Source organism: Bos grunniens, chromosome 18 (assembly GCF_055505025.1).
Source record: "Bos grunniens cultivar Pamir isolate PY7600 chromosome 18, Bosgru_T2T1.0, whole genome shotgun sequence".
In the NCBI taxonomy this organism is placed as follows: Eukaryota; Metazoa; Chordata; class Mammalia; order Artiodactyla; family Bovidae; genus Bos; species Bos grunniens.
The window spans coordinates 59,617,900-59,740,000 of NC_141182.1; the positions used below are offsets into that span (position 1 = coordinate 59,617,900).

At 41.6% G+C, this 122,101-nt stretch overlaps 2 protein-coding genes, 1 long non-coding RNA gene and 2 pseudogenes across 3 annotated transcripts; 2 read left to right on the forward strand and 3 right to left on the reverse strand.

Moving 5' to 3' along the window:
• The first annotated feature begins 11,191 nt into the window (after nt 1-11,191).
• On the forward strand, nt 11,192-11,623 carry LOC147354462 (glutaredoxin-1 pseudogene; annotated as a pseudogene).
• Nucleotides 11,624-24,272: 12,649 nt separating this feature from the next.
• Nucleotides 24,273-49,196, reverse strand: LOC147354463 (uncharacterized). The gene is given in 5 exon segments (XM_086354147.1): nt 24,273-24,438; nt 24,441-26,768; nt 35,722-35,848; nt 41,077-41,159; nt 49,065-49,196. Coding segments are annotated over 4 exon segments (2,496 nt in total). The 5' UTR covers nt 41,092-41,159; nt 49,065-49,196; the 3' UTR covers nt 24,273-24,412.
• On the forward strand, nt 35,998-37,072 carry LOC147354464 (uncharacterized). Its single transcript, XR_015146697.1, has one exon. It is a non-coding gene; the product is annotated as an uncharacterized LOC147354464 (long non-coding RNA).
• On the reverse strand, nt 48,360-62,910 carry LOC147354465 (uncharacterized; annotated as a pseudogene).
• Nucleotides 62,911-81,612: 18,702 nt separating this feature from the next.
• LOC147354466 (uncharacterized) lies at nt 81,613-99,072 on the reverse strand. Its single transcript, XM_086354148.1, has 4 exons — nt 98,949-99,072; nt 94,883-94,959; nt 90,736-90,862; nt 81,613-85,461 (listed from the first exon to the last, which is right to left on the reverse strand). The coding sequence occupies exons 2-4, from the start codon at nt 94,916-94,918 to the stop codon at nt 83,714-83,716; spliced, it is 1,911 nt and encodes a 636-aa protein (XP_086210274.1). The 5' UTR covers nt 94,919-94,959; nt 98,949-99,072; the 3' UTR covers nt 81,613-83,713.
• Nucleotides 99,073-122,101: the final 23,029 nt, after the last annotated feature.

Genomic DNA, 122,101 nt, shown 5'->3' on the forward strand with positions numbered 1-122,101 from the left:
TGTTCGTTGCTGCTTGGCCTTTTCCCCAAGTTCAGCAAGTAGGGGCTACGCTCCAGTTGCAGTGCTCGTGCTCCTCACTTGCTGCGGCTTCTCCTGGGTGCACGGGCTTCAGTAGTTGCAGCTTCCAGGCTCTAGAGTGCTGGCTCGTAGTTGAGGCACAGAGGCGTAGCTGCTCTGTGATGTGTGGGATCTTCCAAGACCAAGGATCCAACCCGTCTCTCCTGCATTGGCAGGTGTAGAATCCAGCTCTTTTGTCAGCCAAGGAGTGAGGACATTACAAACCGACAGAATAATACTTCTCAAATGAATTTACGATCTGCCTTCTTCTGAATGAACAGGGAACAGTATAATATACAGCACAACATGCAGCAGGTATCTAGTTCCTATCTAAGAACTACTGAACCAAGAACACAGGGCTAGAAAACAGGCAATTGGATATTTCAAAGTTTGAAATCAGCTTTATAAACACTCGAGCTGTGGAGAAACTCCCTGTGTATCACACAGTGGGCAGGTCACCTGAAGGAAAGACAAGTTTAAACTCCTGATGCCAATCAGGAAGCTTTACATGTGTGAGTCAACAAGCTTTTGAGCTTAGTCAAGAAAAACAGGGGATCTCAAAAGGTACAGAGGGAACATGCAGAGGTACCCCAGGGCAGATCCCCACTTCAGAGGGAAGTTATCCTCACCCACAGACAGCTGGTTCCTGAGGGTCTCCACCATCACGTCCTGGTACAAGGTCCTCTGGGCAGGGTCCACGCATTCCCACTCCTCAGGAGTGAAATCTAGGAACACATCCTTGAAGCTCAACTGTGCCTGAAATGAAAACACGTTCCACCAATGGGCCCTGAGGAGGATTCTTAGTTTCACACAAAATGAGAAGAGGTGAGAGGGGTAAAGCTCAATTCAGTTGAAGTAATATTCTGATAAATCCTTAAAAGCTGCTTGAAGCAATCTGTTGGTCTCTAATCTAATTTAAAATTTCCTCTTTTTTCCTAAGATTATGATATCCTGCAATCAACAAGAATTTGTCATGTATGTGGAAAATACATGAAAAATACACAAATTAAAACCAGCACTGGGTTGTCTATGCAGAAGTGTTACATTCAACACAGTGAGTGACATAGTGTCACTATCTAGACGAGTTACAGCAAGACTGGTGTCTTCAGAGATGACAAAGTCCACAGTGACTTTAAAAGAACACACATTGTGATGATGACGACATCATCACACTGATGACAGGTGTTTCAGCACGTCCTACACACTAAGCATTACTCTAAAGGCTTCACACGGATGAACTTGTCATCAACATAACAGCACGTTAGAGAAAGATCTGTGTCCACCTTACTGGGGAGAAAACTCTGTCACTCTAAGAAATCACTCAGATCAAACAGTTAAGAAATGAGGCTACAGCACCTGAGCTCAGGTGGTAGGGAGAGACAACTGAACCTAAAGAATCAACCAGTTAACTACCTGAGAAGGAAAGAGCATCCACAGAGAGTTCCCTGAGACACCTGAAACAAGCTCAAGGAAGCCGAAATACAATAGAACAGCATAAATGGTCATGATACAGGGTCACACCCTCTCCATGGCAACCCTCACAATGTCAGTAATCTTACTACAATTTACATCATTTGTGTGATGATGTAGAAAGAACTTAACGCCATAAAATACACTTAAGATACAACTGAAACTGCTACAAAGCATACACCATAATTTATGAGATGATGTTTTTGTAATAAAACCATGGAGTTACATATCCATGCATTCATGCATGCATGTGTAAACACACAATTGATTGAAACAAGAAGAGTTGTCTTTATTTTTTTTCTTTCATTCTATCAAATTTCATTCAGCGTCAGCTTTGTGCCTCAAACTTGAAATACAGCAATGAACATGATGGAGCTTACAGTCTAGCAGCCAGCCAGCCAATTTCATCCACAATTTTAATGTAACTACTGAAATAAGTGCTCTGACACAGGCCTGGTGCTAGGACAAGATTAAACAGAAAGTCTAACCTACACTGAGAAATCAGACAAGGTCTCTGTGAGGAAGAAACACTTAGGATTGGCAAGGTGGGAAACAGAAGAGTGTTGCAAGCAGAGAGAACAGCCTGAGTGCTGGCTCTGAGGCAGGAAGATATTTACTGAACAGAAAGTCAGCCAGTGTGACTGGGACACAGGGAATGTATATGTGGTGATGCCAGGCAGAGGCTAATTTATGCAAGATCTATGGATTTGGGACTTTATTCCAAAAGCTACTGGAAGTCACTGAAGAATCTGCAGGAGGAAAGCTAGACACTTAGATTTGTTTTTCAGAGCTCAATCTACTGTGTGTGGAAGTTGTTCTTTACCTGCTTACTCATGCCAGACTCTTTGCAACCCCGCTGACGGCAGCCCTCCAGCTCCTCTATCCATGGAATTCTCCAGGCAAGAATACTGGAGTGGGTTCCCATTCTCTTCTTTCATTTTACTTCTTCATTCAGTAACTGTCAACATTCTATTTCTTTTTCAAAGCTTATTTATTTTGCTTATGTTGGGTCTTTGCTGTGAGTGGGCTTTCTCTAGTTGCAGCTGCAGTGCCCGGGCTTCTCCTTGCAGTGGCTTCTCTTGTTTTGGAGCACAGGCTCTAGAGAGTGTGGGCTTCCGTAGTAATGGCTCCCGGGCTCTAGGACACAGGCTCAGTCATTGTGGCCCATGGGCTTAGTTGCTCTGAGGCTTCTTCCGGAACCTGGGGTGGAACCCGTGCACCCTACATTGGCAGGCACATTCTTAGCCACTGTACTACCAGCGAACTCCTCAACATTATCTTATTCTAGTTCAAAAAAAAAAAAAAATAATAATACAAGTAGAAAATAACATACAGATTTCTTCCAATCTTTATAAAATACCTGTATTTAAAAATATGTGGGCTTCCCTATGGGTAAGTGGTAAGGAATCCACTGGGCAATGCAAGAGATGTGGGTTGTTGCCTGGTCAGAGATCCCACATGCTGAGGGGCAACTAAGCCCATGAGTCTCAATTTCTGAGCCAGAGCTGTAGAGCCCAGGAGGTGAATCTACTGAAGCCAGCACACTCTAGAGCCTGGGCTGCAAGACAAGAGAAGCCACTGCAATGAGATGAGTGAGCATCGCACCTAGAGAGTGGCCACCACTTGCCAGAACTAGGGAAGACACTGAAGCAATTAAGTCAGAGTACAGGAAATAAATACATTTTAAAAATCATAATGTGATTTTTATAATTAATTTTAGGTATGCACTTATTAACAAAATTTTAAATGTATTATTTTATTCCATTAAGAAAATACTGAATCAAAATTAGTAAAGTTGGAAAATTCCCTCACGGTCCAGTGGTTAAGATCCCTACTCAGTGAACCAAGACCCTGTAAGCTGCATCATGTGGTCAAAAAAAAAAAAAAAAAAAAAAAATTAGTAAACCTGATTTTACAGTTTAAATTAGATGGTCTAACAAAACACTCCCTAGCCCTGACATCTCTTTCTGAATGTCCCGTTCCATTCCCAAACACTTAAGCTTTCAAGGAGGTACTCATTTAGTTTTAAATGTACTATAAAAAGTCAGAACTGATTTCCCCTCATTGGCCTCTTTTGCAGAATTTACCGTGTACTGTACATGTTAATACCTGAGGTCCACCTACAGCTTCTTTACCCCGATTGACAGAGAGCAAACAGAGCATCCACATGGGTCTTAAGCAACCCCTGCTGCCCAACAGCACCGAGACCCCGTCTCCAACATGTGGGTGAGAAGCCCTGCCCAGGATGGTGCCCAGGGGAGCCTCCTCACAATGGCCAGGTCACCAGGTCATGGGGAGATGGGATCTAAGTGGAGACACCAGGCCCTGAGGGAAGGCCCCAGGTGAGTGTGCATGTACAAGAGTCAGACAGGATACTGCAGAATCAGACATGATTAGCGAATCCAGAGAAGGGCAACTCAAGAAGGACAGACTGAGAATCCACTCAGAATATGACCTTACCAAAGAAAGAGCCATGCCTGACTCCTGTTCTTTCCTCTTCTGGGCTTCTTCGTCCATGAGTCTTCACAGTTCTATCATGAAAGTGGAAAACATGCTGTTTAATGCTTAGGGACAACACACCCCCTTCCTGAGCCCCAACCACACATGCAGGGAAGCCCTCACGATGAGGAACAGACAGTCCTCCGTGCCCACTGTCTCAGGAGAGACTCAGGACGGTCAACTCCCATACAGAGTCCAACATGGGACTTTCCCACACTTTCCCGTGGATCACACTCCCCTCCCGGTGAGGCATCATGCACACAGCAGCAGGGGGTACCACTGCTCACCCCACGATGCCCTTCAGGTCACACAGCAGGCCCTGGTCCAGCCCCACTCAGAGCAGAACGCCCTTCCCTCCCCCAGGGCCTGATCTTAGTCTCAGAAGTGGAGGCTAAGAGCCCTGGTGCTCAATGCAGGATCCAGATCAGAATCATCTGCGGCTCTGTGCACATTCCTGGGGTGAGGCCCCACACAAGAACCTGAGGAGTTTGTCTGATGAGGGAGGGGTACAAAACATGCCCGGACCCCCAACACATACCTTTCAGTAACAGCATTGCAGGCGGATTCTTTACCAGCTGGGCTACATTGCTCAAAACAGGTTCCAAATCTGGAAGAGCATCACGTAAGGCCTCAGTCTGTTTATTTGTAGCTAGGCCCAGAACCTCAGTATTCGTACTGCAGCGTCTATTAAGTCTTTTATCTCAGTTATGGAGTTAATCTGTTTTTTAGTTTTGTTAGTATCATTTGGTCATAAGGGTGGCTTCTTTGTCCCTCAAAAATCAGACTGGAGCCTAATTTAACTAGAAAGTCACTTGAGTTAAAAGAGATGTGACACTCGTGTGGTGGATTCATGTTGATGTATGGCAGAACCAATACAGTATTGTAAAGTAATTAACCTCCAATTAAAATAAATAAATTTATGTTAAAAAAAAAAAAGAGAGAGAGAGAGAGGTGACAGGCACAGAAACTGATGTAGAAACCACTGGCCATTGTTGGAGCACAAAGGGGGTTCCTAGAAAGCGGGCTCTGTGTCGGTGCTGAAGTTCCCATTATGTATTTTTTATGGTTATTAAAATTTCCAGCCCTTCGGGTTAAGATGGAAAGGACTGCACTGGTGTCCGAGGAATTCCATCTCGACCCCCGCTTCAGTGACCCCCCGAGCTTCAGCACTAGTTATATGCACGGTGCTGTTGGCAGAGCCACTTGTGACCTCAGGGCCCCTCAGTGTTGGGAAACCATCCAAGGCTGAGGGGCCTCATGGAATTCAGGTGTCTGGGGCATTCCTTCCTCCAGTTCCCTAGCTGTCTATAAAAGGGCGAGTCTGCCACAGTCTCTCCTCCAGTGCCCTTCTGTCCACACAGGGCACCCTGGGTTGGTCTGGGTACCTGTGGGCTTTGTGGTCCACCATGGCCAGCTTGGCCTGCAAAGGCTGACTTCCCCTTTGGTGGTCTCTGAGTGGACAAAGCTACAATCATCATTTCAGCCCTTTGTGTATTTCTCTGGGAGTGTTCAGCCTTTTCAACCATTTCCCTATTATAAAAAACTGAATAAGCCACTTGGAGCAAATTGCTCAGAGGGGTCTGAGGACTAGCAGTTGCTTTTTGAATCTCACTCCTGATGCCTGTGGCAGGGTAGGCTTAGTTGCCCCCAAAAGGGCCTGTCTCTCGAGGGAGAAGGGATCCACACTCCTATATATATATGTATGTGTGTATATATATATATATATATTTTTTTTTTTTTTTCCATCTATGCTCTGTCTTTGTTGCTGTGTGGGCTTTTCTCAGCATGGGCTTCTCACTGCAGTGGCTTCTCTTGTTTCAGAGCGCAGGCTCTAGGGCCTGGGCTTCAGTAGTTTCAGCTTCCGGGCTTAATTGCTCCATCAAACATGGGATCTCCCTGGATCAGAGATAGAGCCCATGTGTCCTGCATTGGCACGCGGATTCTTTCCCAGTGAGCCACCAGAAAAGCCCCTGCTATATTTTTTAAAAGCTTCTACCAACCTCTCTTGAAATGCTTTCCGATTTTCATCTCACCCCTGTTGTACTACCTGCACTTTTTCATAATGGACAGGTTTTACTGTAAGTGTTTTCATAACCTCTGTTAAACAATCATGCAGCCACGGATCTGCCTCAGGGACAGTGGCAGTGCCCCCCACCCCCCACATGGCCCTGTTGGGCTCCGGTTGCCACTGGGTCAGCAGGGACCCTAGCTGCCTGTGGGAGAGTAAAGTCTGCAAATCTCCCTATGGATGAGATCAAAAGATCTCATTAACTGGGTAAACTCCCATCTTGGAAAGTTCAGTTCTCAGCAAAATGTATCAATTTATCTTCTGCTGACTATGGACAAGGAGATGGACAAGGAGAAAGGCAGAGAAAGACGGACATGGAGAAAGCCGCTTCTCACAGAGGCGGAGCCATGGGGCAATTGGTCCGTAACTTACACGCTGCAGGTGCTGTCTGGGCTGAGATTTGGCCCTTGGGCAACTCGGGGTACAGAGAAGGAGCTCCTGAATATAGTGGGCAGTCTCCTCACCCTTGGGTGCCCTTGACTCTGGGCTAGTGGCCTTGGCTGGAGCCCCGGCCGAGACAGTCCTTGCCATTCCCATCCCTCGAGCAGTAGTTAGCTATCCAGAAGTTACGTTCCTGTGTCGCACTTCACTGTGCAGTTTAATCAGGACTTGTGCTTACAGCTTTGGATGTTATCCCTTCCGAGTAGCCTCTCAGCCAGGTGTGAATGGCTGAGAAACTGTCCCAAAGGAATAGTACAGAGTGTGTGTCCAGTGGCATTGACAGGGAGCTTTAAGGAACTGGTTTGGCTGCAAATTGGAAGTAAAGGGTCAGGCGAGGAGGGTAAATCCTGGAAGCTGATTCCCTTCAGTATCCTTGTGCAGGATGTTGAGAATACCTCATAAGAGGCATTTATCCAGGCTGGACACAGTCCTTTAAATGATTTTTTTTTCTAGAACATATAATCCCTTGGTTATAGATTATGGGCATCTGATCTGCATCCAAAGATAGCTTACACTGCTGAGCTTCAGACCCAAGCCTAGAATATCTTCCTAACAACTCAATTAAACTTTACAATAATATGACAAAAGCGCTATTTAAAAAGTGAGTTTTAGACAGTAGATACTGCTCTCAGCCAAACTAAAATTTAATATCTATTAAAACATAATTCCTTTCTTCTTAAATCACCCTCATCTGTCCCAAACGTAGCCAAGTTAAGATTAATTTGCTTGTAAAATGAGTCTGGTTAATTGATAACATAGGCTTGTAAAATTTGTCCAGGAAAGTGAGTGTCTTGATCACTAAAAGTTGTACAAAGTATACCCCAAGTGAAAAACACATTTCAAAAATATTTATTTATTTAATTTTGGCTGTGCTGCGTCTGCATTGCTGCTCGGACTTTCTCTATTTGCAGGCATGTTATTGTTTGCTGAAGTGCACTGGCTTCTCACTGCGCTGGCTTCTCTTTTGCAGAGCACGGGCTCTAGGGCATGTGGGCTTCAGTAGTCGTGGCTTCCAGGCTTTAGAGCACAGGCTCGGTAGTTGTGTTGCATGGGCTTAGTTGCTCCACAGCATGTGGGATCTTCCCAGATCAGGGATTGAATCCACGTCTCCTGCATTGGTAAGGGGATTCTTTACTGCTGAGCCTCCAGGAAAGCCATGAGTTAATTTTCTTGCTGACAAACTTTACAACAAATATACTTACTGACTTTGAGTAAACCTGGGTACCATAAAAACGTTGTGCTTAATAGTGATGTGTCTAAATGACATGTCTCTATTAAATTACAAGCAAACAACAAACTTTAATGCCGCATGTTAATTTAATACTAAATGTTTCTTGGGTCATATGAATCCAAAATCCGTTTAGCTTAGTTTCTGTTATATTTAGAAATGTTTAATTTGTAAGCACTTTTTTAAAAGACAGTTAAATAGAGCTCACCTACAAATTAACCTGAGCAATACATATATCCCAATAGAGATCTCATAGTTTCATTTTAAAACTTAGTCACAAAACAGGCATTGCAATGTGAAACTTACCAGCTTAGAGATATTTGAGGACTTCCCTGGTGGCCCAGTAACTAAGACTCCATGCTTCCAATGCAGTGGGCCAGGTTCCATTCCTGGACGGGAAACTAAATCCCACTTGCCACAACTAAGAGTCATTGCAGCCAAATAAGTAATAAATAAGTATTTATTTTTTAAAAATACATAAATAGCAGGTAGAATACCTAAATTTACAGACTTGAGTTTTAACAGGGTTAGACTTAAAACATAGGAGAAAAATCCCCAAGTTAAGAAGAATGTCAATTTTCAGATCCTGTGAGCAGCACTCAGACAGTAAAGTTTCTTCCTCCTTACATACCATCTACCCTGTCTCCTGCGCTAGCAACAAGATCTTTTCTGTGTCTCTAGACATCTATATCATATTTCTATGGCAGCCTGTGCTGATTGAAAACAAACAAACAAAAAAATCTAGGACACTTGTGAGGCTTACAAGCAGAGGGGGAGAGGGTGCTGGCCAGAGTAAATAGTGGGCTACAGTTTTATAATAAAAGGAGAAGTGGGGAGGGGGAGAGTGTCCTTCTCTCTCTTTTCTGCTTCCTCTTCTTGAGTTGTTGTTCAGTTGCTCAAGTTGTGTCCAACTCTTTGCGACCCCATGGACTGCAGCACACCAGGCTCCCCTGTCCTTCCCATCTCCTGGAGCTTGCTCAAACTCATGTCCATTGAGTCAGTGACGCCATCCAACCATCTCATCCTCTGCCCCCTTCTCCTCCTGCCTTCAATTGTTTCCAGCATCAGGGTCTTTCCTAATGAGTCACTTCTTTGCATCAGGTGGCCAAAATACTGAAGCTTCAGCTTCAGTCCTTCCAATGAATATTCCAGGTTGATCTGCTTTAGGATTGACTGGTTTGATCTCCTTGCCTTCCTAGGGACTCTCGAGAGTCTTCTCCAACACCATCACTCAAAAGCATCAATTCTTCAACACTCAGCCTTCTTTATGGCCCAACTCTCACATCCATACATGACTACTGGAAAAACCATAGCTTTGACTAGGTGGACCTTTGTGGGCAAAGTAATGTCTCTGCTTTTTAATATGCTGTCTAGGTTGGTCATACTTTTTCTTCCAAGGAGCAAGTGTGTTTTAATTTCATGGCTGCAGTGATTTTGGAGCCTAAGAAAATAAAGTCTCTCACTGTTTCCATTGTTTGCCCATCTATTTGCCATGAAGTGATGGGACTGGATGCCATGATCTTAGTTTTTTGAATGTTGAATTTTAAGCCAGCTTTTTAACTCTCCTCTTTCACTTCAGTTCCTCTTCACTTTCTGCCATAAGGGTGCTGTCATCTGCATATCGGAGGTTATTGATATTTCTCCCAGCAATCTTGATTCCAGCTGGTGCTTCATCCAGCCTGGCATTTTGCATGATGTACTCTGAAGCTAAGTTAAATAAGCAGAGTGACAATATATAGCCTTGACATACTTCTTTGTACTCCATTCCCAATTTGGAACCAGTCCATTGTTCCATGTTTGGTTCTGTTGCTTCTTGACCTGCATACAGGTTTCTCGGGAAGCAGATAAGGTGGTCTGGTATTCCCATCTCTTTAAGAATTTTCCAAAATTTGTTGTGATCCACACAGTAAAAGGCTTTAGTGTAGTCAGTGACACAGAAGTAGATGTTTTTCTGACATTCTCTTGTGTTTTGGATGTCGGAAATTTGATCTCTGGTTCCTCTGCCTTTTCTAAATCCAGCTTGAATGTCTGGAAGTTCTTGGTTCATGTACTGTTGAAGCCTAGCTTGGAGAATTTTGAGCACTACTTTGCTAGCATCAACACTATGAAAAGGCAAAAAGATACGACACTGAAAGATGAACTCCCCAGCTTGGTAGATGCCCAGTGTGCTACTGGAGGAAAGCAGAGAAATAGCTTCAAAAGGTGTGAAGAGGCTGAGCCAAAGAAAAATCAACGCCCAGTTTGGATGTCTCTGGTGGTGGAAGTAAAGTCCGAAGTTGTAAAGAACGTATTGTGTGTGAACCTGGAATGTTAGGTCCATGAATCAAGGTAAATTGGAAGTGGTCAAACAGGAGATGGCAAGAGTGAACATCAACTTTCTAGGAATCAGTGACCTAAAATGGACCAGAGTGGGTGAATTTAATTCAGATGACTATTATATTTACTACTGTGGGCAAGAATCCCTTAGAAGAAATGGAATCGCTATCATAGTCAACAAAAGAGTCCAAAATGCAGTACTTGGATGCAATCTCAAAAACTACAGAGAATGATCTCTGTTCATTTCCAAGGCAAACTATGCAATATCACAGTAATCCAAGTCTATGCCCCAGCCACTAATCCCAAAGAAGCTGAAGTTGAACAGTTCTATGAAGACCTACAGATTTCATAGAACTAACACCCAAAAAAAGATGTCCTTTTCATTATAGGGGACTGGAATGCAAAAGTAGGAAGTCAAGAGATACCTGGAGTAACAGGCAAATTTGGCTTTGGAGTACAGAATGAAGCAGGGGAAAGCTAACGATTTTGTTAAGAGAACACATTGGTCATTGCAAACACCTGTCAACTACAAAGTGGCATTGACCAAGAGCACTGCCAGTGACTGAACAACAAAGGCGTTTGCCGTCTGCCTCTACGGAGAGTGAACCCCATGATCCTATAGCTGTTGCCCTTCAATAGCTATGGAGTGAGGCACTTCACACTCCAGGGAATCTGGTGAGATGGGTCTTTAGACAGCTAGATTTTTTTTTTTTTTTTAATGTTTTTAGGAACAGATTTTATGGTCTCAATCATTGCATCTCCTCCTATCTACAGTAGCCCTAAATCCCTTTATAGTGACATCATATCCTCATGACTAACAAAAAACCTTTTGTAAAATAAGTGCTTCATGGTATTGAACTTCCCATTCACCAAAACCTTATATATTGACCTTCCCCACTGCCACTTTGAAGCGGTCTCTCAGAGCTATCTGAGATGCTGCCTCCCGGGCTACAGTCCTCATTTTGCCCTCATTTTGTTTGGTGTCATCCTAAAATGTTCTAAGACAGCAAAGATTTTAGAAATTATCACTGGTATTTATGCTCACCAATCTATAAAATGCTAATATAAATGTCAGTTCTTGGCAGTCAAGGTGTCCTCCCGGGGGAGGCAGCATGTCTCAAGCATTCGTGAACAGCAAGATCCAGTCTGAGAAGTTGGTCGTGTTCATCAAGCCAACCTGCCCCTACTGCAGATGGACTCAGGAGCTCCTCAGTCAACTGCCCTTCAAACAAGGGCTTTTGGAATTTGTCGATATCACAGCCAACGGCGACACCACTGAGATACAAGATTACTTGCAACAGCTCACAGGAGCCAGAACGGTACCTTGGGTCTTCATCGGTAAAGAGTGCATAGGTGGATGCACTGATCTAGTAAATATTCATGAGAGAGGGGAACTATTGACACGGATAAAGCAAATTGGAGCTCTGCAATAATTACAGAGCAGATCCAGGCTGATATCCCCCTTGAAGACTGGATGGCATTGCCAATAATGACAGCAGTTTCTGAAGGATGGACCTGGGGCAAGTTTACCCAGTTACAGCAATGGTTTACTTAAAATTCTGAAATATGTTAACCTCAATAAAAAGGGACGGGGGAGGCCAAAAACAGCTTTTTTTGACTCAGTATTAAAAATGGACCAACCTGCAAAAAAAAAAAGTCAATTCTTGGTTGCTTAAGGAAAGCACGAAGTGTGTTTTCAGTAAAGAAGGTATAAGGAATGAAATTGAATTTTGTGAAGGGAAAAGGAAGTAAGCCTGACTTACAGATGGCTTTTTAGGATGGAAGAACAAAGTAATGGGTACAGAAAGTAATCAGGTTTGTGAAAAGTGAACCATGAGAAGTGAGTTTTGTACATGGTTTAAAATAAGTGTAACATAAATTTAATTAAGTTTGCCTTTTAAATAAAGTAAAACTTATCTAGCTTTGAATTTTGCTTTTCTGTCTGTTGCAAAACTTGAATTTAGCTTTTCTGTCTGTTAAGATGACACCTTTTCTTCAGATGGTGAACTGCCTTTGATAACAGATTTAAATTTCTTTATCTCTTAAGTGATCTGTTCTGAAATCTTTTATTGTTACTTTAGCTATATGAAAAGCTATTGTTTCACAATGACCTATAATCCTATCTGGCTGAGTGTTCTAAACCTTTTTGATATTTGTTGACAAAACTTCCTAAGTTATTGTAATGAAGAACTTGATTTCTAGCTGACTTTGGGATGCTTCAGAGGGCCCCTCAAACACCCCAAAGAGAGATATTACACTAATTAGGCTCATTTTCTATACAGAATGACATGGGAAGTATTCTCAAGTGAGTAATAAGTCTCGGGTTATATTGTATGGTAAATGTTACTAATACAGATATCATAGAAACCATACGGCACTCCTAAAATTCTGATATGTTTGGGGAAAATGTTATCAGGCATTATTCTAATTACTATGTCAAAATATTGTGAGCGCACTAATCAAGTTTCACAAAAATACTTGCTCTTCAAGAAGATGTACAGATATGACTTTCAGATAAATACCACTTTCTGAACTGGGTAAGGATTCTAATGGAAAACCTGATGACTTCACAAAGCTTAACAGAAGGACTGATGAATATGCTTATAACTTTTACGGTTTGTGTCTGAAAAATTGCTGGTTAGAATATGTGCTTTCCAGGTGTAAGGAAAAAAAAAAAAACCTTCCCCTGAAACTAATTATGACAGCAATTTGGGAAAGCTATATTTTATACACAAATTGAAACATTTATCTTTTCTCTCTATCTGAACCCTTCCAGAATGCAAAAGTAGAAAGTCAAGAAACACCTGGAGTAACAGGCAAATTTGGCCTTGGAGTACAGAATGAAGCAGGGCAAAGGCTAACAGAGTTCTGCCAAGAGAACACACTGGTCATAGCAAACACCCTCTTCCAACAACACAAGAGAAGACTCTACACATGGATATCACCAGATGGTCAACACCAAAATCAGATTGATTATATCCTTTGCAGCCAAAGATGGAGAAGCTTTATAGTGTGCAAAAACAAGACTGGGAGCGGACTATGGATCAGATCATGAACTCCTTTTTGTCAAATTCGACTGAAATTGAAGAAAGCAGGGAAAACCACTAGACCATTCAGGTATGACCTAAATCAAATCTCTTATGACTATACAGTAGAAGTGACAAATAAATTTAAGGGACTAGATCTGACAGAATGCCTGATGAACTAGGGATGGGGGTTCGTGACACTGTACAGGAGACCAGAATCAAGACCATCCCCAAGAAAAAGAAATGCAAAAAAGCAAAATGGCTGTCTGCGGAAGCCTTAGAAATAGCTGTGAAAAGAAGAGAAGTGAAAAGCAAAGGAGAAAAGGAAAGATATACCCATTTGAATGCAGAGTTCCAAAGAATAGCAAGGAGAGATAAGAAAGCCTACTTCAATGATCAGTGCAAAGAAATAGAGGAAAACAATAAAATGGGAAAGACTAGAGATCTCTTCAAGAAAATTAGAGGTACCAAGGGAACATTTCATGCAAAGATGGGCTCAATAAAGGACAGAAATGGTATGGACCTAACAGAAGCAGAAGATATTAAGAAGAGGTGGCAAGAATACACAGAAGAACTGTACAAAAAAGATCTTCATGACCAAGATAATCACGATGGTGTGATCACTCACCTAGAGCCAGACATCCTGGAATGTGAAGTCAAGTGGGCCTTTGAAAGCATCACTACGAACAAAGCTAGTGCAGGTGACGGAATTCCAGTTGAGCTCTTTCAAATCCTGAAAGATGATGCTGTCAAAGTGCTGCACTCAATACGGCAGCAAATTTGGAAAACTCAGCAGTGGCCACAGGACTGGAAAAGGTCAGTTTTCATTCCAATCCCAAAGAAAGGCAATGCCAAAGAATGCTCAAACTACTGCACAATTGCACTCATCTTACATGCTAGTAAAGTAATGCTCAAAATTCTCCAAGCCAGGCTTCAGCAATATGTGAACCGTGAACTTCCTGATGTTCAAGCTGGTTTTAGAAAAGGCAGAGGAACCAGAGATGAAATTGCCAACATCCGCTGGATCATGGAAAAAGCAAGAGAGTTCCAGAAAAACATCTATTTCTGCTTTATTGACTATGCCAAAGCTTTTGACTGTGTGGATCACAATAAACTGTGGAAAATCCTGAAAAAGATGGGAATACCAGACCACCTGACCTGCCTCTTGAGAAATTTGGATGCAACAGTTAGAACTGGACATGGAACAACAGACTGGCTCCAAATAGGAAAAGGAGTACGTCAAGGCTGTATATTGTCACCCTGCTTATTTAAATTATATGCAGAGTACATCATGAGAAACACTGGGCTGGAAGAAGCACAAGTTGGAATCAAGATTGCCGGGAGATATATCAGTAACCTCAGATATGCAGAGGACACCACCCTTATGGCAGAAACTAAAGAGGAAATAAAAAGCCTCTTGATGAAGGTGAAAGAGGAGAGTGAAAAAGTTGGCTTAAAACTCAACATTCAGAAAACGAAGATCATGGCATCTGGTCCCATTATGTCATGGGAAATAGATGAGGAAACAGTGGAAACAGTGTCAGACTTTTTTTTTTTTAGGGCTCCAAAATCACTGCAGATGGTGACTGCAGCCATGAAATTAAAAGACGCTTGCTCCTTAGAAGAAAAGTTATGAACAACCTAGATAGCATATTGAACAGCAGAGACATTACTTTGCCAACAAAAGTCTGTCTAGTCAAGGCTATGGTTTCTCCAGTGGTCATGTATGGATGTTAGAGTTGGACTGTGAAGAAAGCTGAGGGCGGAAGAATTGATGCTTTTGAACTGTGGTGTTGGAGAAGACTCTTGAGAGTCCCTTTTACTGCAAGGAGAACCAGCCAGTCCATTCTGAAGGAGATCAGCCCCGGGATTTCTTTGGAAGGAATGATGCTAAAGCTCAAACTCCAGTACTTTGGCCACCTCATGCGAAGAGTTGACTCATTGGAAAAGACTCTGATGCTGGGAGGGATTGGGGGCAGGAGGAGAAGGGGACGACAGAGGATGAGATGGCTGGATGGCATCACTGACTCGATGGATGTGAGTCTGAGTGAACTCCCGGAGTTGGTGATGGACAGAGAGGCCTGGCATGCTGTGATTCATGGGGTCACAAAGACTCAGACACGACTGAGTGACTGAACTGAAAGAACTTATAGACACACAGTTAGAATTAAAACATATTGAGGAATCTTACTCTCCTTGGAACTCTCATATTTTTGTTATGAAAAAGAAATCTAACAAATGTCATCTCTTAACAGGCCTTAGAAAAGTTAATGCATCTATGAAACCCATGGGTGCACTACAACCAAGGATCCCATCACCTACTACTATTCCTCAAAATTGGCACATTATTATTACTGATTTACAAGATTGCTTTTTAAATATACCTTTACGCCCTTTAGACCGAGAGAGATTCACTTTCTCTCTTTCTTTTCCTAATCACATTGGGCCTCATAAAAGATTTCAATAGACTGTGTTACCTCAAGGTATACTTAACAGTCCTACTATTTGTCAAAATTTTGTAGCCAAGGCTTTACATCCAATGTGACAGCAATTCCTTCATGCATATATCATTAATAATATACTGTAACTACCAAAAGGGGAAGTGATATTTTTGACACTGAATGGCCATGATATTCTTTAGACTCCAGAAAAAACTGATTAAAATAAAATCTTTTTTGAAATTGCAAAACCGGTTCTTCTTACATGTGCAGTTAGGAAAAGGTTAACTTGTTAAAAAATACTTTTCTGGAGCTCCAATTATGCCTGGGAAGCAAAAACAGGCCTAAGAAAAAACCTAAAGTTAACTTTTATCATGTCCTTGGGATACACAGCCCACTCTATCTGGGACTCCAGCCGTAAACAAATTGGTGGAACTCAGGAAAAAAAAAAAAAAAAAAAATATATATATATATATCAAAAAGATATTTTAAATTTCAAGTGGAAAACTATATCTATCTTTCTAAAATTATCTATGTTTCAATGTATGTCTTTGCTTTTGGATAATATGAAATTAATGAACTCTACTTAAATTCAAGTTCATGTGAACTGAAAAATATTCAATATTAAATATAATGTTTATTTAAATATAAATATAATTGTTTACTAATCTAAGACATGTCTTAAATCATCATTATATAATACTTTTATTGAGCCTAGATTTAAGGTAAACTAAGTTTGTCAACAAAAAAGTAACTCTTTATATATATATAAAAATATACAAATGAGATGAAAACTTTTAGATAAACTAATAAAAATAATTATATTTTCAAAATGTCTATCTAAAATAATCTCTTAGGATTGGGGTAACTTAAATTCGTAAAATTGTACTAAATGAAATAATACAAGTTTATTAAATAGCTAGGTCATTTCCAAATAAAGTAAGATTTTAAAACATTAATTACTGAACACTAACTTCCTCTTACAAAAAGTTTTTCTTACAGAAAAACTAAAGAGATTTTAGACTATTAATAAGTATATAGAAAAATATATATTTATATAAAAATAAATATATATTATAATAAATATATTCACCAATCTATAAAATGCTAATATACAAGACACTTCATAGTTGCTAAAGAAAAGTAAGATGTATGCTTTTAATAAAAAGATATAAGAAATGGCTAATAAAATGATGAATACAAACATATAAAAAAGGTTTCTGACAAATGAAAGAGAATTTTATGGCAAATGGATGTAACTCATTGCTCTGAACTTTCTTCCTCGTCCTTCTTACATGTCTCAATTGATACAAATTCTTCTCTTATATAGGCCACACCTCTCCGAGGTGAAACTACATGACATGTTATAATCCACCTGTTAGCTTACTTTGCAATAATGAGAACACCTAATTCTATAAAAATAGACAATGGCCCTGCCTATATTTCTAAGCAGTTCAAACAATTTTTACATTCATTCTCTATTAAACAGATTACAGGTATTTCTTATAATCCACAAACACAAGACATAGTTAACCAAACACATTACACACTGAAACTACAAATAAAAAATTAAATAAGGGGATATACACAGGAACACTTTTATCTTCCTTATCCAGAGAAGACTTTACTAGATTCCAATGAAATATATTCTTTAAGCCTATAACTACTGTTAATATAGCTTTATTTAAATTTTTTAAACTTAACGCAAGGAGATATCTTGACACGAGCAGAAAGACATTTAGAGGAATTGAAGGACTCTTCTCTTCCTCTGCCCATTTGGTACCAAGACAGGTTGAATAAACAATAGAAATCTGGGAAATTAATCTTATAGGGAAAGGGGTATGCTTGTATTTCCCTAGATGGATCCAACGAACTCACATGGCTTTCTCTTTGGAAGATCCAACCCAAGGGGGCCCCCAGCCTTCAACATAGAAGCGAGACAACAAAAACACCAGGAGGAAGAAATTCCAATACAGGCCATGGCGGCTCTAAAGATCTCCAGAAAGCACCGCCCTCGGCGCCATCAACCTTATGATCTCCCCTCTTGGGGACAAATAAAAACCCTTACTAATCAAGCTGAAAATCTAGTTTCTCAATAGAGAATGCCTCGGAGTCCTGAAAATATTTTTTTGCCCTGCTTGCTTTGCTTGCTTGCGCCTCCCCTACTGCCCCCAACCCCCAACCCCCTCCTTCCCCCCGCCCCCCTGCTCAAGCTGAACTAATCATCACACTTACTGGGCTTACATACCCAACCCCCCTTTACTTCAGGTTGTAGAATGGACAGAGAAAGGACCAAACCTATTAACCAATGACTCCATACATATGCCTTCTCCCTGGAGCCTTAAAGGGCCATCACACCCTGAATAAGAAGGGAAACTAATTAATATCTCTCTAGGTTATGAAGTCCTTCCTTTGTGTATGGCCCAGCAAAATTATGCATAAAAGTTAGCAGACAAACTTGGGGTTTTGCCCTGCCTCCAAAAGAGGACTTTCGGACGTTGCTTAGATTATTTACTGCCCTTTCTTTGTCTGTGAACCATGTTTATACTACTGAAACTTTAGGGAAAGAACAAAGAACACTATGCAAAGGGTTTACTAATAAGAACTTTAAATATACTCTGGTTCATTGGGACAAATGTCAGGCCAAATCAGGAAAATTAATGTTTGTGGCTAATCATACAATTGTCAATTGGGGACCCCATGGTATGTGGTTATCTAACTGCTCAGATGATACTAACAGCACTATATGTGATTATGCTACTCAAGAAGCATAGGTTAGTAACACTACAATGGAACATTACCATGACAAAGTACTTCTTGAGTGGCTTGACGGTGGAATGGCACCCCCTCGTCCTTGAATCGTCCTCGAATCGTCCTCGATAAACAGATTGGGCCTGAACAATGGGACACCTGGAAAAACTTGGGACTTGGACTGGACATTTCACAGGGACCAATCTTAGTCATAGAAACTATTTCTTTCGTTATAATCAATCATATTTCATACAAGCTTGTGTTCCCCTTCCTTTTGTTCTAGCTGTAGGAAGCTTACAATTCAATAAGACTTTACGTTCTGCAACTTGAATAAATTGCAAATTTTATACTTGTCTTAACACTTCTGTTTCCTTAAGAAATGAATCCCTTTTGATTCTTTGATCTCGACATAGTCTGGTTACCAATAAATCTCCAGCGGCCCTGGGAAGAAGGCCCCATAGCTGGACTTGCTTCCCGGTTACTTATTAAACTGCTCCAGTGATCTAAACGATTCTTGGCATTTTGGGATTAATAGCTATTTGCATCACTGCTGCCGTCACTGGCATTGCTTTACAAACCTCAATTCAAACACATAATTTTATCCAAAATTGGACTAAAGATGCTCATACTATGTGGGCCACTCAGGCTCAGATAGATGAGGATATTCAAGATGAAATACAGGAACTAAAAATAGTCATCAAATGGGTTGGAGATCAATTAATAGATGTACAAAAATAGGTGATGCTAAAATGTGATTGGAATTCTACTCAATTTTGTGTTACTCCTGTTCAATTCAATAATAGTACCTACAACTGGGAACAAATCAAATTTCATTTACCAAACATACGTGATAATGCCTCTCTGAATGTACAATTATTACAAAAATAAATCTTTGAAACCTTTTCTAAAAATCTGCCCTCTTCCACTAATTTGGAAACTTTTGCTGAACAACTAGCTGATCAATTATCTGGGTTAGACCCTCTCGGATGGTTTCAAAGCATTACTCACAGTATTGGGTCTGGAACTGTAATATTGGTGATTGTCTTGACAATTATATTTGTCATTCACCATTGCATTCATGCAAAAATTGTTAAAACTAAACAAACTCAAATGGTCAGAAACCTTTTCACAAATATTATAAATAAGGGGGAATTGTCAGGGAATGTTTAACAGGAGGATTCCAATGTGCTGTTCCTCATAAATCCTCTGTTCCTTATCAGTTTCTGTTGTCAGAAACAAGTGGAACGGCACGCCGCTCCCAGGACTGAGGTCATAGGATGAGACAGGCTTGAAATGACGTCAGTAAACATTCTCCTTATGACAAAACTGCTTAGTCTCGATCCTCTTTCTTGAGATATGGATTGTCTCCTGACCTTGTGACCATTATTAATCCCTTGTTCCCTTCGTAAGGGTTGCTATATGTTTGCTTTTCTGATCTTTATCATCATCGAAAGAAATTTCTTGTACAACAGCCTATATATACACTCACAGAAAGATCATTAAAGCACCTTTGCTCCATCAGTGCTTGGGTCCTTGTGTCTTTCTTTCTCTTTCTCTCTTTCACTTTCTTATCGTCGACTCTGGACCACCAGGTTCCGGTCCATTAAAGGACCCCAACAGATTCCAACACAATATATTGTTTAATCCTATAACTATTGTTAATACAGCTTTGTTTAAATTTTTTAAACTTGCCACAAGGGGATATTTTGACAAAGCAGAAAAACATTTTGAGGCATTGAAGGATACCTCCCTTCCTCTGCCCATTTGGTATCAAGATGGGTTGACTAAACAATGGAAATCTGGAAAATTAATATTACAGGGAAAGGGGTATGCTTGTATTTCTCCAGATCGACCCAACGAAATCAGTTGGCTCCCTCTTCAGAAGATCCGCCCCAGGGGAGACACCAGCATTTAAGATAGAGAAGAAACAGTGAAATCCCCAGGAGGAGGAGTTTCCAGTACAAGCCATGGCGACTTTAAAAAATTCCAAGAAATGCTGCACTTGAGGTCATCGACCTTATGATCTCCCAACCTGGGGACAGATAAAAACCCTTCTAATCAAGCTGAAAATCTGGTTTCTCAACAAGCAATGCCTCAGAATCCTGAAAATATTTTTGTCGCTATGCTTGCTTTGCTTGCTTTTGCTTCCCCCACTCAGGCTGACTTGATTAATCACACTTATTAGCCTTATATACCTAACCCCCCTTTATTGCAGGTTGTAGAATGGACAGATATAGGACCGGTTGATCCACTAATGACTCAGTACATATGCCTCCTCCTTGGAGCTTGGAGGGGCCCTCTCATCCTGAGGAAGAAGGAAGATTGATTAACATTTCTCTAGGCTATAAAATCCTTCCTTTATGCATGGGCCCAGCAGAATTATGTATTAATGTTAGTCGACAAACGTGGGCTTTCATCCTGCCTCCAAGAAAGAACTTCCACACATTGTTTAGACTGTTTACTGCCCTGTCCTTTCATGAGAACCCTGTCAATACTACCAAAACTCTAGGAAAATGACAAAAGTTGGAATCCAAGGGGTTTACTTATAAGGACTTTAAATATACTCCTGTTTAATGAGATAGATGTCAAGCTAAATCATGGAAATTAATGTTTGTGGCTGATTACATCATTGTTGATTGGGGACCCTATGGTATGTGGTTATCTAACTGCTCAGATGATATTAACAGTACTATGTGTGATTATGTTACTCAAGTAACATGGCAGATTACCAATTGTTCAATGGAACACTTGGATGACAAAGGACTCCTTGGCTGGCTTGATGGTGGAATGGCACCTCCTCGCCCTCAAATTGTCCTCAAAAAACAAATTGGGCCTGAACAATGGGACATCTGGAAACTTGCTCCAAACACTGAAAAACTTGGAACTTGGACTGATATTTCACAGGGACCAGTCATAGTCATAGTAACTATTCCTGCCATTATAATCATTCATATTTTATACAAGCTTGTGTTCCCTTTCGTTATTGCCATAGGAAACTTACAATTTAATAAGACTTTATGTTCTGTGACTTGTATAGATTGCAAATTGTATACTTGTCTTAATTCCTCTATTTCTCTAAAAAAACGAATCCCTGTGATTCTTTGATCTTGACGTAGTCTGTGGTTGCCAGTAGATCTCCAACGACCCTGGGAAGAGGGTTCCATGGCAAGACTTGCCTCCCAGTTTCTCACGAAATTACTCTGATGATCTAAGCGATTAATTAGATGGTTGATTCTTGGCATTTTGGGGTTAATAGCCATTTGCACCACTGCCGCTGTCACAGACACTGCTTTACAAACTTCAATTCAAACACAAAACTTTATTCAAAATTGGACTAAAGATGCTCATACTATATGGGTCACTCAGGTTCAGATAGATGCAAAAGTTCAAGATAAAATTCAGGATGTAAAAACAGCCATCCAGTGGGTTGGAGATCAACTAATAGATTTACAAAAACAAGTATTATTAAATTGTGATTGGAATTCTACTCAATTTTGTATCACTCCTCTTCGGTTCAACCATAGTGCTTACAACTGGGAAAAAATCAAATTTCATTTGCAAGATATGCATAATAATGCTTCCTTAAATGTACAATTGTTGCAAAAGGAAATCCTTGAAACCTTCTCTACGAGTCTACCCTCTTCCAACTATTTGGAAACCTTAGCTGAACAGCTAGCTGATCAATTATCTGGGCTAGACCCTCGAAGATGGTTTCAAGGCATTACACATAGCACTGGATCTGGAACTATAATGCTGATAAATATCCTGGTGATTATATTTGCAATATATCTATGCCTTTCAACTAAAATTGTTCAAACTAAACAAACTCACTTGGTCAGGGCCTTTTTCACAAAAATATCTACAGTCATCCCCAATTATGAAAAAATAAAAAAGGGGGAACTGTCAGGGGACATTCAACTTTAAAGGATCCAACCTGATATTTTCTTCTTCTGTGTGACATTTCTCAAGGACTCTATTCCTTACCAGTTCCTGGAAAATAGGACTGAGCAAAACTGCATGCAGTTCTCAGGACTGAGATCATGAGAAATGGCATCTGCTTGGATTCCTTTCAGTGACTCCCTTCAGTGACCTTTTACTGAGAGGTAATCTATTCAGTTATGCCCCTCTTCCTCAGGATATGGAATGCTTTCTGGCCCTTTCAAGACTGTTATTTGCTTGGCTTTGTTTTTCCTCAATTTTTTTACTATCTAAAGCTGCTTTGTATGAAGATATATAAACATGTGTTTCTGCAAATAAAGCACCCTTGTTTCACTTGAGACTTGGGTCCCCTGCATCCTTCTCGTCGACTCCAGTCCCCAGGTCCCAGTCTACAAAGACCATGACAGCTCTGTCTTCAATTTCCACAAATAAGAGTAACTCTTCTTTAATCATACATACAACAGTTATTTCTATTCAATGGAGAACATGACCCTTTTCCTAGGCATTGTTGCTAGCACACCATCAGTCCCTGGTAACTGTCCCTCTCCTCCTATGAAAAGCCCAGTCCTTTCAACATCTTGCCTACTCTGTTCAAGGTCAGGTGGTAGAACATTATGTTTTATAACAGGCTGGACTATGTATGGAAGGGCTTCCTGATCCTACTGACTATGATGAGTCATGTCCTAGTTTTACATTATTTTCCACCCTCCCTGTTGCTAATTCACACACACTATTGAATTTCATAATTCAAGCTATGTGTTTTTCGAGGAAACACGGATGTGAATGAATTTTATCTAATGAAGTCGGCCCCTTCATCTCACTGATTCCTTCACATAGACCATCATGAAATGCATGTAGCAAATGCATTTGATCAATGTATTACCAAAGCCAAGCTCTTAGAGCTCACCACACAACACACTAATAAACTGAGAGACAACTTGTTGGGCAAGGAATAGTGACTTTATTCAGAAAGCAAGGAGACCAAAAAGATGGTGGACTACTGTCCCAAAGAATCATCTTTGCTGAGTTAGAATTCAGGTTTCTTTTACAAGAAAAGATCTCTATAGCTTCTCTTCAAATACGGACTTACTGCAGTTGTTGAGTACCTGAACTAAAGTCATCAGAGAATACATATAGTGAAAAAGGTAAAGGATTTGCCACAACCACTGAGTCTGGGAAGTATGGCTCCACTATGTTCCTGTCTTGTGACTTTTGGGTAAGATCCTTGCCACACACATTACATTGCTGTGTGTTTTCTCCAGGATAAATACTCTGATACTACTGGTGAGATGTGAGCTGTCAGGATAGGGTGTTTTTTGTTTTTTTTTTAAACATTTGTGAAATTGATGAGGAATCTTTCTAGAATGAATTCATGTTCTAAAGACCTGACTAATAAATACATATATATCTGGGCTTCTGTCCAGTATGAATTTTCTCATGAAGCCTAAGATGTTGCCACACTCATATTTATATGGTTTCTCAGTAGTATGAATTCTCTGATCAACAGTAGGCTGTGAATTTTGAACTTTGAATTTTGAAGACTTCTACCATATACCACCGGAGAAGGCAATGACACCCCATTCCAGTACTTTTGCCTGGAAAATCCCACAGACGGAGTAGCCTGGTGGGCTGCAGTCCATGGGGTCGCTAGAGTTGGACACGACTGAGCAACTTCCCTTTCACTTTTCACTTTCATGCATTGGAGAAGGAAATGGCAACCCACTCCAGTGTTCTTGCCTGGAGAATCCCAGGGACAGGGAAGCCTGGTGGGCTGCCATCTCTGGGGTCCCATAGAGTCAGACACGACTGAAGCAATTTAGCAGCAGCAGCAGCAGCAACCATATACCACATTCACATAAGTTTTTCTCATGTATGGATTTTCTGATGTTTAGTGAGTGCTGAGACCTGAGTAAAGGATTTTCCACACTCGAAATATTTGAAAGGTTTCTCTATATGTATTCTCCAATGTCTTTTAAGGTGTGAATTTTGACTGAAGAATTTGCCACACTCATTACATCTGAAAGGTCTCTCTCCAGTATGAATTCTCCAGTGAAGTTGAAGATGCGCTTTTTGACTGAAGACGTTTCCACACTCATCACATTTGTAAGGTTTCTCACCAGTATGAACTGTCTGATGAGTTAAAAGGGTTGACTTTACACGAAAGGCCTTGCCACACTCATCACATTTGTAAGGTTTCTCTCCAGTATGAACTGTTTGATGCCTTAAAAGGATTGAGTTTACACGAAAGGCCTTGCCACACTCATCACATTTGTAAGGTTTCCCTCCAGTATGAACTGTCTGATGCCTTAAAAGGATTGACTTTTCATGAAAGGCCTTGCCACACTCATCACATTTGTAAGGTTTCTCTCCAGTATGAACTGTCTGATGCCTTAAAAGGATTGACTTTTCATGAAAGGCCTTGCCACACTCATCACATTTGTAAGGTTTCTCTCCAGTATGAACTGTTTGATGCCTTAAAAGGATTGACTTTTCATGAAAGGCCTTGCCACACTCATCACATTTGTAAGGTTTCTCTCCAGTATGAACTGTCTGATGAGTTAAAAGGGGTGACTTTACACGAAAGGCCTTGCCACACTCATCACATTTGTAAGGTTTCTCTCCAATATGAACTGTCTGATGCCTTAAAAGGATTGACTTTACACGAAAGGCCTTGTCACACTCATTACATTTGTAAGGTTTCTCTCCAATATGAACTGTCTGATGCCTTAAAAGGATTGACTTCTCATGAAAGGCCTTGCCACACTCATCACATTTGTAAGGCTGCTCTCCAGTATGAACCCTCTGATGACCAGCAAGGTGTTCATTTCGGCTGAAGACTTTGTCACATATATCACATTTAAATAATTTCTTTCCTGTATGAATTTTCTGATGTCTCCTGCGGCTTGAACTGTCAGAAAAGGCCTTGCCACACTCATCACATTTGTAAGGTTTCTCACCAGTATGAACTGTCTGATGAGTTAAAAGGGTTGACTTTACACGAAAGGCCTTGCCACACTCATCACATTTGTAAGGTTTCTCTCCAGTATGAACTGTCTGATGCCTTAAAAGGATTGACTTTTCATGAAAGGCCTTGCCACACTCATTACATTTGTAAGGTTTCTCTCCAGAATGAACCCTCTGATGACTTATGAACTGTGAAGCCCGACTAAAGTGCTTGCCACACTCATCACATTTGTAAGGTTTCTCTCCAGTATGAACCCTCTGATGACCAGCAAGGTGTTCACTTCGGCTAAAGACTTTGTCACATATATCACATTTAAATAATTTCTTTTCTGTATGAATTTTCTGATGTCTCCCGAGGTTTGAGATGTCAGTAAAAGCCTTGCCACACTCATCACATTTGTAAGGTTTCTCTCCAGTATGAATTGTCTGATGCCTGAAAAGGATTGACTTTACATGAAAGGCCTTGCCACATTCATCACATTTGTAAGGTTTCTCTCCAGTATGAAATCTCTTATGACTTATGAACTGTGACGGTTGACTAAACTGCTTGCCACACTCATCACATTTGTAAGGTTTCTCTCTAGTATGAAATCTCTTATGACTTGTGAACTGTGAAGGTTGACTAAAGTGCTTGCCACACTCATCACATTTGTAAGGTTTTTCTCCAGTATGAACCCTCTGATGAACAGCAAGGTGTTCATTTCGACTGAAGACTTTGTCACATATATCACATTTAAATAATTTCTTTCCTGTATGAATTTTCTTATGTCTCCTGAGGTGTGAGCTGTGAGTAAAGGCCTTGCCACACTCCTCACATTTGTAAGGTTTCTCTCCAGAATGAACCCTCTGATGACCAGCAAGGTGTTCATTTCGGCTGAAGACTTTGTCACATATATCACATTTAAATAATTTCTTTCCTGTATGAATTTTCTTATGTCTCCTGAGGTGTGAGCTGTCAGTAAAGGCCTTACCACACTCATCACATTTGTAAGGTTTCTCTCCAGTATGAACTGTCTGATGACTTAAAAGGATTGACTTTACACGAAAGGTCTTGCCACACTCATCACATTTGTAAGGTTTTTCCTTGTGTGCTTTGAGTTCTTGTGTTATTACTGAAGGATTAATAAAATCATTCCCATATATATTAGAAACACTGGGTTGGACACAAGGAGGAATTCTTTGAAGTGGTGAAAATGAGAAACTGTTGTTGACAGACCTCTTAGCTTCATTATATTCAGAAATTATCCCACCAGTTTGAAATATCTGCAGCTTATCCTGAAAGTTAAATCCAAGTCTGTTTCCAAAGGGCTTGATTCCTGCATCCTTTCTATCATGCAAATCTCTTCCATCAGGCATATTTCCATTAAGGCTTACAGGTGTTCTTTTGTAATTTCTTTTGTCGTCTCTCCCCTGACACTCAAAGTCACGCATATTTTCCTGACTTTCCCAAAGATGAAAATGTTTGATTTCACAGCTTTCAGGTCTTCCCAGCATCGATGTTTGGAATGTTTCTAGTTTCTCACTGTTCGCTTTGAGTTGTAAATGCTTGATCACATGTGTAGGAGAGATATCTACAAGATAAAAAGAATCATAGGTATCCTGCTCACAGTAATTCAAAAATAAATGTTTCATGTTGAATATATATTACACCAAGAGTAATACTTACACCAAGTTATGAAACACCACAATGATGACCTTAAGTTTTTAGAAACACTAAAGGAATAGAATTCTTAACTTAAGAAAGTGTAAAATAAATTCACCGTTAAGGTAGTCTAGTTTTAAAAACCATATGCCAAACACACTCACATTGGATAATCCTATGCCAACTCTCAAAAACAGAGTATTTTTCTACCAGAACTCTTAGGAATGTATCAATCAACAGTTGTCTCAAATTGAAAAGAAAAATATTACACTATCACTGTATTCTGCATACTTACTGTACATAAATAAATTCTAAACAATATATTATATATTGTAACAGTAAATAATCCAAAACCAAAATAATCCAAAATAAGCTTACCCAATTAATAATTAACTAGTCACAATTGGTTGTTTACAATTGAAAACAAATGAGAAAATGAAGAATATGACTAAAATAATTTTTTGGAAACAATATAGTTTTCTAAATCTGCTATAGAACTACGTACCCATAAAGAAAGTCATTTTACAACGCTAACAAGCAGTATGCGTCAGCTGTATTGCAGAATACACACTAAAAGACCGTCATCTGTAAATGACACATAAATTAAGACGTAAAATAGTCACCACTTTTCTAACAGCCAATAAACAAAGCAATCCCTACCTATGTTATTGTTCTTCAGTCGCTCAGTCGTGTTTGACTCTTTGCGACACTGTGGACTGTAGCCCACCGGACTCCTCTGTCCATGGGATTTCCCAGGCAAGAATAGTGGAGTGGGTTGCCATTTCCTTCTCCACGGGATCTTCCTGACTCAAGGATAAAACCTGCATCTTCTGCATTAGCAGGTGAATTCTTTACCACTGAGCCACCAAGGAAGGCTAATCTCTAGCCATGCACTATTCTTAATTCCCTGGTTTAATGGCACCAAAATACAATGAATAAAAAGTGAATTCTTTGTGTATTTATTGACTAGGGTCAGACACAATACTGCTGAAAAATGTTGCAAGTGAAAAGCATACAAAATATAATGTAGTTGAGGTTTGACAGAAAACAAAATTCTGTAAAGCCGTTATCCTTCAATTAAAAAATAAATAAAATTTTAAAAGATATAATGTAGATAAAGTCGTATCATAAAGAACATGACAGAATATAGATATTACTTTTTTTAAACAAAAATAAATTTTGAGTATTTACTATAAAACATGTACTACTGTAAGCCAACTGACAGCACTAATTTGCTTTAACAGGCTTGAGGTAAATTAACATGTTTTTCTCTAATCAGAGCAGGAGACACACCCAACTGGCACACAAAGTGGTAAGAGAACCAGGATATGAATCTGAACCTACAGACTGAGAAAACTTATTTGTAAACATGACCACCCACCGAATGAATAGATAAGAAAAGATTAGAAAATATTAAAAATAATACAAGGAACTTAGAAAGAAAATATCAAAGAAGATACAAGACAGAAGTAGTGTGTTTAATTATTATTCAACCATCCCATCTCAAAATGGGTTGTGAATCATTATGGATGCACAGAGTGATTTAGGTCATGTCCTGAGACACTTGTTCAATAAATGACCAGATATTATCTTTACAGTGAGAGTATGTAGAAGGTGGAGAGATGTGATAAGTAAGAACAATGTTTCCATCCATATCAACATACTATGTGAGGAATGGTCAGGACTAAGAAAGGGCCTGCGTGGAGCATAGGGCACACAGGTTTATGTCAGATATCAGCTTGTGACTGCAAGTCTTTGTGAAAATAACTGAGTGCAAACTAATATACTGATATTAAAGGAAAAGAACTGGTTCAGCAAGTTTATGGGCATTATACTATGGGTATGGGACAGAAACAAGAGAGATTTTTAAAGTGACTGTGATATATGGAGAAAGCAGGATAATACCTGTTATACTATTTACAATGCAATGTATCCAACTGTGAATTTTGTAAGGTACAATGGAATGCTTATATTCGAGAAGAACATACAGAATATTCCAGGATATTGTGTAAGAATCCTATTAGCAGAAATCAGAAGGAAAATCCAGGAAAAGGCTATCTAAACCTAGGTTCCTCTGACAAGTACGATTAATCTCTCCATTGGACATTTCAGGATTTGGAATAGCTGAACTGGAATTCTATCACTTCCACTAGCCCACTCCAGTGCTCTTGCCTGGAAAATCCCATGGATGAAGGAGCCTGGTGGGCTGCAGTCCATGGGGTCGCTAAGAGTCGGAGACGACTGAGCGACTTCACTTTCACTTTTCACTTTCATGTATTGGAGAAGGAAATGGCAACCCACTCCAGTGTTCTTGCCTGGAGAATCCCAGGGACCAGGGAGCCTGGTGGGCTGCCGTCTATGGGCTCGCACAGGGTCGGACACGACTGAAGCGACTTAGCAGCAGCAGCAGCTTTGTTCGTAGTGATGCTTTCTAAGGCCCACTTGACTTCACATTCCAGGATGTCTGGCTCTAGATCAGTGATCACACCATCGTGATTATCTGGGTCATGAAGATCTTTTTTGTACAGTTCTTCTGTGTATTCTTGCCATCTCTTCTTAATATCTTCTGCTTCTGTTAGGTCCATACCATTTCTGTCCTTTATCGAGCCCATCTTTGCATGAAATGTTCCTTTGGTATCTCTGATTTTCTTGAAGAGATCTCTAGTCTTTCCCATTCTGTTGTTTTCGTCTATTTCTTTGCATTGATCACTGAGGAAGGCTTTCTTATCTCTTCTTGCTATTCTTTGGAACTCTGCATTCAGATGTTTACATCTTTCCTTTTCTCCTTTGCTTTTCCCTTCTCTTCTTTTCACAGCTATTTGTAAGGCCTCCCCAGACAGCCATTTTGCTTTTTTGCATTTCTTTTCCATGGGGATGGTCTTGATCCCTGTCTCCTGTACAATGTCACGAACCTCATTCCATAGTTCATCAGGTACTCTATCTATCAGATCTAGGCCCTTAAATCTATTTCTCACTTCCACTGTATAATCATAAGGGATTTGATTTAGGTCATACCTGAATGGTCTAATGGTTTTCCCTACTTTCTTCAATTTAAGTCTGAATTTGGTAATAAGGAGTTCATAATCTGAGCCACAGTCAGCTCCTGGTCTTGTTTTTGCTGACTGTATAGAGCTTCTCCATCTTTGGCTGCAAAGAATATAATCAATCTGATTTCAGTGTTGACCATCTGGTGATGTCCATGTGTAGAGTCTTCTCTTGTATTGTTGGAAGAGGGTGTTTGTTATGAACAGTGCCAAGAAAGGTTCATCTAGTCAAGGCTATGGTTTTTCCTGTGGTCATGTATGGATGTGAGAGTTGGACTGTGAAGAAGGCTGAGCGCCGAAGAACTGATGCTTTTGAACTGCGGTGTTGGAGAAGACTCTTGAGAGTCCCTTGGACTGCAAGGAGATCCAGCCAGTCCATTCTGAAGGAGATCAGCCCTGGGATTTCTTTGGAAGGAATGATGCTGAAGCTGAAACTCCAGTACTTTGGCCACCTCACGCAAAGAGTTGACTCATTGGAAAAGACTCTGATGCTGGGAGGGATTGGGGGCAGGAGAAGAAGGGGACGACAGAGGATGAGATGGCTGGATGGCATGACTGACTCGATGGACGTGAGTCTGAGTGAACTCCGGGAGTTGGTGATGGACAGGGAGGCCTGGCGGGCTTTGATTCATGGGGTCACAACAAGTCGGACACGACTGAGCGACTGATCTGATCTGATCTAATTGGACATTTACTTCGTTTCTTCTTCCACGCATGTTCATCTCAAGATCGAGGAGTATCAAAGAAAAGGAGGGATTGAAATTGACTCTGGAGGACCTTCCCAGTTACAAAAGCCTTTCTGAGGCATCCAACTCTTTTTTGTAGAAAAACACTTTATTCTCTTAGACCTTCCCTGAGTTCAAAAGAGCAGATTCAAACAGACACTAATACATAAAACGATATAAAAGAATCATACCATGATCAAGTGGGATTTATTGCAGGGATGCAAGATTTCTCAATATCCGCAAGTTAATCACTATGATACACCACATTAACAGTTTAAGACTAAAAACCATATGATCATCAATAGACGCAGAAAAGATTCTGACAAAATTCAAGTGCCATTTATGATAAAAACCCTTCAGAAAGTCAGCACAGATGGACCTTACCTCAACATAATTAAGACTGTATATGTCCAACACACAGCTAACATAATACTCAACAGGGAAACACTGAAAGCATTCCCCTTAACAACATGAATAAGACAAGAATGTTCACTATTGCCACTTTTATTGAACATATTTTTGGAAGTCCTAGCCACAATAATCAGAAAAGAAAAAGGAAAGGAATCCAAGTTTAAAAAAATAAAAAAAGAAGTAAAACTGTCACTATGATGCTACACACAGAAAATCCCCAAGATGCCACCAGATGACTACTAAACCTCATCAACGAAGAAAGTAACTTGCTGGATACAAAATATATAGAAAATTGCTGCATTTCTATACACTAATAACGATATATCAGAAAGAGAAATTAATGAAACAATCCCATTCACGATCTCATAGAAAAGAATAAAATTCTAAGAAATAAACCTACCTAAAAAGTCAAAAGAACTGTACTCATAAAACTATAAGATGCTGATGACTGATACCAAAGATGACACAAACAGATGGAAACACATATCATGTTCTTGGATTGAAAGAAGTAACACTGTCAAAATGACCATACTATCCAAGGCAATCGACATATTCAATGCAACCCTTATCAAATTAACAATGACATATTTCATAAAACAAAGAAAAACTTAATTTGTACCAAAATACAAAAGACTCTGATATCTAAAATGATCTTGACAAAGAACAGAGCTGGAGGAATCATGTTCCCTGAGTTCAGACTACACTACAAACTGACAGTCAACAAAGTGAAAGTGAAGTCGCTCAATCGTGTCCAACTCTTTGTGACCCCATGGACTGTAGACTACCAGGTTCCTCTGTCCATGGGATTTTCCAAGTAAGAACACTGAAGTGGGTTGCCATTTCCTTCTCCAGGAGATCTTCCTGACCGAGGGATTGAACCTGGGTCTCCTGCATTGTAGGCAGATGGCTTTACTGTCTGAGCCACCAGGGAAGTGGTATGATGATGGCACAAAACAGAAACACAGATCAGCAGAACAGGATAGAAAACCCAGAAATAAATCAATTTACTTATAGTCAATTATTCTATAACAAAGGAGGAAAGAATATAGAATGAAGAAGTCTCTTTAATAAGTGATGCTGGGATAAATGGATAGTTACATGAAAAAGAATGAAATTACAACATTCTCTAACACCACATACAAAAATAAACTCAAAATCTGTTAAACATCTAAATGCAAGACCAGATACCATAAAATTCATAGTGGAAAACAAATACAAAACACTGACATGAATGTCAGCAAAATTTTTTTGAATCTATCTCTTAGAGTCATGGTAATAAAAGCAAAATCAAACAAATGAGATCTAATTAAATTTAAAATCTTTTTGCAAAGTAAAGGAAACCAAAAAAAGAACAAAAATTCAACTTTTGGACTAGGAGACTATATATGCAAATGATGCTACCTATAAGGGATTTATTTCCAAAATATACAATATTGTATATAAAATATACAGTTCATACAGCTTAACATCAAAACAAACAACCCAGTCAAAAACTGGGCAGAAGATCAAAACAGGTATTTCTCCAAAGGAGACAAACAGATGGCCAACAGTCACGTGAAAAGATGTTTGACATCTCTACTTATGAGAGAAATGCAAATCAAAACCACAAAAATGTATCACCACCCTGGTCAGAATGACCACCATCAAAAAGTCTACAAACAATAAATGCTTGGGAGGGTGTGAAGAAAAGAGAACCCTCCTACACTGTTGGAAGGAACATAAATTGGTACTGCCACTTTGGAGACTAGCATGGAGGTTCCATAAAGAACTAAAAATAGAGCTATCACATGAACCAGCAATTCCGATCCTGGGCATATATCCAGAAAGGATAAAAACTAATTCAAAATGACACATGCACCCCAATGTTGTTAGCAGCACTATTTATACCAGGCAAAACATGGCAGCAACCTAAATGTTCACTGACAGAAAAAGGGATAAAGAATGTGTGGTACATATATACAAGGGAATATTGTGAAGTGCAAGTAGCTCAGCCGTGTCCAGCTCTTTAAGACCCCATGGCCTGCAGCCTGCCAGACTCCCCTGTCCATGAAATTCTCCAGGAAAGAACACTGGAGTGGGTTGCCACCTCCACCGCATAAAACACAATGAAGTAATGCCTTTTGCAGCAATATAGACAGACTTAGGGATTATTCTAAGTGAAATCAGACAGAGAAAGACAAATATCACAGGATATTATATGTTGAACTGAAATAAATGATACAAATGAACTTATTCACAAAATAAACTCACCAGCATAAAAAACAAACTTATAGTTACCAAAGGGGAGAGTACAGGATGGTGGTGGGGGCAGGAAAGAGAGAGATAAATTAGGAGTCTGAGTATATACAAACTAATATGTATACAAAATAGATAAACAACAAGAACCTACTATAGCTCAGGGAACTATATTGAGTATCTTGTAAACTGCTGTATACCTGAAACACAACATTGTAAATTAACTATACTTAAAAAGTGGTGAAGGAAATGGCAACCCACTCCAGTATTCTTGCCTGGAGAATCCCAAGACAGAGGAGCCTGGTGGGCTGCCGTCTATAGGGTTGCACAGAGTAGGACATGGCTGAAGCACTTGGCGTGCATGCACGCATGCACTGGAGAAGGAAATGGCAACCCACGCCAGTGTTTTTTCCTAGAGAATCCCAGGGACAGAGGAGCCTGGTGGGCTGCTGTCTGTGGGGTCGCACAGAGTCAGACACAAGTGACGCGACTCAGCAGCAGCAGCAGCATACCTTAAAAGAATGGTTAAAACAAAAACACCTCTTGCGGAGATGTTCAAAAGATGTTTCATAAGGGTGTAAAAACTACTAAATGGGGGAAGCAGTCTATGAAACAAGACATGTTGACAAAACTGAATACCCACCAGCAAAAGAATTTACTTGGAACACTATCTTACACTACAGACAAAAATGAACTCAAAATGGTTCAAAGACCTAAACCTAAGTCCCAAATGTATAAAACTCCTAGAAGTAAACGTGCAGGAACTGTTTCTGGAAATTGGACCCACAAATGATTTACCAGATATAACACCAAAAGCACAGGCCACAAAATAAAACCAGATATTAATAAATTGAACTATATCAAAATCATAAACTACTGTGCATTAAAGTGCAGTGAGGTTGAAAAGACAATCAACAGTAAAAGAAAAAATATGTGGAAATCATACATCTGATAGTAAATGAGTACAAAGAATATATCAAGAATTTTAAGAGGGACTGATCACCAGTTCCACCATAGGGACCATTCCCCAATCAACCATCCAACGCATTGCAAATACAAAACAGAAACACTAAGAGTAACACAGAAATTTGAACTCAATGATAAAATAAAAAAATACCTACAATGCCCAGAACAACAGTGCAGCCAATAGTCTCATAGATAGAGACTGTGAACTTGGACAAACTTGTCCTGGGATAAATTCCCATACCATTTACAGAGGCTAAAATACATGGTCCTTGATACACATGAACAACACTGTCATGGTGCCCTTGACAGAGTCTCCAAAGCCAGAAAATAACCTGGAAAAATGTATCAGGCTCTCATGATACTTTCTCTCTCATAATCCTAGAACATACTGACCACTCTACTGGATAGCTTCAAGTGGTGACTTTGTACAGAGCAAGAAAATAACATTAGGAATAGTGTCTCCATCACAGTATTCTGTTACCTAGTAAATCCACTCCACAGAGACTCAGCAGAGGCTGCCAATTAAACATAGGTGGATTATCACAGCAAGGAAACCAGATAAAATTTCAGACCCTCAGGAATATATTTCAAAGAAATTTAAGAGGTAAAATATACAAAGTAAGGAGAATGTAACATCAGGAACAGTTGACATTCCCAGACAGGTAGAGCAGCACAAGAGTAAAAATAATACAACATGAAGGTCAGACATTACAGGATCTTGAGATGGGACCATGCACTCGACCTACAGATGGCAAGCTAAGAGCTTGCGATATTCACATATGCTCCCCTCGTAGGATCTAGGATCAAAAAGATGATCTCTCTACCCACTCTCCTTACATTTTCCTAAGTAACCACCACAGAGGATCCAACCCACCAGCTTGTCCCAATCCTAAACAGAAAAAAACACCCCTTTTGAAATACTCATTTTTCTTTATACATTGTATTTTTACATCATTCCCCACTGTCCAGAGCCTTTTCTCATGCTCCAATGTGGAGATAATATTCAGATCAGTAACAGAAATTCTGGGACTCCCCTGGTGATCCAATGGTTAAGACTGCATTTCCAATGCAGAGGGTGCAGGTTTGATCCTCAGTCAGGGAACTAAGATCCCACATGCAGAATGGTGCAGCCAAAAAAAAGTAAACAAGCAAGCAAAAACAAACAAATAGGTATTCAGCGTTATCAGAAGAAAGAAATCTAAAGTGCTGTGGATTTCTTAAAACACTGAGCCAAAAGTCAAAAGATAGAAAATAGGAAATCGGGTTTTTCGGTATTTTTTTTTAACATTTGCCAGTGAGCTTTGTACATAATTAAGCTCTGGGACAACCTCAGATATGACATGAAACAGACACAGCATCTGAAGAGGGTCATTTTAACCTTGTGAAGCTGTGTCATGCCCCAGTCACAGAACTCTCAGATGAAAGACATCAGGGCCTCCCAAGGGGCACACAGGGAAAATGCAGATACCCAAGGGCAGCTCTGGAAGGAAGTCATCCTCACCCACAGACAGTAGGTTCCTGTAGGTCTCCAGCATCACGTCCCTGTACAAGGCCCTCTGAGCAGGGTCCAGGAATTCCCACTCCTCCTGAGTGAATTCGATGGCCACATCCTCAGAGGTCAGTCGTTCCTGAAATGAAATCACATGTCACCAAAAGGGCCATGAAAAGTTCTCATTTTCATGCAAAAGAGAAAGGGTAGTAAGGGGTAAGGATTGACTTGAAGTATGTGTTCTAACAGATCCATGCAGGGGTATCTGGAGAAATTATGCATCTCTATTCTTAATTTTTTATGCTTTTTCATAAGACCTTATGAGATCCTCCAATTAATATGGATTTTTCATCACTGTTCAAAATCCATGAAATATATAAAAATAAAACTCAACACTGTTTTGGCTATACAGAAGTGTCAGATACTATGTTCTACCCAGTGAGTGCAATTCATTATCTAGATGAGGTACAGCATGAGTGGTGTCTACAGAGATGACGAAGTCCACGGCACTTTTAATGGAAAGGTCAAAAGTTTCAGTTATAACGTTGATAACAGCAGCAAGGACCAGAAGTGTCTGAAGGATTCCTGTTGCTCTAAATTATTGTAGTATTACTCTAAACATTAAAGAAGTACTTTACAGGCAAGAACCTGTCATCAATGTAATAGCTCATTAAAGAATGATTTGTTCCCACCTTACAGAAGAAAACCTATGTCACAGACACTCTGAGAAACTCGACTCAGATCAAGAAGGTAAGAAATGTTACATGAAGCACCTGAACTCAGAGGCTTGGGCTCAGCAACTGAAGCTTAAGCATCTAACAGTTAAGTAATACAGAGAACATTAAAAGTCCTTTGACAGAGGGCTCCTAAAGAAAACTTGAACGAAGTCTAAGGTGAGCCTCCTCCCTGCCCCTCTGTCTTCTCTGCAGGGAGAGCAGCTCTCGGGCCTCAGGCCTTCATCCCCTGAAAATGGACACCTGTGCCAAATTCGTCTACCCTCTCCCTGATCGGGAGAACCTCCCCCCTGTTGAGTGATCACTGTCTACAGTGGTGAAGGACTGGAGACACTGACCCATGAGAGCCACAGCAGCTTGGGAGCCCCAGATCCTCAGACCATCTCACTTATTCCTAGCCACAGCTTCCAAACCAGTGCCATTTCAAAGGACTTTGACACAGCAGCCAAGTTCCCTGGAGCTGGAGCTGCCACAGCAGGGGTGGCTGGCTCCAGGGCTGGAAGTGGGACTGTGTTCGGGAGCTTCATCACTGTTATGCTAGGAACCCTTCCCCAAAACAGTAGCTCTTCCACGCATTGGGCTTGGCCCTCCCAAAGGCCATGGGGCTCTTTTGCCTGATGGTGGTCTAGCTCATCTTCTTCACGATGTGAAGGAGCTGTTTCCACCTCCCATAGTTCTTTCTCCTGTGTCTGCCCTGTATGTTCCCTTTCCCGTAACTCCCCAGGCAGCCTGGGGAAAGTGGTGGGCTCAGGGTTTGACAGAAGGAAAACAAATAAATATTGTATTAATATGATAAAAAATGTCCAAGGTGAACAATGTGCAATGGCATGAAAGGTCATTATAGACGTGGATACAGGAACACAACTGTTAGTAATTTACTACTTAAAACACTAACAGGATTGTTTAGAAAATTTCAAGGCCACAGATTATACTGATAACATAATTTCAACTGAAAAAAAAAGGTGATATGTAGTTTTTAAATCATGATGTCTTCTATTGCACATGCATGCATGCTTATCTATAAAAAAAATTAACTGAAATGACAGGATTCGTCTTTTGGAAGATTTTTTGGACAATTTTATATCATCCTTTTATTCACATGTATTTCAGCATCTTTCAGATGATAAAAATGTATCCTTTGTACTCAGCTGAGTTTGTCAACAGGATTCTATACTAGGCTACCAAAAGAAAACTGGTAAAAACATTAAAAAAAAAAAAAAAAGAATACTTGAACTCAATTCATAAAATTACCATATACAAAAATACAAATACAATTTTATCCATTTAAATTTACATAGCAAGGCATTAACAGAAGTCAAAGACTTTCTTTGCTTTTTTTTCCATTAATAAAACAGTGATTTGAAATTACAAGAGTCATTAGATTATGACAAAAAAATATTATCACAATAGCAAAGTAAAAAAAACTTCTTGGAGAATTAAAAAACATAGCAAAAAAGAATATGGAAAAAATATAGTTATTAAGCAAGACTATCTCAAGAAACATCATGATAGGAAGGAAACATTCAATACATTCCTTCTGAAATTACAGTGGCATGAAAGGAGCTGTCCAGGGTGTCTGTCTTTAACCACCATACGATGCGCATGCCCAGGGGCCACTAGAAGAAGGAACAGGAGGAAAAACACAGGGCAAGAGACACAGAGTATGTCAGAGAGTTGAAACAGGTAGTACTCACAAACCTAAGGACATGGAAAGGTGAAAAGTGAAAGGATGGAAAAAGACAGTCCATCCTAAAGAGAGCAGGGGAGACTGTTATATCAAACAAAATAAACTGAAGAAAAAAAAAGTGCAATGAGATAAATATTGTATAATGATAAAATGGTCAATTTACCAAAAAGCTGGAACAAGTAAAAATATATATACATCTAACATTAAATATCTCAGAAAAATGAAGCAAACATTGAACAGGCATGTACAGATCACACGACCCAACAAAAGCATAAAACACATGCATCTCAAGGACACATAAAACATTCTCTATGAGAAACCACACGTTAGGCCAAAATTAACCATTTTAAGAGACTGATACCAGAAAAGTATCTTCCCTAACAACAACGAAATAAACACAAGAAGAAAAGAAAATTCCTCAAATGTGGACATTAAACAACTCACTCTTACACCACAAATGGGTCTAAGAAAAAAATCACATGGAAATTTTTAAATACATGGATGAAAACAAAAAGACAACATTACAAAATTTATAACACACAGAGAAGACTATACTAAAAGGAAAGTCTGAACCATTAAATGCTTACAGTAAAAAAGAGAAAAGATCTTAAATCTGAAGTCTATTTTTAGACCTCTAGGACACAGAAAACAGAAAACAAACTAAACTCAAGTTTAGCAGAAGGAAACAGGTAAATAAGAAAGATTAAACCAGAGATAAAATAGAAACTAGAAAAATATAAAAATCAACAAACCAAGAGTTGATGTTTTGAAAAAACTGTATAGGAAAACCCCCACCTAGACTAAGGAAAAGAGAAAAAAGATTCAAATAACTAAAAACAGATATGAAACAGGAGTGATTACAACTGAGGTCAAAGAAAGTTTCTAAAGATAAGGAAGTACTATGACCAATAATGCCGATAAATGACAGAATATAGGAGATACTGGCAAATTCTCAGAAACACACAAACTCTTTTACTTATTAAGAAATAAAAAAATTGAGAAGTGTTGAAAGTGAAAGTGTTAGCCACTCAGTCATGTCTGACTCTTTGTGACCTCATGGACTGTAGCCCACAAGGCTCCTCTGTCCATGGAATTTCTCCAGACAAGAATACTGGACTAGACAGCCATTCCTTTCTCCAGGGAATCTTCCGACCCAGGGATAGAACCTGGGTCTCCCTCACTGCAGGCAGATTCTTTATGATATGAGTAACCAGGGAAACCCATTATAACTAGAGAGATTTAAAAAGTAGTCAGAAACTTCTAAGAAAAATACAGGACCAAATTCTACCAAACATTTACAAAAGAATTACCACTAATCCTGTAATTCTATGGAGCAAGCATGATTCTAATAGTTTGCTAATTTCCCAAAGACACAAGAAAGGAAAACTAGAAACCACTACCTCTGACGAATACTGATGCAAAATTAAAATACTTGCAAACCAACTTCAACACATATTAAAAAGATCTGGAGAAACAGACATAGAGAACAGACAGAGGCAGGAGGGGAGGAAAGAGAGGGTGAGATGTATGGAGAGAGTAACACGGAAACTTACATTACCACATGTAAAGTAGAGAGCCAATGCGAATTTGCTGAATGACTCAGGGAACTCAAACAGGGGCTCTCTAACAACCTACAGGGGTGGGATAGGGAGGAAGACAGGAGAGAGGGGACATAGGTATACCTATGGCTGATTCATGTTGGTATTTGGCAGAAAACAACAACTTCTGTAAAGCAATTATCCTTCAATTAAAAAAAAATAAATAAAAAGATCTGACACCATGACCAAGTGGAGTTTATTCATATAAGGCAAGGAGAAATCAACATAAAAAAATCAATTAATATGACACACTACATTAACAGATTAAAGGGGAAAAAAAAACAGGATCATCTTGATGCAGAAAAAAACCATTTAACAAAAATTTGACAACCTTTCAAGATAGAACACTCAACAAACTACAAACAATACATTATACCAACATCAACATAATAAATGCCATTATGAAAAGAGCACAGCAATGGGGAAAGAATGAAAGCTTTTCCTCTGAGGTCAAGAAGGCAAGGATGCACACTCTGCACTACAGTTCAGAAAGCACTGAAACACTTAGAGCAATTAGATGAGAAAAAGAAATCAAAGGTCAGCAAATTGAAAAAGAAGTAAATTTATCTTCTTTCCCACGTGACAAAGTTTCATAGGTAAAAGCCATAAAGATTACAAAAGAAACATGCTATATCAAAAAAGATTCTTTAATAACCACACAAAGGATTGATCAACCAATTAACTCATTATCAAAACTGCCATGACAATCTTTCTAGAAGCAGAATAAAACATAGTGAAAGTCACAGAACTATTCAAAGAGCAAACAGCAAAACTCTTGAAGAAGGAAGATGGAGGTCTTTCTATTTCAACACCTAACACAAGGTAATCAAGGTGATGTGGTACTGGTATAAAAACAGATAAATAAACCAACTGAACAGAACACAGTACTCAGAAATAATTCTTTGTGTATATGTAAGGTATATTCACAAGGATGTCAAGATACACAAAAGGGAAAGGACAGTCTCAACTGATCTGATTCCCAGGTTTTACCAGCTATTGTGCATACTAACACCTGTCTTCCATGTGCAGTTTCCTTACCCTGGTTGACAGAGCAGACAGCGCATCCAGATGGGCCCTAAGCAATCCCTGCTGCCCAACAGCACTGAGACCCCGTCTCCAACCCATGGGTGAGAAGCCCTGCCCAGGACGGTGACCAGGGTAGCCTCCTCACAAGGGCCAGGTCATCGGGTCATGGGGAGACGGGATCTAAGTGGAGACGACAGGGCCAGAGGGAAGGCCCTGCGTGAGTGTGCGTGTACAGGAGTCACACAGGACACTCGAGAGTCAGACACAATTAGCGAGTCCAGAAAAGGGCATTTCAGGAAGGACACACTAAATATGACCTTACCTGAGAAAGAGCCATGCCTCACTCCTTTTCTTTCCTCTTCCTTAACTTCAGGGCTTCCTCAGGCAACACGAGTCTTCAGAGGTCTATCATGAAAGTTTAAAACATGCTGTTTAATGCTTAGAGTCAACACATCCCCTTCCTGAGCCCCAACCACACACACAGTGAAGCCTTCACCACGAGGAACAGACAGTCCCCTGTGGCCACTGTCTCAGGAGGGACTCAGGACAGTCAACTCCTGCAGAGAGACCAACTGGGACTTTCCCACACTTTCCCTCGGATTATACTCCCCTCCTGGTAAGGCCTCACGTACACCGCAGCAGGAGGCACCTCCGCTGACCAGGCAGTCTCCTTCAGGTTACACAGCAGGCCCTGATCCATCCCCAGTCAGAACACAGCATCCCCTCCTCAGCCCAGATCTCAGCCCTCAGGACTGGGAGGACTCAGAGTCCTGATGCTCAGTGACGGATCCAGACTGGAATCAACTGGGGCATCTTAAACACTCTCGAGCTGTGGACCAACACAAACTACCTGAAGGGGAATCTCTGGTCAGAGGGTACAAAACATGGGTATGCAAATGCCTCATGAATGAAACGTGAAGCCTGGACAGAGCACCATTCAGAGGAGAAAAGCACCCCCCAACTCTCTTTCCAAGTCTTACTAAGGTGTAACTAACAAAAATGGTATAAACGTACTGTGTACCAAGTGATCATGTGATAGATTCATACACTGAATAATTATTATAGTCGAGTAAGTTACACTTCCACCTATGAGTACACTGTATTATTTCTCTCTAGGCGAATTTCAAGTATACAGAAACACTACCGGCAGCATGCAGTACCTCAGATCCCCAGAACTTCCTTATTTTACAACTGAAAATCTCTACTCTTTGACTACCAGTGCCCCCATTTCCCCCTCCACCCAGCTCCTGATAACAGCCTTATCACTTGATGGCTCTGTGAGTTTGACAATTTTAGTTTCCACATACAGTGTTTGTCCTCCTTTGTCAGGCTTATTTAACTTGGCATAATGTTCTCTAGGTTCATTCATTCTGGCATAAATTCAGGATCCTTGATTTTTATATTTATATACAGAGAAAAAATAGTTCATGAATATACAGTATATAATAAATATTTCTATTCCACACTTTTGTTACCTATGCTTTTGTCAAGAGACATCTGGGTTGTGTCTATGCCTTGGCTACTGCAAATTCAATCACACTCATGGGACTGTGGACATATCTCTGAAAAACTGATCACTTTTCCTTTGGATATCTGTCAGAAATGGGTTTGACAGACTGTAGGCCTGTTCTATATTAATTTGTTAAGGAACTTCCATTTTATTTTCCAACATAGCAGTACCATTTACATTATCACCATCAGTGCAGTTAAGACTCTGTGTTTTCTGTAATGTGCCTGTATGTGTGCTTATTTTGGGAGGGACAGGAGTGGATAACAGAGAACCCAGCCTGGCAGCAAGACAGTTGCAACTGCATCTTCTAGAGGACAAGCCTCCAGGCTGCAGATCACTGTGGCATCGCTGCCCTCTGATTTTTTGGAGCCATCCTCCCCTATGTCACAGGACTTTATTACTCTTCTTAGCTTGGGCCCACAGATCCCTACTGAGCAGGACCACCTTATAACAAGCATTCTGTGATCTTAACCTTAGTACTCCTATTTTCCCAGAGGGACTCAAACAAACTTACAAACTTTAATGGTGTCCAACAGAGTGTCCACAGAGCCCATGATGAGCCTCTAACCCTTTTATACAAACACAAAGCATTCCAAGCCCTGATAACTCATGCATGAAGCAAAATACAAAAGAGGATACCCAAGGATCCACAGACACAAGACACCGTGTTTTCATTTACAGTGAGTGATCCAGGTCAAACACCAAAATCTCCAAAGACTATGAAAAAGAGGGATAATTCCAGTGATGCACATGGCCCACTGAGACCTCAGCATCTTCCAAGGAAACACTCCAGATTCTCTTGGTATCTTCCCAAATGCACATGAACCTTTCTTCACCGGCAACCCCAAGTACACAATGATACCAAAGTTGATGCAAAAAATGACCTGAGATTTTCCCTGTTACTCTATGGTGCCTGCCTGCTAAGAGAGCCAACAAAAGCAAAAAAAAAAAAAAAAAAGAGCCAACAAAAGCCAGGGCGTGGAGTGGATGCTGGGGCCATCTGCTAGAACCAGCCCCTCAAGCCCAAGGCTCCCGTCCTCCTGCACCCACAGATGCCTGCGGGCTCAGCCCAGGCCACAGTTCTAACAGTGGGAAAGGCTTCTCCTGGCTGAATTCCACATTCTTTATTGCTGCTCACGTGTGGTCACGAGTTGTCAAATCAAACCTCTGCAGCCAAGTGTCAGCCTCAGCACTGCTGTCCCGGGAACACGAGCTAAGGCACTGGAACCTCAAACCATTCCATGCGGACTCTCCAACAAATCTGCTCCCAGGTTCTCCAGCCTGAACTGAGACATTCTTTTCCAACAGATCCACACCCGCCTTGTCCCTGCAACTACACTTGGGATGGGCGCACGCTCCATTCACTGGGCTCACCTTGATGCCCCCAAGTACTGCCACAAGCCTCCTGCAGACCCCACCAGGCTCCCTGCGCTTTCCCCATTTGTCTACCTCTCCTCCCTGCATGACTGAACTAAGCAAGACTAAAGTGCACCAGGGTTTCTTGGCAAAGGGGATCACAAGAGGAGTGCCCACGAGCTACCACCCAAAGGACACTGCACGTGCAGTATGGAAACCAAGACACTGGCCCCCCTAGGAAAGTCTGCCACCACCTGGGGACATTATGGAGTCCACGTACAAAGGCATTTGAGATGAGGAAGTCTCAAAGCAAGGGTCTCCAGGTCTCACTCTCTCCTGTTTTCCCCACCCACACCTACTTGGAAGATATTCTAGCTCTTGGCGAGGGAGTGGGGGGGCAACGTCTCCTTCCTACCCCGTTAGGTTTTGCATTTCTGCTCATCCTCAGTGCACTGAAATCACAATCGGTGACACTGAGCACATGAACTCCTAGAAGGCAAAGCTGCTGTCCACGATGGTGACTGGTCCCTGGATGGACAGAGCTTAGATCTGGGGGCTGCAGAGGACTAAACCCAGCAGACTAAACATGGGGACATCTTAGCCCACTGCTTGAGGACACCAGCTCTGTAGGGCTTTTCAGGACTTCCTATATTTCTCGGCTCATCTTTTGAGTAATTAAGTAGTCACATGGGGTAAAGATCAATTACAGCTGAAATGTCCAGAACATGGGAAACATCTTCATCACCTGCCCTGTTCTCTTGGTCTTCCCTGAGGATTATTCAGCCCAACCCATAGTCCTGTCATCTAAAGACATTTCCAGTATCAGGTACTGCAGCGACACTGGGAAGAAGAGGAACACTATGAGCCCTAAAAAGAGGGGAACCAGGAAGGACTCAAAATAACCCATGAAGAAGGGCATTAATTTCTGCTTATGGCAACTGATACAGAGGCAATAAACCTGGGTAACGTGAGAGAGACTGTTAGGAGGGGATGGGGAGACCTCTCTGAGCCTAGACTTGAAGGGTGACAAAGGGCCTGAGCCAGGGTGACCTGAAGGTGAGAAAAGGAAGTATAATGTCAGACGGAAATGGTTTTGGTATTTGGAAACAGAGAAAAGGTAAATGAGACCAGGACAGGCTAAACCACGAGCAAACTGTCAGCTCCCAGGATGAGGCTGGAGACTCTTACAGGGCCCTGAGCTTGACAGAGGGCCGTGGAGCCACAGCAAGGAGTCAAGCTTTTGTCCCAAGAACAAATAAAAGCCAGTGGAGGTCTGAACGTCAGGACATAAAAAAAATCTCCCTTCAGATTTAGCCTTATTCATAGAAGTCATCTAATTCTGAGCCTGTGATCCTGCCTCCATCCTAGTTTTCCTTTTCATTTTTCATTGAGGGAGGACTGGGATCTATTTAAAATTCTAATCACCACCAGACACTCCCTCCAAACCAGAACTGCCACAGACAGACACACAGCCAATTTGGCTAATCATTTCAGGGGTCTGTGTTGCTCACGCTCAGAGTTTCCGGTCTAGTCTCTCATCTCCATGTTACAAGTGGGCTCCCTCAGGCCCAGAGAGAAGCCGTTTATGAGAAGAGTGAAGAGAACCAGGTATAACTGAATAATGAAATAGGAGGCTGAAGGACAAGGGGGCCAAGTTTGTCCTTAATGCCCATCCCATTTAAGACCAGGAACATCTGTCATGTATCTGAGCAAAGGAAACTTTTCTTTCAAGATTGGGTCAAACTGATACGAAGCAGGTAATTCTTTATTATAAGATTGCAGTAAAATATTTTAAAAATACAGAATTGAAAATGTATATCCACTGGTACAAAAAACATTGTAAGGAGTCAGCTTAGAAATAGGATCTGAGCAATCTTTTTCATTATGAATAGAGAGGCTCTGTTGGAAGGTTCCAGGTCAATCCAGCCCATCCTTCCTCATTTGCACAGAAAAGTCAAAAAGGGACCTGAGGGAAACATCTTCATATCACCTCACAGCTCACTTGTTTCACTGATCATAGAAAATGGAGAAAACAGACCATTACACTAACCAGTTAAAATAGGTGGTCTTTTTTTTCTTTTTTTGAAAGGAAAGAATGAAGCGTTTTATTTTGTTGGTTTTATCATGTTAAATGTTCTTTTATTTTCCCATTTCTGAAAGAAATGCCTTTAATTTCACAAGATCTAATGTCATACCTCCGTTATTCTCTGGTAAAGAGCTGAGACCAGAAATATCCATTTGTGTGTGCACACATAAACATATACACACAATTCATGTCCTTGGTAAAACCACAGTTGAAAATATGTCTATTTCATTACATGATGTCCCATACATAAAACCCTCCAAGATGTATTTCCCTTTGAATTCAGAGAAAGGGAGGCGAGGTGATCTTTGCTTATTAACTTTTATTTTTTCAGTTTCCTCATTTTTATTTTTAAATTATTTTAATTGGAGGATAATTACTTTATAATATGTGATGGTTTTTGCCATACATCAACATGAATTGCACATGTGTCCCCTCCATCCTGAACCCCCTTCCACCTCCCTCCTTGCCCGATCTCTCTGGGTTGTTCCAGAGCACTGGCTTTGGGTGCCCTGCTTCGTGCATTGAACTTGCACTGATCATTCCATTTTACATATGGTAATATACATGTTTCAGTGCTATTCTTTCAAATTATCCCACCCTCACCTTCTCCCACTGAGTCCAAAAGTCTGTTCTTTACATCTGTGTCTCCCTTTGTTGCCCAGCATGTAGGATCGTTGGTACCATCTTTCTAAATTCCATATATATGCATTAATACACAGTATTTGTCTTTCTCTTTCTGACTTATTTCATTCTGTATAGTAGGCTCTAGATTCATCTACCTCATTAGAACTGATAAACGAGGTGACATTTTTGCTAAGTATGGCACAAAATAGTCTAAGATGATTTACTACTTACCAACTGCTGCTGCTACTGCTAAGTCGCTTCAGTCGTGTCCGACTCTGCGCGACCCCATAGACGGCAGCCCACCAGGCTCCCCCATCCCTGGGCTTCTCCAGGCAAGAACACTGGAGTGGGTTGCCATTTCCTTCTCCAATGCATGAAAGTGAAAAGTGAAAGTGAAGTCGCTCAGTCGTGTCCGACTCTTAGCGACCCCATGGACTGCAGCCCACCAGGCTACTCCGTCCATGGGATTTTCCAGCCAAGAGTTTCAAATGTACGAGATGAAGGGAAAAAAACACTCAGGCAAGGAATGAATCTGAAAAAAAATTTGAAAAAAAAAAATTGTGAACTATTTTTAATCTAAAAATCTGGTGTCAAAGTTTAAAAAGCACTGAGAATAATCATATTTAGAAAAGCATGATAAGAGTAGAATACTGGAAACTAAAAAATCTTATTTCTGAAGTTAAAAATGATTACAGAAACTGAATGAATTAAGAACTATTCCAAGCTACAAAAACCACTATACATAAAGAAAGGAGAAATGTGAATCCATTAAAAAAAAAAAAGTGTTCCTTTTAAACTGCTATCCAATAGTGATACAGTGGATAAGAATCTGCCTGACAATACAGGGGACATGGGTTCTATCCCTGGTTCAGGAAGATCCCACAAGTACAAGCAACTAAGCCTGTGCACAACTACTGAGCCTGTGCTTTAGAACCTGGGAGCCACAACTCCTAAGCCCACGGCACAGAACTGAAGACAACACAGCCAAAAAAATTAAAAAAAAAAAAAAGCTACCACAGAGTGACAGAGGCAGTCATTTCTTGCCCCAGGTCTCTTCTTCCCTGACCTCTATCTCATGATAGGACAAGGGAAGGGGGTCACTCACAACTTAGTGAATCAAGCCACTGCCCCAGGCTCAACAGGGTTTGCAAATGAAAGTCATCTTCTGCCACAAGTAATAAAAAAAGACACAAGCCTTATAGACAGGAGTTTTGAAATTCTCAGCCTCCTCTGTATAACTAAAAAAAATCATCTGTACCCAAACAACTGGCCACACCTGGATCGAGCTTACCCCTCTGTTCACCTATCTCCCTATTTCATCTGAGTCTCGGTGTCTCTTTCTCCCCCTCTGCTCTCCTGCTGTTCCTGTCCTATTTCCTCCCTCACATGTGTCCTGTCCCAGGCTGCTGCAACTCGTCCCTCCTCGAAATGCTCTCTCCCCCCAACCTTCCTGAGTCTTTCAAAAATCCATACCTATGTCTGCCTCTTTCTTCCCCCATTTCGGCTCCCTCTCTGCGCTCCAGATTACTCCTCTCGCTGTGACTCTCCCTTCCTCCCAACTCTCTGGCAGTCCATGTGGCTATGCTTCCTTCCAGCCCTTTCTTCCTTTGCTCCTTACCCTTTGGCCTCTTTCTCTGCCAGCACCATGATAAAACCGGCCACTTCACATTGAGACTTGAACCCATGTGGCGGGACTCCAACCGGGTGAAAACACAACTCCGGACTCTAACCCAAGAGGCCTGGACTCAAACCCGGCCAAAACTCAGTTAGGGACTCTCCACCTCTGACGTCCCTCATCGCCCTTCGCCTCCCCGCTCCCATCACTGATACAGGGCAGTTCTCCCTATGCTGTTTTCCAATCCCTGGAGATCTGGCTTTTTAATTTATTAATACTTCTCTATTTTACTCACTTGGCTATTTTCAAGGCTTAACCTCTTTGACTTGACTATCCCTTTACAAGTCCCTCAGCCATTCTCAGTGTTCCCATTGGTTCTCCCTGACGCTTTTCTCTCAGTTACAGTCATTTCTCTCAGTCCTTCTGACTCTGCTTCTCCTGATCCTCCTGCCTCCTGAATTTACTGAGTGGGCGACAGAACGAGACGCCCCCGGACCGGAAGACCACCTTTTCCGACCGAGTTGAATTGGGCATGGAACAGCACTGGCGGTCACATGGCTGGACCAGGTCACCTACCCTACGCGGGGTGAGGAGACGGGCTGACAGGAAAGGGCGGGGGGGGGGGGGAGGGTTGCGGGGCAGAAGGACCGGCCTCAGGAGACGCGAGGACAGAGGGGCTGGCTGGGAGGGAGAGGGCTCAGGAGCGGGGCGGGCTCTCCGGAATTCCAGGCCCAGGGAGAGGGCGCGGCCTCTCCGGGAGCGAGGACGACGGGCTCTGCCTCCAGCGGTCGAGAAGGCGACGCGAGAAGGTTGGAGACGCGGTGGGGCGCGACTCCAACTCGCGAGAGAGGACTTTACTTGGAGAGGCCAGAGGTAAAAAAGGGTTTTAAGCAGGAACATGTCGCCAGAGGCGGTGTCCACCCGGACCGAGGGCCGAAACCGCCTCAGCAACACTTAAAACCCAAACGAAAAGATAACTGGGCCGCAATGGCAGCGGCAGCGTTTATTCGGGGCCGAGCACCGGGTGCCAGGGTTTTCAGGTCGCTGAGAATTCCCACACCCTGAGGACGAGTGAGCCGGCGCGGGGGCGGGGGGTGGTGGCGGGCTCTGCAAACTTACTCTAGAAGGAAGCTTAGGCGCCGCTCGGGGACCTCGGCTCCGCGCTCTCCAACTTCCGGGTCTGTGTGCAAGGGCTTTCGGTATTAGAGCCGCGGCTTCCGACCAGGGGCGGGGCGAGCACCCGCTGTGCGCACCGCTCGTGGGAGGGGCGGGGCCTGTTAACCTTGACAGGATTAAGCTACTGTCTATAACAGTGCTCAGGTAAAAGCTTCAAGTTTTGTCGGAAGCCAAGATACTTCCTCTTAAGACTAAAAGGATTTATTCTCAATAAAAAGCTGTTTTTCACAGCATATTGTGCTCAGATCCTGCTAGTGAGGCTGAAGCAATTCAGGGATCTGGGAACTTGGGCACTTTCAAGAAACAAGAATGGGACTAGTCTCTATATTACAAATACAAAACTCTCCCTGGGTATAAATGGGCTATTCCCTACTGACGCCCTACAAAACAGCAAACTCAGCATAGTGCTGAGTTCAACAAACTCAGGGTCAGTACCTGGGTGTCTGAGATCGAGGACTTAAGGGATGTGATCATTTGGGTCACTAACCACAGCCTTAAAGAGCAAGACAATTTCAGTTCAGTTCAGTTCAGTTCAGTTCAGTCGCTCAATCGTGTCCGACTCTTTGCGACCCCATGAATCGCAGCACACCAGGCTTCCCTGTCCATCACCAACTCCCGGAGTTCACACAAACTCACGTCCATCGAGTCAGTGATGCCATCCAGCCATCTCATCCTCTGTTGTCCCCTTCCCCTCCTGTCCCCAATCCCTCCCAGCATCAGTCTTTTCCAGTGAGTCAACTCTTCGCATGAGGTGGCCAAAGTACTGGAGTTTCAGCTTTAGCGTCATTCCTTCCAAAGAAATCCCAGGGTTGATCTCCTATTTAGAATGGACTGGTTGGATCTCCTTGCAGTCCAAAGGACTCTCAGGAGTCTTCTCCAACACCACAATTCAAAAGCATCAATTCTTCGGCGCTCAGCTTCCTTCACAGTCCAACTCTCACATCCATACATGACCACTGGAAAAACCATAGCCTTGACTAGACGGACCTTTGTTGGCAAAGTAATGTCTCTGCTTTTCAATATGCTATCTAGGTTGGTCAGAACTTTTCTTCCAAGGAGTAAGCGTCTTTTAATTTCATGGCTGCAGTCACCATGTAGATAACCTAAAAAGAGAAAGCAAAATAGGAGAAAAAAACATTTTTTTTTCTTTTGATGAGAACTGCATTATTCTTTAAAATACTCTATTCTATACTTTGGAGGAAGTGCTTAGTCGCTCAGCTGTGTTGGATTCTTTGCGACCACATGGACCATAGCCTTCCAGGCTCCTCTGTCCGTGGGACTCTCCAGGCAAGAATACTTGAGTGGGTTCCCATGCCCTCCTCCAGGGGATCTTCCTAACCCGGGGATCGAACCCAGGTCTTGTGCCTTGCAGCGAATTCTTTACTGTCTGAGTCACCAGGGAAGCCTGACTGTTAAGTATCTTTCCCAAAAACTTGTTTAGGAAATTACACTAAACTAAATAATATCCATAATGTAATTTCAAGTTGATTATATGTTCAGTATGAACATAATTAGAATTTTTCACTTTTTATTTGCAAGTTGTAATATATTTAAGGTCTTAATTTTCTAAAGCTATGACAAATCTAGACAGCATATTAAAAAGGAGAGACATTATTTTGCCCACAAAGGTCTGTATAGTAAAGCTATGGTTTTTCCAGTAGTCATGTTTGGATATAAGAGCTGGACCATAAGAAGGCTGAGTGGTAAAGAACTGATGCTTTTGAACTGTGGTGCTGGAGAAGACTCGAGAGTCCCTTGGACTGCAAGGAGATCAAACCAGTCAATCCTAAAGGAGATCAATCCTTAATATTCACTGGAAGGGTTGATGTTGAAGCTGAAGCTCCAATACTTTGGTCACCTGATGTGAAGAGCTGACTCATTAGAAGAGACCCTGATGCTGGGAAAGATTGAAAGTGGAAGAAGAAGGGGACGACAGAGAATGAGATGGTTGAATGGCATCATCAACTCAATGGACATGAGTTTGAGCAAGCTCTGAGAGATGGTGAAGGACAGGGAAGCCTGGCCTGCTGCAGTCCATGGGGTTGTAAAGAGTCAGACATGACTGTGCAACTGAACAACAACAACGTTTTCTCAAATGTGGGTAACAAAGTCTGAAAAATACAGTCTTCCGAAGATTTGGGATTTATGGATGAACTCCATACCCCCATCAAATCATGGGATCTAATCAACATTTTCAGAACATTCAAAAACGGCAGATTACACATTATTTTCAAAAACACATGTCAAAATATATCAATCTTAGCAATATCTTCTTAGATGCACTGTAGTAGCCAGCTCCCACACTTAGGTTTGTTTCAGAGCAGGCTGTTTGATACAAAATCTCATAGGCATTCTTTTCTTTATAGCTCAGTCAAAATCCTCAGCATGATTAGAAACTCCCATCACTATGACTTGGCACCTGGGATCTGTACCCAGTCCATCCCAATACTCATAAACTGAGCTTTCATCATGGCTAGGCTTCATGGTCAGAAACTGAACACTCTCAAGATCAGATGGTTCAACTCCTAATGCCTGAACTCAACATAAAAGTTTTCCCATACTCATTGCATTTGGGAGGTGTTGCTCCAGTATGTTCCCCAACTTGTGATCTTTGGGTAAAAGCCTTGCCACACACTTTACATCTGTGTGCTTTCTCTTCAAGATAAATATTCTGCCATCTAGTGATAAATGAACAATAACATGAAGCTTTGCCATATTCACTGCAATTTAAATCATGAAGTATTTGGTAAGTCTAAGGGGAAGTGGGGAAGTTACTCAGTCGTGTCCGACTCTTTGCAATCCCATGGACTGTAGCCCACCAGGCTACATCCATGGAGTTTTCTAGGCAAGAGTACCAGAGTGGGTTGCCATTTCCTTCTCCAGGGGATCTTCCTGACCCGGGGATGGAACCCGGGTCTCCTGCATTGCAGGCAGATGCTTTACCACCTGAGCCACCAGGGCATCCCTGGTAAGTCTAAGGCACAACTTAAAAGCTATTCAAAATTCAGTTCATTAGTACTGTTTGGTGCAGTACACACAACTTGATTACTGGTGCAAGGGAACCAATGAGAAAAGGTTGCTCATGTTCCTGGCACTGGTGATGAACTTTTTGAGAATGAGTAGATTTTCTATGGCCTGACCACATTCAATATCATCTGCGCTCGATCCAGTGTAAATATTCTCATGAAGCATAAGATATGAACCACTGCCAAAAGCACTGCAACCTCAATTATATTTTCAAGGGCTCTCACCTCTATACATCATCTGATGGCAAGTTAGGCCTGAAAGTACACTGAAGAATTTACCACACTCATTATATTTCTAATGTTTCTTTCCAATATGGATCATAAGGTATGCATTCAGACTAAGTACTCTGAGACACTCCCTACATTTGTAATGTTCCACTCTTCTATGAATTATCTGATTGTGAGGCTTCCACACACAGAAGCTTTGCCACACTCATGACATTTGTATAGTTTCTTTTGAACTCTGAGAGTTAAAGATCAACATATATCACACTTGGATGATGTCTCTCATTTATGGATTTTCTGATGTTTAGTTAGGTTTGAGACCTGAGTAAAGGCTTTTTTATACTCAAGACATCTGAAAGGTCTCTCTACAAAATACACTCTCCAATGACTTGTAAGCTGTGAATTTCGACTGAAAGACCTGCCACACATTACATTCGTAAGGTTCCTCTCCTGTATGTATTTTCCAATGAAGCTGAAGATGTGCTTTTTGACTAAAGGCTTTTCCACACTCATTACATTTGTAAGGTTTCTCTCCAGTATGAATTATTTGATGCTTTGCAAGGGTTGCCTTTTCACTAAAGTCCTTTCCACACTGATTACATTTGTAAGGTTTCTCTCCCATAAGGATTTTCTGATGAATTAAAATGTGTGAACTGTAAGTAAACAGCTTACCACAAAAATTACACTTATAACCTTCTCCCACTTTTCTTCGCTTCTATCCACTATGAACTCTCTGATGATCTGTAAGGTTTGGTTTTCGACTAAAGACACTGTCACATACATCACATTTATATAATTTATTTCCTATATGAATTATCTGGTGTCTAGAGATTTGAGAAGCGATTAAAGCTTCTGCCACACTCATTACATTTGAAAGGTTTCTCTCCGGTATGAATTCTTTGATTATTTGCAGGGCTGTTTTATGACTGAAGACCTTGCCACACTCATCACATTTGTAAGGTTTCTCTCACTTATGAATTCTCTGATGAACTGCAAGGTGTGAATTTGTACTGAAGACCTTGACACATATGTCACAATTATGTAATATCTCATCTGAATAAATTATCTGATGATTCCTGAGAGCTGAGACATGACTAAAGGTTTTCCTACACTCAATACACTTGGAAGCTCTTTCCCGGTATGCTGTTGGATCTTGTGTCAGTAATAAAGGATGCAAAAAATCATTCCCAAATATATTAGAAAGGTTAGTTTGGACACCAGGAGGTATTCCTTGAAGTGGTGAAGGTGACTACTGTTGACAGACTTTGTAACTTCATTACATTCATAAATTATCCCATCAGTTTGAAATATCTGCAGTTTATCCTGCACATTTAATCCAAGCCTATTTACAAAGGGCTTGATTTCCACATCCTTTCTTCACTGTTGACCTCTGCCATCAGTGAGATTTCCATCATGAGTTATAGGCATTCCTTTGTTATTTCTTCCACCACTTCTCCAATGACACTCAAGGTTATACATGTCTTCCTGGATTTCCGTGAGGTAAAAATGTTTGATTTCATGACTTTTAGGTCTTCCCAAGATCACTGTTTGGAATACTTCTCCTGTATCACTCTCTGCTTTGGGTTGTAATTGGTTGACCACATGTATCAGATAGATATCTACAAGACATAAAGAATCCATTCACTAAAATTAATCAATAAGTGTCTCAGTGTCTATTACACCAAAAGTAATACTTATATCACAGTTATAAACTTTTTCCCAACTATGTAATATTTTTCATTTTCAAAAAATTTTGAAACTTTCCAAATATGATCTTAAAATTCTGAGAAACACTAGAGCAATAAACTTCTTTACTAAAAATAAGAGTTGTAAAAGATAATTCAAATTGATTTTAGGGAGGAATACTTGGAAACAGCCTATGACAAAAACACATATACTAGAAAAACATGTCAGCTCACAAAAAAAAATGCAATTTTTCCACCATGACTTCAAAGCATGTACCAATTAACAGTAAACATGCTGCAGTCTCATAATTGAGGAGAAAAATGTATTCTACTACAGATATATTCTGCATACTTACAGTACACAAAAATGCCAATGAACATACAATATATTGTAATGCTAAAAAATCCAAAATGAGTTTATCTAATAATATGTTGCTATTTAGAATTATAATATATATACCATAGAGAAAAAAATTCAATAGTACCGTTTTTATGAAACAAAATATCTTTCTAACTATGTCCTACAAAATGACATACCCATAATAGACATTTTGCAACATTAATACGTTAAAAAAAAAAAGTATAGAAATAAAGACTTCAAAGAAATTACAAGATACAACATCGGCATGCAAACCCAACTAGGTTTCTAAACATTAAAAATGAACAATCAAAGTAATTCAATTGACAAGAAAATTAAAAAAGAATACTTAATCCTAACATTATACAAAAAGGGAAGAATTTTTATACTGCAAACTAAAGACTTCTGAAAAATATTAGAGAAGAATCAAATAAATGTCAATACCCCAGGCTTCACGGATGTAAAGTTGATATTGTCAAGATGTCAATACTAGTCAAAGCTAACAAAAGATTCAAAATGATCCCTAGTGAAATCCAAATTCTGCTTTTCTTAAGAAGCAGATGAATCGATCCTGCAATTCCTATGGAATCGTGGAAGACAATGAATAGTAAAAACAAACTGGAAAGCAAAGTCAGACATCTCATGTCTCTTTATTTCAAAACTGATTCCAAAAGTACACTAATCAAAGCAGTATGGTACTGATATAAAGGCAGACACCTGCAGAACACAATAGATTCAGAAAAATATTTTTGTCTGTAAGGTCACATGATGTTCCACAATAGTGTCAAGACCAAGTAATGGGGGAAGGGCAATCTACGAATCAAAAGGTGTTGTGAAAACTGGATATTCACATATAGAATTTAGCTTGAGCATTATTATACACTATAAACAAAAATTAACTCAAAATGCTTCAAAGACCTAAAACTCAGTCCCTAGTGTATAAGGCTCCTATAAGTAAATGAACAGAAAATGATTCTTGATAGTGGATTCACCAGTGATTTATCAGATACAACAGCAAAAGCTCATGCCACCAAAATAAAGAGATAAATTGCACACATCCTAATTATCAAAAAAAGAAAACAACATACACTATAATACAAAGAGTTTGCCAATCATATATTCAATAATAGTTTAACATCAAGAATACATAAAAAAACTCTAAAAAGTACTGATCACCAATTCCACCATAGGGATGAGGGAGCTTTCTCAACCAACCATCCCACATATTGCAAATAAAATACAAAGAGTAACATAAAATAGAAACTTTATAAATTTCATTTATAATGCATAAAAATATTAAAAAAGGAAAGTAGCAATGCCTTGGAAAAAAAACAAATGATGGTTCATCACTGAAGTTATCACTCCACTACGTAAGCTCTGTCATTAAGTTACTACAAAATTAAGTGTGGAGGCAGAATGATCAATAGCACCCAGGTGACAAGCATGCAGCATCAGCAACAGTTTAGTCAACAGCCTCACGAATATGAGGGTGTGAACCTGGACAATACCCTTGTCAGGAGAAGTTCCTACACCTCTTGGTGAGGCTCAGAGGGCATGGTGATAGTACACGTGAACAACACCATCACAGTGCCCTTCACGCAGGCTTTTCTGACATCAATCAAAGCCAGAAAAAGATGTACAGGTCAAGGTCTTCAGATGCTTTCTCATATCACAGAACACGCTGACCACTATACTAAGTAGCTTCAAGCGGTAATTCTGTATGCAGCGGTAAAATATTACAACCAATAAAGGAAAGTATTCTCCTTTAAAAATTTTCTCTTACCCAGTAAATCCACACCGCAAAGAGTCCATGAGGAGCTGCCCCTTAAACACAGGTGGATTACCACAGCAAAGAAACTGGACATGACTTCAGACCCTAGAACCACATACTTCAAAATCAAATTTAAAAGGAAAAATTATACAAACTAAGGAGAAAGGGGGCTTCCCTGGTGGCTCAGAGGTTAAAGCATCTGCCTGCAATGTGGGAGACCTGGGTTCGATCCCTGGGTCGGGAAGATCCCCTGGAGAAGGAAATGGCAACCCCCTCCAGTATTCTTGCCTGGAGAATCCCATGGATTGAGGAGCCTGATGGGCTACAGTCCACGGGTTGCAAAGAATCGGATATGACTGAGCAACAAGAAGAAGAAGAAGGAGAAAGAAAAGTCAGGAAGAGTCTACACTCTCAGACTAGACAGACCAGTACAAGAGCGGAAAACTACAAGATGTGGGGGTCTCATGTCATAAGACCTTGAGATGGGACTATTTGGTCCACCCAGAGATGCCAAGTTAAAACCCTGAAAGATTCACACATTTTCCCTTTGTTGGACTGCTGTCCTTACAGTTTTCCTAAGTAACAGTCACAGAAGATCCAATCCACCAGGCTATTCCACACACCCTAACGTGTATGGCAGCAAAAGGAGAACAGCAGAAATGGCTGAGGGATCTCAAGAAGCAGACAGGGACTGAGACAGTTCTATACAGGTTCTGAGGTGCCAGATAAAATTAGAGAGCAGCCAGTATTTTCCCATTTTCTGATTATATCTTCCAAATATGACAACTGTGATGAAAGTAGTTGTCTTCTTTTCTTTCTTCTTCTTCATCTTTTGAGCTTTTCCCTCAGGTATCATGAGTCTTTAGAGGTCTGTCATGCAAGTTGAAAAAATGTTGTTTAATGCTTACAATTAACACATTACCTTGCTGTGCACCAACCACACACACAGGGAAGACCTCACCATGTGGAACAGACAGTCCTCTACTGCCCACTGTCATAGGAGGGACTCAGGACAGTAAACACCCACACTGAGAAAAACAAGGAGTTTTCACACACTTTCTTCAACCATACTTCCCTCCAGATGAGGTCACACACACACAGCAGTGCTGGGGACCTCAGCTGACCCAATAATTCCCTTGAGGTCATAGACCAGGCCCTAGTCCATCCTCATGCAGAGTGGAGCACCTCAGCCTTCAGGAGTGAAGGACTCAAAAATCCTGATGCTCAAGGCTAGATGCACTGGGGCCCCTTAAATATCACTGGGAATCAGCCCCACCCAGACTTTCTGAAGGGAAATCTCTAATCAGGGTACAAAGGTATTTGCAAAATGCCTCACTGGTGTAATTTACAGCCTGGATGAGCACCACTCAAGAAATCAAGCCCTGCATACTCCCCACTTTTCCAGTTTTATTGAGGTTGAATTGTCTAATGAAAAGGGTATGTGTACATATAACGTGCACAATATGATGACATGACATATGCACACGGTGAAATATTTATCACAATCCAGTAATCAAAATGGGCTTCTGTGGTGGCTAAGTAGCAAACAATTTGCCTGCCAGTGCAGGAGTTTAGGGTTCAATCCCCACCTCAAAAAGATCTCTTAGAGAAGGAAATGGCAACCATACCAGTACTCTTGCCTGGGAAAACCCATGGACAGAGGAGCCTGGTGGGTCACAGTCCACTGGGTTGCAAAAGAGTTGCACATGACTTAGCAACTCAAAACACACATCAACTCCCAATTCCCATGTTTATTTTGTGTGTGGTGAGAACACAAGATTTCCTCTCTCGGCAAATTTCAAGCTACAGTAACAAAGTAGGATTAACTATAGTCAGCAAGCTGCACAGAGCTCCCCAGAACATACTCATTTTGCATCTGAAAGTCTCTACCTTTGGACCAAGATCTCCCATGTATCTTCACCATGTCCCATTTCCAGATAACCACCATCCTACTGTCTGGTATTACTAAGTGTCACTTCTTCATATTCCACATGTAAGCTAGCACATACATGTTTTTCTCTGTCTTAATTCACTTAGAATAATCTTCTCTACATGCATCCAAGTTGTCTTAAGTGACAAAAATCTACATTTTTATGGCTGAATAATATGTCCTTATATATATATGTGTGTGTGTGTGTGTGTGTGTGTGTGTGTGTCTACATAACTTACCTGGAAACTTGGGGTCTTTAATCAATAGAAGTAATTAACAGACCAGAGGACAAATACAGACAAGGCTTTATTGGGGCTCCTGTTGCAGTAAGAGCAAGAAAAAGTAGGTGCCCTGGCTGTTTTCCAACAGGTGGGAGGGGGAGGTAGGCCAGTCCCCTAAATGGTGTGAGGGTAGGGGGGGATTGGTGGGTTAGGCAGGACGGAAGCTGAGGTGATCTGCCCCTCCCCTCCCCTTCCTTTGGGGCTGTTGTGGGCTGAGATCATGGGCACAGCCCTGCTTTTGCTTCTGGAACCTCAGAAATAGCAGCTGGTCTGTGGCTTTTTAATTTCTTTTTGTTCAGAATTGCCCTGACTGCGCATGTGCGTGATTACAGTTTCTCTGGTCCCTTACAGTGTCTTTGTGTTCTGTAGCCCAAGAAGGCAATGGCACCCCACTCCAGTACTCTTGCCTGGCAAATCCCATGGATGGAGGAGCCTGGTAGGCTGCAGTCCATGGGGTCGCTGAGTCGGACAAGACTGAGTGACTTCACTTTCATTTTTCACTTTCATGCATTGGAGAAGGAAATGGCAACCCACTCCAGTGTTCTTGCCTGGAGAATCCCAGGGACAGTGGAGCCTGATGGGCTGCCGTCTATGGGGTCGCACAGAGTCAGACACGACTGAAGTGACTTAGCAGCAGCAGCAGCAGCAGCCCAAGGAGACATTTGTCCAAGAGCAAGCCTTGCAGTAAAGGGCCTCAGGTCCGTCTGTCTCATGTGCTGTGTGCTCAGACACTTCAGTCGTGTGCTACTTTTTGTGACGCTATGGACCTTAGCCCACCAGGGTCCTCTGTCCATGGGATTCTCCAGGCAAGAATACTGGAGTGGATTGGCATGCCCCCCTTCAGGGCAATCTTCCCAACCCACGGATCAAACCTTCGTCTCATGTCTCCTGTAGTGGCAGGTGGTCCTTTACCAATAGTAATACCTGGGAAGGCTGTCACACACACATTTTTATAATTGACTTATTTGTCAACAGACATTTAGGTTATTTCTACAACAAATGATTGTTGTGAATAAAGAAATATTGGTTATACAAATGCAGGTATCTCCTTCAAATCACTGATTTTTCACAGGACATTCCTGGTGGTCACAGGAATTCCAGGTTAAGAATCTGCCTTGCAACAAAGAGAACTCGTGTCCAATCCTTTGTAAAAGCAGGGTGACAATATACAGCCTTGACGAACTGCTTTTCCTATTTGGAACCAGTCTGTTGTTCCATGTCCAGTTCTAACTGTTGCTTCCTGACCTGCATACAAATTTCTCAAGAGGCAGATCAGGTGTTCTGGTATTCCCATCTCTTGAAGAATTTTCCACAGTTTATTGTGATCCACAGAGTCAAAGGCTTTGGCATAGTCAATAAAGCAGAAATAGATGTTTTTCTGGAACTCTCTTGCTTTTTCAATGATCCAGCAGATGTTGGCAATTTGATCTCTGGTTCCTCTGCCTTTTCTAAAACCAGCTTGAACATCAGGAAGTTCATGGTTCACATATTGCTGAAGCCTGGCTTGGAGAATTTTGAGCATTACTTTACTAGCGTGTGAGATGAGTGCAATTGTGCAATAGTTTGAGCATTCTTTGGCATTGCCTTTCTTTGGGATTGGAATGAAAAATTGTAATACCTATTAATACATCTCAATTTGAGAATGCACTACAAACTTCTACTGATTTCCAAATAGCCTTTCTGGAATATTTTAGAGAAATTTCATTTCATTATCCTTTTAACAAACTGGAATTTCTTCAAAAATACTGAATTTATTATCTCTCACATTGTCACATCACAACCTATACCTCAAACTGATGTTTTCTATATAAATGGGACTAAAAACGCCAAAGCCTCATTCTGGTCTCTCAAGAATATATAGTCTTTTATACTAAATTTTGGGGGGACTCCAAAATCACTGCAGATGGTGACTTCAGCCATGAAATTAAACGATGCTCACTCCTTGGAAGGAAAATTATGACCAGCCTAGATAGCATATTCAAAAGCAGAGACATTACTTTGCCAACAAAGTTCCATCTAGTCAAGGCTATGGTTTTTCCAGTGGTCATGGATGGATGTGAGAGTTGGACTGTGAATAAAGCTGAGTGCTGCAGAATTGATGCTTTTGAACTGTGGTGTTGGAGAAGACTCCTGAGAGTCCCTTGGACTGCAAGGAGATCCAACCAGTCCATCCTAAAGGAGATCAGTCCTGGGTGTTCATTGGAAGGACTGATGCTGAAGCTGAAACTCCAGTACTTTGGCCACCTCATGCGAAGAGTTGACTCATTGGAAAGGACCCTGGTGCTGGAAGGGATTGGGGACAGGAGGAGAAGGGGATGAGATGGCTGGATGGCATCACCAACTCGATGGACATGAGTTTGGGTAGACTCCAAGAGTTGGTGATGGACGGGGAGGCCTGGCATGCTGCGATTCATGGCATTGCAAAGAGTCAGACACGACTTAGTAACTGAACTGAACTGATACTAAAGTTCATTCTGCTCAACAAAACGAATTATATACTCTTATTCACGTTATTCACCTACATCCTTACCCTATTAATATAGTCTCTGACTCCTTATATTCAGTTTTTATATTAGGAAATATAGAAACCTCTATTATAATTTCCAGTCAACCTATTATTCAACAACTTTTTCTCGAACTACAATCTCTTATTAGGGACTGCACTTCCCCCATTTATATTACCCATATTTGAACACATTCCTGCCTTGCCGGCCCTATGGCTCATTGTAATGAACAAGCTGATAAACTTATTTCTGTTGCTACTCCTGAGGAACAACATGCTCTATTGCACAATAATGCTGGCTACTTAAACCAAATTTAGAAAATTCCATACCGCCATGCTAAAGAAATCATTAATAATTGCTCTACTTGTAGACCCCTACATCTTCAACCTATTTCACAGGGTGTTAATCCTCGAGGATTACAACCCAATGAATTATGGCAAATGGATGTAACTCATTGTCCTGAAGTTTCTCCATCTTCTTTCCTACATGTCTGTATTGACACAAATTCTTCTTTTATATGGGCCACACCTTTTCAAGGTGAGGCTGCACGGCATGTCATAACCCACCCATTAGCTTGTTTTGCAATAATTGGAACTCCTAACTCTATAAAAACAGACAGTGGCCCTGCCTATACTTCTAGGCAATTCAAATAATTTTTACAATTTTTTTCTATTAAGCATGTTACAGGCATTCCTTACAATCCACAAGCACAGGGCATAGTTGAACGAGCACATCGAACACTGAAACTACAAATTAAAAAATTTAAAAAGGGGGAATACACAGGAACATTTCTATATTCCTTATCCAGAGCAGACTTTACTAGATCTCAACACTATATACTCTCTAATCCTATAACTATTGTTAATACAGCTTTATTTCTTTTGAATTTTTTAAACTTACCACAAGGAGATATCTTGACACAAGCAGAAAAACATTTCAAGGAATTGAAGGATACCTCTCTTCCTCTGCCCATTTGGTATCAAGATGGGCTAACTAAGCAATGGAAATCTGGGAAATTAATCTTACAGGGAAAGGGGTATGTTTGTATTTCTCCAGATGGATCCAACAAACTCAATTGGCTTCCTCTTTGGAAGATCTGCCCCAGGGGAGCCTCCGGTGTTCAAAATAAAGACGAAAAGACAAAACCCCCGGGATGAAAAAATTCCAATACAGGCCATGGCGGCTCTAAAAATCTCCAAGAAGCACCGACCTCAGTGTCATTGACCTCATGATCTCCCTACTTGGGGACAAATAAAAACCCTTACTAATCAAGCTGAAAATCTGGTTTCTCAACAGGGAATGCCTTGGAATCCAGAAAATATATTTGTTGCTATGCTTGCTTTGCTTGCTTTTGCCTCCCCTGCTCAAGCTGAATTAATTAATCATATTTACTGGGCCTTTATACCCAACCCCCCTTTATTGCAGGTTGTAGAATGGACAGATAAAGGACCGATAGTATCCACCAATGACTCAGTACATATGCCTCCTCCTCAGAGCTTGGAGGGGCCCTTTCATCCTGAGGAAGAAGGGAGAATAATTAATATTTCTCTCAGGTATGAAGTCCTTCCTCTATGCATGGGTCCAGCAGAATTATGCATTAACGTTAGCCGACAAACATGGGCTTTCATTCTTCCTCCAAAGAACTTTCAGACATTGCTTGGACTGTTTACTGCCCTTTCTTTCTATGAGAACCATGTCAACACTACTGAAACTCTAGGAAAAGGACAAAAATCATTATGCAAGGGTTTACATATAAGAACTTTAAATATACTCCTGTTCATTGGGACAGATGTCAAGTTAAATCAGGGAAATTAATGTTTGGGGCCAATTACACCATTGTTGATTGGGGATCCCATGGTATGTGGTTGTCTAACTTTTCAGATGATATTAACAGCACTGTATGTGATTATGCTACTCAAGTAGCATAAAAGGTTCCTAATACTATGATGGAACATTACCATGACAAAGGACTTCTTGGCTGGCTTGACGGTGGAATGGCACCCCCTCATTCTCGAATTGTCCTCAATAAATGGATTGAGGCCTGAACAATGGGACATCTGGAAACTTGCCGTGAGCACTGAAGAACTTGAAACTTGGACTGGATATTTCATGGGGACCAGCTGTAGTCATACTAACTATTCCTTTTGTAATAATCATTCATATTTCATACAAGCTTGTGTTCCCCTTCCTTTTGTTATAGCTATAGAGAACTTTCAGTTTAATAAGACTTTATGTTCTCTGACTTATATAGATTGCAAATTGTACACTTGTCTTAATTCTTCTATTTCTTTGAAAAACGAATCCCTTTTGATTCTTTGATCTCGACATAGTCTGTGGTTGCCAGTAGATCTCCAACGACCCTGGGAAGAGGGTCCCATGGTAGGACTTGCCTCCTGGCTAATTACTAAATTGCTTCGACTATCTAAACAATTCACTGGATGGTTAATTCTTGGCATTTTGTAATTAATAGCCATTTGCACTACTGCCGCTGTCACAGGCATTGCTTTACAAACCTCAATTCAAACACACAACTGTATTCAAAATTGGACCAAAGATGCTCATACTGTGTGGACCAGTCAGGCTCAGGTAAATGAGGAAGTTCAAGATGAAATACATGACATAAAAACAGCCATCCAATGAGTCACAGATCAATTAATTGATTTACAAAAACAAGTTACACTAAAATGTGACTGGAATTCTACTCAATTTTGTAAAACCCCTATTTGGTTCAACTATCAGTTCAGTTCAGTCACTCAGTCGTGTCCGACTCTTTGCGACCCCATGAATCAGAGCACGCCAGGCCTCCCTGTCCATCACCAACTCCCGGAGTTCACTCAGACTCATGTCCATCGAGTCAGTCATGCCATCCGGCCGTCTCATCCTCTGTTGTCCCCTTCTCCTCCTGCCCCCAATCCCTCCCAGCATCAGAGTCTTTTCCAATAAGTCAACTCTTTGCATGAGGTGGCCAAAGTACTGGAGTTTCAGCTTTAGCATCATTCCTTCCAAAGAAATCCCAGGGCTGATCTCCTTCAGAATGGACTGGTTGGATCTCCTTGCAGTCCAAGGGATTCTCAAGAGTCTTCTCCAACACCACAGTTCAAAAGCATCAATTCTTCGGCGCTCAGCCTTCTTCACAGTCCAACTCTCACATCCATACATGACCACAGGAAAAACCATAGCCTTGACTAGACGAATCTTTGTTGGCGAAGTAATGTCTCTGCTTTTGAATATGCTATCTAGGTTGGTCATAACTTTCCTTCCGAGGAGTAAGCATCTTTTAATTTCATGGCTACAGTCACCATCTGCAGTGATTTTGGAGCCCAAAAAAATAAAGTCTGACACTGTTTCTACTGTTTCCTCATCTATTTCCTATGAAGTGGTGGGACCAGATGTCATGATCTTAGTTTTCTGAATGTTGAGCTTTAAGCCAACTTTTTCACTCCCCACTTTCACTTTCATCAAGAGGCTTTTGAGTTCCTCTTCACTTTCTGCCATAAGGGTGGTGTCATCTGCATATCTGAGGTTATTGATATTTCTCTTGGCAATCTTGATTCCAGCTTGTGCTTCTTCCAGCCCAGCGTTTCTCATGATGTACTCTGCATATAAGTTAAATAAGCAGGGAGACAATATACAGCCTTGACGTACTCCTTTTGCTATTTGGAACCAGTCTGTTGTTCCATGTCCAGTTCTAACTGTTGCTTCCTGACCTGCATACAAATTTCTCAAGAGGCAGATCAGGTGTTCTGGTATTCCCATCTCTTGAAGAATTTTCCACAGTTTATTGTGATCCACACAGTCAAAGGCTTTGGCATAGTCAATAAAGCAGAAATAGATGTTTTTCTGGAACTCTCTTGCTTTTTCCATGATCCAGCAGATGTTGGCAATTTGATCTCTATATTGTTCAACTATAGTGCCTACTATAGGGAACAAATCAAATTTCATTTGCAAGACATACATGATAATGCTTCCTTAAATGTACAATTATTACAAAAGGAAATCTTTGAAACCTTCTCTAAGAGTCTACCCTCTTCCAACAGTTTGGATACATTAGCTGAACAGCTAGCTGATCAATTATCTGGGCTAGACACTCGAGGATGGTTTCAAAGCATTACACATAGTATTGGATCTGGAGTTATAACACTGATAATTATCCTGGTGATTATATTTGTAGTATACTGATGCCTTTCAACTAAAATTGTTCGAACTAAACAAACGCAATTGGTCCGGGCCTTTTTCACAAAAAGTATCTACAGTCACCCCCAATTATGAAAAAATGGGGGATTGTCAGGGGATGTTCAACTTTAAGGGACCCAATATGTTGTCTTTTCTTCATTTCTGTGCCGTTTCTCAAGGACTCTATGTTCCTTATCAGTTCTGGAAAACAGGAACGAGCAGAGCTGCACGCCGGTCTCAGGACTGAGATCATGGGAAAGAACACCTGCTTGGATTCCCTTCAGTGACTCTCTTCAGTGGCCTTTTACTTACAGGACTATCCATTTTTTTGCAACTGATGGAATTTCATTAATGGCTGAGTAATCATTTTATTGAAGATATATAAGAATGCGTTTCTGCAAATAAAGTACCCTTGTTTTACTTGAGACTTGCGTCCCCCACATCCTTCTTTTCTTCGCCTTCTTTTCATCGACTCCAGTCTCCAGGTCCCAGTCTGTAAAGACCATAACAGATAAGGAAGATAGAAGTGTTCCTGTGTATTCCCCCCTTTTTAATTTTTTTATTTGTAGTTTCAGTGTGTGATGTGCTCGTTCAACTATGCCCTGTGCTTGTGGTTATAAGGATTACCTGTAATATGTTTAATAGAAAATGACTGTAAAAATTGTTGAATTGCCTAGAAATGTAGGTAGGGCCATTGTCTGTTTTTATAGAACTAGGTGTTCCCATTATTGTAAAGCAAGTTAATAAGTGGGTTATAACATGTTGTGTAGTTTCACCTCAGGAAGGTGTGGCCCATTTAAAGGGAGAATTTTTATTGATTGAGATATGTAAGAAGTAAGAGGGAGAAAGTTCAGGGCAATGAGTTACATCCATTTGCCATAGTTCATTGGGGTCACAAAGAGTCGGACACAACTGAGTGACTGAACTGAACCGAACTGAACTGATTGGGTTGTAATCCTTGAGGACTGATACTTTGTGCAATGGATCGAAGATGTAGGACCCTACAAGTAGAGCAATTATTAATGATTTCTTTAGCATATCCATATGGAATTTTCCAAATTTGATGTAATGAGCCAGCATTATTGTGTAATACAGCATGTTGCTCTTCAGGAGTAGCAAGAGAGACAAGTTTATCAGCTTGTTCATTGCCATGAGCCATCGGGCCAGGAAGACAAGAATGTGTTCGAATATGGGTAATATAAATGGGGGAAGTGTGGTTCTTAACAATAGACTGTAGTTCAAGAAAAAGTTGTTGGATAATAGATTGATTAGAATTTATGGTAGAAGTTTCTATATTTCTTAATACAAAAACTGAATATAAGGAGCCAGAAACTATATTAGTAGGATAAGAATGTAGGTGAATAACCTGAATGAGAGCATATAATTCGTTTTGTTGAGCAGAGTGAAATTTAGTATAAAAGACTTTATATTCTTTGAGAGACCAGAATGAGGCTTTGACGTTTTTAGTCCCATCTATATAGAAAACATCAGTTTGAGGTATAGGTTGTGATGTGACAATGCGAGAGATAATAAATTCAGTATTTTCGAAGAAATTCCAGAGTTTGTTAGAAGGATAATGAAGTGAAATTTCTCCAAAATATTCCAGAAAGGCTATTTGGAAATCGGTAGAAGTTTGTAATGTGTTCTTGAATTGAGATTTACTAACAGGTACTACAGTTTTATGAGGATTGGAGCCAATTAGAGTCTTAGTTCTATTTCTTCCATTGATAATGATTAGAGTGATCAAATCAAGATAGGGTGTAAGTGACCTTGTCCCTCTAAAATGGGTATAAATCCATTCATTGGGTATTCTTGTTGGGTAGAAAGTCCTGTGGGAGAATGGAGAGAGGGGAGTATAAATAATTCTAGAGGTAAATCAAGTCTAATATGAGTAAGAAATTATTTTTGCAATTTATTTTGTATTAAACAGAGTTTTTCTCGTGCCTCTTGTGAAAGTGAAAGAGGGCTATTTAAATTGGGATCTCTTTTTAAAGTGTTAAATTAGTCAGTTGATAATTTGTAATGTCTAAAGAGGGTCTAATCCAATTTATATTGCCTAAAAGTTTTTGGCAATGCCAAAGAATGCTCAGACTACTGCACAATTGCACTCATCTCACATGCTAGTAAAGTAATGCTCAAAATTCTCCAAGCCAGGCTTCAGCAATACGTGAACCGTGAACTTCCTGATATTCAAGCTGGTTTTAGAAAAGGCAGAGGAACCAGAGATCAAATTGCCAACATCCACTGGATCATTGAAAAAGCAAGAGAGTTCCAGAAAAACATCTATTTCTGCTTTATTGACTATGCCAAAGCCTTTGACTGTGTGGATCACAATAGACTGTGGAAAATTCTGAAAGAGATGGGAATACCAGACCACCTGACCTGCCTCTTGAGAAACCTATATGCAGGTCAGGAAGCAACAGTTAGAACTGGACATGGAACAACAGACTGGTTCCAAATAGCAAAAGGAGTACGTCAAGGCTGTATATTGTCTCCCTGCTTATTTAACTTATATGCAGAGTACATCATGAGAAACGCTGGGCTGGAAGAAGCACAAGCTGGAATCAAGATTGCCAAGAGAAATATCAATAACCTCAGATATGCAGATGACACCACCCTTATGGCAGAAAGTGAAGAGGAACTCAAAAGCCTCTTGATGAAAGTGAGAGTGGGGAGTGAAAAAGTTGGCTTAAAGCTCAACATTCAGAAAACTAAGATCATGGCATCTGGTCCCATCACTTCGTGGCAAATAGATGGGGAAACAGTGGAAACAGTGTCAGACTTTATTTTGGGGGGCTCCAAAATCACTGCAGATGGTGATTGCAGCCATGGAATTAAAAGACGCTTACTCCTTGGAAGAAAAGTTATGACCAACCTAGATAGCATATTCAAAAGCAGAGATATTACTTCGCCACCAAACTTCCGTCTAGTCAAGGCTATGGTCTTTCCAGTGGTCATGTATGGATGTGAGAGTTGGACTGTGAAGAAGGCTGAGCACCGAAGAACTGATGCTTTTGAACTGTGGTGTTGAAGACTCTTGAGAGTCCCTTGGATTGCAAGGAGATCCAACCAGTCCATTCTGAAGGAGGTCAGCCCTGGGATTTCTTTGGAAGGAATGATGCTAAAGCTGAAACTCCAATACTTTGGCCACCTCATGCAAAGAGTTGACTCATTGGAAAAGACTCTGATGCTGGGAGGGATTGGGGGCAGGAGGAGAGGGGGACGACAGAGGATGAGATGGCTGGATGGCATGACTGACTCAATGGATGTGAGTCTGAGTGAACTCCGGGAGTTGGTGATGGACAGGGAGGCCTGGAGTACTGTGATTCATGGGTTCGCAAAGAGTCGGACACGACTGCGCGACTGAACTGAACTGAAAAGTTTTTGAAAATCATTCAAGGTTAATAATTTATTAACACTAATCTGTGTTAGTTGGGGAGTAATATGTTGTCTATTAACAACAAATCTTAAGTAATAGTAAGGTGTAGATATTTGAATCTTTTCAGGGTCAATGATTAATTTAGAAGCTTTTAAGCATTGTTGAGCTATGTCAAACATCTGTTGAGTTTCTAAAATAGATAGAGCTGAAAACAATGTATCATCCATATAATGAATAATAAGAAAGTCAGGAAATTGTTTTCTCACAGGCAAGGGCTTTGGCTACATAATTTTGACACATGGTGGGAGAATTCATCATTCCTTGAGGCAACACAGTCCACTGATACCGTTTATGAGGCCCGAAATGATTATGATAAGAAAGAAAGCAAATCTCTCTGGGTCTAGAGGGTGTAAAGGTATAGTAAAAAACCAATCCTGTAAATCTGTAATAATAATATACCAGTTTTGAGGAATAGTGGTAGGTGATGGAATTCCTGGATGTAATGCACCCAAAGGTTTCATAGATGTATTAACTTTTCGAAGATCTGTTAAAAGATGTCATTTGCCAGGTTTCTTTTTTATTACAAAAATGGGAGAATTCCAAGGGGAACAAGATTCCTTAATATGTTTTAGTTTCAATTGTGTATCTATAAGTTCTTTAGCAGCTTCAAATTTCTCTTTTGTAAAGGGCTACTGCTCTGTCTAAATAGGCTCGTCATTTTTCCAAGTTATTTTAATAATTGTATTGTTTGTTAAATGAGTGGTAGCCCCTAGGAAAAATGTGGAATATATATTTGAGTTTGCCATTGCATAAGTAAATCTCTTCCTATTAAATTAAGGGGTTCATCTATCACATAAGGTTGTAATGTTGCAGGCTGGCCTACTGGTCCCTCATATGCATATATTTGGACATTTTGATAAACCTCTTGTATTTTGGTTTGAGAAATCCTTGCAATTTGGCGAGAAAGTCTCTGTATAGGCCAATATTTGGGCCATAAATGTTTGAAAATAATGGTAATATCAGATCCAGTATCAAGAAAACCAGAAAATCTTCTGCCATTAATTTTGATATTTATATTTAGTCGTGCATATTCAAATACTATTGATGTCCATAAGGATTGCTTTTGATCTGTACTCCCAAATCCACCTTTTCGATTACCATTAGAGGAGTTAATACAAACGTAAGGTAAAAGAAGTAATTGGGCAATTCTGTCCCCCTTTTTGAATTGTCATAGTATCTGTGAGGACATCATAATTTGAATCTTTTTTCTTATAATCTGAATCAATTATTTCAGGGTGGATACCCATTTCCTTAGAAGTCAGACTAGTTTGGCCAAGTATAAGGCCGAAGGTTTGTGGGGGTAGGGGTCCATAAGTCCGGTAGGTATTCTAGAAGGGACTGCTTGAGGAAAAAGAAGAAAATCATTTAGGGCTGGTATATTAACAGCAGCATTGCTGGATGTTGAAGGTTGAGGGAAAAGATGGAGTTTGCCCCTGGTTTTTGTTGATGGGGACCCGGGGAGTTCCCATCTTTGAGTTTCCTGAAATAGGGTTCCCTTCAACATACTTAGATCGATATTTTTTAGCCCAATGTACCCCTTTATGACATTGAGGGCAGACTCCTGGAAGTTTTTTAGTAGTTTTATTTGTGTGTGTGTGTTTTTAGGGCAGTTCTTTTTTAAATGGCTCTTATCTCCACAAACAAAACAACCTTCATTCCCCTTTTTAAAGGCAGCAGCCATTGCTTCAGCTAACATTTGCATTGTCTGAGTTTCTGATCCTAAGTTGCGACAATCCTTCAAATAATCAATAACATTCCTGGTCTCATGAATTGGAGTGATGGCTCTTTGACACTCCTGATTCACATTCTCATATGCAAGTAGTTTTTCTAATTGCACTCTTGTCTCTTCTCCGACAATATTATGGGAAATAGCAACTCCCAGTCTAGGTTAAAAATAAGCATAGGCTTCATTAGGCCCTTGTAATATCTTTGTGTAGTTACTTTTAGGTTCCCCTTGATGAGTAATTCGATCCCAAGCTTCAAGGGCAACTTCTTTCAATTGCTCATGCAACAAAGGAGGGCATTGTATCTGAGCTTTCACCAAATCAAATTGCCCCATACTGGTTAACATTTTTAAAGTAATTTGGTTTGGGGGAGTGCCAGCTCAAGCATTAGAATTGGCATGATCTCGGGTCACATCATGAAACCACATTATCCATTGAAGTTACTTTTGTGGTTTAAGAAGAGCTTTTCTCAAAATTCACCAATCATAAGGAATAAAATTTCCAACAGAAGATGCCATAGCATTTAGAAGTTCTTTCGTAAAAGGTGAATGAGGGCCGTACATAGTTACAGCATTTTTCAATTGTTGCATGTGAGAAAAATCAATGCCTTCATATTGCAGTATTTGTTGCCCTTGAGCATAAACATTTCCTAACCAGGAAAGGCAAAAAGATCATCAGCTTCAGAGACTCGAGATTGCAAAGCCAGTAAATCAGAAAGCCTTCGTCGTGAAGGAGAATGAGTGGATCGTCTGTTTTCATAAATATGAGTGTGTGTTAGGGGCTTATCATTGTCATCAAAAAAAGTAATGTTGGCTTTAGTGTCAGACAGCATCAGAAGAATCATCATCAGATTAATTTTGTCCTCTAATTGAGGGGACCTTCGGTTTCAGGACCGTTACAAGAGGAGGAGGAGGAGCGCTTGGGACAGCCGGAGCAGGGATGGTGGGACAGTTTTGAAACATTTTATGTTGCTCTAATTGGGCCTTCTGTAAAGTCTTATCATCTAATTCATATTCGTATAATGAGCATTCCGCCTGTTGACGAATATCAGGGGGGCTAGAATTGCCTTGAAATGGCAAGATCACAGCTTTAATGCTGGTCCACAAGGGCCAGAAATTTATTGGAATATTTTCTCCCCATCTTGCAGCTTGTTCAACATTTTCTTTAACCCAGTTCCAAATTTCTAAATCGAAACTGCCTTCATCAGGGAACCAGGGATTATATTTAACCACTGTTTGGAGACAAGCCTCTATCCATTGACACAAAACCAAAAGTCCTTGAACCTTAAATAAATGATGAAGTAAAGTAGAAAAGTGGTGGGGCTTTCCCGCCGTTTGCTCTATAACCCCTCACTTACCAACCTCCATAGGTCCTAACAGTCACTCCATCCACTTGCCAAGGGTGTTCACCAGGTCCCTGTTTGGGCACCACTTGTCACGATCTTTGTAGACTGGGACCTGGGAAATGGAGTCAACGAGAAGGAAGCAGGGGACCCAAGTCTCGAGTGAAACAAGAGTGCTTTATTTGCAGAAACGCATGTTTATATATCTTCATACAAAGCAGCTTTAGGCAGTAAAAAAAAAATTGAGCAAAAACAAAGCCAAGCAAATAACAATCTTCAAAGGGCCAGAAAGCATTCCATATCCTGAGGAAGAGGGGCATAACTGAATAGATTACCTTTAAGTAAAAGGTCACTGAAGGGAGTCACTGAAAGGAATCCAAGCAGGTGCCCTTTCTCACAATCTCAGTCCTGAGAACTGTGTGCAGCTCTGCTCATTACTGTTTTCCAGGAACTGATAAGGAATAGAGAGTCCTTGAGAAATGGCACACAAAAGAAGAAAATAACATATTGGATCCCTTAAAGTTGAACATCCCCTGACACAGAGCAATTATTTTGAGCATCAAATTTGATCAGAACCAGGGTAATATGTGTATGTGTATGAATCGCATTTAACAGCTGTCATTACCATTTGCTACTGTTGTATTCAAAGAACTACATTCTGAATGTATCAGTTTCCTGTTTCCATGAATAAAATATAAACATTGTGTTACAACCCTGGATGAATCATGTTTATTCCATCAACACAGTTTTGTCTCACTTCAGTACTTTATAACAGCAGCTAAGAAGGCACCATTCGGCTCTCAGGTTTAAATAGTCTAGAACAATTTCTTGTCACCATGGAATCAAACAACATAAAATTTGCGGGTTACATAGTCATAATTTGTAACTAAAGTTACTCTCTCTACACTCTATACCAGAACATTCATGTGACTGTAATCCAAATAGCACAGCAGTGCATTCTAGACCAACTTCCATTAATGTATAAAAATTGCATCAAATAAACTTGAAGGACTAATTTTCTTTTTCTATTTTTTCTGCCTGTGCTGGGTCTTCGTTGCTGCATGCAAGCTTTCTCTAGTTGCTGTGTGTTGGCTTTTCTTGTTGGGGAGCACAGCCTTTAGGTACGAGGGCTCCGTAGTTGCAGCTCACAGGCTCTAAAGCATGGACACGCTGTTAATTGCCCTGTGGCATGTGGGATCTTCTCAGACCAAGGATGAAACCCATATGCTCTGCATTGACAGGCAGATTCTTAACCACTGAACCATTGGGGAAGTCCCTAATTAGCTTTATTGAATGACTGATGCATTGGGCAGAATTCAACCTGGTAAATGGGTGCACCAAGGAGCCTGACACAGTGGACAGTCTCAGGATGTTGAGGGTTTTTTCATGTGCATTTTGATTGTGTATCTATTACAGATTTTTGGCTTCTCCTTACTATGAAGTTTTTATTTAGATATGGGCTCTTGGTGTTTCTTAGACTTGGGTGATTGTTTACTTTCCCAGATTAGAGTGGTTTCAGCTGTTTTCTATCTTTCCTGTCTTCTTCTGGGACTCCTACAGGGCAAATATTAGTGGCTTGTTGTCCCAGAGGTCTCTTAAAATGTCCTCCTTTTATTCTTTTTTATTGTGTTCAGTAGTGGTGATTTTCAGTACTCTTTCTTCTAGCTCACTGATGTGTTTTCTGCCTCATTTAGCCTGTTCTGATTCATTTTAGTTTCTGTTTTTTTGGGTTTGTTTTTTTTTTTTCATTTACTATATTCCTCAGTTCTGTTTGGTTGGTTGTTATATATTTCTAAGTCTTCATTAAAGACTTCCCATTTCTCAGGTCGTGCATTCTTCTCCCAAGTTCTTTGATCATGTTTACCATCATTACTCTGGACTCTTTCAGGTAGATTGTCTATCTCCATGTTATTTAGTTCTTCTGGGGTTTTGTCTCGTTCCTCCCTCTGAAACATATTCCTCTGTCACCTCCTTTTGTGTAAATTTCTATTTGTATTTTAATCTATCTGGTAGCGTAGTTACGTTTCTTGACCTTGGAGAAATGGCCCCCTGCAGGAGATATCCCAGGAACCCTTCTCCCAATCCAAGGGCCAGAGGACATCTAATCCCAGGGTGGTGTCCCACGTGTTATTTGTGGACTCTGTTTTCAAGCTGTGGGGCCCTACTTTTCTTGCTTTTGGTGTCTGCCCCCTGATGTGAAGAGCCAACTCATTGGAAGAGACCCTGATGCTGGGAAAGACTGAGGACAGGAGCAGAAAGGGGCGACAGAGAACTAGAGGCTTGGATGACATCACCGATTCAATGGATATGAGTTTGAGCAAACTCCAGGAGATGGTGAAGGACAGGGAAGCCTGGCATGCTAGAGTCCATGGGTTCACAAACAGTCGGACACGACTGACTGGCTGAACAACCTTGATGGCTTAGGCTGGTCTGGAGGCGTGTGCCTACACAGTGGTGGTTAGAACTGGGTCTTGACCCTTTTGTGGGTAGAGTTACGTTGAAAGGCATGTGTACAGGAAGTCTTTGGACAGCCTGTCTGCTGATGGTTAGAGCTGCATCCTGGCCCTTTCATCCTTTGGCCTTAGGGGCGCCATTGCTGTAGCCTACAGGTTCTGAGTGGAGCTAATGTCAGGCTAAGATGGAGACCTCACGCAGATGAGTGCTCTCTCATAGTTTGCCCTCAGGATCTGGGTCCCCACAGTGAGCCACAGCACACCCCACAGCCCCCAGAGATCCTTCAAGACCAGCAGGCAGGTCTCACCATCCAGGATCCTAGCAAACGATTGTTTTGCCCTTCATCTCAGCTTTGTCTCAGTGTGCATGAGCCTTCATCTGCACCTGTTAAGAGTGAAGTCTCTGTTTTCCCTATCGCTGTGGGGCTCCTGCAGTCAGGGCCCACTGGTCTTCAAAAGTAAATGTTAAAGATCTCTTTGCCCTTATTCATTGATTCATAGGTTGGTCAGCATCCCATCTGGTAAATCAACAGGTGCTCCCAGAAGCTGTCTGTCCTCTTTACACCAAGGCACGTATGAATCAGTGGGTTGTTTTCAAACTTTCGTGACATGATGCTCATAAATGCCATGACGTGCACAAAGTAGGTGCAGCATAAACACGAAGAAGCTGAGTTTCTTTAGGGGTGGGGTTCACTTCCATGAAAAAAACTGAAATGGCAAAATGGTGAAATGAAATGTTTAATTTGGGAGTTGGCTGTGATCAGGTGCTTGAAGGTCAAGTGAGTAGAGTTGAACAAGCAGACAGTGAAGGGAATGACTATGGATTCCGACTGTATTTTGTGACTGCAGCCATGAAATTAAAAGACACTTACTCCTTAGAAGGAAAGTTATGACCAACCTAGACAGCATATTAAAAAGCAGAGATGTTACTTTGCCAACAAAGGTCCGTCTAGTCAAGACTATGGCCTTTCCAGTGGTCATGTATGGATGTGAGAGTTGGACTGTGAATAAAGCTGAGCACGGAAGAATTGATGCTTTTGAACTGTGGTGTTGGAGAAGCCTCTTGAGAGTCCCTTGGACTGCAAGGAGATCCAACCAGTCCATCCTAAAGGAGATCAGTCCTGGGTGTTCATTGGAAGGACTGATGTTGAAGCTGAAACTCCAATACTTTGGCCACCTGATGCAAAGAGCTATTTTTCCATCCCTTCCCTCTTGACTTTCATTTCAGCTAGTGTTTGGGAGGCATTTTGTGACCAGTTTCTCCCATGGTGCTCAGTTCAGTTCAGTTCAGTTCAGTTGATCAGTCATGTCTGACTCTTTGTGACCCCATGGACTACAGCAATCCAGGCCTCCCTGTCCATCACCAACTCCTGGAGTTTACTCAAACTCATGTCCATTGAGTCAGTGATGCCATCCAACCATCTCATCAACTGTCATCCCCTTCTCCTCCTGCCTTCAATCTTTCCCAGCATCAGGGTCTTTTCCAGTGAGTCAGCTCTTCGCATCAGGTGGCCAAACTATTGGGAGTTTTAGGTTCACCATCAGTCCTTCTGATGAATATTCAGGACTGATTTCCTTTAGGATGGACTGGTTGGATCTCCTTGCATTCCAAGGGACTCTCAAAAGTCTTCTCCAACACCACAGTTTAAAAGCATCAGTTCTTCGGTGCTCAGCTTTCTTTGTAGCACAACTCTCACATCCATACTCACATCCATACATGAGTCCGGCCTCTGAGGGCCAAAACTGAAATTACTCGGTGTGGAGAAGCAGGTGAGGGTAATTTTACAGTCCAAAGACCTCCCAAATGGAGAAGAGGGGACACCCAGGCACGGTTTAGGGGGAAAAAAATGTACCTCATGTTCCCAACAAGTGACCTCAGCTCCTCAGTCACGGTTTTGGAACTTGCTTGAAACTTGCGGACCTGGGTAAAGAGGGTAGAGGAGCTGGGGGCTGGGCCTGAGCAGAGGCCACTGAGAAGGTTCCTGCCGAGAGGGGCGGGGCCAAGCGGGTGCACGTTCTTCCTTTGGTTCCAAAAGACAGCTTGTCTGGGTTTCAGTTCAGTTCAGTCGCTCATTCGTGTCCGACTCTTTGCGACCCCATGAATCGCAGCACGCCAGGCCTCCCTGTCCATCACCAACTCCCGGAGTTCACTCAGACTCACGTCCATCGAGTCAGTGATGCCATCCAGCCATCTCATCCTCTGTCGTCCCCTTCTCCTCCTGCCCCCAATCCCTCCCAGCATCAGAGTCTTTTCCAATGAGTCAACTCTTTGTATGAGGTGGCCAATGTACTGGAGTTTTAGCTTTAGCATCATTCCTTCCAAAGAACACCCAGGACTGATCTCCTTTAGCATGGACTGGTTGGATCTCCTTGCAGTCCAAGGGACTCTCAAGAAGCTTCTCCAACACCACAGTTCAAAAGCATCAGTTCTTCGGCGCTCAGCTTTCTTCACAGTCCAACTCTCACATCCATACATGACTACTGGAAAAACCATAGCCTTGACTAGGCGGACCTTTGTTGGCAAAGTAATGTCTCTGCTTTTGAATATGCTATCTAGGTTGGTCATAACTTTCCTTCCAAGGAGTAAGCGTCTTTTAATTTCATGGCTGCAATCACAATCTGCAGTGATTTTGGAGCCCAAAAAAATAAAGTCTGACACTGTCCCCCGTCTATTTCCCATGAAGTGATGGGACCAGATGCCATGATCTTAGTTTTCTGAATGTTGAGCTTTAAGCCAACTTTTTCACTCTCCTCTTTCACTTTCATCAAGAGGCTTTTGAGTTCCTCTTCACTTTCTGCCATAAGGGTGGTCTCATCTGTATATCTGAGGTTATTGATATTTCTCCTGGCAATCTTGATTCCAGCTTGTGCTTCTTCCAGCCCAGCGTTTCTCATGATGTACTCTGCATATAAGTTAAATAAGCAGGGTGACAATATACAGCCTTGACGTACTCTTTTTGCTATTTGGAACCAGTCTGTTGTTCCATGTCTAGTTCTGTTGCTTCCTGACCTGCTTAGAAATATTTTAGGGTCTTCCGTGTCTTGTGTTGCACCATTGATTCCTCCCTGGTTTAGGTAACTGTCACAGAACAGTTTTAAAGTAAAAACTTAAAATTCTGTGGGATCATTACGCTGTAAAGTAAGGTTTATTCTTAACAGGAGTCCTGATAAGGCTGAAGGGATTGAGATGCCTGGGAACTGAAACCTGGTGTGGTGGTGGGGCTGGGGGTTAATGTAGGGTGGTGGGTGGACCTCGAAACCCAGATATTACTGCAATTAGAATTAATTTAAGCAGTTTAAGTAAAGAACTGGATTTGTGTAGGGATGACAAGCTAGAATGTGAAACACACAACTCTTACAACCGGCTACTTCCTACTAACACCTGTAAGGAGAAAAGTGTCTTGACATCCCAGTTCTTCAAGGATCAAGCTCGTTAGACACTACAGTGACCCACCGACAGTGCAGAAAAACAGGCACCAGTCTGTGCTTTGGAGATACTGACCTTGGTACATCAGTAAGCGCCTCATGGGGCCAGCCACCTCCTCAGCAAGTCCAGATAAGTTTGAGAGTCCCACTCAGTGTGTTTGAACTAAGTCTGTTAATACACTGCCAAGGAAAATTCAGGGTGATCAACCAATAACTGGGAGATCTGAAAACTAGGAGAAAAAGTGAAAGTGTCACTCAGTCATGTCCAACTCTTTGCAACCCCACCAGGCTCCTCTGAGGGTTACAGTCCATGGGGTCAGAGTTGGACACGACTGAGTGACTTTTATTTTTTCTCCTAGTGCCTAGTGGGCTACAGTAGGCTCACTGCCATAGCTATGAGAAGCCTGCACACAGCAACTACAGAGTAGCCCCCATTTGCTGGAACTAAAGAAAGCCCATGCAAGGCAAAAGATCCAGCACAGCAGAAAAACCAACACTGAGTGATCTGTACTGACCAAGATAAGAAGCATCAGGACTCCCACCTCTAAGCAAACCTGAGCCAGCTTTATGTAGGTATGGAATTTATAGTTGGGGGTACTTAACTGGGTACTAAGGAAATTCTGCTTTAAAAATGGGAGCTGCTTTAAATTATGTCTGGCCAACAGGAGAGCTCTTTTTGACATTCCAAAACTGGCTACAGAAAGCCAGTTTTGTGAAACATCTTTTCAGAATTCTGACCCTAAATGATTAAGTCCTTCCAAGAGGAACCTGCATTTCTCTCCTTGTACCTTTGTGATATCAATGTTCTACCCGATCTTTTTAGGCATTTTGTTCTGTTTTGAGAACTTGGTCTGGAAGGTACACACAGGGTTATATTTGGCAGCCAAATAGACTGGACCAGCTCTCAGGGGAATTTGTCATAAGGGGTCCCAGCCATTAATGGTCCCTGCCATTATTTTAACCTTCCTTTTGTCTGCTTGGACAAGGGCTTTCACTTTCTTAGACTATTTTGAAGGTCCATTCTTTGCACCCTCTTGTGGTGACATGTCTTATCGCCTTGAGGGGCTGTTGGGCTATTACTTCTCAATAGCCAGATGGTGGATCCTTTAAATAAGAGAAACCTCTAAACTGTGACATTTTTTAGAGCTCATTAGCAACAGCTTTCGGCTTCCCAGGAGGCACTAGTAGTAAAGAATGCCTGCCAGTGCAGGAGACAAAAGGGCAGAGGAGCCTGGGAGGCCACAGTCCTTAGGGTCGCAAAGAGTCAGACAGGACTGAAGTGACCTAGTGCGCACGTGCACGCCCACGCACAAACACACACACAGACACACACACACACAGAAACAGCTTTCTTATAAATAGTTTTATTTGTATTTCTGAAAAGATCAAATTAAAAGGTGACTACAAAGACATATAATGGTTAACCTTAAGAACCCCCGTAATTTAAAACCAAAGAAACAAACAAAACATTCAGTCTGGGAGAATTTGTGGTTTCAGCTTCCCCTCAATGGATCTCACAGGTGCCTATACAAACATTAGATAAGAGACTTTGTTGTGGGTCCAGTGGTTAGGAATCCACCTGTCAGGGGACACAGGTTAACTCCCTGGTCCAGGAAGACATCATATATCACAGGGCAGCTAAGTCCAAGCATCACAACTATTGAGCCCACATGACCTAGATCCGTGCTCTGCAACAAGAAAAGTCACCACAATGAGAGGCCCGAGCACCACTGGAGAGCAGCCCTGAGCCCAACAAATAAGACCCAGCACAGCCCAAAATAAACAAGTGAATCATCCTCACATTAAACAGACCTTAAGTTAAAAAAAACAATTTACAGGCTGGTAGAAAACTACACTGATATTGCATCAGTAATTGCTTGGAGCAATAGCTAGGCCACATTTGGGTCAATTAATCCAGTTGGAGATTGACAAAGGGTCTTAGTGATTTTTTTTTTTTTGGACATGCCATGCAGCTTGCAGAATGTTAGTTCCCTGACCAAAGCTTGAATTCAGGCCCTCCAGGCAGTGAAAGCACATAAATCAAACCATTGGTTCACCAGGGAGTTGCCTGGGTGATTTATTTATAACATCATTCAGATGAGTAATGCATCACTTGCACTCACACTGTATTTGGCAAAACTGGTCTCATGGCCTTGCCTTGCTGCACAGTGGCTGAGAAATTAAGAATACACATGGCTATGTTTGTGAAGTTATCATAAGAGTGAAGGAAGTCATTACATTAGAGTGATCTTTACTGAACATTTATGTGTGGAAATAAAAAAGTAAAAATTGAAGATAGTAAGAAAAAACTGTTTCATGTCTTTCAAAACAAACCTAAAAAAGTTTACATAATAAAATTTTAAAATAATTTCCCATCTACAAGCCTTTATCTCTCACTTTCAGGTAGAGTGGTACAAATGACATTTCAAAAATGGGTATTTTTCATTTTCCTGCCTTGATACTAGATTTAGAATATCTATCATTAAAATTTAAAGACTCACCTTGTTATTTGGGGCTTCCCAGCTGGCTCAGCAGTAAAGAGTCTGCCTATCAATGAAGGAGACAAAGGTTTGATCCCCGGGTCAAGAAGATCCTCTGGAGGAGGAAATGGCAACCCACGCCAGTATTCTTGCCTGGGAAATTCCACAGAGGAGACTGGCGGGCTACAGTCCATGGGTCACAGAGTTCGACACACCTTCATGACTGAACTCTTCATGTCAAGCAATACAGAAAGAACATGAAGACACCTATTCATACAGGGCACACTCACTGATGCATCACAAGGTTCAGGCTGTGTTAAAAAGAAGAGACAGGCCCAAGGTGGAGCCACTGCCTCCAGGAGGGCAAATCAACACTTCACTGCGGTGTCTGCCTGCTTAAAAATGTGACCAGGAGTCACTGACTGGAATTTCCAGGACACTAGTGCAGTAATCTGCAGGGCAAGACACTGGCTACACCCTCCTCCTGCCTACACCCCTGCACAGGAGACCAAACCTGAAGCAATATGTTTGCAAATAATTTTCTTGTCCTATCTAGTTTCTACCTACGGAAGCCTTCCATGTTGCACAGTTCCTTTGAGCACCTCTGAATGAACTAGATAGGGTGCCGCCTGATTCATGAAACATTCAACTTCAATTAGATCTTTAAAATTTCTAAGTTCAAATTTTTGTACTTTTTTTTTGGTGGGGGGGTGGGGGGTGGGGCGGGCTTCCTGGCATCTTGCAGAATCTTACTTTCCTGACCATGAATCAAATCTGTCCCCTCTGCAGTGAAGTGTAGAGTTTGAACCACTGGACTGCTGGGGAACGCCACAGTTTTTCTATTTAAATATATTTTGAGTCTGAAAATGCACTGCTATGGTATTTAAATTACAGCTGTCTGAATGTTCTGAAGCAGAGTAACTCAAGTGCAAATTATGAATATGTAATTCCCAAAGTGCGTGATCTTTGGTTCCATTGTGGAAAGCAATTCTCATAGATTGTTTCAGCCCCAAGAGCCTAACACTGCATTGTTACCATATGTTACAAAATACTGAGGTTGGATAAAACCCTGTTGGTGGGAAGAACATGATTCATCCAGGGTTGTGGAGAAAGTGATTACATTTTATGAATCAAGAGGACATCCATGATACATTCTGAATAAAACAGTAGCAAATGGTAATGGCAGCAGTTAAATGTCAATCATACACATATACATACTATTTGATTTCTTTTGATTAAATTTCCACTCAGATAACTGCTCTCTCAATGGTCAGATAGTATAGCACCCAGTCCTACAACACGCTGTGGTCTATGTATGGAAGGGTGCCCTGAACATAACAAGCATGATAAGTTATGGCACAGTTTTACATTATTCTCTGCCCTTACCTGATGCCAATTCACACAACAGTGAATTGAATAATTCAGTGTCCCTGTTTTCTCAGGAAAGATGGATATGAATGAACCACACTTAATCAGGTTAGCCTCTTCGTCTTACTAATTCCTCTGCAGAGACCATCATGAAAGGCCCTGTAAGAAAGCTACAGGTTTTCAAACTACTGCAGAAAAGTCATAGTGAAAGGCTGTTGCTGAACCACGAAAAGACCCCGGGGTTCTTGGCCTCTGGAGGAGAAGAATCCAATCCGGGGCCAGAGACAAGGCTTGATCGCTCAGAGCTTTTGTGTAATAAAGTTTTATTAAAGTATAAAGGAGATACAGAAACCTTCTGACATAGGCATCAGAAGGGGGCAGAAAGAGTACCCCCCTGCTACTCTTCAGCTGGATGTTATATAGTCACCAGCAGTCTGTTAATGAAAGAAAGGAATGTCTTAAAACTCAGAATGGCACCAGGCCCCTCATCCATAAGATGTATTTTGGGATAATCCTGGCACCAGATGAGTCATCCCGAGCCATAAAACGATTGACTTGAATCTTGTAGAAAGGGCAGAATACTATACAAATAGTTTCGTTTACATAGATTAGGGGAACAATATCTGAGTATAACACACTGGTTTGTCAAGTAGGTTCTGAGCCATTAGGCAGAACCGACTTGAAGACAGAGTCTGGGGTAAACGCACAGTACATTAACATAGCTTAAGACAAACATTTCCATAAGAAAAATGCATTGGTTAACTCAAGGTTTGAGAATAGTTAACTTCAGGTGAAACCAGGTGTCATTATAGCAACTCAGTATTTTAAGGGAAACCTTTTAAATTTGTATAGAGAAGGAAAAAAATATCACTTGTTTGTTTCCTCCTGCTGCTTAAAAGAGATAAAAATGTCTGACACTTGCAGCTTATTTCCTCCGTTTGGAGACCCCTGGCCTTCCTGCCTGTTACCCTCTCAATAGTAATATGGCCTTCTCAAGAAAACTCCACTAATTAAATACTTTACACACTGAAGATATTGGGCTATCTTCCTACATGTCCTTCAGTTTCAACATATTTAATATACACCTCATGCCATAAGTTTCAACATATTTAATATAATTATTCTGCAACAGTATTGGAGGTTAATGTTGGAGAACTAAAGATTTATTTATTCCTAATATGAATTGTCTGATGTGTGGCCTGCTGTAAGAACTGGTCTAAAAACTTAGCAAATTCATTATATCTATAAGGATTCTCCCCAATATGAATTTCTTGGTGAATCTTGAAGACATACTGGTTTTTTTAGAAGTGTTTTCACATTCAGTATATCTGTTCAGTTTCTGATCTGCATAAATTACCTCATTATGCCCAAAGTGTGAATATCTGATGAAAAATACTATACAACATTCATTACCTGTACAAGCTTGCTCTCCAATATAAATTCTTTCATGTTTCACAGATTTGAACTTAGGGTTAAAGTTTTAGTGTGCACATTATATCTGTGTAGTTTCTCTGAAAGACGTGTAATTTGAGGTCTAGTGCACGTGGAGCCTGGATAAAGCCCTTGCCCACACATTTCCATGACTCCTCTTCATTATGAACTCTTGTTGTCAAATGCATCCAACTCAAGGTGAAACTTTTTCCACCCCCAATGCATTTGTAAAGTACGTTCCAGTTTGTGCCCCACCTTATGTTTGTAAGGTGTCTCTGCATTATGAATTCTCTGATGATGTGAATGATGAGGCCTGTTACTGAAGACCCGGCCACACATTACATTTATATGGTTCCCTCCATAAGAATTACCTTCTGGCCACTTAAGATTGACTGCACTCTAAATGTATGGCTTCTCTCCAGCATGAATTTTCTCTTGCTTTGTAAGAAATGAATGCCTTCCAAAACACCTGCCACATTCACGATGTGGGTAGATCTCAATTCAGAATTAATTACCTCATGGTTACTTAAGTCTGAACATAGAATCAAAGCTTTGCCACATACAACACATTTGTGTGGTTTTCCTCCAGTGTGACTTTTCTGAGGGTCAAACAGATGATATGCTTTACTTCATTCATCACATTTGTAAGTTTTCACTGTAGTATGGATTCTCAGAAGATCTGAAAAGTGATTCCTGTGACTGAAGGCTTTGCATATAAATTACATGTCTATGGTTTCTCTCCTGTATGAACTGCCTAATGGTCAGTTAAGGCTGAACATGCACTAAAGGCTTTGCCACTCATTACATTTGTGAGATTCTTCTCCAGTATGAATTCTCCAATTAATTCCAAGGTGTGCAATTTGAGTAAGGCACACGTATCATATTTACATGGTTTCTCTTTTGTATGAACCCTCTGATTGACTGTAAGGACTAAACTCTGACTAAAGACTTTGCCACACTCAGGACATTTGTAAGGTTACTCTCCATTATGAATTATTTGATGAACTGAAAAGTCGGTCTTGTACCTGAAGGCTGTGCCACACAAAGTACATTTATATGGTTTCTCTCCTGTATGTATTGCTTGATGGTAAATATAGGTTGAACGTGCACTATAAGCTTTGCCACACTCATCACATTTGTATGGTTTCTCTCCAGTATGAGTTCTGTGATGAACTGCAAAGGAAGCCCTGTACCTGAAGGCTTTGCCACATAAATTACATTTATATGGATTCTCTCCTGTGTGAACTGTTTGATGTTTAGTTAAGTCTGGATGTGCACTAAAAGTTTTGCCACACTCATCACATTTATATGGTTTCTCTAAAGCATGAATTCTCTGATGAGTTATAAGGCCTGAACTCTGACTGAACGCTTTGCCACACTCATTACATTTGTAGGGTTTCTCTCCAGTATGAATTCTCCGATGATTCCTAAGGTATGAATTTCGACTAAAGCACTGGCCACATACATCACACTGATATGGTTTCTCTCCAGTATGAATTCTCCAATGGAGTGTAAAATAAGACCTGAGACTGAAGCCTTTGCCACATAAATTACATGTATATGGTTTCTCTCCTGTATGAAGTGCTTGATGTTTACTTAAGTCTGAACGTGCACTAAAAGCTTTTCCACACTCATCACATTTATATGGTTTCTCTCCAGTATGAATTCTCCGATGAATCCCAAGGTGTGCATTTCGAGTAAAGCACCGGCCACATATATCACATTTATATGGTTTCTCTCCAGTATGAATTCTCCTATGAACTGTAAGTGTTGCATTTTGACTAAAGGCTTTTCCACATATGTCACATTTATATGGTTTCTCTCCTGTATGAACTGCTTGATGTCTAGTTAAGTCTGAATATGCACTAAAAGCTTTGCCACACTCATTACATATGTAAGGTTTATATCCAGTATGAATTCTCCAGTGAACTGTAAAATACGACATGTGACTGAAGGCTTTGCCACATAAATTACATTTATATGGTTTCTCCCCTGTATGACCTGCTTGATGGTCAGTAAAGGCTGAATGTGCACTGAGAGCTTTGTTATATTCATTACATTTATAGGGTTTCTCTTCAGTATGAATTCTCCGATGAACTATAGGTCTTGCATTTTGACTAAAGGCCTTTCCACATACATCACATTTATATGGTTTCTCTCTATGGATCCTTTGATGTCCAGGGAGTTCTGAGTCCTGAACAAAGGTCATGACACACTCAGTACATTTGTAAGGTTTTCCTGTGTGTGCTTCCTGGTCTTGTGCCAGTACTGAAGGGTGCATAACAGCACTCTCACATATATCAGAAATGCTGGTGCAGAAACTAGGAGTTCTCTGAAGTGGTAAATCTGAGGTGCTACTGTTGATACTCCTCAGAGCTTGAATACATTCAAATGTTTTCCCTTCAGGTTGAAGTATCGGCAGTTCATCTTGAAAGCTTAATCCGTGCCTATTTTCAACATGCTTATTTCCCACTGCAATTCTACTGTGCCGATCAATTTCGTTAGTGAGATTTTTGATCTGGGTTATAGACATTCCTTTGTAATTTCTTTCATCATCTCTCCCCTGACACTCAAATTCATGCAAATTTTCCTGGATCTCTCTGAGGAAAAAATCTGTGATTTCACGGCTTTCAGGTCTTCCCAACATCACTGTGTGAAATACTTCTCCTTTATCACTGTTTACTTTTGTCGGTAATTTCTGGCTTATATGTGTATGAGACATATCTACAAGATATAAAGAACCATAGGTATCCTATTAATTATAATTCATAAATAAATTCTTTCATGTTGAACACATGATCTTACACCAAAAGTGATACCCATCCTGAACAGAATTATGAATCTTCCCAGTGATGATTTTCAAAATAAAAGAAACACTAAAGGAATAGTGTTTAATAAAGAAAGAGTAATCAGGCTTCCCTGGTAGCTCAGTGGAAAAGAATCCGCCTGCCAATGCAGGAAACATGGATTCAATCTCTCACCTGGGAAGATCCCACATGCTGTGCAGCAACTAAGCCCATGAGCTACAACTATTAAGCCTATGCTTGGGAGCCTGGGAGCTACAACTATTGAGCCCATATACTACAACTACACAAGCCATCACAACCTAGAGCCTGTGTTCCAAAATAAGAGAAGACAAGGCAATGACAGGCTCACACATCGCACTATAGAGTAGCACCTGCTCTATACAAATAGAGAAAACCTCGTGCAGCAACCAAGACCCAGCACAGCCAAATAAATAAATAAAATTTTAAAAGTTAAAAAAGAGTGATCACCTGTAATTCAAATTAATTTTACAGTAGGCTAGTTTCAAATACACAATGACAAAAACATTCATATAGTTCAAATCTATGTCAGCTCTCAAAGAAAAGGGTATTATCACACCATGACCCCAAAGCACACTCTATTTGGCTTTAATTGGTAGTAAACATACTACTGTCTCATAATTGAGGAGGAAAAAAATACATTATACACAATATACACATATTTATACATAATTACATACTAAAGAACAGACAGGGCTTCGCAGGTTTCTCAGTGGTAAATAATCCACCTGCCACTACAGGAGATGCAAAAGACTAGAATTCAATCCCTGGATCTGGATGAACTTCTGGAGACAGAAATGACAACCCACTCCAGTATTCTTGCCTGAAAGAAATTCCATGGACAGAGAAGCCTGGCAGGCTACAGTCCATGGGGTCACAAAGAGTCCAATACCTCTGAAAGACTAAGTATGCATGCAAAGACTAGACAATATATTGTAATGGTAAATAATCCAAAAGAAACTAAATAATGAATAATGTAAAAAATAAAGAGCAGTTTCTTAAAGAGATGGAAATACCCAACTTACCTGTCTCCTGAGAAACCTGTATGCAGGACAAGAAGCAAAAATTAGAACCGGACATGGAACAACTAACTGGTTCAAAACTGGGAAAGCAGTATGTAAAGGCTGTATATTGTCACCCTGCTTATTTAACTTATATGCAGAGTACATCATGCAAAATGCCGGGTTGGATTAAACACAAGCTGGAATCAAGATTTTCAGGGGAGTATCAACAATCTCAGATATGCATATGAATCTACTTTAATGGCAGAGAGCAAAGAGGAATTAAACAGCCTCTTGATGGGGTGAAAGAAGACAGTAAAAAAAGTTGGCTTAAAACTCAACATTCAAAACACTAAGACCATGGCATCTGGTCCTATCACTTGATGGCAAATAGATGGGGAAAAAAAGGAAACAGTGCCAGATTTTATGTTCTTGGGCTCAAAAATCACCATGGATGGTGACTGCAGCTATGAAATTAAAAGATGCTTACTCCTTGGAAGAAAAGATATGACATACCTAGAGAGCATATTAACAAGCAGAGACATCACTTTTGCCAACATCAAAGCTATGGTTTTTCCAGTCATCATGTATGGATGTGAGAGTCGAATCATAAAGACGGCTGAGTGCCAAAGAATTGATGATTTCGAACTGTGGTGCTGGAGAAGGCTCTTGAGAGTCCCTTGGACTGCAAGGAGATAAAACCAGTCAGCCCTGAAGGAAGTCAACCCTGAATATTCATTGGAAGGGCTGATGCTGAAGCTGAAGGTCTAATACATAGACTCCTTGATGTAAAGAGATGACTCACTGGAAAAGACCCTGATGCTGGGGAAGGTCAAGGGCAGAAAGAAAAGGGGGCAACAGAGGATGAGATGGTAGGATGGTATCACTGACTCAATGGACATGAGTTTGAGCAAACTCAGGGAAATAGTGAAGCACAGGGAAGCCTGGAGTGCTGTAGTTCATGGGGTTGCAAAGTTTCAAACATGACTTAGTGATGGAACAAAAAAAGGAACAAAAGGGCAGTTTACAGTTGCACAAGAAACACAGCATTAGGAAATAAAGGATTCATTTAAAACAATTTTTTTGGGGGGGTCATACCACGTCCCTTGTGGGATTTTAATTCCATGACCAGGGAGTAAACCTAGGCCCAAGTAGTTAAAAGTGCTGAATTCTAGCCACTGGACCACCAGGGAGTTCCCTCATATGATTTAAAACCAAAACAAAACACACTTTTATAAATATCTGTTATAAATCTATCAGTATATTGACATATAGGCCATTTTATGACATTAACAAGTAGTTCATACCAGTTACATTGGATAATACATTCAGAAAGACCATCATCTCTAAATTAAAAAAATTAGTAAATGAAATATTCTCTACTTACACAACAGCCATTCAATACAGCCATTCCATATCTATACAGTAACCTTAACTTATCCAGTTCACTGGCCCCAACATACATGTGAAGGAACATGCTTTGGGGTTCCCTGGTGGCTCAGGGGTAAAGAATGCACCTGCCAATGCAGGGCCTATAGGTTCAAGTGCTGGTCTCGGAGCAGCTAAGCCTATGCTCTAGAGCCTGGCACCTGTAACTACTGAAGCCTGGGCACCTAGAGCCCACATACTGCAACAAGAGAAGGCACTGCAGTGAGAAGCCTGTGCATTGTAACCAGAGAGTAGACCCTGCTTGCCAGAAGTACAGAGAAGCCTGAATCACAACGAAGACCCAGCACAACCAAAAATGAATAAAAAATAAATTATTTTAAAAATGTATTCTTATCACAAGAAAGGAATATACTTTGAAAACTTACTACCCAGAGTCAGAGATAACACTGTCAGGAATAAAATGCAAATTAACAACATACATGATGTAATGTAGACAAAGGGACATGTCACAATAAGCATGACAAAAAGTTAATGTATTTTTACCCAAAAGTAATCTTTGAGGGAAAGTCCCTGGTGCTCTAATGGCTAGGACTCTGTGCTTCCACTGTAGGGGCGCAGATTCCGTCCATGGATGGGGAACTAAGATGCAACTGCCTGTCGCATGCTGCAGCCAAAAAAAAAAAAATTCCTGATCTTTCCTGTAAAAGAGGCAATATTCTACGCAACCTAACAGCACTAATATTCCAATTTGACAAATAAAGGCAGTAGACTCATAGGAGTTATGTTTTCTCCAGAGTCTAAAGAATAGCAAGGCCATCCTGTATCAAAAAAGCTACTTTCCTTTCTACAGTCATAGCTTCATGGCTAAAATACTGACCAAATCGTGCTCAAATTGACTGTGATAACAGGGACAGATGGGCTGATAAGAATCTTGGATTTTCGCTCTGGGGAGACGGGGGTATTGGTTTGATCAGAAGAATCTGAAGGGTAAAGAAACTTCCTAGAGTGGGGGTAGGAGTGGGGGAAGCTGGGTTCATCCTCCCCACTGAGAGGCAGGGGGAGTAGAAGCGGACTAGCTGATAAAAGAGGGAGACAGAAGGGCTGGGAGGCGTGAAAGTCCACAACAGGACAGAGAATGGAGAGAGAAAGGGCAGTAGGCGACACTATTGGAGCTGTGGGCCAGCTCAATAGAGAGCCAACCTAAAAACTGAAGATTTGATCAGCTAAAATATAATTTGACATTGTAATGTGGACAATCATCCTCACTAATCACATAATTCTGTTTCCACTTGTAACTTCTCTTCAGACAATTTTAAGTTAGCCTTATGTACTTCACACTAGGAGAGAGGAAGATCCAGCCTCTCATCCAGCAGAGCAGATTCCTATCCTTTCTCAAGGGGCGAGAGTCACGAACATTCAGTAACTTCTAAGGGTTCAGCCCACTGAATTTAAGGTCCCAATTCTCACATAATCCAGTGAATACATCCCATTTATTAGCTAATGAGTAAAGATGAACTTTCATCTTGGGATAAAAACTTCATCAATCTTAATCTCTTCTTTTCCTACAGAGTGGCATTTTGTCTCACAAATCCTACTCACAGCACCAATTAATGTTTTGCCAAAAGTTTTCACATTCATCTCAGGGTCAAAGGATTTATTAATAAAATAAGCCATGTGTGCTATACAAATGAAAAAAGTGAAAGTGAAGGTGTTCACTCATGTCTGACCCTTAGTGACCCCATGGACTGTAGCCCACCAGGCTCAACCAGCCACGAAGTTTTCAAGGCAAGAATACTGGAGTGGGTTGCCATTTCCTTCTACAGGTGATCTTCCCAACCCAGGGATCAAATACGGGTCTGTGCATTGCACACAGACTCTCTGCCATCTGAGAAACCACGGAATCCCTATACAAATAAATAATACATAATATAGATAGAATTATCTAGCTGACTCTCAATATACTACCATTTAAAGCAAAGAGAAATAGAAACAGCAGAGGATACATCATCAAATTGGCTTCTGACCAAGATCCAGACTCAAACAGTGCTGGGAAGTCCCAGGACACAGCACATCTGGAGTCTCAATTGGGAAAATGTCCCAGGCAGTGTGTCCACTCCATGGGTGAGACTTCAAAGATTGCAGTTTGAGGTTACTGCTTATAATCCCAGGACATGAACTGATATCATCATCAATCTGTGAGGAAACAGCAGCTCTGGTTTCACCTTAATGCTGTTTGTTTTGTCTTATAAAACTTGGATGCTGCTAAGCCTGGGGCTTGGTTGGTCAGAGCACCTCCAAGGGCTGAACAAACTCAAGATTTGTCCCCTAACTTATTTATGGTGCCACAAGCCTTGCACTCACAGCAAGCAGAGTGTGTGAGTCACACACTCACAGTCAGGGTGTGTCCAGACAGGTTAGAAGGAAGGTCAGAGAAATGCACTGCTTTGTTTTGAAGCCTAAACAAGACTATTTATTTAATTTCCTTAACATCCTGGTGGCTCTATGCCTGCAAATACAGGAGGCATGGGTTCAATCCTTCACAAGTTTGAAATCAGCTTTATAAACACTCAAGCATGGGGAAAACTCCTTGTATATCACACAGTGGGCGGATCACCTGAAGAAAGGACAAGTTTGAACTCCCAATGCCAATCACGAAGGCTTACATGTGAGAGTCAACAAGGCTTTGATCTCAGTAAGAACAACAGAGGCTCCCAAGAGACATAGAGGAAACATGCAGAGGTACCCCAAAGTATATCACCACTTTGGAAGGAAGTGCTCCTCACCCATAGACAGCAGGATCCTGAGGGTCTCCACCATCACGTCCTTGTACAAGGTCCTCTGGGCAGGGTCCAGACATTCCCACTCCTCGGGAGTGAAATCTATGAACACATCCTTGAAGGTCAACTGTGTCTGAAATGAAAACACATTTCACCAACAGGCCCTGAGGAGGGTTCTTATTTTCACAGAAAAGGAGAAGTGAAACAGGTAAGGTCAATTCAGCTGAAGTAATAATATTCTGATAGATCCATGCAAATCTATTTGGAGCAAATTGGTGGTGTCTAATTTAATTTCCTGTTTTTTCATAAGATGATGATATCCTCCAATCAACATGAAATTTGTCATATGTGTGGACATGAAAAACAAATTACAATCAACAGTGGGTTGTCTATGCAGAAGTGTTACACTCAACACACTGAGTGACATTCACTATCTAGATGAGTTACAGTAAGACTGGTGTCTTCAGAGACAACAAAGTCCACAGTGACTTTAAAAGAACACACACTGTGATGAGGCTGACATCATCACACTGACCAGAGGTGTCTCAACACTTCATACACACTAAGCATTACTCTAAACTCTTTACACATATGAACTTCTCATCAACGTAACAGCACATTAGAGAAAGATCTGTGTCCACCTTACTGAGGAGAAAACTCTGTCACTCTAAGAAATTACTCAAGTTAAATAGTTAAGAAATGAGGCAACAGCACTTGAGTTCAGGTGGCTGGGAGAGATAACTGAACTGAAGGAAATAAACAGTTAAGTAACAGTGTAAAAGACCATCCACAGAGAGTTCCCAGAGAATACAGGAAACAAGTTCAAGGAAGCTGAACTGCAATGGAACAGTTAAATGATCACTATACAGAATCACCCCCTCTGCCTGCTAATCCACACAATGTCAGTAATCTTACTACTATTTACATCATTCATGTGATGAGGTAGAAAAAACTTAAGGTCATGAAATACACTTAAGATACAAGTGCAACTGCTACAAAGCATAAAGCATATTTATCAGATGATGTTTTATAATAAAAACCATGGAGTTATATATTTATGCACTCCTGCATGCACATGTAAACAAACAGCTGACTGAAACAAGAACAGTTGTCTTTTTTCTTTCATTCAATCAAAATTTAGTGACAATCAACTCTGTGTCCCAAGTTGGGAATACAGCAGTGAACATGACGGAGCTTACAATACAGCAGCCAACCAGCCAGTTACATCCAGAATTTTAACATCACTATTGTTATATGTGCTCTGAAATAGGCCTGGTGCTAAGACAAGATTCAACAGAAAGTCTTGACCTACATAAAGAAAACAGACGAGGTCTCCGTGAGGAAGAAACACTTAGGATTGGCAAGGTGGGAAATGGAAGAGTTTTGTAAGCAGAGAGAAGAGCCTGAGTGCTGGCTCTGAGGCATGAAGATATTTAGTGAACAGAAAGCCAGCCGGTGTGACTGGGACACAGGGAACAAAGAGTGGTGATGCCAGGTAGAGGCTGATTTCTACAAGGTCTAGGGTTTAGAACTTTATTCCAAAAGCTACTGGAAGTCGCTGAAGAATCTGTAGGAAGAAAGTTACAGGTTTAGATTTGTTTTTTTGAGCTCACTCTGTTGTGTGTGAAGGTCACTGTTGTTCAATTGCTCAGCCGTGTCAGACTATTTGCGACCCCGTGGTAGCCTGCCAGGGTGGCCATTTCGTACTCCAAAGAGTTGTCTTTTGACACATTCTGGGATGATACTCCCATTTTCTTTTACTTGTATATTTCAGCATCTTTGGGACATTAAAAATCAATCAGTTGTACGTCAATAAGTTTGTCAGCATTCTATGTCTTTTTTAAAGCTTATTTGGTTATGCTGGGCCTTCGTTGCTGTGAGCAGGCTTTCTCTAGTTGCAGCTGCAGTGCCTGGCTCCTCATTGCAGTGGCTTCGCTTGTTTTGGAGCACAGGCTCTAGACAGTGCGGGCTTCAGGAGTTATGGCTCCTGGGCTCTAAAGTACAGGCTCAGTAGTTGTGGCACATGGGCTTAGTTGCTCTGAGGCATCTTCCAGGATCTGGGATAGAACCCGTGCACCCTACATTGGCGGCCACATTCTTATCCACTGTACTACCAGGGAAGTCCTCAACATTATCTTATTGTAGTTCAAAAAAATAAAAGGATACTAGTTCAAAAAAATAAAAAGTAATACAAGTAGAACATAATATACAGAAGATTTATTCTAATGTGTATAAAATACCTGTGTTTAAAAATAATATCAAAGCTTCCTTGGTGGCTCAATGGCAAAGAACCCACTGGCCAATGCAAGAAACATGGTCTGTTGCCTGGTCCAGTAAGATCCCACATGCTGAGGGGCAACTAGGTTCCTGAGTCTCAATTCCTGAGCTAGAGCTCTAGAGCCCAGCAGGTGAAACTACTGAAACCAGTGCACTCTAGAGCCTGTGCTGCAAAATGAGAGAAGCCAATGCAAGGAGAAGCCCCCACTGCAATGAGAGTGGCCACCACTTGCCGGAATGAGGGAAAAGCCATTGAAGCAACGAAGATCCAGTACAACAAAAAAAAATATATTAAAAAAAAAAAGTGACTTTATCCTTAATTTGAGGTATGTAGTTATGTATGTGTATGAGTACACAATCAAAATTTTATTATTATAGTCCATTAATGAAATATTTAATTAACATTAGGAAAGTTGGGCAATTCCCTGATGGTCCAGTGGTTAAGATCCCACACTTTCACTGCATGGTTTTGAGTTCAATCCCTACTCACAGAACTAAAACCACCCAAGCTCACCATGCAGCCAAAAAAAGAAAAAAAATTAGTAAACTTGATTTCAGTTTAAATGAGAAAAGGTAATGAAACACTCAATAGACCTGAAGTCTTTTTCTCAACTTTCCATTCCATTGCCAAACACTAAGATTTTTAAGAGATGTGCATTTAGTTTTATTTATTATTTTTTAAAAATTTATTTAATTAGAGGCTAATTACAATATTGTAGTGTTTTATCATACATGGACATGAATCAGCCATGGGTGTACATGTGTTCCCCATCCTGAACCCCCTTCCCACATCCCTCCCCATCCTATCCCTCTGGGTCTTCCCAGTGCACCAGCCCTGAGTGCCCTGTCTCATGGATGAAACCTGGACTGGCATTCTGTTTCACATATGATAATATACATGTTTCAATGCTATTTTCTCAAATCATCCTACATTCGCCTTCTCCCACAGAGTCCAAAAGACTGTTCTATACATCTGTGTCTCTTTTGCTGTCTCACATAGTTATTGTTACCATCTTTCTAAATTTTATATATATGTTAGTATACTGTATTGGTGTTTTTCTTCCTGGCTTACTTCACTCTGTAATAATAGGCTCCAGTTTCATCCACCTCATTAGAACTGATTCAAATGTATTCTTTTTAATGGCTGAGTAATATTCCATTGTGTATATGTACCACAGCTTTCTTACCCATGTGTCTGCTGATGGACATCTAGGTTGCTTCCATGTCCTGGCTATTATAAACAGTGCTGCGATGAACATTGGGGTACATGTGTCTCTTTCAATTCTGGTTTCCTCAGTGTGTATGCCCAGCAGTGGGATTGCTGGGTCATATAGCAGTTCTACTTCCAGTTTTTTAAGGAATCTCCACACTGTTCTCCATAGTGGCTGTACTAGTTTGCACTCCCACCAACAGTGTAAGAGGGTTCCCTTTTCTCCACACCCTCTCCAGCATTTATGTACTATAAAAAGTCAGATCTAATTCCCCCTCTTTTCCAGATTTTAACAAGTATTGTGCACACTAATACCTGACTTCCACATGCAGCTTCTTTACCCTCGTTGACAGAGAGCAGACAGCACATCCAGATGGGCCCTAAGCAATCCCTGCTGCCCAACAGCACTGAGACCCCGTCTCCAACCCATGGGTGAGAAGCCCTGCCTAGGACGGTGCCCAAGGGAGCCTCCTCACAAGGGCTGGGTCACCAGATCATGGGGAGACGGGATCTAAGTGGAGATGATAGGCCCTGAGGGAAGGCCCCGGGTGAGTGTGCATGTACAGGAGTCAGAAAGGACACTTCAGAGTCAGACACAATTAGCAAGTCCAGAGAAGGGCATTTCAGGAAGGACAGACTGAGAACCCACTGAGAATATGACCTTACCTGAGAAAGAGGGATTCCTGACACATTTTCTTTCATCTTCTTGGCTTCTTCCTCAGGCAACACAAGTTTTCAGAGGTCTATCATGAAAGTGGAAAGCATGCTGTTTAATGCTTATAGTCAACACAGCCCCTTCCTGAGCCCCAACCCCACACACAGGGAAGCCCTCACCATGTGGAACAGCCTTCTATGGCCACTGTCTCAGGAGGGACTCAGGACGGTCAATTCCCACACAGAGTCCAACACGGGACTTTCCCACACTTTCCCTCGGATCACACTCCCCTCCTGGTGAGGTCTCATGCACACAGCAGCAGGGGGCACCTCTGGTGACCCCACGATCCCCATCAGGTCATACAGCAGGCCCTGGTCCAGCCCCACTCAGGGCAGAGCGCCTTCCCCTCTCCCAGGGCCTGATCTCAGTTTCAGAAGTGGAGGCTAAGAGCCCTGGTGCTCAATGCAGGATCCAAATTGGAATCATCTGCGCCTCTGTGCACATTCCTGGGGCAAGGCCCCACATGAGAACCCAAGGAGCGTGTCTGATGGGGGAGAACCAACTAACTAAAGGGGTATGTGTACATATACCATACACCACGTGACCATGTGACATATGTGTACACCGTGCAATATTTATCAATCCACAAACGAACACATCCATTACCTCCAAAATCCCATGTTCTGTGTGTGAAAACACTGACGATGTACTCTCCTGACAAATTCCCAGTATGCACTAACAGAATAGGATTAACTACGGTCAGCATACTGCACATACCTCCCCAGGACTTACTCATTTCACACCTCATAGTCTGTACTTTTTGCCCAACATCTCCCACAACAACGCTTGTCTCACACACACCCATTCACTGGGTTCATCAAAAGGTCCACTCTTGCTCTCACAATCCTCCTGGAGACCTCGACGAAGCTTCCCTTCACCTTCTCCCATTTTTCTACCTCTTGTCCATGCGTGGTTGAAAAAGAGCAGAGACCACTAGGTGTGCGTATTGCAACAGAAATCCACCCAAGCTGCAAATCCAAAGACGTTGGGACTGAATATGGAAGAAGAAGAACCTGGTCCTCTTGGGAAAACCTATCAGCGACTGTGGACATTATGTAGCTCAGAGATACACAAACTGAGTTCAATAAAGAAGTCACAAAACGAGAGAGGCCCCAATCTCACTGGCTCCTGTTCTACCTGCTCACAGCTAAATGTAAGATAACCACAGTAAACTCAGCATCCGCTGCAATGGGCAGATGAGCTGCTGGAAGGCAAAGCTGCTGTCCAAGATGGAAACTGGCCCCTGGATGGACAGAGCTTAGAAGACCTGGGGGCTGCAGTGAGCAGTGACACTGCAGACTAAAATATGGGGATGCCTCAAGACACTAGATCAGGCTTCTTAGGACTCTCACATCTTTTTGCTTTGAGTAATAAGTCTCCACGTGGGGTAAGGATCAATTAGAGTTGAAATGTCCAGAACAGATATGGGAACCATCATCACCTACCCTGTAACCTCCATCTCCCCTGAGAATTCTTCAGCCAAACACACATTCATAGTCTGTGAGATGTTGTAAGAGAGATGTTGCACACATCCTGGAAGGAAGAGGAAAATGGGGCATCCTTCAATGAAGGGAAAAGAGGAAACATTCCAAATAATCAAAGGAGAAGGCCATCTCTGATGAAGGTGATTAATATAGAGGCAGTAAATCTGGTTAACATGACAGCAAATATCAAAGGAGATGGGGAGACCTCTCTGGCCTAGACCTGACGAAGAGAAAGAGCAAGGGCAACAGTGATACAATGACCAAAGCTAGACGTTAGCAACTAAGATCTGAGACGGAGAAGGTTTTGGTGTCTATGAACAAGGACTAAGTGAATGTGACCAGGACAGACTGACCATGAGAATGGGTCAGCTCCCAGGATGGGGCTGGAGACACTGGCAGAGACCTGAGGATGACAAAGGGCTGGGGAGCCACCTAAGGAGTTAGGATGCTTCCCTGAGGACACAGGGAAGCCAGCAGAGGTGAGAGTCCTCCCTTCACATCGACCTTTATTCACAGAAGACGGTTCATGATTCTCTTTCTGAGCCTATGCTCCCACCTCCATCCTACTATTGTCCTTTTTCATGTTGCAAGACTGGGATCCATTTCAAATTCTAATACTAACTGCGCAGTCCCTCCAAGAACTGCCACACACCCAATTTGGCCAATCATCTCAGGGGTCACTGTTCCTCAGCTTCTGGACCTGAGGGAAACATCATCAGATCAACTCAGCTCACTACATGTGAGATCACATAAAAGAGAGGAAATTGGAGTATCAGACTAACTGCTTAAATTATGTCGTGACTCTTAAGCTCTACTCCACACCAGGAAAAGGGAAGGGGCTGATCCACCTCTGACAGAATCAAGACACTGCCGCAGCCTAAACTTCTATAGCCTCTGCACATGGATGTTATCTTTTAATACAGATAATTACAAAATGCACAGACAGAAGTTTTGCAATTCTCATTTTCATCTGTATAATTTAAAAAAGAATGTCTTAAACTTAGTAGATTTTAAAGCCAAAAATCAATGTATCACAACTTAATAATTCTTATACAATCAATTCAGCACTCGTCTGGATCTAGTCCCCTGCCACACCTGCACAATAGTTGTTTCCACTTCATCTGGTTTATCTGTTTCCCTACTTCTTTCTCCGTCTCCCTTTCTCTTCCCCTCTGCTCTCCTGCTGTGCCTGTCCTCCTCTCTACTTCTTCCCTGACTCCCATCCGGCCTCTCTCTGCCATCTGTTCACTGTCAAGATGCTTTCTCTCCAACCTCCCTGGTGATCCTCAGTCTCCCTGTATTTCAGCCTTTCTTCCTCCATCTCTGGCCTCCCTTCCTCCCAACTCTCTGGCACCCCCAAGTGGCTGTGCTTCCTTTCAGCTTCCTTTCTCAGCTCCTCCAACCACTAGGAGCCCCCTTTCTCTCCCAGCAGGATATTGTTTGTAGGTCAAGGTCCCAACTCTTGTATCCCCTTTGCGGGCTCTCTGTGTGAACTGCCTCTCCACTGTCGCCCTCTTTGGGACCCCTGATTCACAACCCCTCTCCCTTGAAGGTTATAGAAGGGGGCGGCAGAGGACGAGATGGTTACAGAGCATCCCTGACTCAACGGACACGAATCTGAGCAAACTCTGGAAGAAACAGGGTTCGCAAAGACTGAGACGGAACAACACCTCCCTATCTTCCTCACCTTTAACTCTCAGGAAATCCTGCTTTTCTCTAAACTTTTTCCTTAACCTCTACCTTCAAGGCCCATTCTTTTTCATGCTGTTGTCTCTTCACAAGTTCCTCACAATCCTCTTCATTGCCATCCCTCCTCCCTCATGTTTTTCATTTTCTATTTCTCTAGGAGTCGCTGTCCCTGCTTCTACTGACAACCCCTCGCCCACTATTTACAGGGATGGTGACTGATTAAGAAGCCCGGTTCCCGCAAAAGCCAACCAGCAACGGGTGGAATTTGGGACGGAACCTCGGGTGCCACGTGGCTGGCGCAGGTCACCTCCCCCCGACACCGGTCACGGCAACGTCACTATGAAGAGAAAGCCTACGGGGCAGAAACACCGGCCTGAGGAGACGCGAGGACAGAGGGGCTGGGAGAGAAGGGGTCTCAGCAGCGGGGCGGGCTCTCCAGAATCCCAGGACCCGGGAGACAACGCGGCCTCTCCGGGAGAGGAGAGGTCGGGGCGGTCGGCGCGGCCAGGGGTCGAGAGGATGAGGCTAGGGACCGCGGAGCTAATAAACCCACCTCGCCGAAGAGAATTGTATGCGGTGTAGGAAGGGCAGAGGGGTCAGGAAATGGTGTGAAGCAGGAAAGAGGTGCGAAACGCAGCATCTCTGTGGACCAAAAGCTGGAAGCGGCTTCAGAGCGACTTTAAAGCAAAATGGAGGCGCCCCTTTGGCGCTCACCAAGACGTCTGAACTTGCTGGGGATGGTGGAACGGGCGCAGGGATTTAGAGTCACTAGCGAACTTGAGAATAGGGGTAACGAGGAAATGAGACTGAAGGCGCAGGTTCGATTAGAAACAGAAATACTCACGCTGAGCTGAGAGACCTCCACTTGCCGCGCTCCGCTTCCGGGTTTGGGACTCTGCGCGCACGCTCAGTGAAAGGGCAGAGCGGCTTGGGGGTGGGGACTCAGAGGAGCCAGGTCGTCAGGGGGCGGGGCGTTGTTGGGGGCGGGGCGTTGAGCAAAGCCGAACACGCGTGGGGACATCGGGAGTGTGAGGAGGGGCTTCGAGGCGTGCGGTGCCCGGCCTCCGGAGGCAGTGGGTGGGGCGGGGCGGGGCGGCGCGAAACAATTCATTACTGTAATCACCTCTTTTTTTTTTTTTTTCCTGTAATCACCTCTTAAGGTGACTGCAGCCAGAATATTAAAACAGGCCTGCTCCTTGCAAGGAAAGTTATGATAAAACCAGAAAGTGTTAAAAAGAAAAGGCATTACTTTGCCAACAAGGGTCCCTATGCTCAAAACTATGGTTCTTCCAGTTGTCAGGTAGGGATGTGAGAGTTGGTCCATAAAGAAGGCTCAGCATAGAAGAACGGGTGCTTTTGGATTGTGGTGCTGGAGAAGAGTCTTGAGGGTCCCTTGGACTGCACGGAGATCAAACCAGTCAATCCTAAAGGAAATCAGTCCTGAATGTTCATTGGAAGGAGTGAGGCTGAGGCTGAAGCTCCAGTACTTTGGCCACCTGATGGGAAAACCTGACTCAGAAAAGTTCCTGAGGCTAGAAAAGACTGAAGGCAGGAGGAGAAGGGGGACAACAGAGGACGAGATGGTTGGATGGCATCACCGACTGGGTGGACAAGTTTCAGCACGCTCCAGGAGATGCAGGATGGGAAGCCTGGCTGCTTTAGTCCATGGGGTCGCCAAGAGCCGAACACGACTGAGGTACAGAACAATAACTGCTCTTCGCCCCACCCATCCCATAAAATCATCTCAGGCTTGAGTCTAGCACTGGCAATCAACCTTAATGCACAACATGTAAATTTATCCCTCAAATGTCTTCACATTCTCCAATCTCTTAGGATCTTTCCCCACTATTACACAGCACTATCCACCACACTTGTCAGCAGTCCAAAATTCAGCCCTATCCCCACTGGGTTTCACTGACTGGAAAACATCCAATAAAAACCAACTTCTTTAATTCAAAGAAAATTTTCTACACTAGTATCAGACAATAGGGCTCCCCAGTGGCTCAGTTGGGAATTTGCCTGCCAATGAAGGAGCTACAAGAGATGGGGCTTCAATCCCTGAGTCAAGGACCCCCAGGATTAGGAAATGCAACCCACCCCAGTATTCTTGCTTGGAAAATCCCATGGACAGCGGAGCCTGGCAGGCTACACTCCATGGGGTTTCAAAGAGTCAGAGGCGACAGAGCACAGCTACCATTCTACATTTCTCTTGGACTCTAGTGCTGATACAAGTACCTAGCATCACTGAAAATAATCTCCTAAAATGAAGAGTCTTTGTAGTCAATTTATTACTCTGGTCATATAAACCAGAAAAGGACAGTAATAAGCCTCCCTAACACGGGAGAAAAAACTCCAGCTCCATCACCGGTCTGGAAAGTTGAAATTCTAAACTAGTTCCTGAACACTTATTTCAGGATATTTGTAAAATTATTAAGTGTCGTCTTAATTAAAATGATTTTCCCCAAAATTTACTGTATATTTTGTGCACTATGTGTGTCAGGATTTTACACAGAAAGGAATCAAACCTCTCATGTCCACAGTTGAATTTACTTGGGGTGGAGGAACGGGTGGATGAGTAGGAAAGTCCAGTGACCCAGGACCACAGATAGGGAGCAGAGGCGCAGTTTAACAAGAAAAAAAGAACAAAAACAGTACCACACATTTCCAACAGTGACTACACCTACCATTTGCTTTGAACTCCGCTTCTGGGCATGAGGGGTGGGCCCAAGTGGGCCAGAGCAGATACTGGCATGTTCCATCCTTTAGTTGCCGAGGCCTTTTGTCAGCCTTTAGAAGTACTTGGTGCTTTACTGGTGGCTCAGATGGTAAAGGAATCCACCCAGAATGCAGAAGTCTGGGTTCACTCCCTGGGGTAGGAACATCCCCTTGAGGAGGGCATGGTAACCCACGCCAGTCTTCTCGCCTGGAGAACCCCATTGACAGAGGAACCTGGTGGGCTACAGTTCATGTGGACCCAAAGAGTTAACATGACTGAGGGACTAAGCACACACACAGTGTTTCACGTCTTGAGTTGCACCACTGATTCTTCATTAGTTTAAGTAACTATCTGTAACAGTTTCAAAATAAAAGCTGGAAATTCTGTGGGATAATAACTGTCAAAAGTAAGGTTTCCTGCTGATGAGGCTGAAGCGATTCAGAGGCCTGGGAACTAAAACCAGGCGTGGCCACAGGGCTGGGGGTAGGTGGGAGTGGGGTGGGGATTAATGTAGGGTGGTGGCTGCACCCAGGAATATTCCAGGAATTAGAAGTTAGCAGTTTAAGTAAATAAGAACTAGTTTTGTGTGGGAATGGCAGGCTAGAGTGTAAAACACACAACTCTTAGAATGGGCTACTTCATACTAACAGTCCTAAGGTGAAAAATGTCTTAACATTCCACTTCTTCAAGGATCAAGCTTATTAGTCACTGCAGTGGCCCAGCGACAGTGCACCCTGAGGGGAATGCAGGACGGAGAAAGGCAGGCACTGCTCTGTGCTTTGGACATTCCGGCCTTGGTAGACCAGGAAGGGCTGCTTGGGCCCGTCCTCCTCCTCAGGAAGTCCAGATAAGTTTGGGCGATTCTCTCCTGGTTTCAGATCACCCAGTTATTGGTTGAGGACACCAAACTTTATATGACAATGTATTAACATACATAGGCCCCCAGTGAAAATTACACGAGGATCCTGGTTGAAAGATACTGGGATTTCCTCAGTTGAAAGACACTTAGTGGTAAAGACTACACCTGCCAATGCACTGGACACGGGTTTGGTCCCTGGTCTGGGAGGATACCACGTGTCTAGGAGCAACAAGCCTGTGCAACACAAGTATTGAGCCTGTGCTCTAAAGCTTGTGTTCTGCAACAAGAGTAGCTGCAGCAATGAGAAGCCTGCACACAGCAATTAGAGAGTGGCTCCTGCTGGCTGCAACTAGAGAAAGTCCACGTGCAGCAAAACCAAATCAGCACAGCCGGAAACGGAGAAGACATTGAGTGCTGTGCACTGACCAAAATAAGGAGCGTCAGGACTCCCGTCTCCAAGCAAGCCCCAGCCAGGTTTATGTATTTTATGTACATAATTCATAGGCCCTGCTCGCTGCAAGGAGAGAAAAGCCAGTGCAGCAATGATGACCCACCACAGCCAGAAATAAATTTAAAAATTATTAAGGAGGGAAAAAAAAAAAAAGCCCTTTAATGAGAACTGCATTCTCCGTTATAAAAAGTGTTTCTCTTCCATGCTTTTCATGACATAGCTTCAAATATTTTTGAGAAAAACTTGTATACATCATAATATGTAAAACTTATATCAATACTTCCTCAATGGAAGAGAAATTCAGCCAAATGACAGTAATTAGGTAGTTTACATTTTGTTTAAACATTTTAATGTATTTTCTCTCTTCTCTTTGTTGTTCCAGAAAGCTGTCAGATGTGAACAACAAAGAAGACTGTAAAATATAGTCTTGGGAAGAGTTTATTTTCACCAAAATTATCAACTTGCACTATTTATAAATACTTCTACATGTATTAACTGACTGAACTCAAGTCCTAAAGGAACTTTCTTCATATTTATAAGGCATGTACTACGTCCCCTGTCATTGCCCTATGTGCATTTTAATCTTACAAGTCTCAAAATAACCTATAGACTAACGTATTGGTTAGTGTAAAGCAGGGAAGAAATAGAAATTAAACATTAAATCTAGCTCAAAACATGTGGACAGGAAAAAAGAATACTAAGGAAAAGCTATTGAGAAAACAAAAGAAATAGGGTGGCATGATTTGGGAGACTAGCATTCAAACATGTATATTACCATATGCAGAATAGACACACAGTGGGAGTTTGATGTATGACACAGGGCACCAGAGCTACTGCTCTGTGAAGACCTGGAGAGATAGGCTGGGGAAGAAGGTGGGTTTAGGAGGGAGGGAACCTATGTATGCCTATGTCCAATTCATGTTGATGTGTGGCAAAAACCATGACAATACCGTAAAAAAAAAAAAAAAAAAGGCAGGAATTTTACTACAGCTGACAATGAACCATGGAGCATATTATTTATTTCTATAATATGATATCAACACTTTAATATCCTCTGGAAAACTGTACTTCTATTTAGTATTTAAGCACGGGCGGCTGCGACCGGCACACTAAACCCGTTCGGCTGTGACTGGCACACTAAGCGCAGCCGAGAGGAGCTACCCCACGACCGAGGTCAGGGGCAGAAGCTGGGAGGACCTCATGCCGGAAGGGCGGCGGCCAAGAGGAGTTACCCCACGTCCAAGGTCAGGGGCAGCGGCCAAGAGCGCCAGGTTGCGACAGCACAGGAACGGCCGAGAGGAGCTACCCAAGTCCGAGGTCAGGGGCAGCAGCCAGGAGGACCCCACACCCGAAGGGCGGCAGCCAAGAGGAGTTACCCCACGTCCAAAGTCAGGAGCAGCGGCCCAGAGTGCCAGGCTGCAACGGAGCAGGAATGGCCGAGAAGAGCTACCCAAGTCCGAGGCCAGGGGCGACGGCCAGGAGGACCATCCACATGTCCAAGGAGCAGTGGCTGTGCGGGCGCAGGAGGGCCTAGAGGAGCTATCCCACGTTGAAGGTCAGGAAGGGCGGCGGTGAGGAGATACCCCTCGTCCAAGGTAAGGAGCAGCAGCTGTGCTTTGCTGGAGCAGCCGTGAAGAGATATCCCATGCCCAAGGTAAGAGAAACCCAAGTAAGACGGTAAGTGTTGCAAGAGGGCATCAGAGGACAGACACACTGAAACCATACTCACAGAAAACTAGTCAATCTAATCACACTAGGACCACAGCCTTGTCTAACTCAATGAAACTAAGCCATGCCCGAGGGGCAACCCAAGAGGGGCAGGTCATGGTGGAGAGATCTGAGAGAATGTGGTCCACTGGAGAAGGGATTAGCAAACCACTTCAGTATTCTTGCCTTGAGAACCCCATGAACAGTATGAAAAGGCAAAATGATAGGATACTGAAAGAGGAACTCCCCAGGTCAGTAGGTGGCCAATATGCTACTGGAGATCAGTGGAGAAATAACTCCAGAAAGAATGAAGGGATGGAGCCAAAGCAAAAAGAATATCCAGCTGTGGATGTGACTGGTGATAGAAGCAAGGTCCGATGATGTAAAGAGCAATATTGCATAGGAACCTGGAATGTCAGGTCCACGAATCAAGGCAAACTGAAAGTGGTCAAACAAGAGATGGCAAGAGTGAATGTCGACATTCTAGGAATCAGTGAACTAAAATGGACTGGAATGGGTGAATTTAACTCAGATGACCATTATATCTACTACTGTGGGCAGAAATCCCTCAGAAGAAATGGAGTAGCCATGATGGTCAACAGAAGAGTCCGAAATGCAGTACTTGGATGCAATCTCAAAAACGACAGAATGATCTCTGTTCGTTTCTAAGACAAACCATTCAATATCACAGTAATCCAAGTCTATGCCACAACCAGTAATGCTGAAGAAGCTGAAGTTGAACGGTTCTATGAAGACCTACCAGACCTTTTAGAACTAACACCCAAAAAAGATGTCCTTTTCATTATAGGGGACTGGGATGCAAAAGTAGGAAGTCAAGAAACACCTGGAGTAACAGGCAAATTTGGCCTTGGAATACGGAATGAAGCAGGGCAAAGACTAATAGAGTTTTGCCAGGAAAATGCACTGGTCATAGCAAACACCCTCTTCCAACAACACAAGAGAAGACTCTACACATGGACATCACCAGATGGTCAACACTGAAATCAGATTGATTATATTCTTTGCAGCCAAAGATGGAGAAGCTCTATACAGTCAGCAAAAAAAAGACCAGGAGCTGACTGTGGCTCAGATCATGAACTCCTTATTACCAAATTCAGACTTAAATGGAAGAAAGTAGGGAAAACCACTAGACCATTCAGGTATGACCTAAATCAAATCCCTTATGATTATACAGTGGAAGTGAGAAATAGATTTAAGGGCCTAGATCTGATAGATAGAGTGCCTGATGAACTATGGACGGAGGTTCGTGACATTGTCCAGGAGACAGGGATCAAGACTATCCCCATGGAAAAGAAATGCAAAAAAGCAAAATGGCTATCTGGGGAGGCCTTACAAATAGCTGTGAAAAGAAGAGAAGGGAAAAGCAAAGGAGAAAAGGAAAGATATAAGCATCTGAATGCAGAGTTCCAAAGAATAGCAAGAAGAGATAAGAAAGCCTTCCTCAGTGATCAATGCAAAGAAATAGAGGAAAACAACAGAGTGGGAAAGACTAGAGATCTCTTCAAGAAAATTAGAGATACCAAGGGAACGTTTCATGCAAAGATGGGCTCGATAAAGGACAGAAATGGTATGGACCTAACAGAAGCAGAAGATATTAAGAAGAGATGGCAAGAATACACAGAAGAACTGCACAAAAAAGATCTTCACGACCCAGATAATCACGATGGTGTGATCACTGACCTAGAGCCAGACATCCTGGAATGTCAAGTGGGCCTTAGAAAGCATCACTACAAACAAAGCTAGTGGAGGTGATGGAATTCCAGTTGAGCTCTTTCAAATCCTGAAAGATGATGCTGTGAAAGTACTGCACTCAATATGCCAGCAAATTTGGAAAACTCAGCAGTGGCCACAAGACTGGAAAAGGTCAGTTTTCATTCCAATCCCAAAGAATGGCACTGCCAAAGAATGCTCAAACTACCGCACAATTGCACTCATCTCACATGCTAGTAAAGTCATGCTCAAAATTCTCCAAGTCAGGCTTCAGCAATACGTGAACTGTGAACTTCCAGATATTCAAGCTGGTTTTAGAAAAGGCAGAGGAACCAGAGATGAAATTGCCAACATCCGCTGGATCATCGAAAAAGCAAGAGAGGTCCAGAAAAACATCTATTTATGCTTTATTGACTATGCCAAAGCCTTTGACTGTGTGGATCACAATAAACTGTGGAAAATTCTGAAAGAGATGGGAATACCAGACCACCTGATCTGCCTCTTGAGAGATTTGTATGCAGGTCAGGAAGCAACAGTTAGAACTGGACATGGAACAACAGACTGGTTCCAAATAGGAAAAGGAGTACGTCAAGGCTGTATATTGTCACCCTGTTTATTTAACCTATATGCAGAGTACATCATGAGAAACACTGGACTGGGAGAAACGCTGGACTGTAAGAAACGCAAGCTGGAATCAAGATTGCCGGGAGAAATATCAATAACCTCAGATATGCAGATGACACCACCCTTATGGCAGAAAGTGAAGAGGAACTCAAAAGCCTCTTGATGAAAGTGAAAGTGGAGAGTGAAAAAGTAGGCTTAAAGCTCAACATTCAGAAAACAAAGATCATGGCATCCGGTCCCATCACTTCATGGCAAATAGATGGGGAAACAGTGGAAACAGTGTCAGACTTTATTTTTTTGGGCTCCAAAATCACTGCAGATGGTGACTGTAGCCATGAAATTAAAAGACGCTTACTCCTTGGAAAGAAAGTTATGACCAACCTAGATAGCATATTCAAAAGTAGAGACATTACTTTGCCAACAAAGGCCCCTCTAGTCAAGGCTATGGTTTTTCTTGTGGTCATGTATGGATGTGAGAGTTGGACTGTGAAGAAGGCTGAGCGCCGAAGAATTGATGCTTTTGAACTGTGGTGTTGGAGAAGACTTGAGAGTCCCTTGGACTGCAAGGAGATCCAACCAGTCCATTCTGAAGGAGATCAGCCCTGGGATTTCTTTGGAAGGAATGATGCTAAAGCTGAAACTCCAGTACTTTGGCCACCTCATGCGAAGAGTTGACTCACTGGAAAAGACTCTGATGCTGGGAGGGATTGGGGGCAGGAGGAGAAGGGGACGACAGAGGATGAGATGGCTGGATGGCATCACTGACTCGATGGACATGAGTCTGAGTGAACTCCGGGAGTTAGTGATGGACAGGGAGGCCTGGCGTGCTGTGATTCATGGGGTCACGAAGGTCGGACACGACTGAGCGACTGTACTGAACTGAACTGATCTAATAAATATTTCCAAACATTAATGTTCATTAGGCTACTGTATAAATTCCTTAGGTAAGAGATGGTAAATAGTAATTTATCTGTTTAGTAAATAGTAAGCTACTACTATCTTCAAAACTGTATAGAACAAAGGAACATATGTGTACAGCAGGAAAAGGAATGTTATAAATTCACAGCATGAGTAAATATTCAAGTGTTTTCTTAAACAGTCTCACTGTGGTTTTTCCATGTTTGACTATTGACTCCTTTAGACTTCCCTGGTGGCTCAGAGGGTAAAGCGTCCGCCTGCAATGTGGGAAATCGGGGTTCGATCCCTGGGTCAGAAAGAGCCCCTGGAGAAGGAAATGGCAACCCACTCTGGTGCTCTTGCCTGGAAAATCCCATGGACAGAGAAGCCTGGTAGGCTTCATGGGGTCGCAGAGTGGGACACGACTGAGCAACTTCAATTTCACTTTCCTTTAGACTTTAAAACAACCGCTTCCTGTGCTGCCTCTCTGGGCAGGCTGAGACAAAAGACTAAGGCCTCCTTTCTTTGATACCAACTGGTAACTCACCAGAGCAGGTACCTTCTCCTCCTTGCCATCAGTAATCATCTTAACACTCCACGAATGTCACCATTCCTTGTTAATCAAGCTTTCCCCCCAACAGCTTGGAAGTCTACCCTGCTCCCACTAGAAAGTTTCAGCAGTTAACATTCTCATAACATTTTAGCATACGGCTATATCTGTCTCAATATCCAAGCCAAACTTTGGGTTGGTTCCATCCTCTTCCAGTAGGTGACTGCAAAGTAACAAGAACCAATATGTTGGGAACTGAATGTAAGAAATTTCCAGTTTATCAAACAAAAAAATTCCCATCATATAGTGTGAATTCTGTATTATTTCCGTGGCTTTCCCGGTGGCACAGTGGTAAGGAATCCACCTGCCAGTGCATGAGACATGGGATACATCCCTGGATGGGGAAATTCCCACATGCTGTGGAGTTACTGACTCTGTGAGCCACAACTATTCGGCCAATGATAAGCAAATAGTCAAAAAAAGAAAAGAAAAAAAAAACTTTCAGAACGCTCCAAGCTCAAAAAGACCTATCATTTTAACCTCATTTCCAAAGTTTTTTATTTCCTAATTTTTGCCCGTTTATTATTCCTATTTTCACTTCATGTAAATTAGGCACATGCTATTAGTTTCAACTAGGCACAAAAGCACCCCACTCTAGTACTCTTGCCTGGAAAATCCCATGGATGGAGAAGCCTGGTGGACCGCAGTCCATGGGGTCGCTAAGAGTCGGACAAGACTCAGAGACTTCACTTTCACTTTTCACTTTCCTGCACTGGAGAAGGAAATGGCAACCCACTCCAATGTTCTTGCCTGGAGAATCCCAGGGATGGGGGGAGCCTCGTGGGCTGCCATCTATGGGGTCGCACAGAGTCGGACACGACTGAAGCAACTTAGCAGCAGCAGCAGGCACAAAAGAGGACATGGGGAAATATAACTGCTCCACTATGGACAGAATGGACAGAATAACTCAAGTGCAAATTATTAGTATATAGTCCCAAAATTGTCTATTCTTTGATTTCATCATGAAAAGAAATTCTTCTACCTTCTTTCAACCTTGAGAGCCTTTGGTACATTGCTAGTTTCTGTTATGAAGAACTGAGCATAAAGCTGTGTTGTAGAAAGAAGCATGATCCATTCAGAGTTATGGAACAAATGATACAAACTTTATTACAGCACAAGACTTATGATACATTCTGAATAAAGAAGAGGCACAATGTAAATGGCAGCAATTAATTTGAAGCAGATACACGCACATACTTTTCTGGTTCTTTTGACTAAATTTTCTTCAAGAAAACTGCTCTTTTCAATGTCAAAGAATAAGTTTCCATTAATCATTCATATACAACAGGAATTCCCAGTTCATTTATATACAACAGCAGTTCCCAGTTAAGGGAGAAAACGACCAGCATTTCCCTGGTATAACTTCTCCTACATAGTCAGTCCCCAATAACCTGTCAACTCTCCTCCCAAGAAAAGTCCAAGTCCCAGAATGTCTAGCCTGCTCTTTTCATGGTCAGATGGTACAGCATTCAGTCCTATAACCCAAGGTGGCCTATCTATGGAAGGGTACCCTGAACATTTTAAGAATGATGTCAGCTTTTTATATGATTCTCTGTCCCTCACTGATTCTAATTCACACACCATTGAATTTGATATTTTAGTGGCCCTGTTTATCCATGAAAGATGGATATGAATGAACCACAGCTAAGGAAGTCTGCCCCTTCATCTTATTCATTTCTTTGCAGAGACCATCATGAAAATCTCAAAGAAAGCTATAAAAGCTTTCAAACCTTGCAGAAATGTCATAAAAAATAATGTCACCTTCTCAAGAAAACTCAAGTAATTAAATACACACTGAAGATAATGGGTCATTTCCACACATGTTTTTAAGTTTGAACATACTTAACATAATTATTCTGTAGTAATATAGTAGGTTAATTGTTGGAAAACAAAGGACTTATTTATTCCTAAAATGAATTATCTCTTATGTGATCTGTTGTAAGAACTGTCCAAAATTTTACCAAATTCATTACAGCTGTACGGATTCTCCCTGATATGAATTTTGGGGGGAATCTTGAGGAAATACAGTTTTCTTCAATGTGTTTCCAAATTTGGTGTATCTGTACAGTTTCTGACCTGCATGAATCACTTCATTATGTCCAAGGTGAATATTTGATATAAAAAACTACACAATATTCATTACCTGTGCAAGCTTGCTCTCCATATAAATCCTCTCACATTCCACAGTTTTGATCTTTGGGTTAAAGCTTCAGTGTGCACATTTTGTGTGGTTTCTCTGAAAGACATATATTCTGAAGTCTAGTGCACTCAGAACCCTAGAGAAAGCCCTTGCCCATCCATTTCCAAGACTCCTCTTCACTATGGACTCTTACCTAATACTTCAATCCAAGGTTAAACTTTTCCCACTCCCATTGCATTTGTAAAGCACTGCTCCATTTATGTTCCCCAACTTAGACATTTGAGTAAAATCCTTTTCATAAATAACTGTATTTGTGTGATTTAATTCCAGAATACATATTCTCAGATACCTAAAGAGTGAGAGGCAATTTCGAAAACTATCATAGTCATTGCATTTCTAAGTATAAAGTGTTCAGTGAACCCTGAGTTTGAAGCAGTACCTAGAGGCCTTGCCACATTCTGTACACTGGAAAGTTCTCTCTAGGATGGATTATCTGATGGTCGGTGAGATGTGAGCCCCGAGTAAAGGTTCTACACACTCTTGTCACTTGTAAGCTTTCTATCCAGAATGACTTCTTTACTGAATCCTAACTTCAGATTGTCTAAAAACCCTGATGCACTCATTTCATTCATATAGCTTCACAGGGAATCTTCTCAAGAAGCCGAAGGTGTAAACACCTGAAAAGCCTGGCCACATTGATTGCATTTGGATGGTCTCTCCAGTATGGATCACCTGATGTCTTTTCAGGCCTGAATGCCACCTGAAGGATTTGCCACCCTCGTACACTTGTAAGGTCTCTCTATATTATGAATAATCTGATGATGGGAATGATCAGCCCGTTACTGAAGCTCTGGCCACACACATTATATGACCCCCTCCACTCTAAACTGGAGGGATTGACTGCGCTTTAAATGTATGGCTTCTCACCAGGATCAATTTTGTAAAAACCAAATGGCTTCCAAAATACTTAACACATGCACTATGCAGGTAAGAATTCAGTTCTAATTAATTATGTGATGGTTAGTTACAAAGAATCAAAGCTTTGCCACACCTAGCACATTTCATTTGACTTTTCTGAGTGTCAAAAAGTTGATATACTTTACCGCATTTACTACACTTTTAAGTTTTCATTGACGTATGGATTCTCAGACAATCTGCAAAGTCATTTCTTGTGACTGATGGGTTTGTCATATAAATTACATTTATGTGGTTTCTCTCCTCTAGGAACAGCCTAACAGTCTAAGGTAGAGCAAGCACTAGAAGCTTTGCCACATTCATTTCATTTGTATGCTTTCTATACAGTATGAATTCTGTTGAATTATAATGCCTGAACTCAAGATTAAAGGTGTTGCCACACTCATTACGTTTTCACTAAATGTTTCTCCAATGTTCCATTTGTAATATTTTTCTCCACTAAGAATTATCTGGTGATTTTTAATACGGTCATTTCAAATATACCACTGGCTGCATACATCACATTTCTATGCTTTCTCTCCTACATGAACTGCACAGCTGTGAGTTAAAGCTGACTGTTCACTAAAATGTTTGTCATAATTGTTAAATTTCTAAGGTTTCTCCCCAGTATGAATTCTACAATGAACTGCAAGGACCGCATTTAGATTAAAGGACTTGCCACTGAGATCTCATTTTTATGGTTTCTCTCCAGTATGACTTCTTCAATGAACTGCAAGGTTTCCAGTATGACTAACAGCCTTGCAACACATATCACATTTACATGGTTTCTCTCCAGTATGAATTCTCTGATGAATTCCAAGTTTTGCAGTTTGATGAAATGTCTTGTCATATACATCACACTTAGATGATTTTTCTCCAATATGAGTTCTCTGATGAACTGCAAAGTAAGAGCTGGAACCGAAGACTCTTCCACAAAATTACATTTCTATGCTTTCTCTCTGATATGAACTGCCTGATGGCGAGTTAAGGATGATGATGCTCTAAAACGTTTGTCACAATTGTTACATTTGTAAGGTTTCTCTCCAGTATGAATTCTTCCATGAACTGCACGGCTTGAAGTTTGACTGAAGGCCTTTCCACACACACATTTGTACAGTTTCTCCCCAGTATGATAACTCTGATGAACTGCAAGTTTTGCAGTCTGATTAAAGCCCTTGCCACATAGAACACATTTATATGGTTTCTCTTCAGTATGAATTTCCCGATGAAGTGGAAGGTTTCCATTTATCCTAAAGGCCTTGCCACATACATCACATTGATATGGTTTGTCTCTAGTGTGAACCCTCTGATGAATGGCAAGTTTTGTGCTTTGGCTATAACCACGGCCAAATACATCACATTTATATGATTTATCTCCAGTATGAAGAATCTGATGAAGTGCATGGCTTGCTTTCCAACTAAAGAGAGAGACAGAAAAGGCCTTTCCACACACATCACATTTATATGGTCTCTCTCCAGTATGAGTTCTCTGAAGAACTGCAAAGTAATGCCTGGAACTGAAGACTGCCACATAAAGTCATTTACATGCTTTCTCTCCTGTATGAACTGCCTGATGTTTAGTAAAGGATGGCCGTGTACTGAAACTTTTGTCACAGTCGTTACATTTGTAAGGTTTCTGCCCAGTATGAACTCTCCAATGAATTCCAACATATCCCTTTTGAGTAAAGCCACAGCCACATACATCATATTTATAAGGCTTCTCTCCAGTATGAATTCTTCAATGAACTGAAAGGCTTGCATTTACACTAAAGGCCTTGCCACACACATCATATTTATATGGCTTCTCTCCAGTATGAATTTTCTAATGAACTGCAAGGCCTGTATTTGCACTAAATGCCTTTCCACACACATAATATTTATATGGCTTCTCTCCAGTATGAACTCCCTGATGAATTCCAAGTTGTGACTTTCGAATATAGCCATGACAACATGCTTCACATTTATATGGTTTCTCTCCAGCATGAAGGGTCTGATGAACTGTATGGCTTGATTTTCAACTAAAGGCCTTGACACACACATCACATTTATATGGCTTCTCACTAATGTAAATTTTCTGAAAGACTTAAATTTACACTAAATGCCTTGCCACATATATCACATGTACATGACTTCTCTCCAGTATGAACTCCCTGATGTATTTCAAATTGTGACTTTTGAGTATAGCCACAGCCACATACTTCACATTTATATGGCTTCTCTCCAGTATGAAGGGTCTGATGAACTGTATGGCTTGATTTTCGACTAAAGGCCTTTCCAAACACATCACGTTTATATGGTTTCTCTCCAGTGTGAATTATCCGATGATTCTGAAGGTGTGTATTCTGTTTAAAGCAGTGGCCACATACATCACATTTATATGGTCTCTCTCCAGTGTGAACTCTGTGATGAACTTGAAGAGATGTATTTCGTTTAAAGCAGCAGCCACATATATCACACTTATATGGTTTTTCTCCTGTATGATTTCTCTGATGAACTGCATGGGTTGCATTGTCATTAAAGGCCTTGTTACATACGTCACCTTTATATGGTTTCCTTCCTGTATGGATTCTTTCATGTCTAGAGAGTTTTGAGTCCTGAAGAAATGTTAGGTCACACTCATTAGGGTTTTTCTTGTGTGCTTCCTGGTCTGGTGCCAGTTCTGAGAGATGTGTGACAGCACTCTCATGTTTCTGAGAAACACTTCTGCAGACACTACGAATTCTGAGGTGGCAAAACTGAGGTGCTACTGTTGATATCTGTCACAACGTGACTACATTTAAAAATTGTTCCTTCAGATTGAACTATCTGCAATTCATCTTGAAAGCTTGATTTGCCTTTCAACAGGCTTATTTCCTGTATCATTTCTACTCTGCTGATCTCTTCCATCAGTGAGATTTTTGTTACGGGATATAGACATTCCTTTGTCATTTCTTTCATTATCTGCCCACAGACTCTCAAAATCACGAATAGCTTCCTGTATCATCCCAAGGAAGTCATCTTTGATTTCATGGCTTTCAGCTCTTCCAAACATCACTTTTTGAGCAATTTCTCTTTTTGCACTGTTTCCTTTTGCTTGTAATTTCTTCACCATATGTATTTGAGACTTATCTACAAGATACAAAGAACCACAGGTATCCTACTGATTACAATTCATAAATAAATTATTTTATGTTGAATATATGATATCATACCAAAACTCATACCTATCCTGAACAGAATCATGAACATTCCCAAAGATGATCTTAGAAACATAAGGAACACTAAAGGCATTGATCTCCATTCATTTCCAAGGCAAACCATTCAATATCGTTGTTATCCAAGTCTATGCCCCAACCATTAATAACAAAGAAGCTGAAGTTGAAAGGTTCTATGAAGACCTACAAGACCTTTGAGAACTAACACCAAAAATAAATTTCTCTTGCATCATAGGGGACTGGAATGCAAAAGTAGGAAGTCAAGAGATACCTGGAGTAACAGGCAAATTTGGACTTGGGAGTACAAAATGAAGCAGGGCAAAGGCTAACAAGAGTTTTGCCAAGAGAACGCACAGTTCCAACAACACAAGAGAATACTCTACACATGGGCATCACCAGATGGTCAATATTAAAGTCAGATAGATTATATCCTTTGCAGCCGAGGATGGAGAAGCTCTATATAGTAATCAGCAAAAACAAGACCAGGAGCTGACTGTGGCTCACATCATGAACTCCTTATTGCCAAATGCAGACTGAAATTGAAGAAAGTAGGGAAAACCACTAGACCATTCAGGTATGACCTAAACCAAATCCCTTACAATTATAAAGTGAAGGTGACAAACAGATTCAAGGGATTAGATCCTATAGAGTGCCTGAAGAACTATGGACTGAGGTTCGTGACACTGTACAGGAGGCAGTTATCAAGACCAGCCCCAATTTTCACAGAATATTAAAATGAACAGACTACTTTTCCGATAAAGGTCTGTGTGGTCAAAGCTATGATTTTTCCAGTAGTCATGTACGGATGTGAACTTTGGACCATAAAGAAAGCTGAGTGCCGAAGAATTTATGTTTTTAAACTGTGGTGTTAGAGAAGACTCTTGAGATTCCCTTGGACAGTAAAATCAAACCAGTCCATCCTAAAGGAAATCAGTCCTGAATATCCATTGGAAGGACTGATGCTGAAGCTGAAGCTCCAATAGTCTGGCCACCTAACACAAAGAGATGATTCACTGGAACAGACCCTCATGCTGGGAAAGAATGAAGGTGAGAGAAAGGGAGGACAGAGGATGAGATGGTTGGATGGTATCACCAACTCGATGAACACGACTTTAAACAAGCTCCGGGAGTTGATGATGGACAGGCTAGAGCCCATGTTTCACAACAAAAGAAGCCACTGCAGTGAGAAGCCATGTGCTCCCTCACCTCAAACTGAGAAAAGAACACAGAACAATAAAAACCCAGTAGAGCAAAAAGAAAAGACCCTGCCTTTGGGTTTTTGGGTGATATAGCACCACTGGAAGGTGGTATACATTTCACATGTTAAAGAATGTAGGAGGAAGTTGGGGAGAAGGAAAATCCAAACACTAAACATCTGTTTTCCCACAGAACTTCCCATTTGGAGTTTCCCAAACACTATGAATGGTGTGGCTTCCTCTCTCTCCTTGTGAGATCTGACCTCTGATCATGCTGTTGATACCTTACAACTCATCTGGTTTCCAGACATTTGCACCTCATTCTCCACAATCCAGAGATCTTCCTCTGCTACCAAAATGGAGGTAAGATTCAGATCAGAAACAGAAATTCTTGCTCAGAAGAAATGCCATGTACTGTGGCTTCTTCCAAAATCCAACCTCTCCTTTTAAAATAAATGTATTTACTTTAAAAACTTTTGTTTATTCATTTATTTATATTGGTTATGGTGAGTATTCATTGCTGCTTGAGCTTTTTTCAAGGTTTGGCAAGTGGGGGTTACTCTCCAGTTACAGTGCTCCACTTCTCATTTGCTGTGGCTTCTCTTGGTTGCATGAGCTTTGGAAATTGTCCCCTGTGGGCTCAGTAGTTGTAGCTTCTGGTCTCTAGAGTGCTGGTTCAGTAGCTGTGGCATACCAGCTTAACTGCTCTGTGACATGTGGGATCTTCCCAGAGAAGGGATTGAACCTCTGTCTCCTGAATTGGCAGGGGTAGAATCCCAGCTCTTTTATTAGCCAAGAAATGAGGACATTATAGACAGAGAGAAAAACTCTTCACAAATTAATTCACTATCAGTCTTATAATATACAGGAATATGCAGACAATCCCTGCATGGGGAAGGTCCCCGTGGACGGGGCCAGGGCAACCCACTCCAGTATTCTTGCTGGGAGAATTCCACGAACAAACAGCCTGGAGGGGTACGGTCCATTGGGTTCCGAAGAGTCAGATATGACCACAGTGACAGACCACGCACACATGAAGATATCGAATTTCTTTCCAAGAACTACTGAACCAAGAACACAGGGGAAGGAAAAGGAAATTGGGTATTTCAAAGTTTGAAATCAGCTTAACAAATGCTCAAGCTGTGGAAAAACTCCTTGTGTATCACACAGTGGGCAGAGCACCTGAAGAAATGACAAGCTTATACTCCTGATGCCAATCACGAAGCTTTTTCACCTCTGAATCTACAAGGCTGTGAACTCAGTCAAGCAAAACAGGGGCTCCCAAGAGACACAGAGGGAAAATGCAGAGATACCCCAAACCAGATTCCAACTTCACAGGGAAGTGATCCTTACCCACAGACAGCAGGTTATTCCTGTAGGTCTCCTCCATCACATCCCAGTACAAGGCCCTTTGAGCAGGGTCCAGGCATTCCCACTCTTCTGGAGTGAACTTGATGTCCACATCCTCGACAGTTAACTCTGTCTGAAATGAAAGTACATTTCACTAATAGACGCTGAGGAGGGTTCTTATTTTCACACAAAAGGAGAAGAAGTGAGAGGAGTAAGGATCAATTCAGTGGAAGTAATATTCTGATAGATCTATTAAAAGCTACTTGGAACACACTATTGGTCTCTAATTTCCTATTTTTTCCTAAGACTATGATATACTCCAATTGACATGAACTTGTCATTTGTGTGGACAATACATGAAAAACATACAAATAAAATTCAACAATGAGTTGCCCCTGTAGAAGTGTTACATTTTACACATTGAGTGACATTTATTATCTAGCTGAGTTACAACAAGAACGGTATCTTTAGAGATGACAAAGTCAACAGTGGCTTTAAAAGAACAGGAGATCATACACTGTGAAGATGATGACACTGTCACACTGACCATAGGGGTTTCAACACATCCTACACACTAAACATTATTCTAAACACTTTACACATATGAACTTGTCATCAACATAACACCACGTTAGAGAAAGATCTGTGTCCAACTTATGGGGAGAAAACTCTGTCACTGTAAGAAACCGCTCATCAACAAGTTAAGAAATGAGGCAACAGCCCTTGAGGTCAGGTGGTTAAGCCTGACAAAGAATAAAAAGCTAAGTAACAGAGCAGGAAAGTGCATCCACAGAGAGTTCCCTGAGAATACCTTAAACAAGTAAAAGAAAACTGAAATGCAATGGATCAGTATAAATAGTCACTGTTTAGGGTCACCCTCTCCCCCTGAACCCACAACATGTCAATAATCTTACTACTATTTCCATCAATCATGTGATGAGGTAGAAAAAACTTAAGGTCATGGAATATACTTAAGATACAAGTGCAACTGCTACAAAGCATAAAACATATTTTAGACATGATGCTCTGTAATAAAACCATGGAGTTACATATCCATGCACTCATGCATGCACATGTAAACACACAATTGGTTGATAAAAGGAAGATCTGTCTTTATAGTTTTTTCTTTCATTCAATCAAAATTTATTGAGCAACAACTCTGTGCCCCGAACTTGGAATACAGCAGTGAACATGATGGAGCTTATAATCTACCAGCCAGTCAGCCAATTACAACCGTAATTTTAACAGTCCTATTGTAATAAGTGCTCTGAAACTGGCCTGGTGCTAAGGGAAGATTTAACAGAAAGTCTTGACCTACATCGAGAAGTCAGACAAGGTCTCCGTGAGGAAGAAACACTTAGGATTGGCAAGATGGCAAATAGAAAAGTGAGGCAAGCAGAGAGAACAGCCTGTGTGCTGACTCTGAGGCAGGAAGATATTTAGTGGACAGAAAGTCAGCCAGTGTGACAGCAATGTAGGGAATAAGGAGAGGTGATGCCAGGTAGATGCCACCTGATTTCTGAAAGGTTCTGCAAGGTCTATAGATTTAGGACTTTATTCCAAAAGCTACTGGAAGCCACTGAAGAATCTGCAGGAGGAAAGTTAGATGGTTAGATTTGTTTTTAAGAGCTCACTTGGGTGAGTGTGGAGGTTGCTGTTCAGTCACTCTGTCATGTCAAAGTCTTTGCAACCCCATGGACTGTAGCCTGCCAGTCTCCTCTGTCCACAGGATTTCCCAAGCAAGAATACTGGAGTGGGTGGCCATTCCCATCTCCAGTTGCCTTTTGACATATTCTGGGATGACACTCCCATTTACATTTTAATCATGTATATTTCAGCATCTCTGGGAGATAAAAACTGAATCAACTGTACTTCATTAAGTATGTCAACATTCTATTTCTTCCCTAAAGCTTATTTATTTTGGTTATGCTGGGTCTTCGTTGCTGTGAGCGGGTTTTCTCCAGTTGAGGCTGCAGTGCATGGGCTTCTCACTGCGGTGCCTTCTCTTGTTTTGGAGCACAGGCTCTAGTGTGTGCGGGCTCAGGAGTGATGGTCCTGGGCTCTAGAGCACAGGCTCAGTAGTTGCGCCGCATGGGCTTAGTTGCTTTGAGGGATCTTCTTGGACCTGGGGTGGAACCGTGCACCCTACATTGGCAGGCACATTCTTCTCCACTGGACTAGGAATCCTTCTCAACATTATTTTATACTAATTCAAAATAATAAAAAGTAGTATAAGCATAAAGTAACATACAAAAGACTCCAACTACAATCTTTATAACATACCTATATTTAAAAATAATATGAGGGCTTCCTTGGTAGCAAAGTGGTAAAGAATCCATTGGCCAGTACAAGAGACAACAGCGTTGATTCTGCTCCGGTACAATCCCATATGCCAAGGGGTAACTAGGCCCATAAGCCTCAATTCCTGAGCCAGGCTCTAGAGTCCAGAAGGTAGAACTACTGAAGCCAGCCTGCTCTAGAGCCTGTGCTGCAAGATGAGATAAGCCACCACAATGCCCGTTCACTGCAACTAGAGAGTGGCCACCACACAGAACTACATTAAAGCCACTGCAGCAATGAAGAGCCAGTAAAAGAAATAAATATATTTAAAAAACAGTAATACGATTTAATCCTTAATGTTAGGTATCCAGTTATTAACAAAAACCAAAGTTTATCTTTTTATTCCATGAACAAAATATTGCATTGAGATTAGGAAAGTTGGGAAATTTCCTGGAGGTCAAGTGGTTAAGTACTCATATTCTATTGCAGGGTTTCAGGTTCAATTCCTACTCAGGGAATTAAGACTCCACTAGCTGCATCATATGGCCAGGAAAAAAAAAAAATGTTGATTTCATAGTTTCAGTTAGATGGTATAATGAAACATACCCTAGCCCCAAAGTCTCTTTCTGAATTTTCCATTCCATTCCCAAATCCTTAAGATTTTCAAGGAGGCTCAATTACTTTTGAATGTACTACACAAAGTCAGAACTGATTTCCCCTTAGTGGTCTCTATCCGTATTTTACAATGTACTGTGCATGTTAATACTGGACGTCCACCTGCAGCTTCCTTACCCTGGTTGACAGAGAGCAGACAGCACATCCAGATGGGCCCTAGCAATCCTTGCTGCCCCACAGCACTGAGACCCCGTCTCCAACCCGTGCGTGAGAAGCCCTGCCCAGGACAGTGCCCAGGGGAACGTCCTCACAAGGGCCAGGTCACCGGATCATGTGGAGATGGGATCTAAGTGAGGATGACAGACTCTGAGGGAAGGTCTCTGGTGAGTGTGCATGTAAAGGTGTGAGACAGAATACTCCAGAGTCAGACAAGATTAGCGAGTCCAAATACGTGTATTTCACGAAGGACAGACTGAGAATCCACTGAGAATATGACCTTACTTGAGAAAGAGCCATTCCTGACTCCTGCTTTTTCCTCTCCCTCCTCTTCTGGGCATCCTCAGGCAACAGGAGTCTTCAGAGGCGTATCAAGAAAGTGGAAAATATGCTGTTTAATGCTTAGAATCAACATAGCCCCTTCCTGTGTCCCAACCACACCCAAGGAGAACCTCACCATGTGGAACAGTCGTCTATGCCCACTGTCTCAGGAGGGACTCAGGACAGTCAACTCCAGCACAGAGTCCAACACGGGCACTTTCCCACACTTTCCCCGGCATCACATTCCCCTCCTGGTGAGGCCTCATGTACACAGCAGCAGGGGGCACCTCAGCTGACCCGACACCCTTTTCACTGCCTCTTCTCCGGGCATGGCTGAACAAGACGGCTAAAGAGCAGAGACTACTGGGCATGGGCATCGCAACAGAAACGCACCCAAGCTGTAAATTCAAGAACACTGAGCATTCAGAATGGAGACCAAGAACCCAGTTCTCTTGGGGAAACCTGTCAGCTGCTGTGGACTTTATGCAGTTGAGAGATGGTTGGCAAAGAAGTCACAAGAGAGAGGTCCCATCTCACTGGCTCCTCTTCTCCGTGCTCACAGCTAACTGGCAGATACTTCAGGTCATCAAGCGGGTGTGCGGTTGTTGGATGAGGAGGTGTCTCCTTCATATACACTTAACTTCCAAACCCTCTGGCCACTCTAAATAAAGTAAACTCAGCATCCCCTGCTCTGAGCACATGAGCACATGAACTGCTGGAAGGTGGAGCTGCTGTCCAAGATGGCAACTGGTACCTGGATGGACAGAGCTTAGAAGACCTGGGGGCTGCAGTGAGCAGTGACATAGGAGACTAAAACATGGGGATACCTCAAGATACTAGATCTATCAGGCTTTTCAGGATTCCTCACATGTTTTTGTTTTTGAGTAATTAAGTGACTACATGGGGTAAAGATCAATTAGACTTGAAACGTCCAGAACAGATACAGGAACCATCATCACCTACCCTGTCCCCTCTAACTCCCCTGAGAATTCTTCAGCCCAACCCACAGTCCCAGGCCTCATCCCCAGAGTAAGATGCTGCAAGCATCCAGGGAGGAAGAACAACACAGGGCATCCTTCAAGAAGGGAAAAGAGGAAAGATTCCAAATAATTAAAGGAGAAGGGCATCTCTGATGAAGGTGATTAATATCAGATCAGATCAGATCAGATCAGTCGCTCAGTCGTGTCCAACTCTTTGCGACCTCATGAATCGCAGCACGCCAGGCCTCCCTGTCCATCACCAACTCCCGGAGTTCACACAAACTCACGTCCATCGAGTCAGTCATGCCATCCAGCCATCTCACCCTCTGTCGCCCCCTTCTCCTCTGGATGCTTTTGAACTGTGGTGTTGGAGAAGACTCTTGAGAGTCCCTTGGACTGCAAGGAGATCCAACCAGTGCATTCTGAAGGAGATCAGCCCTGGGATTTCTTCGGAAGGAACGATGCTAAAGCTGAAACTCCAGTACTTTGGCCACCTCATGCGAAGAGTTGACTCACTGGAAAAAGACTGTGATGCTGGGAGGGATTGGGGGCAGGAGGAGAAGGGGGCGACAGAGGATGAGATTGCTGGATGGCATCGCTGACTCGATGGACGTGAGTCTGAGTGAACTCCGGGAGTTGGTGATAGACAGGGAGGCCTGGCGTGCTGCAATTCATGGGGTCGCAAAGAGTTGGACGCGACTGAGCGACTGATCTGATCTGATCTGATGCTCCTTGGAAGAAAAGTTATGACCAATCTAGACAGCATATTAAAAAGCAGACATTATTTGCCAACAAAGAACCATCTGGTCAAAGGTATGGTTTTTCCAGTAGTCATGTATGGATGTGAGAGTTGAACTATTAAGAAAGCTGAGAGCCAAAGAATTAATGCTTTTGAACTGTGGTGTTGGAGAAGACTCTTGAGAGCCCTTTGAACTGCACGAAGATCCAACCAGTCCATCCTAAAGGAGATCAGTCCTGTGTGTTCATTGGAAAGACTGATGTTGAAGCTGAAACTCCAATACTTTGGCCACCTGATGTGTAGAACTGACTCACTGGAAAGGACCCTGATGCTGGGAAAGATTCAAGGCTGGAGGAAAAGAGGATGACAGAGGATGAGATGGTTGGATGGCATCGCCGACTCAATGGACATGAGTTT

Bases quoted from the DNA above. Each gene is read 5' to 3' on its own strand.
- LOC147354466 (XM_086354148.1), bottom strand. From the start codon at position 94,918: ATGAAAGAAAATGTGTCAGGAATCCCTCTTTCTCAG. The intron at 90,863-94,882 runs GTAAGGTCATAT...TTTTCATTTCAG, and splicing joins CAGGAATCCCTCTTTCTCAG to ACACAGTTGACCTTCAAGGA. The intron at 85,462-90,735 runs GTGAGGAGCACT...TATATCTTGTAG, and splicing joins CAGGATCCTGCTGTCTATGG to ATATGTCTCATACACATATA.